Below are 144,179 nucleotides of genomic sequence, written 5' to 3'. Positions count from 1 at the left end.
TGTACTTGGCAAACCAAGCCCAAAAATGCAAAAAACTGACAAAATTAAATATCGCGATTCTTTACTACTGCAACACAGAGACAGCAATTTTGACTTTTGAACTTGTACAGTGTTAGACCAACATAATACAAGACCACCGGGAAATTTTGGATTCAATCGGATCCAAATTGTCACATGTTCACTCAGTTTTTGAGTTGTAGATTAATCCTTTGATTTTTACCAAAGTCGAGTTTGAAAATTTCAATTGTTGACTCAATTAGCTCATTTGCAATGATACACATAGACCAATCATAATAGCTAGCAAAAACTATACGATCTTGGTGAAAGAATAGCTAATTTGATCAAATTTGTTGCAGACAAGGAATCAGTAGCTTGACAGAAGTGCAATCCAGTCAAGTGAAAGAAATTGACAGCAAGTCAATCCAAGGTAAGTACTCTATCCACAGGGCTTCATAAGTGTTTATGAACCTTAGATCTGGTCGTATACTAGGAAATCAAGGCATACTTGGAGAAACCTCCAGTAGAGTATCCACTGAAGAAAGCGTGAATCAAGGCAATTCTTTGCACATTATCCTTGAAGAAGTCTCATACACTTTTTCAGATTCTACATCTGAAATGTCTTCTTATTCGACTCACTCAGAAATTGGAACGACAATGCGCTATAAGCATATACTCTCTTTTTATAAGACTAATCGCCATGGAGCTCAGGTTTACCTGGATCCTAACGAAGAGTATGCTACTCGCATTGATGACCATAGTATTGAGTTCGAAGAAGAGATCAGGGCAAACAAACAAGGAAAAACGTACATGGATAGAAATGAAACTCGGTATTTACAAGTCAAAAATATTAATATGATAGACAAATGGGGGTTAGAAGTAAATACTAAGGGCGAGCTTTTTGAAATGGGGCCTCTAAACCCAAACCAATGGGCCTACCCTCACAAAATGTTCGTAAAGAGGTACGCACACTACTTGGGGCACCACCTTCTTTTGGGAGTGGAGAAGGAAACCAATCAAAATAACACTTGCACTCACCCACTCAAGCAACACACTTTGAAAACCCCCTTATTCTATATACACTTTGGACACTTGAACACCATCAACGATTATGCAACCCAATGCCGTGCATCAAAATGAAATATGCAATTTGTGGAATAGCATTCACCTTCTCCCCATAAGAATACCCATAATATATCCAAACTCTTCCTCTCTCAAGCACTCATCAAAACATCATGCGCACAAGACTTGCCTCTCAAACACACAAGAGAATCACTTACATCAAACTAACACACTTTGCATAGAGAGCTCATCTCCATCTATGCAATGCCGTGACACAAATAAAATCACCATGAGAGGTAGCCACATGCATATGTAGTGAAGCAAAAGAGAGTTGGAGTGAGAAATTTCTTTAGACCAATTGAATAAGTGTGGAGAAACAAACCAATGGTAAATTGAGAATAGAACACTTACTTGATTTCTCGCACACCTTTTAAGGGGAGGACAGACGCTGGCTAACCATCACGAATTGCGACACTTGAAAGTTTTGAAGATGATTTCATGATCATTAACATAACCATGAGAGAGATCATGATGTATTTACAAGTTATTGAGGTGCTACAAATGATTTATTGGGTTGATGGAGTAAGAGATTGTGGGATGGAAAGAGTGGAGAATAGAGTTGCACTTCCTCCAAAGAGGAGGGTTAGGAGGGAGGATGTGAAAGAGGGAGAGTTGGGGTTTTCTCTACTATTGATCAAGAAACAACATGAAGTTGAAAATATAGGTGTGTGTCCTTGAGTCTCTCCAAGGGGGGCTATTTATAGTTGTGTAGGAGTGGGATTATGCTACACTTAATTAGAGTAAGTGATTAGACCTAATTAAGTGTCCTTTGACCACTCATTGAATATTGGACATAAAAGGGACTATTTATTCACCAAAAATATCATTTTAGACCGTGAAGGCTCCATAGGGGTGCATAATGTAGGTGGGCCCCACCATGAGGCCCTACGGGTGGCTCCTGCAGGGTATCTCAACTTGTCTGTCTTGGCATTTAGAAAGCATCTTTAGGTTGGTCCCATCACATGCAAGTGACCTTGAACACTCATTGCTCTTCTAGAAGATGAGTAGGGGAAAAATAAGATCTCACCCTCTTGATTCACTTGATTTACAGTTCCCTTTTGCTGCGAATCTGACAGATTTACACTATTTTGACCATAACTTTTTACCTGTAGCTCGGAATGACATGCTTCAAAAGGAAAAATTGACCTTCTCAACATGTTTGATATGAATTTGGACTATTCTTCACGCCCATGCACCAAGGAATTCGTTTTGGAAGGTCCACACTAGGCTAGGGAACCTTTTGCTTCCAAGTCTTCTTGTATGGACCCTTTGCTTGTATGCATCCAAGGGGAATCATGCTTTTTCAAAAGGCTATGATGCTTAAACAAATAGAGGAGGGCCCAATATTATTTGCTTGTGAAAAGAATATACAATTGGAGTCTTTTTGAAAGGAGAGAAACTATATGTATATTCTTAAGAGATATTGGGCCACCTATGTAGGGGGCATAGAAGACTTGTAGAGAGGGACCATAATCTTTGGTAAAGACAAGTGGAGAGTTGATTTCCATGGGAATTAATCTATATGGGGTGGAAGATGGATATATTATTTTTCTACTACTAATTCACAAGAGATAAGAAAGTTTGGGGGTATATAGTTGGTTATTGTATGCTTATTCTATTTACAAAGCAAAAAAGAAAAGGGTGGTAATATAAATATATAACTAAGGTGACATTTTTGAGAAGAGTATAATGTATGTGTCGCCACAAAGGTTAAATGAAGAGGGGGAATTTACTCTAGATAACTTAATAGCGTAGAAAAATATATACACATATGAGGAAGAGGACGTTGAGTAGGCTGACAAATGTTGCAAAAAGATGGTTACCATTTTATGCCACTCAATACCATAATTCCAAATATGGCCGCAAAAGAAGGACCATCAACTTTAGAATTCTAGGGATACAATCAAGTTGATTTGAAGCCTTTGAAACGGCTTAGTACTGATAATCCTAGGATTGGAGTCTATTGTTGGGAGGATAGAAATGTAAAAGATCTTTTGTGGACTTTGCATGCCAAATCGCGATAACTAACGCCAATGAAGATCATCTATATCTTCAGATCAAGGATAAAGGATCAACAGATCTACCAACCTACCTGTTTAGGGATTGTTATAATAACAAATTTGTTATGATGACTCCTGAGGATGTAGAACAAACCAAATATCAAGGGTATTCCATAAGAGATTGGATACTGGACCAAGGACCAGAAACTATTCCAAGAGAGAACACCCTGAGAGATCTTCTAAGAGTAATGTTAAGAAACCAGAAACCACCTCATCACAAAGAAAACCGGGTGACACTAAGGCCAGCAGTCCAAGGCTACATGAGTCACTATTTCCAACAGACTGGTTTGAAGGACTCAGAACTGCCAGGAGATCGGGAGTTGAACCAAATAAACGTGTCAGGCCATGTAATTTTCAAAAATGGGTCAAAAAATACAATGGTTCAGGGGATCCATACGACCATTTAGCAAGCTTCAGGCAAGAGCTAAACGCATATTTGATTTCCATACTCAATTCGAGGGGTTTGAAATGGCATTAGAGGAAAAAGCATTGACATGGTTCCAAAACATTCCACCAAGGTCAATCATGGACTTGAACACATTAGCTCAAGGATTTGTAGCTGCTTGTTCCAAAATGGGGATAAAACACAATATGGTACGTCAAATCTACAACTTTAAATAGAAACAAGGTGAGTCTGTTAGGGATTGTGCAACTCGAATGAAACAATATATTACCAGATACTGGAAAGCTTGAAGCGTATCAAAATTTGGTAAGAATCACGCAAGAAATACTGGAAAAACAAAAACCCAAGCTTGAAAGTATGGCAAAACCTGAGGAGCTTGTGGTAAGAGACAATCAAGAAAAATCCGAAGTGGTGGTAGAATCCCACTTTGAACCAAAAGAGGCAGAACTTATAGTGCCAGACAGCGAAGATGCCTTAGATGAAATTCCGTTCATAGAGGAAGACTAGCCAAGACACTTATGGAAAAAAGTTAGAGAGATCAATGATGAGAGCCTAACTCTAAAGTTAGCTCTTATAGAGGAAGTTTGGTTAGACAACCTACCTCCTGTTTTATGGACATGGTTGTACAATCCTTGTATGGGGATTGTGGATTTGAAGCTTCGGGAATGTTGAAACCATTGATCTTGAAAACATTACCCTCTTACTTGGGAGATAACGAAGATGAATCCATAGTGTGTAAGACCACTCAAGTCAAAAGAGCAGAACAGACCCTAGAAGTAGACAACATTCATTCAATCATGTCTACACCCATCCAATGCACTCTTACTTTGGGAGAGCTGTTAAAACTCAGACCATATTTATGGAATGATCTACAGAAAACCCTAGAGAAGGTGGGGATAACGGGGCTAGTCGTAAAAAATTTGGAAAGATTGAAACATGAAATGGACAACTGTCATAATAATCAATATCTAATTCTCCTAAATGATTTTCTCATGTTAAACTGATCATTTAATATGGGAAAGTGCCAATGGAGAAAAAGCTAGAATATTGGTTAAGCTAGCAGACCGGCCACAGTAGGGATCCAAAGGAGGGAAAATAGGGATCCAAAGGGGGGACCATCTGCAAAAGATCCATGTGCAACAATGGGCTAAAAAGACCCTAAGGTTCAGCCCATTAAGACTTCCAAAATTCAAAGGTTGTGTCCAAAGGTCAACCTTAAGGGAATTGGATGCTTTGTGTGTGTACAAAAAAGTCTTTGCAATCCCTACTTGGGAGGGGGCGAGCCTTGCATGTAGGGGATGAGAGAGAAATCCACACACACACACACACAAGCTCCCTTTACACAAAGGGAATGAGGGACACATGTCAGCTCCCTAGGCCAGATGCCCACAAGGTGTACCCAATTCCTATTGGATGACCTTGGAGGTGGACCAATGAGAATTAGGCTAGAGTAAATCTAGTTTAATTAATTTAAAAACACTTAATAAAAGAACCAATGAGAATTAAGTCCTCTAGAAGACTATTGGACAGTCTCCCAAGGGGTCCAATGAGCATTCAACAGCCCAATGGCTTGCCTGATTCCTATTGGCCACGAGGCAAAGGGGTGCAATGAGAGTTTAGTTGAATTATTAAATTACCTAAAGCTCTCACAAAAGGGGAAAGGGGGACACATGTCAGAAGGCTATCACTTATGCTGCTTAATAGTCATTGGCTTGACCTGGGGAGGTCCAATGAGGGTAGAGCAAGAGCAAATAGCAAGAGGGCTCGCCCAAGAGAGAGAGGGGGCTGATTTTTGCAAGGCATTATCACACACACACTCACACAATCTCATGTGTGAAGAAAAGAAGACTATCTCTTCCTAAGCTTTAATGGAGAGCTCATCACCTACTCCAAGCTTGTGAGATAGAAGCCTACATCGACACACTCTTGGCATGTGGATGCAAATCTAACCAAGAGCCAAGCTTCAATGCATGCACATCTCCTCTACCAAGCTAATTACTAAGCTAAGCTATGCTAATATGAGTGATTATGTGAGAAGATGTACATCTTTCTCGTAAGATACTCCTTCTTCCTCTCAATCTACTCTCATACCCTGCTAGCTCTCACCATCTTCGAAGGTGTGTGAGGTCTTGGGTCTGAGACCGGGGATAATTAATGTTGTGTTTTCTAAGTGTTTTGCTTAGTGCATGAAGCTTTCATCTTCATTGCACTAGCTAGTCTTGAAGGAACACAAAGAATTGTATTGTATAATGTCTCTCGCGATGGGAGAAACCATAATACAAAGCCTTTTGGAGGGGGGACCGGCTCCATGCAAATCCGGTCCTCAACTGTTGTCAATAGCTTAATTTCTCTCTCTTTTGAAATTATTGTTCATGCTATCTAACTAGGTGTTATGCTTTTTGTTGCTCTCTCCACCCAAGCACTCTTGTAATTCTCATTAGGAATCTATTCTAATGAAATGCCCACTATGTTCATGCTAATTTCCGTTACACACAAGTTTTTATGCCATTAAATGTTACAACAACAAAGAGATTCGATCTGTTCCAATGAACAAAGTCGGAGAATATTACAAAGGGGAAGAAGGAAACACCACCCTTCCAGTGAAATATAATGACATTGAAACCATAGCAATACTAAATAATGGGGCAAGCATAGCCATAGCCACGAAAGCAGTATGGGAATCCTGGGGACAACCAGCCATTAGACAAACTCGGATGAAATTACAATTGGCTAATGGACACATTGAAAGATCCTTAGGACTGCTTGAAAAAGTGATAATTAATTCCTATGGGATTGAATATCAATACACTTTGCCATAGTAGAATTTGGGAAGAAACTCAATTACGAAATCATATTGGGAAGACCTTTCATGCAACAGGTACTCTTCATCCAAGATTGAAGAAACAATTATTTGTACTTGAAGCAAGTGGGATCTATAACAAGAATTAATCTAAAAGATCACACTTATAGAGATGTCATGAAAACGCCCATACAAGAGTTTGACTCAGTCTCTTCGGCTAAAACTAAGCTTCCAACATGGTTGAACAAAGTCACTCCTATAATTTGGATGTGCGGAGCTTCAAAAAATGAGAGTTTAAAACGAGAAGAATGTATCTTAGAAAGGGATTGCACCAACGAAGCCTATGTATCTGAACCCTTTCCTGGGCATTTGTTTGAGCCATTTGAGTGGACTCAAATTTTAGCAACAATGGATGTATGTGTGAATACGTCTATGTCTACTCAATTTTGCAATGAGGACGGCTATGACATAATTCCCATCTAAACGATTTCAACCCTCTACATTGAAGATGAAATTGAGGAACCCAAGGACTTAATGAAAGCTCAACAAGTCTTTTCAGACCTCTACTACGATGCAATAGATGAGTTAGAAGAACACTCAGCTACCTCGGAAGATTCGGGGCCAGAAAAAGAACATGTGAGAGCTAAGCTACTCATGAAAGGAGGGGAGGAAAAAATTTTTGACTTTCCTAACCAGAAACCGAGAATACAGAAATGGCATAGATGAAAAAGAGACACCAAAAACGTGAAAGCTAGACCTATGCCATCAGTCTCCAGTAGAACACAGTTCCTAATGCAGATAGATGCACATGATTGTGTCAAGGACAAAATCACTTGCAGATATCCTTCAAAAGAAAGTCCAAAAATGTCAAAAGCATTGAGAAAAATGAGGAAGGATACTCAAGCAAAGCCAAAACAACAGGACAAGGAGTCAGCCATGACACGAGTCAAGCGGAAAAAGAAGTATCAAGAGTTGAAAAAAGCTCTGAAGGAGATGTATACGACTGAAATGGAAACCACAAAAGAGGATGGTAAAGATGTAATTAGTGTTCCATTCCATTACAAAAAATATACTCTCCAAGATCGGAAAATTATTGTCGAACAACCTGTTAGAGAACTACAAAAAGAAGACGAGTCCTACAAAGGACCTGAAAACGTGAAAAAGATAGATTTGGCTGAACCGGGAGAAGAGCCTAGGCCTACCTACATTGCAAATGACCTAGCAAAAGAAGAAGAAGAGATTTTGTTAAGCTTGCTGCTGAAAGAGTACCGATATATCTTTGCTTGGTCTTACAAGGATCTCAAGGGTGTTGATCCAGAAATCTGTCAACATACTATACCCATGAGAGATGATGCAAAGCCAAGTAGACAAAGGCCATACACATAAAATGAAACATTTTCCAAGAAAATTAAAGAAGAGATTGAAAAACTAAAGGAAGCCAAATTCATTTATGAAATTGAACACACGGATTGGGTGTCTCCAATTGTGGTAGCACCCAAGAAGAATAGAAAATTACGAGTGTGTGTCAACCTCAAGAAATTGAATGCACCTACCATTAGAGACAACTTTCCTCTTCCAATCACTGAGCATGTTTTAGAACGAGTTGCCGATAAAGAAGCGTACATCTTCTTAGATGGCTTTTTGGGATACAATCAACTTTTGGTTGACCCAAAAGATCATCATAAAACTGCCTTTGCAACAGAATGGGGTATTTTTGCCTATCGAGTTATGCCACATTTCAAAGATTGATAAGTCATGCTTTTAAAGAATATCTTAGGAAATTCTTGGAAGTATATATGGATGATCTATGCATACATTCATCAATCAGGGCTGCTTATTTTGAACACCTCAAAAAGGTATTCCAAAAATATAGACTTTATAGGATTTGCTTAAATCCTGAAAAGTGCACGTTCATGGGTAGACAAGGAAAAATTCTTGGACATATAGTGTCTAAAAATGGCATAGCTACTGATATGGATAAAATTCATGTTATTGCTAATTTGCCTAGACCAACAACAATCAAGGGGTTTCAAGCCTTCATAGGACATTGTGGATATTACAGACGGTTTATTTACATGTATGCTATAATTGCAAAACCCATGTATAGCTTGAGTACACACTTTGAGTGGACTGAAGCGTGTGAAAAATCCTTCATGAAGCTTAAGCAAGCTCTCACTTCAGCTCCAATATTGAAAGCACCAGATTGGAATAAGATATTCTACATACATGTAGATGCGTCCAATTTTGCCATAGGGTGTATACTGGCTCAACCAGGAGACTGGAAAATTGATTTTTCTATTTCTTATGCTAGCCAACAGTTGAACATGGCGGAAAAGAATTATACCACCACCAAAAGGGAAGGATTGGGAATGATCTATGCCGTAAAACAGTATAGACATTACCTATTAGCAAACAAATTTGTGTTCTTTGTGGACCACCAGGCCTTATTGTACTTGGTCAACAAGCCATGCAGCACAGGAAGAATAGTGAGATGGTTCATCATTCTTCTAGAATTTGATTTCATTGTGGTGGTAAAAAAGGACACTACACATCAAAGAGCAGATCATTTGTCAAGGATTGTTTCAGGAGAATCACCTAAAGAAGTAGAAGATGATCTACCAGATGCCTATTTGTTCTCCGTGGAAATGATACCTCAATGGTCGAAAAATATGGTATCATTGATGACCATAGCTCAAGTGGATTCACAAATACCACTTCCTATTACAATTGGATTTATTGAGCAATCGGCTATGTATCAATTACTAGCTAGTAAGCTATACAAAAGAAACCGAGATGGAATATTGCTCTTATGTATTAATCTTGAAGAGGAAAACCAATACCTAAGTCAAGCACATATTACCATAGTAGGACTTCATTTTGCGGAAGACCAAACCATGCGATGAATTTTGAGACTTGGAGTATTTTGGCCAACTATGAGGAGTGATGTTCGCTCTTTCGTAAAATATCGTCCTCAATGTCAAAAATAGACACCCATACCTCATGTAACATTGTTTCAAATGTCGCATGTTCCTAGGTGGAGTAACTATCTAGTCACTTACTTATCGATCCGAACATTTCCTAAGGATATGAGTAAACGCCGTCTAATAGCAATTGAAACAGAAACAAGAGACTATGCTCTTATTGGAAACCAATTGTATCGAAGAGGTAACGATCAACATTTATGTCTCTGTGCAAATGAAGACGAATATATTCCAATTATAGAACAAGCACATGCTGGATTAGCTGGAGGTCACTTTTCTAGTGAGACCACCGCAAGAGCAATCTTAATCGCAGGTATATGGTGGCCAACACTTTTTGCAGATGCCAAAGAATATGTTTGAAGGTGTGATGCTTGTCAACAACGAGCAAAAATGCCAACACGAGTAGATAGCATGTCCTTAAGACCAATGATGGGGACTAGAGCCTTCACAAAATGGGATATAGACTTTGTTGGGCCAATACAATCACCTGCTTATAGAAACCATGCTCAATATATCATTCTAGCTATAGATTATTTGACTAAGTGGGCCGAGGCTAAAGCAACTCAAAAGAATGATTCCAGAACCACTGCCACATTCTTATATGAGTATGTATTCACAAGATATGGACTGTCAATAGAAAGTCAGTGATAGGGGAACTCATTTCCTTAATCGAGGTAATCGAGTATCTGCTTAATGAATTTATGGTCATCCATAACAAATCGGCTTCCTATCACCCACAAGAAAACAGACAAGCTGAGCATACGAATAAAATTCTTATCTCGATATTGACTAAAGTGGTTAGCGTAGGAAGGACAGACTGGGAAATGAATCTCCATGCAACGATCTGGGCTTATCGAGTTTCATTCAAAACAGCTTTAAATGCTACACCCTTTGACCTTGTTTATGGACTTGATGCCATACTGCCAATAGAATTTCTATTAACGACATTAAGGGTAGCTAAGGATCTTGAGTGGACTGGACATGAATTGTCAGAAAGACTTGAAGATTTAGAGAAGCTAGATGAGCAAAGGTTGTCTGTTGTAGCTCACATCTATGCACAAAAGCAGAAACAAAAACAGTTTTTTGATTCCCATCTAATTACAAAAATCTTCAAAAAGGGGGACTTATTTCTAGTCTATTCCCTTAAGCAACGCATTCCCAAGTTTAAGAAAAAGAAAAACGGATTGTTTATCATTGAAGATGTATCTCCAAGTGGAGCAGTTAAGCTATCCACCCTAGATGGTGAACCAATGGCTAATTGGATTAGTGGATGTCGTTTAAAGAAGTATAATTTGCCGCTAACCAATGAGTTGCTAGAAAGAATGCATGCAGCCAAGCAAAGGAAGATAAAAAGACAGTAAGTTATTGATGAAGCCCAAGAGGAAGCTCGGCTTCGGGTACTCAAAAGGAAAGCTGCTCTCAAGAATAAACAAAGACCTATTCCCATCAACACCCTGGAAATAGATGACCGACAATAGGAATTGTACAAAGATGCAGTGTCAACAGATGATCAATGATTAGATGGAATGGACCTTCGCATCAAAGTACAGCTCAACAATCATAGCACAAATACATTGGTCGACACACGAGCTTGAGTAAATGCAGTCAGTTATTCCACATACAAGAAAGCAACAAGTCAATCATTGAAGCAGGAATAGCGACTATCAAAGGATGCAACAAGAACTCAACACCAACATTGGGAGTAGTCAACTTAAATGTAATAGTACATGGATGTTCATGCCCTCATAAGTCTGTATGCTTACCAGATGAACACATGAATGAGACAATGATCCTTGGAATTCCCTGGATGCGAACATACAAGGCATTACCAGATTGGGATACAAATCAACTCAAGCTATCACCCAAAGGCGGAAAACTCATTGTTCCAATTGCACCAAGCAAGGAGGACTGGAAAGGTAAATACCAGCAAAGCAAACCACGAAGTAATCAATCTTCTCCATCCTATCGACAAGCAAATGCTACTAGTAGAATGCAAGAAGTTAGGCAAATTTGGGTGCCGAAAGCACAGCTTAAGGAGAAGCCGATTCAAATCTGGGTGCCCAAAACATCATCGACAAGACCAAAGATGGTTCCAAAGGTCAAAACACAGAGACGGGCATCTCCAAACAAGGAACCTAACACAAAAATGGGTTTGGAAGAAAAAAGAGCACTTATCTTCTTCGCAAACTGGAAAACCAATCAAGCAATGGAGAGTTAAGTCTCAGAAACCTCAACCACACCATTCTAACCAAGATAAACCAAGATATCAATGGCGGGTGAAAGCTCGACAACAGTTATTATTGATACCAACAGCTCATGCAATCTTATTCAAATGAGTTTAAGATTTTAAGAGAGAAAATATATAATTTCCTTTTTAAGTAATATACTAAAGACATGCTTAATAAAGAGTAGTAAATAAAGGATAGTTTGGCTATAGACAATAAAGTAAAAACATAGTCAAATTTGATATTTTCATCAATATCGATGTTTTATTTTTATGTGTGTTGGCTTAAAATACATGGGCAAGCCTAAAAAAAGTTAAAAAAGTTGTGGAGACCTAAAAATAGACTTTTTATGGGTAGCGATCTAAAAGTGGCATTTTCAGCCAAAATAAGAGGTTTTTTGCAATTCTACCCACATAACCTTGTACATAGACTTGGTCCTGTAGAACGTCAGCTTGCTAACTATCTTAGCAGAGGGTTTATACAACCCAGTTCTTCACCATCGTCTTTGCCTATCCTATTAGTGAAGAAAAAAGACGGCAATATGCGCATGTGCGTAGACTACCGTGGCTTAAATGTGGTTACAGTTAAGAACAAATACACATTGCCCAGAGTAGATGAATTGTTTGACAAACTCACTCATGCTTGCATTTTTACGAAAATAGACTTGCGGTCAGGATATCACCAAGTCCGTATTCGACTTGCCGATATACCCAAAACTGCATTCCGAACACAGTTTGGACACTACGAGTCCTTGGTGATGCCCTTTAGCTTAATCAATGCGCCCGCAACATTCATGACACTTATGGATAGTGTCTTGAAGCCATATTTGGGCAAATTTCTCATTTTTTTCCACGATGACATCCTAGTCTATAGTGCTTTTGAAGAAAAACACTTACAACATCTCAGGCAGGTGCTTGAGTTGTTACGCACAAACAAATTATATGCCAAGGAATCTAAATGTGATTTTCTAAAAGACGAAATTCACTATTTAGGGCATGTTATTTCAGCTAGCGGGCTATATATGGATCAATCCAAAGTGGATGCCATTCGGAAATGGCCTTCTCCTAAAAATCTGGAAGAATTACACATTTTTTTGGGATTTGCATGTTTTTACCAAAGGTTCGTTAAAAACTATGCTCAAATTGTTGTTCCCATGACGGGTCAACTAAAAGGCAAAGGCAAAGCTTTTCAGTGGGGATCCGCTCAACAGCACAGTTTCGATACGCTCAAGGATGCATTAGCTACAGCTCCTATACTAGCTATTGTAGATTCTTTGAAACCATTCGTTTTGGAGATGGATGCCAATGATCGTGCTATTGGAGCAGTCCTGTTTACAAGACGGACGGCCGATTGCATTTGAAAGCAAGAAGCTTGATGCAGCTCAACAGAACTATTCTGCTTACGAACGCGAACTCTATGCAATAGTGTCTGCCTTAAAAACATGGCGGCATTATCTGTATGGTGCTCAGTTTGAGATTGTGTTTGACCATGAAAGCATCAAATGGTTTACACAACAAATGGATTTGAAGGGTCAAAAAGCCAGGTGGGCCGAGATTCTTCAGGAATATGACGCCAAGCTAAGGTATCGCAAAGGCCGGTACAATGTAGTGGCGGACGTTCTAAGTCGAATGCCAGAGATCAATTCTCTCTTGTTCACGAAACTTCGTAGTGAATTTTTAGATTCTTTCAAAGGCAAATATGAGCATGATGAAGCATATTCCAAAGTATGGAGCCATGTTCAAAAGAGGGATCCTTCTCACTCTAATGACGGTAGTGTCAGTTAACCTCCACACCTAGTTCTCCTTTATCAAGTGATGAACTACAACAATGGAAGCATTTCACCATCGACAATGGGTACCTACTCCATAAGAGGAGAGTTTGTGTACCGACAGACACAGACATTCGGTGCCAAATTCTTTATGAATGTCATGATAGTCCAAGTACAGGGCACCCGGGGATTAGAAAAACTTATGCTCTCGTACGATGACAGTTTTACTGGCCAGGTATACATGGCTTTGTTCAAGCTTATGTCTTGTATTGCCAAAAATGTCAAGTTAACAAAGCGGAGCGCCTAAAAGCAAGAGGACTCTTACATCCTTTGGAGATCCCCAATGGAAAATGGGAAAGCGTCTCTATGGATTTTATTGTAGGTTTACCAACCACTGTACAAGGTCATGACTCGGTATGGGTGGTCGTAGACAGGTTAACTAAACTATGTAAGTTTATTCCGATCAAATCAATGATTAAGACACCAGAACTAGCCAAGTTATTTGTGGACAATCTATACAAACTGTATGGTTTGCCAAGTAACATTGTCAGTGACCGTGATCCCAAGTTTAACAACCACTTTTGGAGAGCTGTGTTTAAACTATTGGATACACAACTGAACCTCAGTACAGCTGATCATCCAAAAACAGATGGTCAGACGGAACGAGTTAACCAGGTGCTAGAGGATATGCTAAGAGCATACGTCAGCAAAAAACAGTCAGACTGGGAAGAATACTTACCTATTCTCGAGTTTGCCTACAACAGTGCTAAACATGTCACAACAGGCTTTAGTCCTTTCATGCTCATGTATGGGTTTCAACCTAGGTCACCAGTTACGGAGGGGTTGACAACCGAAAAACTCCAACAGGTTAAGGATTTTCTCCAAGACCACATGGATATGTTGAAACTTGCTCGTCAGAATGTCCGGCAAGCACATGATCGGTATAAGAAGTACGCTGATGAGAAACGTTGGCAAGTTACCTTCGAAGAAGGGGAGGAAGTATTTTTACGTGTGCCAGAACATCCAGAAAGTCTGAAAACTAGGCCAACACCTAAATTATCTCCACGATATTGTGGGCCTTTCAAAATACTCAAGCGAGTAGGTGATCATGCCTACAAATTATTACTACCTTCACATTCTCGTATTCATCCGGTGTTTCATGTAAGCCGTTTACGTAAGCGGTTACATGGGGACGACAATGTCATTGACCAACAGATTTTGGTTGATTTCATTGAACCTCCTACATTATCGCATGAACCTGAACGTGTTCTTGATTATCATGAGTTGCGTACACGTCATCACGTACGTCAACAAGCCTTAATCAAGTGGAAAGACCGACCTGAGGAAGGTGCCACTCGGAAAAACATTAGTGTTCTTAAGAAGAAGTTTCCCACTTTTGTTTTCGAGGACGAAAACTCTTCTTAAGAGGGGAGTCATGTCAAGACACCGGCAAGACCGGACTAGACAAGGGCAGTGCCGGGTTAGGCAGTGTGGAAAGGGAGTCCAACTAGGGCAAAGGGCCAGGGGCTATGTTATATAGTGGGTGGTTGGGTGGTGGACTCCTAAGTTCTAGTTCCCCTTGTCTTACACACAGTAGGTTGCTTCTTGCTCAACCATGATATACATGAACTGCCAAGCATGAAACAAAAACCACTTGTAGACACTCGTCTGTCAAAACAACCCGCCCAATCTCAGTCCAAAAAAGCATGTAAGTCTGGCAGCAATGATCCCCCCTTGGCATAAAACAATCCAAGATGTAAAGTGCCACTAAGGTAGCGGAAAATCCTCTTGGCAGCCTGCCAATGCTTAGACCCTGGGCTATGCATAAATTTTTTGACCTGTGAGACTGCAAACTAAATATCCGGCCTCATGTTGCATACATAAATGAGGCAGCCAACAGCAGTTTGATAAAGAGTGACATCAGCAGGATCGCCACCATCATGTAGACTCAACTTCAAACCTGTTTCCATGGGAGTGGCAATAGGTTTCCAATCCTCAAGTCTAAACTTACATAGCAATGTATCTATGTAACTTTTCTGACACAAGGCAATACCACCATCACACTGCTTAAACTGTATACCCAAGTAATGATGCAACAGGCCCAAATCTTTCATCTTGAAAGTAGCATTCAAATCAACCTTAAATTCAGCAATATGTCTCTCATTTGGTCCACTGATCAACAAATCATCGACATAAAGAACCACAATGAGAAGTACATCACCCTCACGCTTTACATACAATGTGCTTTTTGTTGGAGTGTTACGAAAGCCTCGTTTAACCAAATGAGTGTCAGCTTTCTCATACCAAGCACGAGGAGAATGCTTCAACCCATACAAAGCCTTCTTACATTTGCACACTTTGTCCTCTTGTCCTTTTATGACAAAACCATGAGGCTGCGTTACATAAACTTCCTCAAATATGTCACCATTCAAGAAAGCAGTAACAATGTCTGATTGATGTACATCCCAACCAAAATGAGCTGCCAATGCACATAGAAAACTTACAGTAGTCATACGACAAGTGGGAGCAAAAGTCTCTTCATAATCTATGCCTTTTTGCTCTGCATAACCTTTTGCAACAAGTCGAGCCTTATGGCGATCGATCTCACCATCCGGCTTGCGTTTCAACTTGTAAACCCACTTCGTACCAATGGACTTTTTTCCAGGAGGCAAATCACATAAAGTCCATGTGTCATTTTCAATAAGTGCATCATATTCTGATTGCATGGCAGCCATCCAATTTTCTGAATTCTGTGCTTCATCAAAAGACAGGGGATCCTCAACATCATGTAAGCTAGACACAGCCAAAGCATAACAATCTGATGCATAAGATGCATGGCGAGAGCCTAAACGAGTATGACTAGATAAAGGTGCATCCAATTTACTGTCACGCAAAGTGTGCACCAGCCATTTTCGCATACCTCTAGCCTGCTCATTTTCAGCCCTTTCCTCATCAAGTACATCATGTACATCTGCATCAGTAATAGGCTGATCCGTAACATTTTTAGAAACCCCCTTAGGCTGTACATTTGCCTCATTGGAACTTACATTCGTATTTCCACCACTGAAAAGAGGCAACAAAGTGTCATAAATGTCATGTGAGCTTACATTATTGTCTCTAGTACATGACAGCAAGGGTTGAACAGAATCTTCCACAAACACTACATCCCATGAAATCAAAATTCGTTTTGTTTGTGGATGATACAACCTGTAACCTTTGCTTTCAGTACTATAACCAACAAAGATACATTTGATAGGCTTATCATCCAATTTTTTGCGTTGTGTTTGTGGCACCAAAGCATATGCCAAACAGCCAAAAACACGCTCAATAGAAAGCTTTCTATCATGCCATGCTTCAGATGGAGTAATAGACTGCAAAGCTTTCGTAGGACACCTGTTTAGTACATGAGTGGCACACATGATGGCCTCAAGCCAAAAAGAATGCGGCAAAGCTTGACTTTTGACCATACATCGTGCCATTTCCGTAAGTGACCTGTTTTTCCTCTCAGCAACACCATTTTGCTGAGGTGTATAAGGCACTGTACATTGGTGTTTTATCCCACGACTAGCCAGAAATGCATTAAATTCATGAGACATATACTCCCCCCCTCGATCGGAATGGAGGGTGCCCATAGTACATTTTGAAGACATTTTCAGCCATAGCCAGAAATTGTTTGAAGCACATAAAAACTTCGGACTTCGCTTTAAGCGGAAATACCCATGCATGCTTGGAGTAATCATCAATGAAAGTCACGAAGTAAAGGTAATTGCCCAAGGATGGAGTTTGCATGGGCCCACAAACATCACTATGCACAAGCTGCAACCTGCATGTGGCCCGAACTGAACCATCCTTTGGAAACTTAGAACGCTGCATCTTACCCAAAATTCAGCCTTCACAAACATGTTTGATAGGTGCTTCAAGAGGCGGCAAAGAAGCAACCATATCAGATTTCTACAAACGCAGCAAACTGGCAAAAATTTAGATGACCAAAATGTGCATGCCAAAGTTTTGCATCTGAAATAGCCCTCAAATCTACAACTACATTTGCAAAATTTTGTCCACACTTGTCATACAAAGTGAGCTTATACATCCCACAGCACAAAAGCCCAGATGAACGATTTCATCACCAAAACTAAGATCATGAACTGTACATTTGTTATCCACAAATTTGACTACAAGTCCAAGTCTAGCCAATGCAGATACACACAAAAGATTCTTTTTTATCCGAGGTACACAAAGTGCATCAACAAGTGTGAAAGAACTGCCATTAGCAGCAGTGAGCACAATCTTTCCAACTCCCTGAACTGGATAAGAGGCGTTGTTGGCACAAGTGACTGAATTCCCATGAGGGACAGACTCGAGAGAGGTAAACAATTCACGATGTGAGGTAATGTGCTTTGTAGCACCACTGTCGAAATACCACACATGTGAATCTGCAGCAACAACTGACAAGCATGCATCATGGACAGCAGGATTGTAAGTGCACTCTGCGCTAAATGCCCATTCTGCATCAACATCAGCAACACAGTCTCCTTTCACAGAAGACTCAACAATGGCTGCATTTGTAGTGGACCGAGCATTTGCAGTGGAACCACCCTCTTTCTTCTTAGCCTCTTTGGCCTTCAACTTAGGACACGACTTGATCAAGTGATCATTGGCTTTACAATAATGGCAACGCATCTTCTTTTTGCCCTTATCACCAGAATTGCCAGACGAAGTACTGCCAGCAGAAGCATAAGGAACAGAATTTTTGCCACTCGCAGCAGAACCATAAGAAGTGGCTGCATTACTGTTACCACCCTTTCTTTGAGAAGCAATAAAAGCATGTTCAATTGCACGCTGCCTAGTCCTGTTTTTTCTAGAAAGTGACTCTTGCAACAGCAATGTGCATAATGCATCAAACTTGACAACTTAAGGATTTCCTTGGGTCATCAGTCTCCAAGTACTAGCAAAAGTCTGGTAGGAATCTGGTAAGGCATCAAGAACAGTCTACACAAGGGAACTGTCTGAAATGACCTCACGTGCAGAAATAAGCTGCTCATTGATATCCTTGACACTAGCAAGGAAAGTGTCCATATCATCTTCCTCATGCATAATCTTCGACTCCAGCTCTTTACGCAGCAAAGCAATTTTAGCCTCATTGCGGCTTGCATAAAGACCAGCTAAAATATCCCAAGCATGTTTTGCAGATTTTCCTGAACGGATGTGAGGAACAATGGTGCACTTCACAGACAACGCAATCAATGCATGAGCCTGCGCATCCTTAACATCCCAACGAGCTTGTTCTGCCGTAGGCAAAACAACTCTAACAGCTGCAATCCTTGCGGCAAGACCTACAACATCCTCAACATCGCCTACATCCTTAGAACCAGGACGTACATCAATGCCCTGCACAATGTTCCAGACACCCTTTGACACAAGAACATGTTGCATCATATAAGCCCACATAGGGTAGTAGTCCCCATCCAGCCTGTCCTCAGCAGCAAACATCTTGAACACATCTGTGTTGTTGTTGTCAGCCATGGTAAATGCTGCACCTGATGTGAAAACTGCCCGAAAATAGGAGAAATGGAGCGGGAACAACCTGTGCTATATAGCACAAACCGTAGAAGACTATAAGGCACCTGTTATGCAGAAAACGGCACTGATAGAAATTCTGCACAAAATGACGAAATAGCCTGTGCACTACTGCCTGTAGTGGAAACGGAGGCCGAATTGAGCCCAAATCAAAATTCTAAGCAGACCAAGCTCTTGACTCTTGCAACAACAATGTGCATAATGCATCAAACTTGACAACTTCAGGATTTCCTTGGGTCATCAGTCTCCAAGTACTAGCAAAAGTCTAGTAGGAATCTGGCAAGGCCTCAAGAACAGTCTGCACAAGGGAACTGTCTGAAATGACTTCACCTGCAGAAATAAGTTGCTCATTGATATCCTTGACACTAGCAAGGAAAGTGTCCATATCATCTTCCTCATGCATAATCTTCGACTCCATCTCTTTACGCGGCAAAGCAATTTTAGCCTCATTGCGACTTGCATAAAGACCAGCCAATATATCCCTAGCCTGTTTTGCAGATGTTGCTGAACGAATGTGAGGAACAATGGTGCGCTTCACAGACAACACAATCAATGCATGAGCCTACGCATCCTTTACATCCCAACGAGCTTGTTCTACCGTAGGCAAAACAACTCTAATAGCAGCAATCCTTGCAGCAAGACCTGCAACATCCTCAACATCGCCTACAACCTCAGAACCAGGACATAGATCAATGCCCTGCACAAAATTCCAAACGCCCTTTGACACAAGAACGTGTTGCATCATATAAGCCCACATAGGGTAATTGTCCCCATCCAACTTGTCCTCAGCAGCAAACATCTTGAAGACATCTGTGTTGTTGTCAGCCATGGTAAATGTTGCACCTGATGTGAAAACTGCCTGAAAATAGGAGAAACGGAGCGGGAACAACACGTGCTATATAGCACAAACTGTAGAAGATTGTAAGGCACCTATTATGCAAATATCAGCACTGATAGAAATTCTGCACAAAATGACAAAATTGCATGTGCAGACCAGCTTGTAGTGGAAACGAAGGCCAAAATGAGCCCAAATCAGAAATCTGAGCACTTTCGAAATATTTATCAACCTGCAAATGCTTGCCAAACCTCACTATAATCGGAGAAAATGAGCAGGCGTATGCTAGAACAGCTGGCGATTAAGCCCGGGAGGACGTAACCTGCTCTGATACCAATTGTTGGAATTATGGTTGCAGAGAAATGCACACAGCTTGGAGAAGACGAAGGAATCTCAAGGCACACAATAGAGCGTGTGTTACTTAGTGTGCAATGGAAAGATAGATAGCCCTAGAGTGATGGGCGTATATACAATGCACGAGGGAAAAAACCTCCTAAAGAGGGAAAAAATGCCCCGGCGGTCCTACTGTGTTCACACACATCACTACCACATGTATATGGTAACATCCCCATCTTTGAAGGTGTGTGAGGTCTTGGGTCTGAGACCGTGAGGGAATTGATGTTGTGTTTCATAAGTGTTTTGCTTAGTGCATGAAGTTTTCGTCTTCATTGCACTAGCTAGTATTGAAGGAACACAAAGAATTGTATTGTAAAATGTCTCTCTTGATGGGAGAAACCATAATATAAAGCCTTTTGGAGGGGGGCCCGGCTCCATGCAAATCTGGTCCTCAATTGTTTTCGATTGCTTAATTTCTCTCTCTTTTGAAGTATTGTTCATGCTATCTAACTAGGTGTTATACTTTTTGTTGCTCTCTCCACCCAAGCACTCTTGTTATTCTCATCAGGAAGCTATTCTAATGAAATGCTCACTATGTTCATGTTATTTTCCGCTACACACAAGTTACTAGACCATTAAATGTTACGTTGGTATCAGAGCACAAGGTTTCTCTTTTTTTTGCTCAAGAAGGGAGGTCCTCAAGCTAGCTATAAATGGTTGGTACTATTAATTGCATGTGAATAAGTAGAATAGGGATTTTTCAGCCTTGCAGTGTGCCTGTCTTTGTGCAGTTAACGGGGCATCACCGTTGAGAGCTATGGTCTTAATATTGGAGTCCTACGGGGCTTGCCTTGAGCTATTAGAAGCTTGACACGAGCCGGTGTTGTTTGGGTGTTGAATGACCCTCTCTTCTATTCCTTGCAATTAATGGTATTCGAGCCACAGGTACAATAGCTTGAGTGCTTTTTCTAAAGGGGTATAGAGCAGTAGCAACTAGGGCTTGAAGTGCCAAAGTACACCTAAAAAGTTTACACCTAAAAGTTGTTTAAATGGCTGACAATAGTAAACAGAGTCAAATTAATGTTGATAACTTTGATTTTGCTAATGAGAAGCTACTAATGATGCCCCAATGCTTGTTAACTATCTTGTTTCTAAGCTTCAACAAGCCATGGGCAATCCATCCCTCCAATGTGAAGTGCAACGGTAGCTTCGTGCTCATGGAATTCTCCAAGCTCCCCACTCTGACGAGAGAGCACCTAGGAAGCCTCCTTGCGAGACTTCCAAAAGAGGCCTCTCTCCGATTCGGGAAGAAGAAGAGGATCCATATGAAGGGCTCAAAAATTTTCTCCTTGATGACGCATCTCCTTCTAAAAGGAGAATTCAAGGGCCTCCATTGAAGGAACGAGAAAGAAGTGAGTCTTCTGTCACCTCGGCGGAGTGGCTCCATGAAGACGGTGGGCTAAACGCTCTCCATCACCTCCAAAATGGAGAAGACAATCGCATACTTCTCCACACCATACTTCAAAGAGGGATGACAAAAAGCAAGAGAAGAAAAAGGCGAGGAAGAGGACACCCTCTTCTCCATCTTCTTCATCCTCTTCCTCTTATGAAAGTGATGGTGAAGACGAATAAGATCAAGGAAAGAAATGTTGGAGTTAGGGTTGCAGAGAAACACACACAGCTTGGAGAAGACGAAGGAAGCTCAAGGCACACAATAGAGAGTATGTTACTTAGTGTGCAATGGAAAGATAGATAGCCCTAGAGTGATGGGCGTATATACAATGCACGGGGGAAAAAACCTCCTAAAGAGGGAAAAAATGCCCCGGCGGTCCTAGTGTGTTCACACACATCACTACCACATGTATATGGTAACAAATCCCCCCTGGAGTGATGCGGTGAACGAGAGCTGGCACATGAGTAAAGGGAAGTGCCATGCCCTGAGGACAGGATCAGTCCACAAAGGGGAGTAAGCCCAAAGCTTTGCGGAAAGCTTCAAGCTTCTCACGAGACAATGCCTTTGTGAAAAGATCTGCAAGGTTGTCCTGTGTTGGCACATAAGCCAAGCTGATCTCTCCTGCTGAGAGCCTCTCCCTGACATAGTGGTAATGCACCTCAATGTGCTTTGTGCGAGCATGAAAAACTGGGTTCCTCGCAACTGCCAATGCGCTCTGACTGTCAGTGTAGATAGTGTTGGCAGTGTCCTGTCCAACACCCAAGTCAGCCATAAGGCGTCTGAGCCATACACACTCAACCGTAGCTGTGAAGACTGCCCTGTACTCAGCCTCACAACTCGAAGTGGCCACAGTAGGTTGCTTCTTGCTCAACCATGATATACATGAACTGCCAAGCATGAAACAAAAACCACTTGTGGACACTTGCGTGTCAAAACAACCAGCCCAATCTGAGTCCGAAAAAGCATGTAAGTCTGGCGGCAATGATCCCCCCTTGGGATAAAACAAGCCAAGATGTAAAGTGCCACTAAGGTAGCGGAAAATCCTCTTGACAGCCTGCCAATGCTTAGACCCTGGGCTATGCATAAATCTACTGACCTGCGAGACTGCAAACTGAATATCTGGCCTCGTGTTGCATACATAAATGAGGCAGCCAACAGCAGTTTGGTAAAGAGTGACATCAGCAGGATCGCCACCATCATGTAGACTCAACTTCAAACCTGTTTCCATGGGAGTGGCAATAGGTTTGCAATCCTCAAGTCCAAACTTACATAGCAATGTCTCTATGTAACTTTTCTGACACAAGGCAATACCACCATCACACTGCTTAAACTGTATACCCAAGTAATGATGCAACAGCCCCAAATCTTTCATCTTGAAAGTAGCATTCAAATCAGCCTTAAATTCAGCAATATGTCTCGCATTTGGTCCAGTGATCAGCAAATCATCAACATAAAGAACCACAATGAGAAATACATCATCCTCACGCTTTACATACAATGTGCTTTCTGTTGGACTGTTACGAAAGCCTCGTTTAACCAAATGAGTGTCAGCTTTCTCATACCAAGCACGAGGAGATTGCTTCAACCCATACAAAGCCTTCTTACATTTGCACACTTTGTCCTCTTGTCCTTTTATGACAAAACCGCGAGGCTGCGTTACATAAACTTCCTCAAATATGTCACCATTCAAGAAAGCAGTAACAATGTCTGATTGATGTACATCCCAACCAAAATGAGCTGCCAATGCACATAGAAAACGCACAGTAGTCATACGACAAGTGGGAGCAAAAGTCTCTTCATAATCTATGCCTTTTTGTTGTGCATAACCCTTTGCAACAAGTCGAGCCTTATGGCGATCGATCTCACCATCCGGCTTGCGTTTCAACTTGTAAACCCGCTTCGTACCAATGGCCTTTTTGCCAGGAGGCAAATCACATAAAGTCCATGTGTCATTCTCTATAAGTGCATCATATTCTGATTTCATGGCAGCAATCCAATTTTCTGAATTCTGTGCTTCATCAAAAGACAGAGGCTCCTCAACATCATGTAAACTAGACACAGCCAAAGCATAACAATCTGATGCATAAGATGCATGGCGAGAGCCTGAACGAGTACGACTAGATAAAGGTGCATCCAATTTACTATCACGCAAAGTGTGCACCAGCCATTTTCGCATACCTCTAGCCTGCTCATTTTCAGCCCTTTCCTCATCAAGTACATCATGTACATCTGCATCAGTAATAGGCTGTTCTAAAACATTTTCAGAAACCCCCATAGGCTGTACATTTGCCTCATTGGAACTTACATTCGTATTTCCAGCACTGAAAAGAGGCAACAAAGTGTCATAAATGTCATGTGAGCTTACATTATTGTCTCTAGTACATGACAGCAAGGGTTGAACAGAATCTTCCACAAACACTACATCCCGTGAAATCAAAATTCGTTTTGTTTGTGGATGATACAACCTGTAACCTTTGCTTTCAGTACTATAACCAACAAAGATACATTTGATAGGCTTATCATCCAATTTTTTGCGTTGTGTTTGTGGCACCAAAGCATATGCCAAACAGCCAAAAACACGCTCAATAGAAAGCTTTCTATCATGCCATGCTTCAGATGGAGTAATAGACTGCAAAGCTTTCGTAGGACACCTGTTTAGTACATGAGTGGCACACATGATGGCCTCAAGCCAAAAAGAATGCGGCAAAGCTTGACTTTTGACCATACATCGTGCCATTTCCGTAAGTGACCTGTTTTTCCTCTCAGCAACACCATTTTGCTGAGGTGTATAAGGCACTGTACATTGGTGTTTTATCCCACGACTAGCCAGAAATGCATTAAATTCATGAGACATATACTCCCCCCCTCGATCGGAACGGAGGGTGCCCATAGTACATTTTGAGACATTTTCAGCCATAGCCAGAAATTGTTTGAAGCACATAAAAACTTCGGACTTTGCTTTAAGCGGAAATACCCATGCATGCCTGGAGTAATCATCAATGAAAGTCACGAAGTACAGGTAATTGCCCAAGGACGGAGTTTGCATGGGCCCACAAACGTCACTATGCACAAGCTGCAACCTGCATGTGGCCCTAACTGAACCATCCTTTGGAAACTTAGAACGCTGCATTTTACCCAGAATACAGCCTTCACAAACATGTTTGATAGGTGCTTCAAGAGGCGGCAAAGAAGCAACCATATCAGATTTCTGCAAACGCAGCAAACTGGCGAAATTCAGATGACCAAAACGTGCATGCCAAAGTTTTGCATCTGAAATAGCCCTTGAATCTGCAACAGCATTTGCAAAATTTTGTCCACACTTGTCATACAAAGTGAGCTTATACAGCCCACGGCACAAAAGCCTAGATGCAACAATTTCATCACCAAAACTGAGATCATGAACTGTACATCTGTCATCCACAAATTTGACTACAAGTCCAAGTCTAGCAAGTGCGGATACAGACAATAGATTCTTCTTGATCCCAGGTACATAAAGTGCATCAACAAGTGTGAAGGAACTGCCATTAGCAGCAGTGAGCACAATCTTTCCAACTCCCTGAACTGGATAAGAGGCGTTGTTGGCACAAGTGACTGAATTCCCATGAGGGACAGACTCGAGAGAGGTAAACAATTCACGATGTGAGGTAATGTGCTTTGTAGCACCACTGTCGAAATACCACACATGTGAATCTGCAGCAACTGACAAGCATGCATCATGGACAGCAGGATTGTAAGTGCACTCTGCGCTAAAAGCCCATTCTGCATCAACATCAGCATCACAATCTCCTTTCACAGAAGACTCAACAATGGCTGCATTTGTAGTGGAACCAGCATTTGCAGTGGAACCACCCTCTTTCTTCTTAGCCTCTTTGGCCTTCAACTTAGGACACGACTTGATCAAGTGATCATTGGCTTTACAATAATGGCAACACATCTTCTTTTTGCCCTTATCACCAGAATTGCCAGACGAAGTGCTGCCAGCAGAAGCATTAGGAACAGAATTTTTGCCACTCGCAGCAGAACCATAAGAAGTGGCTGCATTACTGTTACCACCCTTTCTTTGAGAAGCAATAAAAGCCTGTTCAACTGCACGCTGCCTAGTCCTGTTTTTTCTAGAAAGTGACTCTTGCAACAGCAATGTGCATAATGCATCAAACTTGACAACTTCAGGATTTCCTTGGGTCATCAGTCTCCAAGTACTAGCAAAAGTCTGGTAGGAATCTGGTAAGGCATCAAGAACAGTCTGCACAAGGGAACTGTCAGAAATGACTTCACCTGCAGAAATGAGTTGCTCATTGATATCCTTGACACTAGCAAGGAAAGTGTCCATATCATCTTCCTCATGCATAATCTTCGACTCTAGCTCTTTACGCAGCAAAGCAATTTTAGCCTCATTGCGGCTTGCATAAAGACCTGCTAGAATATCCCAAGCCTGTTTTGCAGATTTTGCTGAACGGATGTGAGGAATAATGGTGCGCTTCACAGACAACGCAATCAATGCATGAGCCTGCGCATCCTTAACATCCCAACGAGCTTGTTCTGCTGTAGGCAAAACAACTCTAACAGCTGCAATCCTTGCAGGAAGACCTGCAACATCCTCAATATCGCCTACATCTTCAGAACCAGGACGTACATCAATGCCCTGCACAATGTTCCAGACACCTTTTGACACAAGAACGTGTTGCATCATATAAGCCCACATAGGGTAGTTGTCCCCATCCAACCTGTCCTCAGCAGCAAACATCTTGAACACATCTGTGTTGTTGTTGTCAGCCATGGTAAATGCTGCACCTGATGTGAAAACTGCCCGAAAATAGGAGAAATGGAGCGGGAACAACTTGTGCTATATAGCACAAACCGTAGAAGACTATAAGGCACCTGTTATGCAGAAAACGGCACTGACAGAAAATCTGCACAAAATGACGAAATAACCTGTGCAGTACTGCCCGTAGTGGAAACGGAGGCCGAAATGAGCCCAAATCAAAATTCTGAGCAGACCAAGCTCTTCGAGCTTATCCAAAATATTTGTCGACCTGCGAACGCTTGCCAAAGCTCACTGAAATCGGAGAAAGTGAGCAGGCGTGTGCTGGAGCAGCTGGCGACTAAGCCCGGGAGGACGTGACCTGCTCTGATACCAATTGTTGGAGTTAGGGTTGCAGAGAAACACACACAGCTTGGAGAAGACGAAGGAAGCTCAAGGCACACAATAGAGAGTATGTTACTTAGTGTGCAATGGAAAGATAGATAGCCCTAGAGTGATGGGCGTATATACAATGCACGGGGGAAAAAACTCCTAAAGAGGGAAAAAATGCCCCGGCGGTCCTAGTGTGTTCACACACATCACTACCACATGTATATGGTAACAAGAAAAAGGCAAGAAAGAGGTCACCCTCTTCTCCATCTTCCTCAAATTATTCATCTTCTGAAGAAAGTGATGGTGCAACCTTTGAACCATCAAAAAGAAGAGGCCATAGTAAATCCTATGCCGCGTGGAAGAGGTCGTCCAAGCTCAAGAAATTCAAAGAGGGAGGGAAGAGCATCTCTTTCCTTACCTATGATGGCACTTTTGGTGCTACAGACAAAGTCTTGGCCTTTATCCAACAATTCGATGCGGCGTTTGGAGATGAGGGCTTCAAGAAGTCCTCTAAGCTATGCCATGTAGCTATGCACTTTCAAAAGTCCGCCAGGCAATGGTGGTCTAGCCTATAGGCCAATGGTGAAGCTCCATGAACATGAAAAGCTTTAAGAGCTTCCATTATGAAGCAGTTTTTGGCCACCGATGCCAAAGACAAAGTACTCACCGAATGGCGAAGCTTGAAGCTCTCTCCCTACGAATCCATTCACAAATATGTAGACAAGTTTGGGATTTAGAACTCAAAGCCACTGTCTTCAAGAAGTTGGATTTTGGAGAGCAAAAGCAACAATTTTGTGCGGGCTTAACTGAAGAAATGGCGGAGTATGTCAACTCCCAAAGGCCACGCACCATATCGGCAATTATACACCATACTATGGTAGCCTCTTAAATCAATTCCAAACGGAGGCTAAAAGAAATTCTAAGCCCACGGAAAAAAAAGGTTCTAATGAGCCTAAGGGGAAGGACAATGTCCAAAAGTCTCCTAAGGGCAACTCCAACAAAGCTAAAGAGAAGGGAGTTTATAAAGGCGAGAATCCTACGGGACACCAAAAGTACTATGCTAAGTTAGCAAAAAGGTACTATGGTCCCTTCCACATTCTTAGCCCAATCAATGAGATGGCCTATCAACTTAAGTTGCCCAACCATTGGCTCATACACAATGCTTTCCATGTGAGCCTACTAAAGCCTTACAAAGGAGAGCCACTTCAAGAACCAACTATTGAAGACCCATCGGAGATCGAGGACCAAGAAGAGGTGTTGCAGCCCGAGTCCATTCTCCAACATGAAGACAAGGTACTAAGAGGAGGTAAGACTATCCGACGATATCTTATTAAGTTTAAGAATTATCCCTTTGAAGATGCTAGATGGATGCAAGGCATACAATTAAAGGATAACCTAAACCTTGTCAATACTTACAATGCTTCCCTAGAGTAAGCAAATGTACAAATGTTAAAAATGAGCAAAGTTTTTTTCTTATAAGACTCTCTTGTTTTCCTTTATTGTGCACAAAAATGAACTAGTATGCATGCTTAGATCAAGTTTGCGGAGACGATGTCTCCCAAACCCCAAGTAGAGCTTGTCACTCTACTATGGAAGATTGATAGGACTAATGTGCAAACATGCTTGTGGCAGCTTAGGCTCTCAAGCGCCAAATGGACTAGTCATCTATTATGGAACGATGTCGTAGGGTAACATAGGGATCCTCTACCCGCTAGGAAAAAGGACTAATGAATATGCTTTATCTTCTCTATCCCATAGTTGAGGACGAGTATGATTTCAAGAGAGAGGTAATGTCATAATAATCAATATCTAATTCTCCTAAATTATTTTCTCATGTTAAACTGATCATTTAATATGGGGAAGTGCCAGGGAGAAAAAGCTAGAATATTGGTTAAGCTGGCAGACCAGCCACAGTAGGGATCCAAAGGAAGGAAAATAGGGATCCAAAAGGGGGGCCATCTACAAAAGAGAAATGTGCACCAATGGGCTTAAAAGACCCTAAGGTTCAGCCCATTAAGACTTCCAGAATGCTAAGGTTCCAAAATTCAAAGGTTCTGTCCAAAGGTCAAAAGCCTAGGGAAATTGGATGCTTTATGTGTGTCCCAAAAGTCTTCAACAATCCCTACATAGGAGGGGGTGATCCCTAGAAGTAGGAGATGAGAGAGAAACTCACACACACACACACACACACACACACAAGCTCCCTTTACACAAAGGGAATGAGGGACACATGTTAGCTCCCTAGCCCAGATGCCCACAAGGAGTACTCAGTTCCTATTGGATGGCCTTGGAGGTGGACCAATGAGAATTAAGCTAGAGTAAATCTAGTTTAATTAATTTAAAAACACTTATTAAAAGAACCAATAAGAATTAAGCTCTCTAGAAGACTATTGGAGAGTCTCCCAAGGGGTCCAATGAGCATTCAGCAGCCCAATGGCTTGCCTAATTCCTATTGGCTAGGAGGCAAAGGGGTCCAATGAGAGTTTAATTGCATTTATTAATTACCTAAAGCTCTCACAAAAGGGGAAAGGGGACACATGTCAGAAGGCTATCACTTATGCTGCTTACTCCAAGCTTGTGAGAAGGGAGGCCTACACCAACAACTCTTGGGTTTGTGATGAAAATCCAACCAAGAGCCAAGCTTCAATGCATGCTCATCTCCTCTACCATGCTAATTACTAAGCTAAGCTATGCTAATATGAGCGATTATGTGAGGAGATGTACATCTTTCTCGTAAGAATACTCCTTCCTCTCAATCTACTCTCATACCCCGCTAGCTCTCACCATCTTCGAAGGTGTGTGAGGCCTTGGGTCTGAGACCATGAGGGAATTGATGTTGTGTTTGATAGGTGTTTTGCTTAGTGCATGAAGTTTCCATCTTCATTACACTAGCTAGTATTGAAGGAACACAAAGAATTGTATTGTAAAATGTCTCTCTTGATGGAAGAAACCATAATACAAAGCCTTTTGGCGGGGGGGGCGGGGGCGGCTCATGCAAATCTGATCCTCAATTGTTGTCAATTGCTTAATTTCTCTCTCTTTTTGAAGTATTGTTCATGCTATCTAACTAGGTGTTGTACTTTTTGTTGCGCTCTCCACCCAAGCACTCTTGTTATTCTCATTAGGAAGCTATTCTAATGAAATGCTCACTATGTTCATGTTATTTTCCGCTACACACAAGTTACTAGACCATTAAACGTTACAGCAAATGTTGCCAAGTCACCTAAGTGAGTAGGCACCGTGGGTGAAGGCGCTCCAGAGACTACATGTGGAGTAGGTATTGGCATTGGGCTTGGCGCGTAGGAAGCCCTTGGGCTCCATGTTTGTTACAGTGTTGTGTCATGTGGTGGCCCAAAGTTCATATGTGTGGCCCTAGGCATAGCAGTCGTCGAATGTGGCATGCTAATGCTAGCTGGTATGGTCCCATGGAAATAATAACTTGGGTGTTTTGGTTCTGGAGCATAGGTTGTTGAAACAATGGGAGGGGTAGGGGCTACATGAGTACGAGGACCTATAGGTGTATACGATTGGTATACACTTGTAGGTATTGTTGCAGGCATTGAGCTACCATGTAGTGGTGCTTTACTAACAAATGAGGTCCATGGCATGTTTCTTGGCATGCCCATCATTGGGGTAGGCATGGTATCCGTGGTGTCATCAAGGGAAAGATGAGCTAGACTTGGAAAAGTAAGCTATCACTTGTGGGCTCAGATTGCACTGAGACCCTTGGCAAAACAACATCTGGAGGATCCATCGAACTTACCGAGGGAGTCTCCATTTGCGATAAAGTTGGTTGTTTAGCCTTCCCTGTATCCAAGAATCTTATGAGACCCGTTGAAGGCATGTGGATCCCCTTGTTCTGTCTCTCTAGCTCAATAACCCTATGGATAACCTCACAAACTCTTTGTTGTTGATCCTCCACACTAGTAGCACCCATTGGGGATTGTAGTACATCTAATCAGCCCACGTGATAGGTGTGACCTGTGTATAGGTCGGTTAGAGTTTTCGTTTGTAGTTTGTACTCCCAGTTCTCATTTAAGAACGCTCCATCTAGGATTGAGGTGCTAGGGGTATCTTTTGAACTAGATGCAATGTGGCTCTCTATGGGTTGACCCTTAGTGGTCGCTAATTCAGGAGCACTCTATTGCTCTCCTAGCAAAGATATTGACATAGGGGATTTCACTTTTAACTCTCTTCGTTGTTCCGCCTTGCGTAAGCTCTCGATTTCCTTTTCCCTAGCTGCAATGATATACCACTCAACTTCTTGTAGTTCGGCAAGGCTTCTACCATCAGGTAATATAACCTCGGAGGGAGTATCTCTGAAGAGTCAGGGGGTGCACTGAATGGAGTATTCACGTGCACACTCTCTAAGAGCATAGGGTCTATGTTAGTCATGAATGGTGAATTTACTTCCCCACCCCCCTCATTTACATCGTTAGCTCCATGTTCAGAGCGAGTGGCTCTACTAAAGGTTCCCTTCAAGCGACTAAGCACGCTCGGCCCGGACCGTGGGTCCATGGCATGCATGTCTTGGCTTGAGCTATCAGGATTGGGCATTAGATGGGCATTAGATAACCCTCCATGACATCATAGTTAGAGAAAGAGTCACTAGACACTATATGCGGATCCTGAGTGGTACTACCTTCGGTTCCCGTCGAGGGCCCAGAACCTAAAGTAGGTGGGTATGGAGAACTCGCGTAAGTCAAAATGCTCGCTAGTTGCTCGCCGTCTAGCACACGACCAGAGCGCAGATGCATGTACCTTTGGCACCTTGCAAGCATCGATGAATACCCTCGAAGGTTAAACGCCTCATTTTTTGGACGTTTTGCACCCCGTTTTCACTCGTTTTTGATGTTTTTTAATATTTTTAATGATCGGTTTTTGGATTAAAGCGTGTGATAGCTCGAAACAGGCGTATTGCTCAGGGGGTCGTGGTGTGCTTTACAGCACAACGTTCGGTTATCCGAAGCTTCGATCCTCAAAAAGGTCAATTTTTACTTAGGCGTGAAGCTAAAATAAGTAATTCTAAAGGGTGACTGAGGCCTGAGCCTAAGCGTGGGCTTGGGCTTGGGCCTGGGGAATATTCTTGATCCCGGTCCTACCTTTTTAAAAAATTTATTTATTTATTATTAATTAATTATTTATTTTTATTTTTATTTTTTTGGAGATAAGGTCACCGCGGCCGCGCTGCGCGCGCGAGCACACACACACACACACACCTAACCTAGCTACTTACAACTAATAGAGTTTTTGTTACACACTAACACAGTACTACAGCAACTCATTAGCTAACATATTTACTTACTGTACTTTACACAGAAATTACATTATAGATCTACTACCTTAATTCTAACACCTTATCAATAGAGAAAACACAGTACCTTTCAACACCTTATTAACAAAAACAATACACTGTAGCAAAACAAAGGTCACAAATCCTTCTCAACAAGCCACACACCTTCTTTCTCTACCTTTCCTACATTTCATAATGCACCACAAAGTAGCATAGAGTGCTACTCGAGCTTAATGCAGGGCATTTCCTCAACAACGGCACCAAAAATGTGCGCGTCTATTGCACGTGTCAATGCAAGGGACTTGCCATACACTGTGCGAGTCACAAATGGCTGCAAGCACACAACCAAACTAATCTACCAGGCTCAAGAGAGCAAGGGTGTGTCACTCACCACCCTACACTCGCCTTCGTGGAGGATTCCTCTCCGCGAAGAAGAAGGAGCTACCACCCTATCGTGCTCAACCGCCTCAGTGCCGCCATGACATCGTCGTAATGCTTGATTGCACTCTCTCTCTCTCTCTCTCTCTCTCTCTCTCTCTCTCTCTCTCTCTCTCTCTCTCTCACTCTCACGCATACACACACACACACACACACACACAAGGAGATGAAGAAGAAGAAGATGGAGATGGAGCAAGAGCACTCTTCAATTGCACAAATGAGAGAATGAGTGTTTTTTAGGTTTAGGTGACTTTTATATGAGCTCACCCATTCACACTTGGGCGCCCATGCTTAGCCAACTGACCCTTGAATGTTCCAGTTAGAGTGCGCCTCTCATCGGCGATCACTCTTACCCTTTTCCTATTGGACCGACAAGCCCGGCTCATGACTACTAGAAGTGGATGCTAGTGGGTAACAGATACCTTGGGCAGGCCATGGTGAGATAGACGGTAGAAGCAAAGAACGAGAGAGAGAGAGAGAGAGAGAGAGAGAGAGAGAGAGAGAGAGAGAGAGAGAGAACATATACAACACAGAGGAAACAAAAAAGCAATGCTATTCTTGATTATAATTCCTTTGTAAAAATCTTATTAATATAGTAAAAGTGTCATGCAAACTCCATATAGATTGGAATTTCCTCTGCATGCTATAAGGGGAGTTTCCCACGGGCTTAGACCATTAAATCCGGGCTTGAATACCTAACACCCTATTCGTCGCGGATCTGCAAAGCATTCCACCTTTGGACAGTCATGACTCTGACATTGGAACTCCGTTTTAGGAGCCGTATGGACCATCTTGTAAAGCATCTCAAGCACCACACTCCAAAGCACAACTTCAACACTTCAAAAACCTAGACCTCCCATCCCAATTGGCCCACTTTGGAGCCCTTCTTGGTCTAAAAACCCACCTTAAATTTCCCTTTGCTTGCCTAGGGTCTTCACGCCTGCTTGAACACTTTTCCATGCACCTATATAGGCATCCAACACCTCCTTGAACCCTTTTAGCCTCGACCAAATTTGGTTGCACCATCATTGTCCAACCCCCTGGTTGAACATTCAGCCAAAGACATATGTACAAAACTTAAGTAGTGTCACACCAAACTAGTAACCAAATGTGCTTGCAAACCAAAACTATATGTACAAGATATGTACAAAAGCTTCAACCTCTCCATGCTTTATCTTTCTTAAGGGGGTTTTCCACCCCCCTTGGCTACAATTTGATGCAAATCAAGCACTAAGCCCCTATCAAAGTACAGCTTGAGCCGCACAATGTTCACCTTGTGCGTAAGAAGCTTGTCATTTGCCCTTAGTAGTTGGTAGGTCCCGTGGGAAAGGCCTTTTGCACCTTATATGGACCCATCCACTTCTTTATGAACTTTATTTGAAAAGTGAAAGCCAAGTATCTTTCATATTTCATCACCAGATCCCCTTCTTGTATCCTCTTATCAGGAAGATTTTGATTGACCGTTGCAAACCATTTCTCTCGTTGCTATAAAACCACCTATTGGATGGCATGGCTACCTCTTTACCATAAACCAACTCAAATGGAGTGAAGTTCGTAGCCACCTTGTAGGATGTTATGTATGCCCATAAGAACTTCTCTAGATTTTGTTTCCCACTCTGTCTCTTCAACATCTTAATGATTTTCCCATCGGGGCTTTCCACTAAATCATTGTGTCGGGGATGATAGGGCAAAGAAAAACAATGTTGAATGCCTAGCTTTTCGACCAATGTGCGTATTAACTTGCTTCTAAATCCCTGGCCCCTATAAAAATCGAGCACCCATGGAACTCCAAAATGGCAGCAAATGTGATCAAAGACAAACTCAGCCACAACATGAGCTTTTACCTCCTTAACTGCTTTGGCCTCAACCCCTCTAATGAGGTAGTCAGTGGCAGCCACAATGTACTACTCCCACTTGTTAACTTACGGAGAGGATTGATGGCATCCAATCCCCACTTTCTCAAAAGCACTGTGAGACATAATAGCTCCGTGTGTCTCTTGTATTAGTCTCCTTTTCCCCATGGTTTGACATACGTGACAAGATTTGCACCAATAGTGTACATCTCGTACTATCGAGGGCCACCAAAAACCTGCTCTCAGCACCCAAAATAGCACCTAATTCTTACCTTGATGTCCACTTTCTTCATGGCATTGCTTCAGCACCATGCCTATCTCTTGCTTGAAAAGCACCCTTCTCAGAACCTCGTCTCTACCATAAGTCATCAGGTCTTCACCAACCAAAGTAAACCTGCGAGCTTTTTGAACCACCCTTCTTTTTTGTAGCTTGGAGGGACCCTCTGGGCATTGGCCTATGCTAACGAAATCATCCACCTCCTTCAAAGTTTCCCTACTTGGATAAGGAGTTGGTGTCACATACAGAACTGCAACCTGTACCTATACCTTGTTGCTAGCTAACTGGTCCACTTCTTGATTCTATTCTCTCTTGATGTGCTTAAATTGGACCTCTTCAAAGAACTTGAATGGCTTCTTAATGGCAAAAAACCAATGTTTAAGGGAATCCCTCTTTACCAGCCATTGGCCTAAAATCTGCTTGATTACTAACAACGCATCACCTTTGACTACTAATCAGGAGATGCCAAACTCCACACGCTGCTTCAGACCCAAATGAAGAGTAAGGTACTCTGCATGATTGTTAATGTGGACAGTACGCCTTTGAGAAGATAACATTGCCTTGTGGGTCCTATATCACCACACCACCTCCTGCCTTCTTCACCACTATTCAATAAGCTTCATCAAACCAGAAAGTAAAAGCGCCTTCCAGATGAGGCTCCTCTTTAGCTTCATCTTGTACCATCCTCTGATAAACCGGCAAATCAACTCCTTATTGACCAAAGAAAATTCTACGTGGGACCGGCTAGTATGATCAATCTTGAACTCAAAGTCAAACTCCTTTAGCTCCAGCACCCACTTCATAATGTGCTTCCCTAGCTTCAGATGCAACACGCCTCATGCAATAAATTATTAGATGCAAGCACGTAAAACTTGCACACAATTAGATGCACTTTGGACTTCCTGCAAGCAAAAACCACAGTCATCACCCATTGCTGTGCTTCGATATAGGTCATTTCCCCAGGACTTATTACCTTGCTCTCAAAATAAATGGGCTTGTACCTCTTGCCTACCTTTTGCAATAGCACAACACCAATAGCTATAGTACCAATCATCATAGCAATATAGAAATGATCCTCTCAATTTGGAGGACATATAGCTAGTAACTGACATAGAACCTCCTTTACCTTGTTAAAAGCCTCTTGTGTTTCTTCAGCCCAAAAGAAACCATGTACCTGTTGAGTCGTCTTTTGCAAAGGGTAAATGTATTGCGATAGCATTCAAAAACATTGTGAGAAGTACTTCATCTTATGCATGATGAAAGAAAAATCTTGGTTACTTGACGGAGGCTCCATCAACACTAGAGCCTTAACTTTCTCTGGATCAGCTTCTATCCTATTTTGAGACATCATGTGGCCTAATAGATGAGCTTGAGGTTGTGCCATCTTGCACTTCTTAGGGTTCAATTTTCCACCTTCCTCATTGAGCCTCTAGAAACACAATTACAACTTTGATAGGTGCTCTGACCTGGAGCTATAGCAACCAATATCATCCATGAACACCTTGATGAACTTGCCCAAATATGGACCAAATACCTTGTTCATCCAACCCTAGAATGTAGTATAGGCATTCACTAAACCAAATGGAATCCTATGATAGGCAAAGCATCCCTAAGGAGAAATAAACATCATCAGATGGTCCTCAAGTGCAATACCTATCTGGAAGTATCCTTAAAATCCATCCATAATTGAATACTTTCATACCCTACTACCTCTTTTAAAATCTCCTCTTGGAACGAAAAAGGGTAGTGATTCCTCCTAGTAGCCGCATTCAATGTCTTGTAGTCGACGCATATTCTCCATTTCCCATGCTTTTTAGGAGTTATAACCATTGGATAACCCTCTTCGACTCCTTTACGGGGTATATGTTTCCTACATCTAACAAGTGGTTTGTCTCCTACCATAACGCCTCCTTTTGAATCTCACCTAACTTCCTTAGCTTCTGTGCTTTTGGCTTGTACTCCTCCTTAAGTATAATCTTTTGCTTTACTCCCTTTGCTCCTTGCAAATCCTTATACTCCATTGCAAATAGATTAGGATAAGAAGCACAAAGATGGACATAACCTTCCTTTTCCTACTTGGGTCAGGTCTTCAATATGATCATCCTGCACAATCTTTTTCAGAATTTTAACCAGAATTTTGTTGCTACTTTCTGCATGTTGTCTGTAGGAGTCTTCTTCTTTCTGAATCTATGTAAAAAGGCTGCTTTCAAAGCATTATAGGTAGCAAAATGGGCTATACCATATTGGCTAAACCAACTCATGGCTTTGCCTTCTAATGTAGTTGCAAATTTCTCCATCTTTGTTTGGTTATTATGCAAGGCCTAATAACCACTAGCCTGCCACTTTGTTTCAAACTGGGCAGCATGACAGTCTGCATCTTCTTTCAACTTTCCTCTAAATTTGGCTGCTTTCACCATAGGGTTTGGATGGGCCATGGGAGGATTTTTGGGTGGTCTCCTAGGTCTTTGCCTGGTAGCCCCCTGTAGTGGGTCAAATTGAGGCCTTCTTCTTGTCCTTGCAGGTCTTCCTGTCAAGGCAATTGCTCCAACAAATTGTCTCACATGCCTCCCATATGCTCTCACAGAACCCTCAGCCCCTTGGTTCAATAACTCTTGTTCACTGTCACTGAACTCCTCCTCTCCATCAGAGGCAACATGATAATAAAAAGGATCAATATCAGGGTTTCCTGCTCTCGCGTGTGCCCTAGTATAATAAACTCTACCTACTCTCCTCTCTTGTTGTGACATACATGATTCTCCATAGATTCACAACAGCAGGATCGCCAAAGTGTTGGGGTTCATCAACACACACAGAACTTAGGTGTTGACAACATGTCACGCACACCAAAGACAGAGTTAGACAAAGCTAAACACATTCAACTCATCAGCATTTCACCATTTACCAATCTCGACAAAGCAGACTGAAGAACAAACATGAATCATAGAGCAAGAGACTACACAGTTTGATTCATCTTGGTCTAAGGATAACTTCCATTTCAGCCCAAAATTACATACTCGCGTGAACCAGCATGACCTTTAAATAGGAACTTCTGGCAGTTATAATAGTTACATCCGATTGACCAAAATCCGACTTATCAAAACTCTGACTCACTAACATCCGACTAATAAGTGTTGATTGATCAAACATAAGTACAAGTTATGATCTCGTGCAGGGTCAACACCCACCAAAGTAAACTTACGAGCCTTTTGAACAACCCTTCTTTTCTGCAGCTTGGAGAGACCCTCCAAACATTGACCTGTACTCAAAAAATCATCCACCTTTTTCAAAGCCCCCCTACCTACATAAGTGGCTGGTGTCAAAACTGCAACATGTACCTATACTTTGCTGCTAGCTAACCGGTCCACTTCTTGATTTTGTTCCCTTTTAACATGCTTGAACTGAACGGCTTCAAAAAAATTCAAAAGATTTTAATGGAGAAAAACCAATGCTTAAGGAGATCCCTCTTTACCTGCCACTGTCCTAAAATCTGCTTGATAACCAACAACGCATCACCTTTGACTACCAGCCTAGATATGTCAAACTCCACACATTGCTTCAGACCAAGTGAAGCGTAAGGTACTCCACCTCCTTGTTGGTGCAGAAATCTTCAAGATCACAAGCCTTTGAGAAGATAACTTTGCCTTGTGGGTCCTGTATCACCACACCACCTCCTACCTTTTGTACCACTCTTTGATAGGCTCCATCATACCACATAGTAAAAGCACCCTCCAGGTCCGGACTAGTATGGTCAATTATAAACTCAAACTAAACTCTTGTGATTCCAACACCCACTTCATATTGTGCTTCCCTTTATGAGACCCAGGGAACTTCCATGGAAACACATCCGCCCTACCACCCTTTAAGTAGGCCCTTGGCCCTCCATATATAGTATTCCCTTGTCGACACCTTGCAGCTAGCCCTTGTCCTAGGTCAGTGATCCCCCTGGGTTTTTCCTTGGCCTTACATTACTCCCCCCTTGGAGAAGCGTTTTTGTCCTCAAAAACAAAAGTGGTGATAGCATCATAAAAAACACTAAAGTTTTTGACAATGACATCCTTCATGGATCCAACTATCCTTTTAACCGAAGCACAATTCAATAGGAGGTTCAATGAAATCAAGAATAGTATCTTGATTGTCCACATTGTTATCCCTTTTTCACATTCTTGTGTAACCGGGCCATAACCAACATAGCATATAGACTCCATTTAAAACTCACTTAAGTAAACAAGCTATCACATCTAAGATGTACCCAAAAGCGTACCTCTTTTCACTATCCATGAAAGTAACTAGCTGACATAACTCATCAGCAAAGTATACGTCCTTGACTTGTTATCAATCTTCATCAATAAAGAACCCCACCATAACTAGTGTTCAAGGTTGAGAACCTGACTTATATATGAAGAGACTAAACCTAGTCGCAAACATGCTTTACCTTATGGTAAGAAAACTCCAACTGGAGTGATAAATACTTTCTAATTGGATCGCTTGGTGCTAACATACGTGCTTTGCATATCCTTTAGCACAAGGTTACACTTGTAATCTGCCTATCCTCTTTGGATAAATGACTATATTGGTGTGTCTCCCCACCATTTACAGACAGTCTTCCAAAATTACTGGTAAACAGGGATCACAATGCCTTACAACGTTGCTGAGGAATGATCTATGTCATGAATGTGCATGCCGTTCCAAGTCAATCTTTGCTAAACACTAGGGCCCATAACACCTAGTGTGCATGCATTTAGCAAAAACATATGTGAACCTGCATATCCATGACCATACTTGCCAATACTTATCATGAATATGATGCTCACAGCACACATGAAAGAGGAGCATAAATAGTCCTGAAAAGAAACTAAATAGTTTCTAGTGCAATCATTTACAAACCTTGTTGAAACATTTGAACGATAATAGAATGTGAAACATAAGTAACTTCTAGGTACAAACAATGAAACATTTTCATTAACAACACATAGCCTTGCTATATGCATAAACAAGCATTCGTTAATGTTGTTTAGCAGCACTTGTAACCTTAACAAGTCATTCTAAGTACCCGACAATTCTTGGCCACTAGAATTGTTCATGATGCTACGTGCTCAAAATGGTCTAGAAAATGAATTTGACTAGCATCGGGGGACTTTGTTGCAACACATAATTAAAATAGCGGGCACCAGTGTCAGTCACAGCTACTCATATTGTCCACATGTGGAAGATGACTCAAATAAGGATGTCTAAAAAAAGAACACTCTTCAAGTACGAGATGTATGTGTGGGTGGAGGTAATTATAAACACTCAGCAACATGAGTGAGAGGGATCCTCATTACCCTTGCTCCACTGTGGCAAAATCGAACTCCTTGAGTTCCTAGACCATGTTGTATCCCAATTGACAACGTGTGCTAAAGAAAAACTTACATATAGGTCCATAACTACATAATGCAAAAATGTATTGGGACACTGCAGCCCAAAATTCTTTGCTCTTACATGACCTTGTCATGTCTTTAAAGAGAAAAATGGATGAAATCATTCTAGCTTATTCATCCAACTTGAAAAAGTCAAGCAAAGCATACTCAAAAAGGAACAAAACCAAAGGATATGCATACTTGGAGGTTAAACATAGCACTCACGTGCCCGTAGTTACGTACACTTTGCAAACCTAAAAGATACAACTGAAAAGAAGATGCCTTATCATAAAACCACCCTTGAAGAGGTAATAAATTGGTGACCTATTGAGCACTAAATGAAAGATTAGTGAAAAAAAGCATTAGAAACTGGTAACCCTGGGTGCTGCCTTTGCAATCCAAACCCCTTGGTTAGCTTCTGCAATGTCAAACCCCTTGGTTAGACTTTGCATGAAAACTGTTGAACCTAGTAGCCAATGTTGACAAATGCAATCTACCATGTTCAAAATTGTTTGAAATCAACTGAGAAGTTGAATCTGTTCACTACTCCTTGGTAGATTGTGGACATCAACAATATTCTAATGTGCGCATCGAGATGGATTGCATCCCAACTATCCACTAGCTATGCACTACAAGTGGGTGGTGGGCCTGATTACGATGCCAGTAGGTGTGTGGAAAATGAGGTACATTGTTCTTGCCAGAGAAGATCTTACTAACCAGGTTGAAGGCAGAGATTTGCGTACCAAAGTAACCAGTTTAGTATGCAAGTTCTTGCTTGAAGATGTTATTTCTAGGAATGGATGTGTTGGCAGAATCATTGTTGATAGAGAAGAGTTGGATGCAGATGAAGCTCGAGTGTATTTCGCTTGTATGGGCATTAAATTGGCTCTCCCTACAACATACAATCCAGAAGGTAATGGGAAAAGTAAAGAGAGCATCCGCCTATTGTTAAAGCTTTAGCAAAGGCGTGTCAAGGGCATTTTGGTGATCGGCCTAAACTCTTATCATTTGCTTTGTGGGTTGATCGTACTACACAAAATTTTGTTATAGGATTTATGCCATTTGAGTTGATGTATGGGCAAAAACCCATTATGCCTACAAAGGAAGCGGCTATGACTTGGACCATAATGCCATGGGAATAGGGTATGTCTACAGAAGATTTTCTTGCTTTATGTATTCACCAACTTGAGAGGCGTCAAGAAAATATCGAACAGGCTAAAGAGAAGCTTAAGGAAGCAAGGTTGAAGAAAAAAGCAACATTCAATGGGAAGCAAAGACTACGACCTACGACCTTATGCTATCAAAGACGGCAACAGGGTACTTGTTTATCACAATAGCCTGGAGAATCAATATACTGCTATGCAAAAAATGGTTAAATGATGGTTTGGACTATATATAGTGCTTCATGTTTTTGATAATGCAACATATCAATTATGCGAACTTGATGGCACTGTGCTCAAGGTGGCTATTGCAAGAAAAAGGATCAAGTTGTACAAGAAGCGATAAGGTGTATCGGACGATGTGTTTGATGATGCTTTTGATAAAGCTGATTAAGTGCAATTGGAGCAGATTGGAGACTGTGCAGGTTCAGAGGGAATGGATGTCCTACAGCTCCGCTTTCATGGAGGGAAAGTGAGAAAAAGGATGCAGATTAAGCTTCTTTGAAATGTTTAAAGGCTATGTAATTAGTGATCAGTGGTCAGGGCTTGATAACAAGCCAATTTTAAGCTAAAAGTATACCAGATGCGGCTTAAAAGGGCCAAAAGTTGCCTTGCTAATACTAAAAGATAGTATTCTTGAAATAGTCATAGATGGAAGTTTATTGATTACAATTGCAGTACTTAAAGTGCTATATAGGCCTGACTTTAAGGTTCGTCAATTGGAGCTACGGATAGGAAGTTATGCCAATTTGAAGTTTGAGCGGTTTGCAGATTTGTACCGGATTGGGCAACTATAGGTGGGCCTAAAGTGCTCATCTTGTGGAGTGCATCGGTCTTTTTAGATTGGCAATCAGAGTTTTGGTTGCCAAGATACTGTCAGCTTAAGTTTTATCGGGGGCCAATTATGTACCATATTGGTCGCCTTGGTTAATGTGTCACCTGAAGGATTTGAAGCCTCGTCAGGGTTTTTATGCAAAGTATGTGGCAAGTGAAGGCTATAGAAATTTACGGTTTGTCAATCGGAGTGCGGATCAGCAAGATAATGCGAGTTGAGGTCGTTGCCAGTTATTAACGGATGACTTTTCTTGGTTTTGACTGCCTCAATTGGCGGGTTCGAGAAAGTCAAAAGTCAGCAAAGGAAAAGCTGTTTGAAGTTGGGGCGATTGAGTTTCATCAAGGCATGATGGCTAGGTCACCAAGTTCCTGAGCATTCCTCTGCAGAAGGTGGAAGCAAGGGACAAAAACGGGGACAAAAACACTTTTTTTTTGCTTCCTATGGTGGTTTTGTGGATCTTGAAGGGCTACTCCACGAGATGCCACCATGTAGCAAGGAAGGGAGGGAGATAATCCCGCATGCAAAGGCAAAACGCACAGAGGAAGGGTATATAGCCTAATGCATGACCCACTGTAGGTAAGCAAAAAGGAGAGAGAGCTCTCTCAAGTGGTGGTCATGGCGGGAGCACTATGTACGTTGCACAAGTGGTTGCCGATGGTGATTTTGGCACCCGTAGGTGACGCATGGCTGTGTGGTTGTGCAACCATTATTGGCGGTGTTAGTGTCGTGCCGTTGTTGACGTGGCATCCCACTGGGGTTCACTCCCATGCCGTAGGGGCACTAACTTTTTGAGGGCAAAGTCCCCCCACCACAAGCGATATTGCTAGTGGTCGAGGAGGGGAGCAGTCACATGGGGGGAGAGAGAGAGAGAGAGAGAGAGAGAGAGAGAGAGAGAGAGAGAGAGAGAGAGAGAGAGAGAGAGAGAGAGAGAGAGAGAGAGAGAGAAGGATTCCACTCCCCTATAAGGGCGGTTCCACATGCAAAAACTTGAAATTGAAGGGACAAGTGTCCGATGCTCCTTGGGTTTACTAAAAAACGAGCGGATGGGCTCTAAAAACCAAAAAGATTTGGCATTTTTTTTTGGTGTTGTTGAGAATTTTATTGAGCGGAGAGTTTTCCTTCGAGAGAGCAAGAACAAAGAGCTTTTGGAAGAGGAAGGAGATCAAGAGGAGGGAGTTTTTTTGGGGAAGGCCAATATGGTGGCATACTTTATTGTCATCGAGATCACATCGGCCCCATCTGCTTACACTTCTTCTACGTATTTTTCTCAACTATTTTCTCTAAGTATCATTTTTCAGTCAGGTTAACCCGCTGTAAAGGAGTTTAAACTCCGTAATTTACAACTAAATTACATTAGGGTGTCATTAACGGTGCCGCATGGGCAACGTGCATCTTATCTTGTTCATGTTATCAAATTAAATCCCTCATCATAAGCTGTCTCGGTCTCGTACTCATAGCTTGTTGTAGTATCCCCGTCATCTCCTGCTCTGCCATAGGATGAAAATTGCTTTCTTTAGTCTTCAGGTCTAGCACTATTTTCCTTCCCTTCTCTTTGTTGGGCAAAGTAAACACTCTACTCTCCCAATCTTGCTTGGCCCCTATTGCCAATAGCCATGGCCTCCCCAAGATGATAGGGTAAGCGTTATCACTAATTGCCTTCCCTTCTCTTTTTCAGGCAAAGTAAACACTCTGCTCTCCCAATCTTGCTTGGCCCCTATTGCTAATAGCCACGGCCTCCCCAAGATGATAGGGTAAGCGTTATCATTTGCCTTCATCACAAAAAGGTCAATTAGACTCTCTATTCCTATCCCCTTCACCATCACATCCTGAGCCACACCCAAACACCTCACTTTAGTATGGTTGGCCATCCTCATAGCCACTTCTGTCATAACACAAACTTGAGCTCCTCCATCTATGTATGCATGCACCTGCATCTTCTTTTCAATAATTGCTTCCACTAGAGGAAGAACATCCGTAGGACTTCCCACCCTCAAGGCACTACATGTACATTACCCTTGGCCCTTGGTATCCTCATGCTAAGACTTGTAGACCACTGTCACCTTAACTTAGGATTGAGTGCCAACAACCGTCTAAAAGTGATATTAGATTTTTTATTTGAACGTCACTTACCAGGTCATATTCTGGGTGGCCACACCCAAGTTGAAAGTTCGTCTGCTTGATCTTACGACGCCTCCTCCTCTTGCTAGTCTCATGCCTCTCTTTCCCCTCATATACCTTCTCTTTACCCTTGTGAGCCTTGGTTTCCCACTCAATCTTTGTCTCCCTTTTACCCTTGGCTCTCTTGCTAGCCAAAACATCCACATCTTGCTTATCCACCTATAAAATTGACCGTCGGGACCTCACATTTGTCCGGTAGAGCCAGTGGCATAGGGTTCTCAACCTGCTGTTCCCTTTGACCATTAAACTACCCTTGGCCCCTACCCCTGCCAAACAACGGATACATATCACCTCTTTCCTTGGGAGAATGGGGACAATGCAGAGCATAATGACCCTCTTCACCACAATTATAGCCCCTGCCCACCGTCCTGGCCCTTCCTCTTCTTGGCTGTCCCCTGTCCCTCACGCTTAGCCACAACTCTTGAATTTTCTCTAACATGTCTGAACCGTGCGTACCCATTGCTATGGAATGGCAATCATGGCCCTATCCCCCTGATTTTCCTCTTGGGTTTCCTCTTGAGGACTCTGTGGTTGAACATGTGCCATCATATTTGTAACCCATTATACCCTGTTCTATCTTCTTCTTGATCTTCTTGCTTTTTGACCGTGCAATCAACACCGCCCCACTGTAGTTTTCCGGGCTTTCATAGTAAACTTTCTCTCGCACTTTAGGATCCAAACACGCCATAAACTTATCCAGCTTGAAATACTCACCATTGACCAATTGCATAGCCATTGCAAGCTTTGGCCAACACTTTTCAAAACGATCCAAAAACAAATTAAACTCCTCACTTACATCCTATTCTAAAGCCTTCACCTTCGGATCCATCTCGATTGGGGATGCCTCGGTGCAAAAATCATGTAAAAACATCGTTCGTAAAGCCGGCCATGCCTGCCTTGGCTCACCCTCCAGAGCGTCAAACCATAACTTAGCTTTATCGCGCATCACTAATGGGAAAGTTTGCATTCTACTGTCCTCATTCAGCATTCGCAAAGACAACATGTACAATTAAAATCTACAAGCCATTCATTTGGAGTCTCCTCACATGTGAAAATTGGACCATAGCTCCGTGTTGCCATGATTTCTAATGCAAAACTGCATCTTTACGTCAACCAAGGAGCAATCAGTGCACCTCCTCAGTGGGGGCACTAGAAGATGGAGAGGGGAATGGGGAACACACTCAGCACACAGAACAATTCCCCTATGTACCTCAGGGTATTCACAACACCCCTGTCCTCTCAAATTCACCTTCAGAAAAGACCATTCACATCAGCTTGGCCTTGCATGCACATTCCATTGACTCATGCACCCTTCGCAGCACTGCAAGCAAGCACACTCACTTCGCACTACTCATTCCATAGCCCTTTACTCACACAATACTTCTCTCTCTCTCTCTCTCTCTCTCTCTCTCTCTCTCTCTCTCTCTCTCTCTCTCTCTCCCCCCAACACAGAACCGGTTTGGCGTACACCCACACATACACACACAACACTGTGGATTGCACAAGAGCAATCGAACGAGAAGGGGGAGAGGGGGGAATGACACCAAATGCAACAATGATGGCTTCCTCTTGCAAAAAAACCCTATTTACAAATCTTTTTCTATCAAAAGCCTCTCTTAGTCTTGCTTCATCTCTCTGAAAAAACAAAAGAAGCCCACAAAACGTTTTTTTACAGCCTGCTATAAAGGGCACACTCGAATTTTGGAAGCTCACATTTGATTGGTCCATCAAGGCACCCCACTTATAAAATTTTTGAAGGGACGGTGATCTTCTCTCTCTCTCTTTCTCTCTCTCTCTCTCTCTCTCTCTCTCTCTCTCTCTCTCTCTCTCTCTCTCTCTCTCTCTCTCTCTCCATACGAGATTTCCCTTTTACTCAAGGGGACGCAACGACAGCGCTGTCGTTGCTCCCTTGTGAGATTGCCCTCATAAAAGCTTTTGGGGCCCGGGGGGGAAGACCTCCCAGTGTGACTGGGCCCCACGAGCACCACCCCGCCACATCATCACCCACTTCACATGCCTGGCGACAGCCACACTGCCGCCCAAAATCGCCCGAGAACGCTGCCACAACATCGATGACCGCCCCACGCAACACCCAATGCGGACGCCATTACCAAGGGAGCTCCAAACTCTCTATCTCTCAAACTCGTTGCCCCAAGTGTGGGCACAACTTTCAATGCTACCATCTCGCTTATGTTTCAGTTTGTAAACCCACTCAGTACCAATGGCCTTCTTACCAAGAGGCAAGTCACATAAAGACCATGTTTTGTTCTTTACAAGTGCATCATATTCATTTGGTATAGCAGCCATCCAATTTTTTGAATTTTGTGCTTCTTCAAACAAGAGACGTTCCTCTTCATCACAAATACTAGAAATAGTCAAAGCGCAATAATTTGATGCATAAGAAGCATGCTAAGAACCGAACGAGTACAACTAGGCAAAGCTTCATTCAATTACACCCAACAAAGATTTAGATAGGGTTTGGTTTGTGATTACTTTCCTATTCTCACAATCTCTTGATCAGTGAGTTACGTGAAGTAACCAAACTCAACTAGATAGGATGTAATGATGTTCCTATTCTCATAATCTTCAAATTAATGAGTGTAATGAACTTTTCACGAAGCATGTCTTGCAAGAAATTTCTTGCTGCATCGTGAGTGAGCTATGAAAATCCAACTATCATAGGAGATTTGGGTTGGAGCCCATATATCGGCAGAAAGAACTATAGCCAATAATAATGCTTTGCATTGTTATAAGCAAATTCTATCATATGAAGATAATCCTCCCAGGAAGACTGCCTCTTAGAGACATATGCACGAAGATCCACTCTCTCACTTTGACCATCAATTTAAGAGTGATATGAGGAACTTAAGTTCATAGTTGTTTTTGGCTTCTGAAAAACCAACTACCACAATTCACTCGTGAGCTCAGAGTCTCTATCACTGACTAATCAACAAACCAATGACTCAACTGTGTGGCAATAATAGTACCTTGTTGGGATAAATCTTACCATCTTTGTCAAGCGATCTACTACAACCCATCTAGCATCATGACCTCTAGATATTTTGGGTAATCCCACAATAAAGTCCATGGAAATACTTTCCCATTTCTTGGAAGGGATCTACAATGGGTGTAATGAACTTGCTAGTCAAAGACACTTTGCTTTATTAGCTTGACAAACATGACATTTGAAAACATAGTCTTCAATAAAAACTTTCATCTATGGCGAATACAATGCGTGTTTTACCAGTGACAAAGTTATACACACATATATGCATACATACGCACATAGGAGTGTAGCTTGACAAACATGACATTTGAAAACATAGTCTTCAATAAAAACTTTCATCTATGGCGAATACAATGCGTGTTTTACCAGTGACAAAGTTATACACACATATATGCATACATACGCACATAGGAGTGTAGCGGACTCACTTGCAAACTATATGATGATCTATTGTCATTGATTAGCGAGCCACAAAGTATGGTTTGCACATGATAGTTTGTAAACCTTGCCAAACTCCCTTTGGAGCCTTTAGTGACCGTTTCTAAAGATATAAAACCTCATTTGCAACCTGTGAGGGGCATTGCTTTTGTACAAGCAAGCCCCTTACTATGATATTGACCTGCATAAGGTCATCACATTATTCTCGTCTTTATGAGAAAAAGTGGAGCCCTTGAATTAATTTGTTAGATGCATACAACCTCTCTGATTTTTTTACAAGAACCTTTCCACCATAGCCATCAAAACTTCAATGCACGTGGGTCTTAGATTCACATTACTTGTGCCTTTTAGTTTGAGTAGTTGGGGTCTTAGATTATTCAAGCTGGCTTTCATGTTATGTCAATATTTAACCCAAGTAATTTGAAGTGTACCTTATATTACAAAAACAATTCACACAAATAGCATGGCCTATTCATCATGGATTAATGTGAGGGTCTATATTTACAATGTTCACCAAATGTACTTATGTGAATCAAGGAATGTGATCGGGTTTTTTAAAACAATTGGTTGTCATGCTAAAGGGTTGGATATTTTTGTTTTTTCCAAGATAAACGGTGTTTTTTTTTCAAAATTTTGGGAATTTCAATCCTTTAAAATTAAACTGACAACTTACTGCATCGAACACTCCAACCAATATCCCTTTTGAGATCCAACTTCTAGCTTCCCTAGTGAGTTTTTAATGCAATTTTTCTTTCTAGATACTAGAGGACATATGACAAATGTGCCTTGATTCATATAATAGGCTGATTTTAGCCTTCTTAGGATGTGAATACAATCTCTCTCTCTCTCTCTCTCTCTCTCTCTCTCTCTCTCTCTCTCTTGTATACAATCTCTCTCTTGAATAAGAAGACTTGAGTTCAAGACTCATTGAATATTGGGATAGTTTGAAAACTTCTCCCTCCTTCTCTCTCTCTCTCTCTCTCTCTCTCTCTCTCTAAATTTTTGCCTAATAGTCCTGCAATCTCAGCAATGGCCTATAACCACAACCATAATCACGTAAACCATGACATATCCCTGATTGAAACCATGACGCATGACTTCTCTGCCCTCAACCTCACTATTACCCCCCTCTCTTTTAGGGTGGGTTCAGACTAGGCGACGGAAGAAAACTGCGAAGGGGCGTCAATGCTCCATGACAAAAGTTGATTGGTTGAAATTGAGGCACTCTCCTGTGGGGCCCTCCATTTTTCTTCCGAACCCCCCCCCCCCCCCGCGAAGAGTTGATGGCCTCTCGCAGCCCCCTTTGCTTTTTTCATTGTTCCGCCTCTACACTGTTCACACTAGGCAGTGACAGTTTTGCGAAGACTTCTTTCTTCCTCCGGCTCAGTCTGAACCCAGTCTTAGGCTGGGTTCAGACGATGCCGGTGGAAGAAAGCCAAAAGCATACAGTCTTCTAGGCGGAAGGTGAGAGAGAAGAAAGCTTCCACCGAGCAAGTGTTCACAAGGCGAGGCGGAATCGCTCAAGGCTGTCAGAAGCTCTTGCGTGCGTGGATGCTGAAGATTGGGTGGGGAGTTGAGCTGGAGGGCGGAAGGAACTTCGGGCGAGGGGGGGGGGGGGGGGTCGGAAGATCACATAGGGGTGGCGGAAGAAAATTCATGTTCCTTTGCTGTGACGTGGAGCAGAGTTTACAATCTCCCACCGCGTCGTCTGAACGGGAAATTCCACCTGGGGGAAATTAATTGGTTGACGCCTATTGCCGCCGCGCCTTGTGAACCCAGCCTTAGCCGGCGCACATGCAGTCTAATGACACCTGCTGCCGACGAGAAAGTGTTGATGTCTCACCAAAGGCCCGCCACGCCCCTGCACCTAGCCACCGATAGACTCATCGGCAGTTGATCTGCAGCATCACGCCTAAACGGCACCCCGATGGAGCCGTTCGCGTGGAGGGAAAACGCTTCACTGGATGTGCGACTAAATAGGTTGACTTTTCACTCGACGGCCCAACTGATCCGGTAGTGGTGCAGCATGTGCGCAAGTACCCGATAGGAGATGAAGCTTCGGTCTCAACCGGCCAGCTATAGCCTATCGGTGACCAGTGCATGTGCGTACTCTGCAGAGACGGGAGCGAGGGGGTAATGCAAGAGAATCGTTTGTACGTGGACGGTAACCATACACTTGTTGCCCTTCTAAAATCTTGTGCCAAGCAAAGAACCCTAGCAAGAGGTCATGAAATACACAGTCGGAGTGTTCATCAGGGCTTGGAGAAGGATCTCTTCGTCGGAAGTACCCTGGTTGACATGTATGTTAAATGTGATTCTTTCCCTGAAGCACATCAAGTATTTCAACAGCTGCAGGATCGTAACTGTGTGTCTTGGAATGCACTCATTGCTGGCTATGCACAACTTGGACTCAGCGATAGAGTGCTATGTTGCATTGAAGACATGCAGAAGGAGGGTGTTCAACCAAACGCTGTGACTTTTACATGTGCTCTGAAGGCTTCTTATTGCAGTGCAGGAGTGGTAGGCAAGGGACGAGTCATACATGCTAAGGTTGTGGAAATAGGGTTTGATCAGGATCTTATTATCATGAGCAGTTTGCTTGATGTGTATGCCAAAAACGGCCTAATGTTGGAAGCTGAAGAAGTCTTTGACAAACTGCTGGGTAGAGATATAGTAGCTTGGATGGCTCTATTTGCAGGTTATGCTGAAAATGGACCGGGTGAAAGGGCATTAGAGTGCTTCTGGCAAATGCAACGGGAGAATATAAGCCCAGATGCTGCCATTTTTGTGTGTGTTTTGAAAGCTTGTGGCAGCATAGGATACATTAACCAAGGGAGAGAACTGCACTTAAATGTTGCAAAACAAGGATATGAGACTGACCCTTTTGTTTCAAGCACTTTAGTTGATATGTATGTCAAAAGTGGTTCAGTTGTAGATGCAAGAGGGGTCTTTGACAAGCATTCGAACCAAAACATTGTTTCATGGAATGCCCTGCTTCTGGGTTATGCTGAATATGGACCTCTCGAGGAAGCACTCACTTGCTTTCAGCAAACAGTAGGCTTTCTTTCTCCAAATTCAATTACATTCTGCTCTCTGTTAAAAGCATTAGCTGGTCTAGGAATAGTAGGTGATGGGTATAGAGTGCATAGTCTTATGACACGAATGGGCCTAGAACACGAGGTCTTTACTGGAAATAGTCTGATAGACATGTATGCCAAGTGTGGGTCTGTTTTAGAGGCACAGAAGGTCTTTGACATGTTGGATAATCGCAGCATAGTATCTTGGACTGTTTTGATAGCCGGGTATGCTGAACAAGGACTAGTTTCAAAGGCATTACACTGTTTTGAAGAGATGCAATCAGATTTCATTAGTCCTGATGCAACAGTTTTGGCCTGCATTTTGAAAGCATGTAGCGGTGTGGGAGATAGAGAGAAAGGCAAGCAAGTACATAAACTGGTGACACATTTGGGCTCTGAAACAGATTTTCTGGTTGGAAATAGTTTGGTTGATATGTATGCCAAGTGTGGCTTGGTTTCAGAAGCTCAAAGTGCTTTTGATAAGCTTAACTCAAGGAATGTTGCTTCTTGGACCACTCTTGTTGCAATGTATGCTGAAACTGGGCTCGGTCAAGAGGGGCTGGAATCTTTTGACCAGATGCTGCATGAGAATGTGGTTCCAGATCCTGCCTTATTTGCATGTGCCCTTAATGCTTGTGGTAGTATCTTTGCCCTTGACAAAGGCCAAGAAATACACGAGATTATAATAGAGAGGGGTTTAGAGAATGACATTATTCTTGGCAGCTCTGTTGTCGATATGTATGCTAAGTGTGGCTCTATTTTGGAGGCACAAGTAACTTTTGAGAGCATAAAGACACAACATGTTGCTTCATGGAATGCTCTAATAATGGGCTATGCTGAAAACGGTTGCGAGCATGAAGCTTCAAGGTGTTTTGAGCAGATGCAATCAAAAGGGATTTTCTCTGATGTAGCTACGTATGTATCAATATTAAAGGCTTGTGGTGGTTTGGGTGCAGTTGGGAAAGGTTATGAGCTGCATAGAGAGGTTACTACAAAGGGTTTTGATATTGATTCATTTGTCGGGAATACTTTGGTACATATGTATGCTAAATGTGGTGCACTCTTGGAAGCACAAGAAGTCTTTGAGAGGCTACCGATAAAAAGTATTGTTACCTGGAACACTCTCATTTCAGGTTATGCCGAATATGGTCCCAATTCTGAAGCTTTAGCTTGCTATGAGCGCATGCAACAGGATTGCACGCAGCGCACTGCTGTCTCCTTCACCTCTTGCTTGAAAGCCTGTGGAAGCACTGGTGCTATTGACAAAGGTCGGGAGATTCATGAGGATGTATTACAGCTGGGGTGGGAAGCGGACGTTTCTATTGGCAGTACGCTGGTTGACATGTATGCCAAGTGTGGGTCAATTGAAGAGGCACACCAAGTCTTTGACAAGCTTTCTGCTCCTGATGTTGTGGCATGGAATGCAATGATAAAGGGCTATGGCTTAAATCATGATGGCAACATGGCCATAAAGTTTTTTATTGACATGCAAAAACATGGAACCAAGCCAAACAGCATCACTTTTCTATGCCTTCTCACCACATGCAGCCACAATAACATGATACTTCAGGGACAAGAATACTTCAAGATGATGATCGAAGAGTTTGGCATACTGCCTGCTTCGGATCACTTTTCTTGCATGGTTGATCTTTTTGCACGATCAGGTAGCTTGATTGAGGCTCAGAAATTTCTGGAAGCATTACCATGTTTTCCATCCAGGGACATATGGATACCTTTACTTAGTGCCTGCAAAACACATGCTGAGGTGGATATTGGACACAAATGTTTTGAGCAGCTTTTACATACGGACCCAGATTGTGCTTCATCATATGTCTTAATGTTGAACCTCTATGCTAGCGTAGAACAATGGAACGAGGTAGCTAAAACAGAAGAACTAGAGAAAAAACATAGACAGAAAGAGGTAACAGTTCAGCTCTAAAATTTCTGAAGCCTAAGCTTATTGGAGGAAGGGCAATACAGGCGATGGGTGGAGGTTGAGAGAGAAAGGTTCATGGCTCTCTCAAAGCTCGTTTCCTCTGGAAGGCAAAGAAACTGCAGCTTGCTTAAGAGCACCCTGGCATTGTCTAGGAAATATTAGACACTGGAGCTGTCCAACAGAAAACGCTGCGAGGAAGAACTGCTGCACTCGTCAATGGTTCAAGCCTCACTCAAGCCCAGATGCACCAGGTACTCGACCAACTTTTTCTCAGGTGCTTGTTTCCTTTGGTCGTACTCCAAATTAAATTTTCAAAGTATTAGTGTCTCGCTGACTGCTTCTGCCACTTCTACTCATTCTTGTAGGTAGCACACCTAGCAAGCTTCTCCATCTTCAGCATCTACCACACAAGCTCAGATTCACCAGGTACTCCATCAACCTCCCCTCATATGCTTGTTTCCTTTGTTCTTGCTAATACACCTCACATTCAAATTGGTGTTCCACCGATCACCTCTTCTACGTCTAGTTATCTCTTGTAATCATCATGCTTAGTTTCCTTTTTTTTCTAATTGCTTGGTACTAAGAAAGAAATGCTTCCATCAATCAAGAAGAAGAACAAAGACTACAACACATCCAGTGCGCTACCCAACCTGAGACATTGTGATCTTGTTTGTTGGCTCCAGTACAGAGGCTTGTATGAAATCAAGCACAAACTGTACATTGAGGAAGCTGGTAGTCACATACCTTGGTAGTCACTTGTCTCAATCTCTAGTCTGTGTGATGCCACTCTGAGTTGACCAATATCCACCCGTGAGCTGTGAGGCATGTAGATGTCCATGTATTCTGAACTTATGAAGGTATATATAGGTGTCCATGTAGCATGGTCTCTAGATGAAACCGTCATCTAGGATGGTGAGGAACTAATCTCTGTAGTATGTTATCTTTGAGGGAAGATGAAGTGTGAGCCAAGTCTGTTTGATGTATAACTGCCATAGGTCCTGTCTGAGCACTGTGTTTGTCTCACAAACGTGAGAGGCGGATGAAGTGTGAGTCCGTAGCATACTGGAATGGTGGTAGTTCCTCTATGTCGAGGCCCTGTACTGCAAACCACTCTCTAACCTCTGAATACTATCTCCCCCTCTCCCCCCCCCCCCCACCCCCACCCCCCCCCCCCTCTTCCACTCTGAGAGCTGGCTAGAGGATTCAAAGGCCCTGGTGTGAGTCTGTCCGCTGGTAGCTCTCGCATCCTCTAGATAAAGCAACTGTCTGGAAGAGTGCCTCCATTACCATGGGTGGTGTGGCGACCTCTGCCTTGATAATGTCGTGTGGCACTGTCTGCTTGCTGCAAAACAAGCGTGAGATCATACATATCTGTGGCCTCTCGATTTGTCTCCACATATAAGCTGCTAGGCCTGGTACCCATATTGTTGCTGCATACTTCAAACCAGGTGTGACTAGTGTGTAAAAATGCCACCCCTCTGTACTGGGCTCCTGGAAGTGTGCCTGGTGGCATCTCTGCTCTAGCATGACTAAGGTTGCATATCCTCTAGTGAGTCTATCTGTGGCCACCCGTCTCATGGTAAAGAGCCATGGTAAGCTGGAAAAGGTGACTCGCAAGTATACATATGAATCTACAACCTGGACCTGTCCTCCCGCTGCTGTGAGGGTGGCTGCACTCCATACTAGTATGAGGTGTGGAAGATCATGACCTTGGTTTTCCCAAGGCTCACTGTTAGTCCTCGTTGTGTGCAGAACTCATCTAGGGCCCCAAGGTGGTGTTGTAACCCCTCTTGTGAATCTGAAATCAAGACAATGTCATCAGCATAAAGCATAATATACACTAGAGTACCTGCAAGGTCGGCACCCTCTCCCTAAGCTCGTAGTAGTCACAGATCTCGTCGATGTAGAGCCCGAGAAGGGTCGGAGAGAGTGGACATCCTTGCTTCACACCAATGGTGCTAGCAATAGGCGTTGATAATTCTTATGGGCACCTGACACTCCTTGTCACCTGCTCGTATAGTTCATATATGGCCCATATCATCTCTGATGGTACTCCCAAGCTCTGGAGGCGTCGGGACTAGGAAGAGCCTCTCGCAAGGGACTATATTCATATATGGCCCATATCATCTCTAATGGTACTCCCAAGCTCTGGAGGCGTCGGGACTAGGAAGAGCCTCTCGCAAGGGACTGTATCAAAGGCTTTGCAGAAGTCCACAAAGCAACAATATAACCTCTTTTAAGTTTTTCCACGCTTTTGCCCCATCAATCAGGCAGCACAAAACAAAGATGTGATCTATAGTGGAGATTGCCCGTCTGAATCCTGCCTAGCCGAGAGCCCATAAGCCCTCCATCTCTGCATATGAGCTGAGCTTTGCCTCAAGTACTTCCCGATATAGCTTGGCCATTGTGTGGCCAATCATGATAGCCCCGTAGCTAGATTTGTGAATGGGCACAATAGTGTGCCGAGTCCACTTCTTTGGAAAGCCCTCCCCTATAGCCCGGTTGAAAACGTGTGCAATCAACGGGGCTATAGTGGCAGCTACGTAGATGGGATGCTCTTCTGCAGCCCTGTGTGATCAATTGATCGTCGTTGTAGGCTGTGGATGGCCTTCTCGACCATGGCTATGGTAAAGAATGTAAGAGCTAAGTCCATCAGTGGCCTCCCGAGGTTCCATGATGTAATCCACTGTACCCCCCCCCGCTCCCTTCCCCCATCTTAAACTCCATGTGGAATGCATGTTAGCTCTCCTGATGTGGACAAGTGTGCCATCCCTTTATAAATAACGAGGCAGTGTTGGGAACCTAGTTTGAGGAGGTGGCGTTCATAGGCAGTTATGTGGGTGGTGTCTGCCGAGGCCCTTTGGGAGTCCTCTTGTTTAGTGTGTAAAGCCTCCAGGTCCTCAAAGTCATATGTCTCATATTGGTTAGTGCATGTCTTGGCATTGAAGTCTCCCATGAGGAAGACTTCGCCAAGTGTGGAGTGCTCTATATTCCCCTTGTAAGGTGTAGCGGAAGTGAATGCTGATAGTGTCACAAACCTTCAAAAGCTACTCTGTAAGCCCATAATGCTGTGTGTAGCTTTTGATCTCAATCATTTTGTGAGTCACTGACTATTTTGGTGAGTACAATGCATAAGATTTTGTTCGTACTCTCTGCTTGCCCGTTAGCTTGTGGGTGATAGGGTGTTGATTTGCGATGGACCACCATGAATTCGTCAAGGAGGCTTTTAATGACGTTGTTTAGAAAGTGTGTTCCCCTATTGCTCACTATTTCTATGGGTACACCATATCTTGTAAAGATGTATTCGAAAAGGAATTGAGCTGTAGTTCCTGCATCGTTTTTTTGGGTTGCCTTTACTTCCGCCCATTTCGCCATGTAGTCTGTTGCTACTATGATGTATTGTGTGGCAATCTGCGCCATAAACTCCTCCGAATCAAGGAAAGCCAGACTAAGCAGTCTGCACTGTAGAAGCTACCGTAAGTTGCAGCAGTCATCGAGAGACTGCACGAACCACCACTGGATGGTGTCCTGTCAGTAGGTAGGGTAATCCAAGATGAGGAAAAAGCCAGACTTAACAAATTGCGTTGTGAAGGGCCTCTGAGAAGAGGTTTGGTGAGACCAAGCTGTCTGCACCGTAGTCATCCCGGTAATCATCCTGTATGAGAAAGGGAAGCCAGATTGAGAAGTCTGCGCTGTGAAGAACCTCTGAGAAGAGGAAATACCAGACTAATCTGTGTGCACCGTCTTGCGTGTATCTCTTGCCTCCAATCCTTCGGTGTCAACCAAAACAGAATCCGCGCCAACAACGCCACCAAACCGCAACTTGGTGTGGCTCTCAATGTAAATGAGCTGGGAGTGGCCTACTGCCCAGGTTGGGGGATATGTCTGGTGTAAGGTTACGGAGGGTGAGTGTAAGCAACTCTGAAGGTAGCAATCCAAATGATCAGGAGTGTAGAAGAGCAACTGCACTACCATCCAAGCTAAGCTCCGGGTGACTCCGGCTGTAGTCGCGTAATGGTGCTTGATCTCCCACATCTCGCGGGTAAACTTTTCAAGAGAGTCCAAAGAACTTTCAATCTGTAGATCCAAGCGATGAACTTGTCCAAGAAGAGATCCAAGATCCTCTCTCTAAGTCTATGTAGATGCTCCTGTGTAAGCAAGTGATCTGACGTGTCGAGGTCAAGTGGTAAGTGTCTGTCCAACCAAAATGGTGGTGTCCTCTCTGGGAATGTCAGAATCCCATATGCCATGAGTATGGCCATATCTCGTGTGAACTCCTCTGATGAGTGCATAGGTGTGTCCATAGCAAACCACAAGTCACCACCCCCTCTGGAGTGCGCAACCGCCGAATGATGGCTGGAATGAATGGATCTCCCAAGGATCGTACACCCGTAGATGAGCAAGCCGATGTCGAAGATACCGTGTACTGCAGCGGTCACTGAGAGACCGCATGGACCACCATCGGCGGATGGTGTCCTGGCAAGAGGTAACTTCATCCTCTGTGAAAAACACAAGCCATGTGGTTTCTGTCCACCCAAAAACGCAACTGCGAGGTGATGAAAATGCTGCTGTCCAGCGATTTTCAGCATGCTCGTACGCTCCCGACAGGGTCTGGAGTGGTGCAGAGGGTGTAGGGAAGGGTGGTGAATCATTGTCACTGCCCCAGATGGACTGAAAACAGAGAAAACAGCAAGGGGTAATGGCTGAAATTTGATGAAGACGGAGAGGATATTCGCTGGCAATGCACCATATCCAAAGCCGGGTAGGTGGTGGCTAGATCCGGGGTCGCGAAGCTGAGCGCTGCCCTCCTGCCGCAAAAACGCAGGTCAATTTGCAGCCCACTTTTGCTACACTTTTTGGCACCAAAAACCTTCTGTTTGCTGAAAAAACAAAGGCTTGATGGGTACCTAGGTGCCCAACAACTTGTGGAAGGTTTCAACGACACAAAGTGACCAATAAAACCGTTGAAAATGGGATGAAAACCCAAAAACGTAGATCTGGCTGAAAAACGCAGATGGATCAGAGGAGGCTTCCGGCGATGAAATGATCCCAGAAGTGAAGCGCTAGCAGCCTGATGCAAAAATGTTGACTTGATCTGCAAAAATGCCGGTGAAGGGGGATCCTCCGCAACGAAAAACGAAGATCTCACCGCACGCCTGGTTGTTTGCAAAAAGGTGGCAAATTTTTTATGAAAACGTTGGTTATGCTGATCTTGGGAGGAGAACCTAATGTGGAGATGCGCTGTCCCAAGCCATGGAAAGCCTAAGCTGCTGATACCATGTGAGAGTGTGTCACAAATGCGGGCACCACGTGCCAATAGAAAAGAACAGACTGAACAGACTTTTAGCACTTCAATAACAACTGTTCAATAACAACTGAACTGAGAGAGAGAGAGAGAGAGAGAGAGAGAGAGAGAGAGAGAGAGAGAGAGAGAGAGAGAGAGAGAGAGAGAGAGAGAGAGACGACACGCGACACGGAGTGGCGAAATTCCACCCCAGAGAGTATTGGTCCCAAACCTTGGCGCCCCTTTCGGTATTTCTTTATATTACTGCTGATTTGCAAAGTACAACAGCCAGGGAGCACCTCCTCTGCAATCTGCGCACTGAAGAGTGCCAGAGAGGGCCCCCAAGGCTCATATTTAAAGGCCCAAAGCCTAAAAGCATCAAATATGAAAAGCTGACTCCAAAAAATCACTTTCCTAAAATTTCGGGATTTCCCTAAAAGTCCGCCGCCAATTCCGGGACGTCCGTACAGGTGCCACATCATCATATTTTGATGTGCAAAGTCTTTTGAGTGTGTTCTGCTTTATTTTTAATGCCTTTATGTCACTTGGGGCCCCATCGGACGGGGTCCCCATAAGTTGGTAGGACTTCTTTTGTTGCTTGTTCTTCTTAGGGTTTCTAGAATTAGGGTTTGCAGGTTTTAGGGTTAGGGTTTCCAGAATTAGGGTTCAGCAGTTAGGGTTTCTGGCAGAAATTAGGGTTTGCAGGTTTTAGGGTTAGGGTTTCTAGAATTAGGGTTTCAGCAATTAGGGTTACCACGTCCTCACTCTGTGACACTTCTTCTACTGCTTCTTAGGGTTTAGGCCCCTCGGCCGGCATTTGTAAGTTGGCTCCATTCTTTAGGCTTTGACACGTCAGCAGTTTGTTACATCTCCCCTTCTTGAAAGAGAGTAATTGTCCGCGATTACAGCATATCTGCAAAACAACTCAAGTTAGCTAAAAAATTTCCGAGGGACATTCCGAGGGACAATCAATTTGCTCTTTTTATTAAGGAGTTAGCTTCTCCTTTCTGCTCTTTTGATCAAGGAGTTAGCTGCTCCTATCGGCTGTTTTGATCAAGGAGTTAGCTTCTCCTTTCGTCCAGATCGGAACTCTTGATATTCCGGCGTAGTAAAATTAGCCATCACACCCAGACCGTACTGATCTTCCTCGGGTGTCTTGATGCACTAAAATTACATACCCAGGCAATCTCATCCAATTAGGAATATTCAGTGGTTGGCACATCACAATGCAACACAAATGCTCACATATGCATGTTACAAGACATAGAAACATAAAGCCGCCGATGAACACTCCTCCCGCATAACCTAACAAGGTCCGGGCCGGGAGATATTCAACGACTCCCTCATCACTCCTCCCGCATAACCTAAAAAGGTCCGGGCCGGGAGATATAGAGGCCTTTTACAACCAAACGCCCCCCAGACCGCAGCCTGCGTCGTTTGGAGGTGCTGAGAGTAACCACTGCTCAGACTTCGTAATACTCCTCCCGCATAACCATCCAGGTCCGGGCCGGGAGTCACACCAACAATTATTTTACAAGCATACAACCAAACGCTCCCCAGGCATCGGCCTGCGTCGTTCGGAGGTTTTCAAACATACAACGAAACGTTCCCCAGGCATCGGCCTGCGTCGTTCCGAGGTTCAAACAATACCAAAACAGTATTTCTCACTTCTCCACCCAGGAGTAAAATCACCAATCGTTGAAACCAGTATCAAACCAGAGTCAAACAATTCAAATCGGCACCAAAACAGGTTCAAAACAGATATCATCCATTTCAAACAAATTCCAAACAGGATCACCAAACAAGATCAAACAGAACTTAAACTTGGAAAGCAATCTCGACATCAATCGAGCTCGAAAAGTCGACTGACTTTCCATCTTGAAACCTGCACCAAAAATTAGGGTTAGGTTCCTTCCATGAGGTCGTAGCCGAGCACAACATGGTCCATCAGCTCTTGGACAGACAGTGTTTCTTTGGCGGCGATGGTAGTCCCAAGAGATAGCAATCACACTGAACCTCCAAGGTCATCTGCTCGTGAAGAGACATCTACTGAGAGATGTCGAGAAATTTCAATTTATAATCTGTTAGGGTTTCCATGGCAAGCATTTCAGGATATCCCACTCTGCCAGAAGTTGCACTCCGAAGGAAGATGTCAGAAACCATATAACTTCGGGCAAAAATTTTCTTGAAAGCTTGCCAAGTACTTGGAGTATGCTGCTTGGTAGCTATAGACATCAACATCTGCATGGCACTGCTTCTGAGAAAAACAGTGACTTGAAACAAATCTGGATCCTTCTCTTGCATGGCTTATGCCATGTAAGACATGAGCGGTGAAGACGGGAGCGCGCCCGATGCGCGATGAAGTAAGGGTGGGAGTGGCTGATACCTCAAATATAATTCAATTCCAATAGCTTTGTCTGGTCTTTTGTAGGACCGGTATGCTTTCAGAAAAGCACACTCCTGATGCTCTGATACCACTGTCACAAATGCGGGCACCACGTGCCAATAGAAAAGAACAGACTGAACAGACTTTTAGCACTTCAATAACAACTGTTCAATAACAACTGAACTGAGAGAGAGAGAGAGAGAGAGAGAGAGAGAGAGAGAGAGAGAGAGAGAGAGAGAGAGAGAGAGAGAGAGACGACACGCGACACGGAGTGGCGAAATTCCACCCCAGAGAGTATTGGCCCCAAACCTTGGCGCCCCTTTCGGTATTTCTTTATATTACTGCTGATTCACAAAGTACAACAGCCGGGGAGCACCTCCTTTGCAATCTGCGCACTGAAGAGTGCCAAAGAGGGCCCCCAAGGCTCATATTTAAAGGCCCAAAGCCTAAAAGCATCAAATATGAAAAGCTGACTCCAAAAAATCACTTTCCTAAAATTTCGGGATTTCCCTAAAAGTACGCCGCGAATTCCGGGACGTCCGTACAGGTGCCACATCATCATATTTTGATGTGCAAAGTCTTTTGAGTGTGTTCTGCTTTATTTTTAATGCCTTTATGTCACTTGGGGCCCCATCGGACGGGGTCCCCATAAGTTGGTAGGACTTCTTTTGTTGCTTGTTCTTCTTAGGGTTTCTAGAATTAGGGTTTGCAGGTTTTAGGGTTAGGGTTTCCAGAATTAGGGTTTGCAGGTTTTAGGGTTAGGGTTTTCAAAATTAGGGTTCAGCAATTAGGGTTACCACGTCCTCACTCTGTGACACTTCTTCTACTGCTTCTTAGGGTTTAGGCCCCTCGGCCGGCATCTGTAAGTTGGCTCCATTCTTTAGGCTTTGACACGTCAGCAGTTTGTTACAGAGTGCGCGTGTGTGGAAGAGAGAGAGAGAGAGAGAGAGAGAGAGAGAGAGAGAGAGAGAGAGAGAGAGAGAGAGAGAGAGAGAGAGAGTAGACCACAAACGCAAGATATGGTGAAGGGGGGGCGATCACAGCCCTCCACGACTACCGTGATTAGAAGACCCTATACAATTAGATGTGTGATCTCTGTGAGATGAGAGATGTGGAAGTGGGTACCCCCCTCGTCCCATAAATAGGTGCCAAAGGGGAGGTATGTAGCAGACTTGGACACTCCAAGTCAAGAATCAACCGCGACAGCACCAAATAACCACTTCAAAACGAGTCACAGATCACAATAGATGTACACTGGCCCGGCGGAGTTCCGTGCCTAGAGATATTGGCCCCAAAGACTGGCGCCCCTTTCGGTATTTCTTTTTATATTAATCAAATCAAAGTACAAGAGAGTGGCTAGGGTTTCACTCTCAGACTCTGCGTCCAGATGCCCTGAGATGTGAGGCCCTCACCAGTAATTTAAAGGTTACAAGGGATGCCCAAAAGCAGAGCCCCAAAAGCTTCAAATCAAAAGCAATTGCTCTCTCTCTCACAGAGAGTCAAAACTTGAGAGCAAAAGCATTCTCTCTCTTTCTCATATTGTAGAGAAAAAGAAAAATTTGCGTCGCTCATCATTTTCAAAAAAAAAAAACAATAATAATAAAAAAAAGCCTCCACGATTTTCGAAAATTAGGGTTTTTGGCAAAAATTAGGGTTTGCAAGAATTTTAGGGTTTCTGGCAGAAATTAGGGTTTCTGTTGTCCGCCATGTCATCACTTTGTGACAAGGTAGGGCAAGGCCTGATGAAAATCCCCATGACCAAACAGAGAAATGATATATGGAAATATATGAATGTAAGGTGCAGCAGAAGCGAATGTTGAACTTTGCTCAAGAGTGGTCCGAACTGTGCTCAAGGTTCCTTTTACTTACGGAAGGGAGAGCCTTCCGTTCTTTTAGTGAGAGAGTGCAAATGATTACAAACAAGTGGCAAATACTGTGAATGAAGGTGCTGAGACTGAGAGCTAGAGAGAGAAGAATACGACACCAGAATGTTGTCAAACCGTCCTCCGAAGGCCCCACTCTCTATGGCGAGAGCGGTCTGCTATTGATTGCACAAATCTCTACAATGCATTGGACTTGCCGACGAGGACGACGACGATGAGGACGGCGACGAGACGAGCTGAAATTTGAAAACGCTAAGGGCTGAAATTTGCAAATCTTTATCTGCTGAATTCTGACTCTATGTCGGTGATGACGGCGATGGACGACGACGCGCTGAAAATGCAGATGCTGGAATCTGCGTTTTCCGGGCTGAATCTGCAAACGGTGGCTGATCTGACCGTGCGGCGAGGATCTGATGCGGGAAGGTGAGGTCTGCGAGGTTTGGGGGTTCTACTACGGAGTCTGACTGCTGAAAACTGAAAACGCTGATTCCTATGCTGGTTCTGTCGCCGCGAATATCAAAACGCTATGTTGTTTTGCTGATCCAAAAACGCTAGGGCTGATTTTTGACCTACTGCAAAAATGCTAGGGGATCTGCTGAGTCTGTTGTCACCAGGTTGGTCTGCAAATGCAAAATGTTGGGGCTGATTTGCAATGGATGAAAAACGCTAGGTGATTCTTGTTGATGGCTAAAAACGCTAGGTTGACTGCGGGGCGGGGGGGGGGGGGGGGCCTTGCTGAGAAGGTGCACTGTTGGACACAGGTCCCTGCTGCCTCTTCTGCCAATTTGCCCTATCCAGTTTTTCAACAAAAGTCACTTAAAAATAATAAGTGAAAATTGGCTAATTAGGGAAATAGATCTATGCCCTGTAAAAATGCTCGTGATGGGTTCTGACTGAAATATGATGGTCATGCTGTGTGCAACAAGAGGATATGTATCTACTCTAAGTGTCTGGACATGCACGGTCTGCGAACAGACTCACAAAGGTGCCAGAACTTGAAAGCGCGAAGCAGAGGGTACCGGTCGGTGCGCGTCGCGATGTAGTGCAGGATTGGGGCAAGAAAGAGGAGGTACAGTGCAGCAGAGAAGAAGCGCTAGTGTTACCACCAAGCGACCACCTTTTTGTAGCCATGGGCCGGGCTTGTTGGACCCGCTAGTAGTGTATTATGTTATTGGCCGGGCTTGTTGGTTAGGAAGGAATGGTTAAGAGTGATCGCCAATGAGGGGCGCTGTAAGGTGCAGCGGAATGAATGTTGTATTTTCTCAAGATTAGTGATCTTTATTTGCTCAAGGTTCCTTTTAGTTCTTAGGGAAGGAGAGAGCCTTCCGTCTTATGGAGAGTGCTATGATCACGAACAAAGTGAGTGGATATTGTGCGTGCAAGTGAATGAGACTGGGAGAAGGAGAGAAAAGAGATACGACACCCGAGAGGTTGTAAAACCCTCCTCCGAAGCCCCCACTCTCGTCGGCGAGAGTGGTCTAACTTTGATTGCACAAAGGTGTACAATGATGATGCAAATGGGGCTATGTCGATGACGACGACGATGACTTTAGGGCTGAATTTGGTCCTCTTCTATCTCCTATCCACAAGGGGGGAATTGCTGAGGTTCTGGGTGATCTTGGGGGTGCTTCACATGGCTGAAAATCCCTGGTTTGGGCAAGGGACTTAGGGCTGATAGATAACGCTGATCAAGCACTGCTTTGGCTGAATTTGGTCCTCTTCTATCTGCTATCCACAAGGGGGGAATTGCTGAGGTTCTGGGCGATCTTGGGGGTGCTTCACATGGCTGAAAATCCCTGGTTTGGGCAAGGGACTTAGGGCTGGTAGATAACGCTGATCAAGCACTGCTTTGGCTGCGTGTTATGGGCTGAATACCTGCTGTAAAAACGCTGTCAAGGGCTGCGTTTTTCAAGGGCTGAAGGGCTGATGTAAACGCTGGTTTCTGCTGAGGGTTTGCGATCCAGAAACGCTGGGCTTTGGGCTGCTTGACGGGGGAAAAACGCCAGGGGTAGGAGCTTGACGGCGATGGCTGCTGTGAGGAAAACGCCAAGGGGAGAGGGAGGCTTGATGGCGATGGGAGGTGGCCTCACCAAGATGGCTTGGGGAGGGTCTTGCTGAGAGAGGGAGGGAACACCTGTTGCTTGGTAGCCTGCTGTGCTCCTTGCTCATCTGCCCTATTGTGCTAACTTGGGTTTGCTTATATATTAACTTACCCAATTTGCCCTATTGAGTTCCCAACAAAAGTCACTTAATAAATAAGTGAAATGTTAAAAATAAGAAAAAATAGGATAAAGTCACTTGAAAAATCCCCAAACTAACTCTGATGGAAATGCTTATGCTTATGCAGTGTGCAACCAGAGGATATGCATCTATACTGAGTGACTGGGCATGCACGGTCTACGAATAGACTCACAAAAGTGTCAGATCACTTCTAATCTAAACCGACTGGACTTGACAGAAACCCTGTTATGGTGTAGCTTGTCCACGGACACATAGGGTTGGATGTGTCACGTGACATCCCCTCCTTTTTAAAGTGAGGTATTGGTACCGATCTGCATGGCTTCCTTGTAGTCTGCCAACAACTCTGGATAATCCTTGAAGAACTCTTTGTCTACCCACACCGCTTCATGGGTTCCTCGATCTTTGAACTTCAAAAAATATTGTCGGACTTGTTTCTTCGAACCATGGCGAAACCGATGCAACAAGACTTGCTCCGGCTCCATGACTTCAGCTTCATCGATGATTTCCGGTTCTTCTTCTTACGAAACGTCCTTTGGAGGTGTTCCCTGAAACACTTTCAACCAAGAAACATGGAAAACGTTGTGCATTGACCATGAGTTAGGCAATTGCAATTTCATTGAAACCTCATTAATCTTTTTGATGACTGGAAATGGACCATACATACGAAAAGATAACTTAGGACATTTCTTTCCAACTTGCTTAAGACACTGTTTCATGATTCGTAGATACACCCAATCTCCTTTCTTGATCGAGACCTGACGACGCTTATTAGCCTGTCGAGAATAAGATTCCTGAGCCTTGCTTAGCCGAAGCTTCACACTCTTAGAAATCTCATCCAATGATTGACTCTTAGCATTGGCATCAGGCATTTGACTGACCGATCTAGTCAAAAGTGGCTGGAACGGACGGCCAAAAGCTGCCTCATACGGAGTTCGACCAATAGCAGAAGAAAAGGAATCATTTAGAATAGCCTGAACCAATGGGAGATAGAGCTCCTATTGAGACCGCTGATCATGAACATAAGATTTTAACACATCAAAAGCCAATTGATTATAGATTTCTGTTTGACTATCTGACTGTGGATGAAAAGCGGATGAAAAATTTAACTTTGTGCCAAAATTTTCAAAGAGAGCACGCCAAAAGTTGGACGTGAACTTAACATCCCTATCTGAAACAATACTTTGGCAAACCATAGAGGGGGTATCAATGCTTAATGAACAATCGTGCAACATCCTATGGAGTAACTGTGGCCTTACAAGAAATCAACATGCAAAATTTGCTGAAACGATCAACAATTGTTAAACATTGAGTGTTCCTTGAATTCAGACTTGGTGGTAAGTTAGTCACAAAATCCATAGAGATATCCTGAAAAGGTCCCTCGGGAATATGCAGCGGAAGCAAGAGGCCTTGCTGCTTACCCCGAGGAGCTTTTACTTTTTGACATATAGTGTACTGTGTGACATAACGAAACACATCTTTCCGCATTTTAGACCAATAAAAAAAACGTTCAATCTTTTCCAATGTGGTGTTCATTCCCCTGTGCCCACCCGTGAGAGAATCATGTGTATCATGCAATATGGTTGGCCTGAGAGAGGGCAACACACATAGACGCTGACGAAAAAATAACAATCCATCACGAATGAGATAGTTGCTGAGCCCTTGGGAAGCAAGAGCCTGCAACCAATACTCACCAAACTCCGAATCTGCATACTGATTCTTCATGCTGCCAAAAGACTCACCCTGTATAGAAAATGTGGTTCTTGACTCAAGAGCCAAAATCTGTCCTTTGCGGCTCAACGCATTTGCAACAGGGTTAGCTTTTCCAGGCACATACTCAATCAAACCGCCAAATTGCTCAAAAAATTGTGACCACCGCGCTTGGCGATCACTCCAATGTGCACTAGGCATAGACTGGAGCCACTTGAGGGCTCGATGATCTGTGCGCACTGTAAACTCTCTACCATACAAAAAATGCTTCCAATGCTTAAGAGAGTGAATGACAGACAAAAGTTCTTTATCATAAACTGAATAATTCTTTTCCGCACTATTGAGCTTCCGGCTAAGGAAAGCTACAGGACGACCATGCTGCTGGAGCGCAGCGCCTATGGCGACATTGCTTGTATCCGTCCATACCTCAAAGGGATCATCCCAAGAGGCAAGGATAAGACACGGAGCTTTTGTCACCGCAATCTTGAGAGCTGCGAAAGCCTCAATGGTTGCCTCGGGCAAGTCTACACGCTGACGGCGAGTCTTTACCCCTTTCAAAACATCAGTCATAGGTGCAACAATGCGTGCAAAATTCTCTATGTGTGAACTATATGCTTGACATAGACCAAGAAAAGAACGCACATCATATGCAGTTTTGGGCAAATCCCAATTACGAACCTGTTCCACCTTCGCAGGGTCTAGCTTGACGCCTTCTGCAGAAATGATATAACCGAGATAAGTGACTTCAGTAAGAAAAAATTCAGACTTCTTAGCTGCAATGTACAACTGACACTCATCCAAACGAGTTAGTACCCTTTCAACATCTCTTTCATGTTGTTCCCACGATGCAGAAAAAATGAGAATATCATCTAAAAAGATGAACACACATACACCTACCATATCGCCGAAACGACCGTACCTGATGGTATCCACTTTTGAGATCGACCTTGCTGAAAACCTTTGCCCCATTGAGCCTATCGAGGATATACTCAATTCGAGGCATCAGAAACTTGTTCTTGACGGTCATCTTGTTTAATGCCCACACAAACGAGACGAACCATCCTTCTTACAAACGAATAAAATAGGGGCAGCAAAAGGACTTACACTAGGACGTATGAATCCCCTAGCCACCAACTCCGTGAGTTGTCGCTCGAACTCTTCCTCCTGTGACTTATTCAAACGGTAGGGAGCCTTACTGACAGGCTGTGCTCCCTCCATAAGCTCGATGCGATGGTCCTCCGGCCGCTCGGGTGGGAGACGAGGTGGAAGATCATCCTGCAAAAAGAGATGTTTAAACTTCGTAAACAACTCCGAATACTTACCTGGAGCCTGAATGCTCTGGGAAACTGGGGCAGCATAGATGAATGCCGCTTGTGCTCCTCGTCGTAATTCACGCTTTACCTGTACATGCGAGATGAGAGGCAAAGAATGCAAGCCCTCCTCAACACGAATGATGAGGGGGGAATCAGTTTTGGCATGTAAAGTGAGAGTGTTAGCCTCCCAATCAATGAGAGGGTTGAGTTCACGAAACCATTTAATGCCTAAAATCATATCACATCCTGAGAGAGGAGACACAAGAAATTTCCTACGAAAAGAAGCTTGTTGAACGGTAAACATCACATCAAGGCACTCCTTCATGATGAGAGAGTCCATACCAGGAGCGAAACCAGAAACCTCGAGAGGAGATTTCTGACTAACCTCTAGGCGGGCTCTCTCAACAAGAGGGAGACTAATCACATCATGCATACTGCTTGGATCAAACAATATGATAAAACGCTGTCCTTTTACATGACAATAACACTTCATGAGAGATTCATCAATGTGTGTGTTAGAGTCATGAGAAGATGCAGGTTGTGTTGTGACAGAGTTTGTGGTAGCTGTGGGTGCCTTTGGTTCTTTAGGTGGGACTGTCTTAGGACAGGTCTTCTTAATGTGACCCTTGACGTGACATTGAAAACATCTACCTTCTTTAGCATAAATCACTTGTTCTTCAGTCGTGATGTATCCTCCTATAGTTCCTTGTGAAGCTTTTTCATCAGGGGTCAGCTTAGGTTTTGCAGGTGCTTTAGCTTTACCCTTAGATTCATTGTTAGAGTTCTTTTCCGAGGAATTAGAGGAAGAAGGGCTAGAAGAATTACCATTCTTACCATTCTGTGTGTTCTGAGAATTCTGAGATGTCCCTTGAGAAGACTTGTTCTCCTTAGGCTTTCCCTTGTTGTGCTTCATCTCTTGGGCGAGAGCGATTGCTACCGCCTTGTTGAGATCCCGGGGTCAAAGACTTCAACATCAAACTTGATGTATTTGTCTAACCCAAAGAGAAAAGCCTCTTTGCGCTCATCATCCGATTTGCGTAATTGAGTTCCTAGCTGTAAAACACGGTTAGAAAAAGACATGACTGGCATACCATGTTGCTTGAGATTGCGCCAATCCTCTTTCAATCGTGCGAGGTACTGAGGTGGCATAAATCCGCGCCTTGAGCTTGTCTTGGAAATCAGCCCAACTAAAAGAGAGGGGCGTGAAATCGTCGGCTACCTCTAGGTGCGCGGCTAGCTGTGTCTCTTGCCATGTGTGGTACCAATTGATGGCATCACCGGCAAGGTACATAGCTGCCGTCAAAACTTTGCTATTTCCTGTTTTCTTAGTTGTCGCAAAATAAGCATTAAATTGATGCAACCAAGAATGAATCACCGTAGCATCTATCTTACCATCATACTTACTGAAAGTCAACTTTTCGGTGACTGGGTTGTTGGAATCCGTATCGTGGCTTGCACCACTTGAGGAACTCCCGCGATCTTTGGGTGGTTCGGTCTTCGAGGCTAGCACTTGGGAAATAAATTCTTGAGTGCGTACCTCCCTTTGAGCTTCACGCTCGGCCTCCCTTTCTGCTTTTCGTTCATTTCGTTCATCGCGCTCGCGCTCGAAAGCAAGGCGATTGGCTTCTTGTTGTGCCAGCGCAACCCGATTCGCTTCTATGGTAAGGCGAGTCGCTTCTTGTTGTTGTAGTGCGTTTCTTTCATTTCGTTCCATCGTAAGGCGAGTCGTTTCTTGTTGTGCCAGCATCATGTCCATCATTGACTTGACCATCATCTCCATAGGAGTTAGAACAACTCGTGGTGTAGATGGCGAAGGGGGAGGGTTGGAAAAATCTCCTGGTGGGGAGAATCCTTTGTCGCCTCTCTCATGCTCATCACCTGTATGTGAAGTATCCATTCCGCTTTGGGTGACGACCATGCACTCGGATCTTTGGTTCTTAAGGTCACGAGGAACTTGGTTCTTGAGGGTCTTGAGGTTCTTGAGGGTTTCTTTTGCTTGCAAATCGCGTTGGAGAAGGATCTTCTCTTCACCCGAGTTCTACTCTTTTCTGCGGGCGCACCCCTTGGCGGCCTTGCGCTCACACCAAGGTTGCTTTTTCCCACCTCACGTCGATTGGCCGGCCGCTAAGTGCACGGCCCGCTCTCAATGAGTGAAAAGAGACACAAGGGGAGGCTGGACAAGCCCTTCTTTCTTGGGATTCCTGTCACTCTTCAACAAAACACGATTAAGAATCGACACGCCCAAGTAAACTTGGGTTCGTGCGACCGCAACAAGCAAAAAAATTCTTGTGGTTCTTGTGGTTCTTTCCTTCAGTAATGCAGAACACTTCCAAAGCTCTGATACCAATGTAAGGTGCAGCGGAATGAATGTTGTATTCTCTCAAGATTAGTGATCTTTATTTGCTCAAGGTTCCTTTTAGTTCTTAGGGAAGGAGAGAGCCTTCCGTCTTATGGAAAGTGCTATGATCACGAACAAAGTGAGTGGATATTGTGCGTGCAAGTGAATGAGACTGAGAGAAGGAGAGAAAAGAGATACGACACCCGAGAGGTTGTAAAACCCTCCTCCAAAGGCCCCTCTCTCGTCGGCGAGAGTGGTCTAATTTTGATTGCACAAAGGTGTACAATGATGATGCATGGACTGATGCAAATGGGGCTATGTCGATGACGACGACGACGACTTTAGGGCTGAATTTGGTCCTCTTCCATCTGCTGTCCACAAGGGGGGAATTGCTGAGGTTCTGGGTGATCTTGGGGGTGCATCACATGGCTGAAAATCCCTAGTTTGGGCAAGGGACTTAGGGCTGATAGATAACGCTGATCAAGCACTGCTTTGGCTGCGTTTTATGGGCTGAATACCTGCTGTAAAAATGCTGTCAAGGGCTGCATTTTTCAAGGGCTGAAGGGCTGATGTAAACACTGGTTTCTGCTGAGGGTTTGCGATCCAAAAACGCTGGGCTTTGGGCTGCTTGAAGGGGGAAAAACGCCAGGGGTAGGAGCTTGACGACGATGGCTGCTGTGAGGAAAACGCCAAGGGGAGATGGAGGCTTGATGGCGATGGGAGGTGGCCTCACCAAGATGGCTTGGGGAGGGTCTTGTTGAGAGAGGGAAGGAACACTTGTTGCTTGGTAGCCTGCTGTGCTCCTTGCTCATTTGCCTATTGTGCTAACTTGGGTTTGCTTATATATTAACTTACCCAATTTGCCCTACTGAGTTCCCAACAAAAGTCACTTAATAAATAAGTGAAAAATGTTAAAAATAGGATAAAGTCACTTGAAAAATCCCCAAACTGACTCTGATGGAATCTGATGGAAATGCTTATGCTTATGCAATGTGCAACCAGAGGATATGCATCTATACTGAGTGACTGGGCATGCACGGTCTACGAATAGACTCACAAAAGTGCCAGATCACTTCTAATCTAAATTGACTGGACTTGACGGAAACCCTGTTATGGTGTAGCTTGTCCACGGACACATAGGGTTGGATGTGTCACGTGACAGGCGCACTCTAAAACTGGAACCTATAATGTTTGGGTAAGATTGGCTAAGTGTGGGACCCAAATGTGAACGGGCAAGCCCATATAAAATGTAAGGTGCAACAGAATGAATGTTTGAACTTTGCTCAAGATGAGTGCTCCGAACTGTGCTCAAGGTTCCTTTTTGTTCTTATGGAAGGGAGAGCTTTCCGTTCTTAATGAGAGAGTGCAATGGACACAAACAAAATGAATGGACACTGTGAATGAAAGTGCATGAGACTGAGAGATAGAGAGAGAAGAGAATACGACACCAGAGATGTAGTCAAACCCACTCTCTATGGCGAGAGCGGTCTACTTATGATTGCACAAATCTCTACAATGCTTGGACTTGCCGACGATGAGGAGGACGACGAGACGGGCTGAAATCTGAAAATTCTAAGGGCTGAGATCTTCAAATCTTCTATCTGCTGAATTCTAACTCTATGTCGGCGACGATGTCGATGGCGACGATGCGACAACGACGCGCTGAAAACGCAATCGCTGAAATCTGCGTTTTCCGGGCTGAAACTGTAAACCTCGCGGAAACTGACCGTGCGGCGAGGAACTGCTGCGGGAAGGTGAGGTCTGTGAGGTTCGGGACTTGATCTGCGGTGTCTAAGGGCTGAAAACTGAAAACGCTGATGGTTCTTGAGGTTCTGTTGCTGAGAATCTGCAAAACGTTGGGGTGTAATGCAGATGCAAAAACGCTAGGGCTGAAAATCTGCTGCTGTCGCCGGTTGTTTTGCAAATGCAAAACGCTAGGCTTATCTGCTGTGTCTTGACGACGCCGGGGCTGATCTGTTGTGCACAAATCGCCAAGGCTGATCTGATGCAAAAACGCTAGGTCTTCTGTGTAGAAAACGCCAGAGTAGTCGCAGGGGTTGGTCTTGCTGAGACGTTGCCTGTTGAGCAAGGTGCTCTTGCTGCCTCTTCTGCCAATTAGTGCTAGCCTTGGTTTGCTTATATACAAACTTACTTAATTTGCCCTACCTACTTTCCAACAAAAGTCACTTAAAAATAATAAGTGAAAATGCCAAAAATAGGGAAAATAGGCTAAATACATTGGAAAATTCCCTTGAAGGATTCTGATGGATTCTGATGGGAATGCTTATGATCATGCTGTGTGCAACCAGAGGATATGCATCTACACTAAGTGCCTGGGCATGCACGGTCTGCGAAACACACTCACAAAAGTGCATGAACACTTCTAAATCTAGACTGACTGGATTGACTGAACCCTTGTCGTGCTGTAGCTTGTCCACGGACACATAGGGTTGGATGTATCGTGTGACATAAAAGTCAATTCTAAACCTAAAATAGGTCATTCTCTCATTTGTGCAATGTAAGAAGAGTGCTCTTGCTCCATCTCCTTCTCCTTCTCCGTCTCCTTTGTGTACTAGTGTGTGTGTGCTTGAGAGAGAGAGAGAGAGAGAGAGAGAGAGAGAGAGAGAGAGAGAGAAAGAAAGAAAGAAAGAAAGAAAGATTTTTTAACGTCTATGCCAGGCCGAAATCGGCCTATGAGACAAATCAAATGTACATTGTGTGTATGTCATCCGTCTATCGGAAAGACAAATGAAACAATATTGATACAAAACTGAACTGAATGTAGGTAGTGGAGTATCTGAGGAGGGATGGAGCTCTATCTCTAGGGGTATATGCATGTCTGTATGCTCAAGGTAGTACAATCATGAGAATGCATCTAGCTATCTAGCTCCATCTTGTACTAATGGGGGGATGTAAGATGTGGTACATGGGTGGGTCTGGTGCCAAGGCTACCCGGATGAAAGCTGTCGGGTCAGCCCTCATCTGAGCCACTCGCTCCTCAGTGGCACGGCGCTCCCGGGCTCGGATCTCCTCGATCTGTCGGTGGTGGGAGCTCGCGCCCCTGTAGCCTGTGACTCGTGGTCGTCGTCTAGCTCGGTTCACCTCCGCCTGTGGGAGTGTCACTCCCCTCTGAGTGTCTGGTGAGGGGGGGGCGGAAATCCTCTGAAAGAAGTCTGTGAGCTGCGACTGTCTCCCCTCTGTCTGTGTAGCTGTGTGTGGCTGTAGTAGTGTGTCCCGATGGCTCTGTATCTCTAGTAAGAAACGTCCGAGCTGTCTCTGATCTCGAGATTCCATGATCTCTCGGAGAGTGGGCTGTCCTCTAAATAGGGCCTCATACCTGCCTCTGATCTCAGTGTATGCTCTGCATCTACATACAAAGTGCTCCTCACTCTCTACCTCCTCTGTGCAGGCTCTGCAGATTCGCTCCCCCCTGGGAACACCAGTATGTCTCCCGATCTCAATCTCTAACCTGTGTGAAGCCACTCTCAGTTGACCAATCGCCACCCGTGAGCTATGTGGCATGTATGTGTCCATGTAGCGTGGTCTCTGTATGAACCCCCCAGACAATATGGTGAGAAACTGGTCTCTGTAATCTGACATCCTCGTCCCCAAGCTAGGTGCCTCCCAGACTCTCCTAGTGTATAGCTGCCACAGATCCTGTCTCAATACCAAGTTCCTCTCACTGCGAGAGAGGTGAACATATGGTGAGTGGGGGTCGTACTGGAATGGTGGTAGGCTCTCCATGTCAAGACCGTGTCCCTCAAACCATTCTCTGACCTGTGAGTACCATGCTCTTTCATGCCCATTCTCGGATAGTTGTATAGCTGCCTCAAATGCTCTACGGGTAAGTCTGTCAGGAGGTAGCTCTCTCATCCTCTGGATGAAACAAACTGTCTGGAATAGTGCCTCTACAACCATAGGTGGTGTGGCGAGCTCGGCTCTAATAATGTCATGTGGCACTGTCTTCTTGCTGCGGAGCAAGCGTGAGATCATATATACCTGTGGTCTCTCAAGTTGTGTCCACTGGTCAGCTGTCAATCCTGGTGCCCATACTGCCGCCGAGTACATCAAGGCCGGGGTGACTAAGGTGTCGAAAAGCCACCCCTTCGTGCGGGGCTCCTGAAAGTGTGCCTGGTGGCACCTCCGCTCTAGCATGGCCAGAGCTGCATATCCTCGGGTGAGCCTGTCAACAGCAGCCTTCCTCATAGTGAAGGGTCTTGGTAGGCTGGTGAATGTGATGCCAAGGTAGACATAGGAGGTGACTACATCAACCTGTCCTCTTGCTGCTGTGAAGGTGGCGGCGCTCCTCACTGCACTGGATGTGTGAAAGATCATAACCTTGGTTTTGCCAAGGTTCACAGTCAACCCCCTGTGTGTGCTGAATTCGTCCAAGGCCTCAAGATGGCGTTGCAAGCCCTCGGGTGACTCTGAAATCAACACAATATCATCAGCATATAACATGATGTGGACCGGAGTACCTGCCAAGTCGCTCCCCTCTCCCCCTGCTCACAGTATGTAGTTGGAGATCTCGTCGATGTATAGCCCAAAGAGTGTCGGGGAGAGTGGGCATCCTTGCTTAACACCAATGGTGCTAGCAATGGTCTCTGAAAAACCGCCTGGGCAATGAACCCGACCCGTCACCCTCTCATAGAGAGCATATATGGCCCAAATCATCTCTGTTGGTACCCCAATGCTGTGAAGGCGCTGGAAGAGTCTCTCGCGTGGGACTGTGTCAAAGGCCTTGCGGAAGTCCACAAAGCAGCAGTAAAGCCTCTTCTTCCGCGCCTTTGCCCCATCAATGAGGCAACGCAGAACGAAGATGTGGTCAATGGTGGAGAAAGCTCGTCTGAAACCTGCCTGGCCTGGAGCTCGTAAACCCTCGATCTCTGCGTAGCAGCTGAGCTGTGCCTCAAGTACTGCTCCATATAGCTTGGCCATCGTGTGGCCAATCATGATAGTCCTGTAGTTCCCTGGGTCCAGGGTGTCGCCAGATTTGTGGATAGGCACTATGGTGTGCTGTGTCCACTCCTCTGGGAAGCCCTCCCCTATAGCCCGGTTGAAGACATGTGCAATCAACGGGGCTATAGTGGAGGCCGCATAAATGATGTGCTCACTCTGTAATCCAGTATGGTCAGCTGATCGTCTGTGCTGCATGCGGCGTATGGCCCTCTCTACCATCTCTGCTGTAAAGAAGGAGGAGCACGTGGGGCGAGGCTCGTGTGGTTGTGGAATAGGAGGCTGCCCTGGCACTTCATAAAGTCGCTCTGCATAATCATGCCATATCTGTGGATCCTCAATAGCTGTAGTCGGACGTGGCTCGCGCAGGGTGCGCCATGCCGTCGCGCTATCCATGCTCATGAATAGGCGGTATAGCTCAAGCTCCTGTGCCTCTTCGAATGCTCGCCGCTTTTGGCGTGTCAGCGTCTTCATATGCCGTCTGGCCTCTCTCTCTGTGATCTCTCCTAAGGCTCGCCGTGCATGGAGGCGTCGGTATAGCTCTCTGCACTCATCATCATACGAGCGGTTCTGAGGCATAGCCCCGGGGGGGGGGAGTGCGTCCTGTGTGAGTGGTGTGTGGAAAAGAGCTAATAGCTGAAGTGTGGAGAACGGAAGAGATATGTGATGTGAGAACTGAGAGTGGTGTGGATGGGTGGAGGAGACATAGGCCATGTTCGACCTTGGCCGAGTAAATAGAGGCTAGCTCATGTGTGAAATGGATGGTGGTGTGTGGAGTGTGTGTAGTGGAGCTGTGTGTGATGGTATCTCCGGTGATGGAGAAAGAGAGGTATGTGTGGTCGGCTCCAATGGGTATGGGTAGAATGGTGAAGGATGTGATAAGGTGTGTAGCCTCCCTGGGTCCCAGAATATAGTCGACTGTACTCCCCCCTCCTTCTGCAACTCCATGTGGCATACAAGTCAGGCCTCCTGAGGTGGGCCACTGGACCATCCCGTTATAAATAACGAGACGGTGCTGGGAGCCAAGTCGAAGTAGATGTCGTCCGTAAGTTGTGACTGGAGCTCTGTCTGCTGTGTCTCTCATAGTAGCCTCCTCATCTAGAGTGTGTAGTGTCTCTGGGTCCTCATGGTCATATGTCTCACACTGCTCACTGCGTGTACGAGCATTGAAGTCTCCCATAAGGAAGACTTCACCCAGTGTGGAGTACTCCATAATCTCCTCCGTGAGGCATGCGTACGGTGACTCCTGCTCAATAGGGGCGAATCTGGAGCCTGTGGGAGCAAAGTAGCAAAGGGCAATGTAGACGATCCTGTCTCGTGAGAGCTCGAGGCGAATCCACATGTAGCGGGCCTGTGGGTCCCGGGCAACAATTTGTAGGCTGCTGTGAAGCCCCTGTCTAAAGAGTATGGCCACTCCTCCTGAGCCGCGAGTGGTGTGCTGGCGCATACATCCTCGATGTAGAGACTCCCACTGGAATCCATGTATCCGTGGTAACCCTCTCTCCGGGCTCTCGTGTGTCTCTGTAAGTAGAATGATGTCTCGACCTCTCATCACCTCCTCAAGTCTCTCTGGGTGTGTCCATAGGTCTCCATTGCAATTCCAAACCGTGACATGAATCTCCTCGTGTGTCCCATAGGCCGCGAGTCCCTATGCGATGGTCTTGCCATCAATGATAACCCTACCATCCCGATATACTGCCTTCTTCCCTTCTTTGCGAGCTTGGTGGACTCGAGGCATGCACGCGCGACGGTGATCTTGTTGCATCTTTGTGAGGTCATCATCAAGATAAATCGGGGGGCCGTCTATCCCTCTCAAGATGACCCTCTTGCGGAGGAAGGAAGTTCGAGACTCCTTGGAGGCGAATTGGAGGATGAGAGCTCTTTTCTTTGGATCTTTGCCGGCTCTCCAAACTTTGGAGAAAGGGATCTCTTCTTCCTTGTATCCCACTTTCTTGCATAAAGCTTTCCCATCGCTTTCGGGTGTAGACCCTTCTTCTTCTTTGATGCCGGTCACTCGCACATTGAGACGGCGAGCTTGTCGCATCTTCTCCTCTTCGATGGTTGTGTGTGCGATGAGTACCTCATCTTTTTGGGCTTCCTCTCTTGCTACCTTCTTGATGTTCTTTTTGACCACTTCGACCCATCCTTCTTTGGTGGCCTCTAATTTGTCCTCAATGCTTGCGGTGAGGGCTTTGGTGATCTCCTCCTTGAGGGCTTCCTTAGCCTCCCCTTTAATCTCTCCTTCCTCGGGGGTGAGGGATGTGAGGGAAGCATGAAGGAGATCGATTTGTGCCTTCATCTCTTCTTGCTCTTTCCTCCATCTCTCCCTCTCCTTCTCGTTCTCCCGTTCCCTTCTCTCCTTCTCCTCTTTGAGATTTTGGATTTCCGCTCTCATGTCCTCCTTCTCTTCGTTCCATAGCTTGATGAAGTTGGCTTTCTCCTCCTTCCATATTTCTCTCTCCATCCGCCATTCCTTCATGTCCTTCTCCAATTGTGCAAGCCTCTTATTCGTGAGCATGAAGGACGTTGTCTTCGTTGTCGGTGTCGGCGTCTTGATGATGGGGGAAGACATGGTTGCCTTCGTAGCTACCCTCTCTTCATATTGTGAAGAAGAGGGGAGAAGGGGAAGAGAACACTCGGCTTGTGTGTATGCAGGGGGCAGCGGGCAGGGGATGGGGATGGGGTGTGTGTGTTCAGTGGATGGGCTGGTCGTCTTGGCGTGCAGGGAGCAGCGCACAGGGGGGGGGGGGGGCAGCGCGCAGGAGGGAGCAGCACACAGGGGTGGGGCAGCGCGCAGGAGGGAGCCACGCGCAGGGAGCAGCGCGCAGGGGAGGCAGCGCGCAGGGAGAGAGAGGGGAGGCGAGGGCTGGCAGCGCGCAGAGAGAGAGAGAGAGAGAGAGAGAGAGAGAGAGAGAGAGAGAGAGAGAGAGAGAGAGAGAGAGAGAGAGAGAGAGAGAGAGCATTGTGGCGGCACGACGGCAGCGAGGCGGTTGAGCGTGGCGCAGCGGCGGCTCCCTCTTCTTCATGGCGAGGAATCCTCCACGAGAGCAAGCGTAGAGTGGTGAGTGACACACTATTGTCATCTTTGAGCTTACTAGGTTAAGCTAGTTGCGTGCTTGGAACCATGTATGGCTCGCACATAGTGTTAGGCAAGTCCCTTGCTTCGATACGTGCGGCAGAAGCCCACATTTTTGGCGCCGTTGTCGGGGAATCGCCCTGCACTAAGCTCAAGAGGTACTCTGTGCTTCTTCTGTGAGTGTTTGTGTTAGGAAGGAAGAGGAAGAAGAAGAAGTTATTTTTTGCAAGCTTTTATTTCTTGCATAATCTCTGTTTTCTGCCAATGTCTGCTTGCACATAATCTTTTGCACAGTTAGTAGTTAGTGTGTTAGTAGTGAATGAGTAAGTAGATAAGACAATTAGCTAGTTTTCTGCCAATGTCTGCTTGCACACAGTCTTTACATAGTTAGTAAATAGCTTGTTTTCTGCCAATGTCTGCTTTTACACAGTTTTTTTTTTTTTGATTTGTACAGTTAGTATTTAGTGTGTTAGCTAGTGAATGAGTAAGCAGTTAGCAGAGTAGGTAGCTTCACTGTTAGTTAGTAGTCAGCAAAGTAGTTAGCAGAGTAGTTAGCTGTAGAGGAGATAAGGTTAGGTTAGTTAATAGAGTAAGTAAAGGTGTGTGGTCCAAAAAGGCCACTGAAACTGCTCGCGACCGTCCGCGGTATTATTTATTAAAAAAAAAAGAAACGCTCGAGATATTTGGGACCAAAAAGAAATTCGACAATTAAAATAAAAAAATTTATTTCGTAAAAAGAAGGAATCGGGATCGGGATCCGGATCAGAACCATTCCCCAAGCCAAAGCCGAAGCCGAAGCCTAGGCCCTGGCCTCAGTCCTGAGTCTTATGATATACTACTTACACTACCTTATATATAAAGACTAGGATCTTAAGGGAAGGGAGGGCATGTGGGACAAGTTCCTCAAGTCCTCCACTATCTCCTTCACACTCACCCTTTGGACTTACTAATTCTAATCCTCTCACCACCTAGGAAAAGACTAGTTTTAGGATTCCGAGGGTTATACGTAACTGAATCGGGAGCTGTAAAGCACGGCACGTCCTCTAGCCAAGAAGCTCGTTTTGAGCTATCGCACGCCATATTCTGTGGCTTGGTTAAAAAAAGGAACCAAAAATACAAAAAATTGGATTGTAAACACCTAAAAATCTAGGTGAGCAGCCTTCACGGACACTCACCAACACCTCTAGAGTGTCGAGGTCACATGCACCTACGCTCTGTTTGTGTGCTAGAGGACGAGCACATCGAGTGTGTCTCGGTTTACGCGGGCACTCAGTATTCCTCTACCTTAGGCTCTAGGCCCTCAGCAGAAACCCAAGGTAGTACCACTGAGGACCCACATATTGAGTCTAGTGATTTTTCATCTGACTACGACGTCATGGAGGGTTATCTGATGCTTAATCTCGATAGCTCAAGCCAAGACATGCATACAATGGTCCCACGGTTTGGGCCGAGCATGCTTAGCTGCTTGAAGAAAACCTTTAGTAGAGCCACTCGCTCCGAACATGGAGCTAATGATGTAAAAGAGGGGGGTGGGAAAGTAAATTCGCCATTCATAACCAACGTAGATCCCATGCTCTTGGAGAGGGCGCACATGAATACTCCATTCATTACACTCCCTGACTCTTCATAGCTATTCCCCTCCGAGGTTATATTACCTGATGGTAGAACCCTTGCCGAAGTACAAGAAGTTGAGCGGTATATCATTGCAGCTAGGAAAAAGGAAATTGAGAGCTTACGCAAGGCGGAGCAACGGAGAGAGTTAAAAGCGAAAGCCTCTATGTCAATATCATTGCTAGGAGAGTAATCGAGTACTCCTGAATTAGCGACCACTAAGGGTCAACCCAGAGAGAGCCACATTGCATCTAGTTCAAAGGACACCCCTAGCACCTCAATCCTAAATGGAGCGTTCCTAAATGAGAACTGGGAGTACGAACTACAAACGGAAACTTCAACCGACCTATACATAGGTCACACCTATCACGTGGGTTGGTTAGATGTCCTACAATCCACAACGTGGTGCTACTAGTGTGAAGGATCAACAACAAAGAGTTTGTGAGGTCATCCATAGGGTTATTGAGCTAGAGAGACAGAACAAGGGGATCTACATGCCTTCAACGGGTCTCATGAGATTCTTGTATACAGGGAAGGCTAAACAACCAACTTTATCGCAAATGAAGACTCCCTAGGTAAGTCCGATGGTTCCTCCATATGTTGTTTCGCCAGGGGTTTCACTGCAATCTGAGCCCACAAGTGATAGCTTTACTTTTCGAAGTCTAGCTCATCTTTTGCTTGATGACTCCACGGCTACCATGTCTACCCCACTGATGGGCATGCCAAGAAACATGCCATGGACCTCATTTGTTAGTAAAGCACCGCTACATGGTAGCTCAATGCCGACAAGAGCCCCTACAAGTGTGTATCAATCGTATGCACCTATGGCCCATGGGTCCTCATGCTCATGTACCTCCTACCGCTTTTATTGTTTCAACAACTTATGCTCCACAACCACAACATCCAAGCTCTTATTTCCATGGGACCATACCGGCTAACATTAGCATGTCACATCCGACGCCTGTTATGCCTAGGGCCACACATATGAACTTTCGGCCGCCACATGACATAACACTGTACGAAACGCGGAACCCAAGGGCTTCCTATGCGCCAAGCTCAATGTCAATACCTACTCCACATGTAGTCTCTGGAGCGCCTTCACCCATGGTGCCTGCTCACTTAGGTGACCTGGCAACGTTTGCTCAAGCTATCAATCGATTTATTGCTGAGAATATGCGTAACACGCCTGATAGAGAACCTAGAAGTAAGACAGTACATATAGCCAAGCTCACACAAAAATTTAGTAGAGACGGGGATGTGAGAAAGCATATCGAAGTGTTTGAACAAATATGCGATTCTCTAGGAGAACACAATGACCTGCATAAGAGTAATGCTTTAAGCCTAACCTTAAGTGGGAAGGCAGGGGATCGGTATAGAACCCTAAAGGTGGACGAGAAAACGATTTATCCTTCTCTTAGGAGACTGTTCTTAATAGAATACATACGAGAGGACGTGCTTTGGGGTGTAGCCTCTTAGCTCCAAAAAGCCCAACGAGAGGAAGGAGAGTCGGTGAGAGACATCATTAATCGCTTAAAGCATTTGAATTCTCGTTGTAATCCAGATGAGCGCTTCAATAATAATCAATTTCTTGATAGATTCATTAGGGGATTACGACATGAGGATATCTACAATAGCCTAGTCATTAGAGATATCACCACTTGGGAAGCAGTCACCACCAATGAGATCCAATTGGAGGATAATTTAATGATTCAAGGAGAAAGTGTGTCTGTTGAGCCTAAATCTGCTAGCTCGCAAGCATCGGGGCATCAGCTAATCACCCTAAAGCCTATTGCGAAGGAGCCAAAGATATCTGAGATGACTTTAACGGATCTCACCAAGGCCATTCGAGAGAGTCTTAGAGAATCGTGCTCCGCAAAACAATCCTATGTATCCAAGAAGAGAACAACAATGGTGCTCAGTATGCTATGGTCCACATAGTACCAGTGAATGCCCCACTTTAGAGTAAAATTCAATGGGAATTGCAATGTCTGTGGGAGGTATGGTCATCAAGCTAAGAATTACATAGTATTTAAGCGCACGATGGCCAATAGACCAACCTTAGCATGGACAGACACACCTCGAGTGCCTGCATTGATGCCGGCTTCACCTCTTGACAAACGTCACAAAACATGGTCCCTAGGTTCCAAAATGTTGTTCAAACAACACCCTTACCACCTCCAGTGCTAGGACCGCAACCACCACATCCGAGAATCATTGTGAATCAAGTGGGTTGTGAGTCATCTATTACTTGTTTGGTGGCTGTGAGGAAGATATAGAGCCTAATATTATCTATGGGATGGATGCGCTTGAAGAAAGTCTACAATACTACATGGAGGACTATTGGGGACAAGTCAAACCTGTCTATCAAGTAGCTGCTCTTGCTGCAAGAGGTCAAAATATCAATTACACTGCTAAGAGACCACCTCTTCAATGCTATGAGTATGGAGGTCCACATCGTGTGGCCGAGTGTCCTATTAGGCTACAAAAGAATGCCACACTAATGCAAACCAATCAAGCGAGCACGTCTACAATGCAGATACTCATGTGTAATCGATGTGGCATAGATGATTTGATTGCCCAATGTCCGATTAATCCAAATGTGCCGAAGATCATGCCATTAAACTTGATTGAGGTTACTAGGGAGCCATCACAAAGTACGCATGTGATACCCAGTAAACGTACTCACACGATCGATGCTCCAAAAACAAAATTATATTCTTGACGAAAGAGACACGGCATCAATTGCCCAATCTCAGAAGAAGAAGAAAACAGAAGGAAGAGCTTGCAAAAAGCAGCAAAGTCAGACTCCAATTCAAAGACCACCATAGGGATTGGTGACGACCCCGTATATATGAACGACGCTGAAAGAGGATTTTGATTCAGGTGAAACCGGAGAGAGCAACATAACCACTAAGAAAGAAATCAGCAAGGAAGATCGTCATGAGCCACAATGGCCAGGATCTAAGAAGAAGATAGAAACTTATCCAAAACCTACAGAGATATCTTCCTCACAGCCTTCCAAACAAACAATAGATGACTCACAACCCACTTGATTCACAAAAGTGATTCTAGGATGTGGTGGTTGCGGTCCTAGCACTGGAGGTGGTAAGGGTGTTGTTTGAACAACATTTTGGGCCCTAGAAACCATGTGTTGTGACGTTTGTTCAAGAGGTGGAGCTGGCATCAATTAGGCACTCGAGGTGTGTCTGTCCATGCTAAGGTTGGTCTATTGGCCATCGCGCGCTTAAATACTATGCAATTCTTAGCTTGATGACCATACCTCCCACAGACATTGCAATTCCCATTGAATTTTACTCTAAAGTAGGGCATTCACTGGTACTATGTGGACCATAGCATACTGAGCACCATTGTTGTTCTCTTCTTGGATACATATGATTGTTTTGCGGAGCACGATTATCTCTAAGACTCTCTTGAATAGCCTTGGTGAGATCCGCTAAAGTCATCTCAGATATCTTTGCAATAGGCTTTACGGTGATTAGCTGATTCCCCGATGCTTGCGAGCTAGTAGATTTAGACTCAACAGACACATTTTCTCCTTGAATCATTAAATTATCCTCCAATTGGATCTCATTGGTGGTGACTGCTTCCCAAGTGGTGATATCTCTAATGACTAGGCCATTGTAGATATCCTCATGTCGTAATCCCCTAATGAATCTATCAAGAAATTGATTATTATTGAAGCGCTCATCTGGATTACAACGAGAATTCAAATTCTTTAAGCGACTAATGATGTCTCTCACTGACACTCCTTCCTCTCGTTGGGCTTTTTGGAGCTAAGAGGCTACACCCCAAAGCACGTCCTCTCGTATGTATTCTCTTAAGAACAGTCTTCTAAGAGTAGGGTAAATCGTTTTCTCGTCCACCTTTAGGGTTCTATACCGATCCCCTGCCTTCTCACTTAAGGTTAGGCTTAAAGCATTACTCTTATGCAGGTCATTGTGTTCTCCTAGAGAATCGCATATTTGTTCAAACACTTCGATATGCTTTCTCACATCCCCGTCTCGACTAAATTTTTGTGTGAGCTTGGCTATTTGTATTGTCTTACTTCTAGGTTCTCTATCAGGCGTGTTACGCATATTCTCAGCAATAGCTTGAGCAAACGTTGCCAGGTCACCTAAGTGAGCAGGCACCGTGGGTGAAGGCGCTCCAGAGACTACATGTGGAGTAGGTATTGGCATTGGGCTTGGCGCATAGGAAGCCCTTGGGTTCGACGTTTGGTACGGTGTTGTGCCATGTGGCGGCCCAAAGTTCATATGTGTGGCCCTAAGCATAGCAGGCGTCGGATGTGACATGCTAATGCTAGCTGGTATGGTCCCATGGAAATAAGAGCTCGGATGTTGTGGAGCATAAGTTGTTGAAACAATGGGAGGGGTAGGAGGTACAAGAGCATGAGGACTCATAGGTGCATACGATTGATATACACTTGTAGGGGGGGTTGTCGGCATTGAGCTACCATGTAGCGGTGCTTTACTAACAAATGAGGTCCATGGTGTGTTTCTTTGCATGCCCATCATTGGGGTAGGCATGGTAGCCGTGGTGTCATAAAGAGAAAGATCAGCTAGACTTGGACAAGTAAAGCTATCACTTGTGGGCTGAGACCTCTGGCGAAACAACATATGGAGGATCCATCGGGCTTACCGAGGGAGTCTCCATTTGCGATAAGGTTGGTTGTTTAGCCTTTCCGGTATCCAAGAATCTCATTAGACCCGTTGAAGGCATGTGGATTCCCTTGTTCTGTCTCTCTAACTCAATAACCCTATGGATGACCTCACAAACTCTTTGTTGTTGATCCTCCATACTAGTAGCACCCGTTGTGGATTGTAGGATTTCTAACCAATCCACGTGATAGGTGTAACCTGTGTATAGGTCGGTTAAAGTTTTCGTTTGTAGTTCGTACTCCCAGTTCTAATTTAGGAACGCTCCATTTAGGATTGAGGTGCTAGGGGTGTCCTTTGAACTAGATGCAATGTGGCTCTCTCTGGGTTAACCGTTAGTGGTCGCTAATTCAGGAGCACTCGATTGCTCTCCTAGCAATGATATTGACATAGAGGCTTTCGCTGTTAACTCTCTTCGTTGCTCCACCTTGCGTAAGCTCTCGATTTCCTTTTTCCTAGCTGCAATGATATACCGCTCAACTTCTTGTACTTCGGCAAGGCTTCTACTATCAGGTAATATAGCCTCAGAGGGGAATAGCTCTGAAGAGTCAGGGGGTGTAGTGAATGGAGTATTCGTGTGCACCTTCTCCAGGAGCATGGAATCTACGTTGGTTATGAATGGCGAATTTACTTTCCTACCCTCCCCTCTTTTACATCATTAGTCCCATGTTCGAAGCGAGTGGCTGTACTAAAGGTTTTCTTCAAGCGGCTAAGCACGCTCGGCCCAGACCGTGGGACCATGGCATGCATGTCTTGGCTTGAGCTATCGAGATTAGGCATCAGGTAACCCTCCATGACGTCGTAGTCAGAGGAAGAATCACTAGACGCAATATGTGGGTCCTAAGTGATACTACCTTGGGTTCTCGTTGAGGGCCTAGAGCCTAAGGTAGAGGAATAATGAGTGCTTGCGTAAACAGAGATACTCTGGATGTGCTCGTCCTATAGCACACGACCAGAGCGTAAGTGCATGTGACCTCGACACTCTAGAGATGTTGGTGAGTGCCCGTGAAGGCTGCTTACCTAGTTTTTTAGATGTTTACAACCCAATTTTTTGTATTTTTGGTCCCTTTTTTTAACCGAGCCATCGAATATGGCGTGCGATAGCTCCAAACGAGCGTCTTGGCTAGGGGGACGTGCCGTGCTTTACAACCCCCGATTCGGTCGTACAGGTCTCGGAATCCTAAAACTAGTCTTTTCCTAAGTGGAGAGAGGAGTAGAATTAGTAAGTCGAAAGGGTGAGTGTGAAGGGGATGGTGGAGAACTTTAGGAACTTTTTTCACATGCCTTCCCTTCACTTGAGATCATAGTTTTTATATATAAGGTAGTGTAAGTAGTATATCATAAGACTGAGGACTGAGGCTTTGGCCTGGGCTTGGGCTTGGGCTTGGGCTTGGGAAACGATCCCGATCCTGATCCCTTCCTTTTAGGATAATAAATTTTTTTATTTAAATTTTTGAATTTCTTTTTGGTCCCAAATATCCCGAGCATTTTTTATTTTATTTTATTTTTAATAATATAAACAATATGGCGGACGGTCGCGTGCAGTTTCAGTGGTCTTTTTGGGTCACGTACACACTAAACCTTTATCTACTCTATTAACTAACCTAACCTTATCTCCTCTATAGCTAACTACTCTGCTAACTAAGGTGAACTACTCTACTAACTACTTTGTTGACTACTAACTAACAGTGAAGCTACCTACTCTGCTAACTGCTTATTCATTCACTAGCTAACACACTAACTACTAACTGTGCAAATAAAACAAAAAACTGTGTAAAAGCAAACATTGGCATAAAACAAGCTATTCACTTTCTATGTAAAGACTGTGTGTAAGCAGACATTGGCAGAAAACAAGTTAATTGTTTTATCTACTTACTCATTCACTACTAACACACTAACTACTAACTGTGCAAAAGATTATGTGCAAGTAGACATTAGTAGAAAACAAAGATTATGTAGGAAATAAATACTTGCAGAAAATAACTTCTTCTTCTTCCGCTTCCTTCCTAACACAAACACTCACAGAAGAAGCACAGAGTGTCTCTTGAGCTTAGTGCAGGGTGATTCTCCGGCAATGGTGCCAAAAATGTGGGCTTCTGCCATACGTATCGAAGCAAGGGACTTGCCTAACACTGTGTGCGAGCCACAAATGGCTCCAAGTACGCAACTAGCCTAAACTAGTAAGCTCAAAGATGACAATGGTGTGTCACTCATCGCTCTACGCTTGCTGTTGTGGAGGATTTCTCGCCGTGAAGAAGAGGGAGCCGCCGTTGCACCGCGCTCAACCGCCTTGCCGTTGTCGTGCCGCCGCAATGCTCGATCACTCTCTCTCTCTCTCTCTCTCTCTCTCTCTCGCGCACACACACACTAGTACACAAAGGAGACGGAGAAGGAGATGGAGCAAGAGCACTCTTCTTGCATTGCACAAATGAGAGAATGACCTATTTTAGGGTTTAGATTGACTTTATATGGGCTGGCCCGTTCACATTTGGGCGCCCACACTTAGCCAATTTTACCCAAACATTATAGTTCCAGTTTTAGAGTGCGCCTCTTATTGACGATCACTCTTAACCATTCCTACCTGATTGACAAGCCCGGCCAATAACATAATACACTACTAACGGGTCCGACAAGCCCGGCCCATGGCTACATAAAAGGTGGTCATCTTTGAGCTTACTAGTTTAGGCTAGTTGGGTGCTTGGAGCCATCTGTGGCTCGCGCACAGTGTTAGGCAAGTCCCTTGCTTCGATACGTGCGGCAGAAGCCCACACCTAGCAATCGAAAACAGAGAGAGCGCGCTCGTACGTTTTTGGGGAAAACTCAATAAGTGAGTTTTGGGTTTTTCCACTTTCATTATAAGTGACTTTAAAAAAATGTGTTCAGGTTCACATTATGTCCAGGTTCAATGTGAACCTGGACAAAGTATAAAAATGTAAAAAAGGGGTTATTTAGGCCTTTAACCCAACAATCTCCCACTTTAAGGCATAAATGATGTCTTTAAGTTAACCAACTCCCACCAGCTGTATGCAATGCTTATGTTGAGCCTTATCAAGACTCTTGGTGAGAACATGTGCAAAGTTATCCTGTGTATGGATCTTAGTCAAGGTGACTAGACCATCCTTCAATACCTGACGTATGAAGTGGTACCGCACATCTATGTGTTTGGTACGCGCATGAAACATGGCATTTTTGGCTAAATAGACAGCACTCTGGCTATCACAACCCAACACGAGTGTATGAGCTGGCATGCCAAATTCTTTTGCAAGTCCGCCCAACCAAATGGCCTCCTTTGAAGCCTCTGTGGCTGAAATATATTCAGCCTTAGTAGTACTCAATGCCACAATTTTTTGCAACCTAGAACACCAAGAGATTGCACCATCAGCAATGGCAAATACATATCCATTGGTAGATTTCTTGGTATCCATGTCACCTGCCATGTCTGCATCACAATATCCCTGCAACTTTAAGTCACTTTTGCCATAACAAATACACTTTAATTGTGTACCTTTCAAATATCTCAGAATGCATTTGACAGCTTCTCAATGGGCTTTGCCAGGATTCGACATGTATCGACCAACAACTCTCACTGCATAAGCAATGTCAGGACGAGTGGCAACCATAGCAGACATAAGAGAACCACAAGCTTATGCATAAGGGATTCCCTTCATTGCTTTCAATCCCACTGCATCCTTTGGGCAATCTGCCTTGCTAAGCTTAGTGTATGGAGGTAAAGGCACTCTAAGAGACTTAGCATCAACCATATTAAATCTGTCAAGTACTTTTGCCAGAGTTACCCGGAACGCGGAACGGGAACGGCGACGGGCCTCCCTGCGGAACGAGGGAACGAGAATGGCCCGGAACGGGAACGGCGCGGAATGGGAGGCTAAAAAAACACCCAAATATTTTTTTTAGCGTTATGTGTTTGGATACAAGTAGTGCTAGAGTCCTTTGACTCTAATACCCACAAAAAACACGATTCGAAGACCATTCAACCTTATTATGACTTGATTGGGATGTGCAGCGCCCAGAGTACATAGCACATACACAACATTGAGCAAACACAATGCCCATACACAATGCTCTCAAATAATTGCAAGAGTAGTAGTCAGAGATAATACTTTGGAATTAATTATGGCTAACAAGGGTCACCAAGGTGCTACAAAAAAGCCAAAGGTGACATACCATAATGAGAGTCGAGAGTCAAGACTACAAGGAGGGCAAACCAGTGACCACAATACCAAAAGACTGAACGTGAAAAATACCATAAAGATGCTAGTAGCTACAAATGGCAAAGAGGGCAAGGCTCAAGCAGCCATATAAAAAGGTAAGGATAAATGGCAAAGACTCTAAGACTCAAGAGTCACTAGCCTGAGAGGCCTCCCAATCCGTAGTAGCCGGATGTAAATCATGCACATCCTCCCATTCCTCATCATCGAGCTCTAGGCCCGGCTCGATCTCAGCCACGGATGAAGTACCTGGTGTTGGTGGATGTGCATCTCCACCTGCTTGAGGAGCCTCTTGCTCCATCTCCCACTCTATAAAAGGATCTGTCTGTTTGTCTGTACTCTTGCAAATCATTTTCAAATTTGCACTGACAAAGACAAGATCATTAGCCTTCTCCACTCCAAGCCGATTCCTCTTCTTGGAAGTGTTAGGTGCAGCGGAATGAATGTTTGAACTTTGCTCAAGATGAGTGCTCCGAACTGTGCTCAAGGTTCCTTTTGTTCTTATGGAAGGTAGAGCCTTCCGTTCTTAATGAGAGAATGCTATGATCACAAACAAGTGAATGGACACTGTGCGTGCAAGTGTATGAGATTGAGAGATAGAGAGAGAAGAGAGATACGACACCAGAGACGTTGTAAAACCCTCCTCCGAAGGCCCCACTCTCGTCGGCGAGAGTGGTCTACTTATGATTGCACAAACTGGTACAAACTGAATGCATGTGACTGATGTAAGTCTAGGCTATGTCGGCGATGACGACGGGGATGGCGACACCGGTCTAAAGGCTGAAATCTGCAAGCGAGTATCTACTGTCCAAAAACGCTATGGGTTGAAATCTGCTGTTGCCGAAAACGCTAAGGAAAACGCTGTTTTTGCTGGTCTTTAGGGCTGAAAATCTGCATCTACTGAAGGCTGAAAACTGATGTTCCTTGGGGCTGAAAACTGAGGTTCTTGGGGCTGAATCTGATGGTCTTTCTACTACTGAAAATCGCCAGGGCTGAAGACTGCAAAGACTGAAATTTGCAAACGCTGGGATATCCAAAAACGCTAGGGGTGTAGCTCTACAAAAACGCTAGCTGCTGAAGCTGTTGCGGGCGAAATCTTCTTGCTTGGAAACGCTAGGCTGAGGCTGTGGATGGCGATGATGCTGGATGTGAAAACGCTAGGGAAGATGGTTCTTCTTGCTTGGAGGGGGAACGACCAAGGTCTTGCTTGAGAAGTTGCCTGCTGAGCTTGGCTCTTGTTGCCTCTTCTGCCAAATAGTGCTAGTCTAGGTTTGCTTATATACAAACTTACTCAATTTGCCCTACCTACTTTCCAACAAAAGTCACTTAAAAATAATAAGTTAAAAATGTCAAAAATAGGTAAAATAGGCTAAATGCACTGGAAAATTCCCTTGAATGATTCTGATGGATTCAGATGGGAAGGCTTATGATCATGCTGTGTGCAACCAGAGGATATGCATCTACACTAAGTGACTGGGCATGCACGGTCTACGAATAGACTCACAAAAGTGCCAGACAACTTCTAATCTAGACTGACTGGACTGACTGAACCCTGATCATGCTGTAGCTTGGCCACGGACACATAGAGTTGGATGTGTCACGTGACATCCCCTCCTTTTCAAAGTGAGGTATTGGTACCGAACTGTATGGCGTTGAGAGAGATCGCCAATTGTATCCGGAATCCTGGAAGGGAGTCTTCGCCGGCCCACTCTAATGTGTGGGTCGTGCGGTACTTGAACTTCATAAAGGTCTGCAACGCTTGCTTCTTTGGGCCACGCCGAAAGCGACACAAAGTCTTCTATGGCTCCTTCGATGCTTCAACTTTGTCTAGAGTTGAGTTATGCTTCTTTCTTCTTCAAGAATCTCCATGGCTAAAAATTCTTGAAACCATTTCCAACACAAAACCATGAACATACCCATTCCATGTAAAGTGAATGGAAAAAATTTGGCCTTCCTCAACGACTGTGCATGCAATGTAGATAAACACATAGACGGAGTGACAAACCGTTCCTCAAACACATGCAAACAATGAGATCGAATCTTGGCTTTTTGAAAACTTTTAAAGTCTTACCAAAAAAACCTGCGCTCGCTACTGCTGTTCGCCCCCCCCTACTGCGCCATCGCTAAAACCCCTTGCCCCCCCGTTGCCCCTGCGCTGCCCCTCGCCCCCGCCAGCCCCTGCGCGCGGCAGCCCAGCTCAGCCCGCTCGTACCCCTGTTGCCCCCCTTTTCGCGTTGCCCCACAGCCTGCCCGTTACCTCCCTTTCGCGCCGCCATCCCCCCCCCCCCTACTGCTGCTGCTTGTGCACCCGCACATTACCCGCTTGTTCCGCCTCCCCCCCGCCTTCCTTTTTCCCCAAAGCCTCTTGCAAATTGGCTCTTGCAGCACTGTCTTTTTTGGGCAGGGCTCGGCGCGCTCGTTTGTAGATTCTCTCCACCGCCCGTTTTTTCGCCACAGCAGTAGACACAGATGGAGGCTCCAGCTCCGCCACAGAGGGACTTGTCCGAAGCCCCCTCGCCCGACCCCGCTGAGCCCACCATTCGACTTGCTCTTTCGCCGACAGAGCAAGCGAGCCTAGCCGCAGAGATAGAGCGATTGCAGGCGACTTCTGTCATCTGCAAGATTCTCGGCACCCGACCTAGCAGAGGAGAGCTGCGCGACCTTCTCCAGGCCCGCCTTCTCGCAGAGGTGGGCAAGATCGTGGACGTACAGATACTCGGACGAGGTTACTATCAAATCGAGTTTGAGACCTCCACGAGTCCAAGGTTATCGCCACGAGTCCACTGACCATCCGAGCAGCACATGCCCACTTTTGACAGTGGAGACATGGTTTCGACCATGCTTCAGATGTTCTAGTAGAGGAGGCAGACATCAGAGAACCCGTGAGTGCCAGTTCTACAGAGGACTCGTCTACGGACAGTTCAGACTTTGATGAGAGCAACTTTTATGCAAAGAAAAAGAATTTTTACAAAGCCAACTAGTATGACTTTCTCGAAGATAAAAGCAAGAAAGTCCGAGAGTTTAAGGAAGGTGGACAGTTAAGGGACTACAGGGCAGCTCCGACCGCATGCGGGAGAGCCGCGAGGCTTTCCTTCGACTCTGGCACCCTGGGCCTTTCTACACCATAGTCCAGGGGGTGCTCAGATGGCACTACTGTCCACCTGTGTGGCTCTTCCCTCCTCCCATCTCTTGATTTAGCCTCATTGTATATATGCTGTTTTTTCATTGGGAGAGTCTCCCCATCATGCTTGTTGTAGCCCTCTCGTGCAGAGGTGGTTGTAGCCCTATGGGCAGTTTTCATTAACTAATAGAAGGATCTTTTTCTCGAAAAAAAATAAATTAAATTGACACGTTTTCGGGATACAGAGATGCTTCGAAGGCTTTGTCTTTTGTACAACAGTTTGACATCGCTTTCGCGGGAGGACGTTACTCAGAGCATTCTAAGATTCGGAGAGCGGCCTCTTACTTTAAGGGGAATGCTCGAACTTGGTGGTCCACGCTTCTATTAAGCAAGACCGCATAGTTAAATGGCTGAAATTCAAGAGGCTTTTTTATTTCTTCTTGGTTGACTTGAGAGTATGAACGGGATATACGAATTGCTTGGAACCATCTTCGGATGACCAAGAAGGACACAGTGGACGCTTATTGCGAGAGATTCTGGAGCTGTTTTCTACCTGCCTCTTCATTTAAGAAGATCTCGTTCAAGGAGCAGATTGAGCGGTTTACCTTGGGTCTTCCTACAGTGATCCGAGATCACTGCTTGGAAAAGAAGTCAACTTCTATTCAGGAGTCGATGAGTCATGCGAAACGGGGTTTTGCCATATACTCTTGCAATCTGACTTACCCCATCGATGAGATCATGACACAAAGAGTTGAACAGACTTCGACAAATGAAAGTAGAAAGAGAAAGAGCAACTTAGAAAAGAAAGATGCACGACCCAAGCTTACTCCTCAGGAGCGGGCTCGCTTTATCAGGGAGGGGAAGTGCTTTGGATGCGGGGAAACTGGACACATCTTTGCGAAGTGCCCTAAAAAGGCACAGAAAGAACACAACTACAAGGACGACGAAAGGCCTAAGAGTTCGAGAGCAGTCGAGGAACGTGGAAGAAAAGACAAGATGAGTTCCAGATTGTGTGGGTACCGATCCCAACACGATGGACAAGAGTACAGAACTTTACCGAGCTTGGGCAAAGTGAAAGACCAAGAAGCCCGGATCTTCTTTGATGGAGGACCAAGGCCAACTTCATTTCACCGGAATTGGCGGCGCGGCTCGAGATCACTCCCGATCGGATGGGACCACTTGCGGAGGTAGTTCTAGCGGCACCCGACATGGACGTAGCCATTACACCTGCCATTGGCAAACTTCGGTTGCATTGTCAGGGGTATTTGGGACATGAGGAGTTTTACATAATGCCTTTGGAAGGTTGTGATGTTCTCTTGGGAATTCCCTCCTACCACAAGAACAACGCCATGGTCGACTATCGGGCGAGGAAAGCGACATTGACTACAGAGAAGGGCAGAACCATTGTACTCGATATAAAACTGAAGGGCGAGTCTGTCGCTATTGTATCGGCTTCGGCCATTTCTAAATTAATGAAATCCAGTCTGTTTGTTTACTCGATCTTTATGAAAGAGTTGAGTGATGAGGATAGGACAAATATGTCTAAACTTGATAAATAACGCCAAGATTTTCTCCACTCTCATGCCGATTGCTTCTCAGAGGGCCCGCCAGGCGAGTTACCACCTGCTTGTCTCGAAGATCATACCATTGATCTGATTCCTGGAAGCACACCACCGAAACGGCCACCTTACCGTGTGAGCCGAGCACAGAACGAAGAGATTATGAACCAAGTGAAAGACCTCTTGGAAAAGGGTCTTGTTAGCCTAGTACTTCACCGTATTGCTCTCCAATGTTGTTGGTTTTGAAGAAAGACGGATCTTGGAGAATGTGCATCGGTTATAGAGCTCTCAACAAAATCACCATCAAGAACAAATTTCCGATTCCTAGGATCGATGATATACTCGACAGATTACAGGGATCCTCGTGTTTTAGCAGGATTGATTTGAAGACTGGATATCATCAGATCAGAATCGCTCCGAGAGATGTCCACTAGACAGCTTTTCGGACGACTTTTGGGTTATTTGAGTTTTTGATGATGCCTTTTGGCTTAACCAATGCTCCTGTGACATTTAACCGGATGATGGAAATAATTTTTCGCGAGTACAGACTATTTGTTGGCACTTTCTTTGACGATATCATTGTTTTCTCCAAGAATGAGGCAGAACATAGACATCATCTGCTTCAGGTCTTTCAGGCATTACGAGATCACAAGTTAGTGATTAATGCAAAGAAAAGCCAGAGATACACTTTCTGGGACACATTGTGTCAGCAGCAGGAGTGCAAATGGATCCGGCCAAGATAGAGACTATCTGTGATTGGCCAGATTTGAAGAATGTCCATGAAGTTAGAAGCTTCTTGGGATTGTGTTCGTACTACAGGCGGTTCATTCGAAAGTTTGCAGAGGTTGCTTCCCCTTTGCATATCTTGACACAGAAAGGAGTCCCTTTCTCGTGGGGACTCACAGAGGTGACTGCCTGTCAGACTTTGAAAGAGAAATTGACTACGGGACTAGTTTTGACTTTGCCGGACTTGCAGAAGTCATTTGAAGTATATTGTGATGCTTGTGGTCGTAGTCTGGGTGCGGTCTTAATGCAAGAAGGCCATGTCATTGCTTACGAGATCCGATTGTTCTCAAGGCCGGAAATGACAGCACATATTTATGAGAAAGAGCTTTTGGCGGTTATCCATGCTCTTACTCAGTGGCGGCACTACCTACTCGGAGCGGATTTTACTGTCTTTACAGACCATCAGAGTTGGCGCTTCTTGTCACAGAAGCAGCTATCGGAAAAGCAAATGCGGTGGGCGAACATCTTGTCACAGTTTCACTTCCAGATTGTCCATGTTGAGGGACAAAAGAATGTGGTGGCAGATGCTTTGTCTCGGAAGCCATTGGTTTTGGCTATTACATCATAGGAGCTTCGAGGATATGGTCGACCAGTATGCCACATATCCGGATTTTGCAGTCGTTTTCACATGGATACGGGATGGGGAGACAATAGCGGGATATTCCATTTGGGATAGCCGTTGAGGGAAAAGGTTATGACTGAATGCCATTGTCCGCCTTTTACGAGTCACCGCGGCATTGCTACCACCATGATAGGGGTAGAGAAATACTTCTTTCGCCCGAGACTCAGGAAGGATGTGGACGAGTTTGTGCACAGTTGCTTGGTATGCTAGAAGATCAAGTTTGACAGGCATAAAGCACAGGGATTGTTACAGCCTTTGCTCATACCCACTTGCCCCTGGGAAAGTATTGCAATGGATTTCATTTTTGATCTCCCGAGAATAGAGAGTGGTCACGATGGTATCTGGACTGTTATTGACAGATTTAGCAAGCAGTCTCATTTCATTCCAGTGAAGAAAACAGTCAAGCCGGATCGCTTAGCGAGATTGTTTGTGGCCCAGATTTTCAGATTACATGGCATGCTTCAGACGATTATCTCCGACAGGGACCCCAAATTTAGGAGTTTGTTTTGGAAGGCAATTTGGGAGAACATTGGCACGCGGTTGCAGTTCTCGTCATCTTTCCACCCGCAGACTGACGGGCAATCTGAGATTGCGAATTTAGTGGTTTTAGATTTATTAAAGTCTTATATCTCAGATCAGAAGACTTAATGGGAAAAGTATCTACCTTTGGTGGAATTTGCCTACAATAACACGATACACTCTTCGACGGGGAAGGCGCCATTTGAGATTGTTGAAGGTGCTGCGAAGGTTCCACCCTTCCTAAGCACGAAAGATAAGAGTTTTGAAGCGGATGAATACACGCGCGATTTAGATACGGCTTTCGCCAAAGTCCGCGAGGCTTTGCAGAAATCTCAAGAACGACAGAAAAAGGCAGCGGATCGCCATCGTCACGATTTGAAATTGAAGAGGATGATTGGGTGCTCTTACGTTTTGAGAAGGCATGCTTGAGAAAGAAGAAGGGAAAGGAGAGGCTTTTTCCAAAGCTTAGTACGAGATACTATGGACCTTTCCAGATCTCTGAAAAGATCAATGATGTCTCCTTCCGACTGAAACTGTTAGACACTTGGAGGATTCACAATGCATTTCATGTGAGTCTCTTGAAACCTTTTAAAGGTGATGTGTCTGAAGATGGGGAGCCCGATGAGCAACCCGAAGTAGAGGAAAACGAGGAGATTGTTGTTCCTGAACAGATTTTGGCACATAAGGATACAAAGAATAAGGGTAAAGTAAGAAGGCGGTTCTTCGTTAAATTCAAGAACTATCTTGCATTGGATGCGAAGTGGATGGAGGAGGAGGACCTAGCAGATAGTCCTCAGATTGTGAACCTTTACCTTGAAGCTTTTGGTTTAGCATAGTCTATTCCAAATGGAACCCAGAATTCAGCTGTTATGAGTGCGTATAGAGCTAGAAGAGAGCAAGAGGATGCGCTCACAATGTACAAGAACTTGGGACTTGATGATAAGCTTAATCTTGATTAGAAGACTTAATACTTTATTAAGAGAGCTAGATACAAGACTTGGATTACATGACTTCGTACCTGACATCCCCTGAAGCGAGGGGACGACCATCAATGACTTCTATAGTTGCTGGATTAGACTTCTCCACAAGTGGTATGCCTTGTTCTTTTGCAAATTCTTTGTCCATGAAGCACGCCGTTGCACCTGAATCTAGTAATGCTTCACAATCCATGTGCCTACCCGGCATATGGATCTTGACTGGTAGCATAAAACTTGAAGTGGAATCAGCGGGAAGAAAGAGACCTTTTTTTGCTTGTCTTTTGTCCAACCGGTCGGTCTCTATTGGGGTTGGACGTCCATGTTTTCCGAACACGTTGAGGCCATTGCACCATGAACCTTCATCCTTCTCTTCCTTGGACACTGTTGAACTATGTGCCTCTGCTCTCCACAATACATACATAAGCCATTAATGCGTCGCCTTTGCTTCTCCTCGGCTGAGAGAGGTTGAAACCGTGCTGAATCAATTTGCATGGGCTCAATGCTTGATTCATGGCCCTGTTGAGGTGTGTAGCCATTATGTGTCACTTCTGTTTGGGGTCGCAATGGTGCCCCAAGACGCCTCTCTTGTCTCCTCTCAAATAGTCGATTATCACATTCTATTGCTTGAGAGATGAACTCGCTTACTGTGTGAACCTTTGGCATAGTCAATCAAAGATCTTTCACGTCATCCTTGAATCCCCACCGAAATTGGCTAATGAAATATTCCTCATGCCAAGTCAGATCACAAGTGAGCTGTTGAAATTCGGATGCATAGATGGATGCAAGTCTTGATCCTTGGCGGAGATTTCTAAGTTTGGTTTCAACAACCCTTGCTCTATCAGTATCCCCAAAGGTCCAGTTGTGAGGCTCCTATGAGGAAATCCCTCTTCTAGTTCTCATGTTCAAGTCTTGTCCTTGCAATCAAGCCTTGTCTTGTACTCAAGTCATGTAATCCAAGTCTTGTATCTAGCTCTCTTAATAAAGTATTAAGTCTTCTAATCAAGATTAAGCCTATCATCAAGTCCCAAGTCCTTGTACATTGTGAGCGCATCCTCTTGCTCTCTTCTAGCTCTATACACGCTCATAACAGTTTGGCAAGACCGAGGGGCTTGTGGCCAAAGACCCCTATTTATACTAGTGCTTGAGGAGGTTAGGACTTTCTAGGTTCTTCTTGAGGAGGTTAGAATCTTCTAGAACCTTCTTGATCCTTCTAGTTCTTGTAGAACCTTCTGGATCTTTCTTCAACTTTCTAGAGCTTTCCAGAAACTTCTTGATTCTTCCGGAATCTTCTCCAAGCTTCTAGAAACTTCTTGATCCTTCTAGTTCTTCTAGAACCTTCTAGATACTTCTTCAACTTTCTAGAGCTTTCCACAAACTTCTAGATTCTTCCGGAATCTTCTCCATGCTTCTAGAAACTTCTAGAATCTCCTTTATACTTTTAGAACTTCTAGAATTGTAACTAAGTCAGACTTTGTAAATAATTAATTTATTTACGAGAAAAGAATTATCTAATTAGTTGTGTGCACACCAAAATAGACCTAGCAGTTCTAAGGCCTCAGGTGAGCCTAAATGCGGGCTAGAACACTTCAGAGGGACCTTAGCAGAAATTACCTTGAAGCCCTAGTGATTGGGAAATCGGGTCTTTAGAAAGGGGTAAGCAGTAGCCTCAGATTTTAGGCTCAGAAAAATACGCGCGTCAGTACAAGCACATGAATGAGATGGGGTCCTTAGAACAGTGACCCTAAGGCTAATAAAGCTAATAAAGCCTTAGGGTAAGTTTCGTGAAATTAAATTTAACGGTCCGTGCCCGGACGGGCGGCTGGACAAGTGTGAACAGGTAAAGGCGGTGCAGTGCCCGTGCGGCATTGCGCCAGCAGACCTTTGGTGTTCTCATAAAAGAATCATTGGTAGCAGTTGTTAGTTAGTTGCACATTTTTTTTTAATTAATGAGCTAGAAGTTTTTAAAGTCAAAAGTTGAATGGTTTTTAAGTTTTTAAAGTAAGTGTGCCAAGTGGCACACTTACCAATGCAAACTAACTCTCTCTCACTCTCACTCTCACCCTCTCTCTCTTCCTAGCGCCCCCTCTCCCTGATGGCTATTTAGGAGCTCCCCTCCCCCATTTTCAGGGCTGGCAGTGCACCTACCTCCCCTAATGTGAGCGTGCTCTACGCGGTGGAGCCCTCCATTGAAGCTTGAGAGCAGCCCCTTGCGACATATGTGGTAGCCTTGTGCTCCCATTGTCAAGAACAAGGGATCTCACAGTCATAGACACCTTCTGGTGAAGTTTCATCGCGAGAAGCTGCCGTAGACGCTCTCTTAGCAGAGTGCGGCTGCTGTAATTCTCTGTTTTCAGCCCCTAATCACCTCGATTAGGGCTGTTTTCAGCAGATCAGCCATAGAAATTCTCTTCTCTCTCCTTATCCTAAGTCTACATCAAGTTTGGCGCGATTCCATCGCGAAGAAGACCTCTGTTTCGGCGTAGGGGTGTGCACAGGTAAGAATTTCAGGTTATGTGCAGAAAATTACAACAAGCATGTGTGTGTGCATTTTGCTTGTTTCTCTTTTGTGTTCGATGCATGAATGAATGAGCATGAAGGCAACACATAACGGAAGATGGACTCTCCTCTGTGAGAGCTTCCGATGAGCTGTTTCGGAAGAGAGACTCTCTTTTCGAGAGCTTCCAACCAGTCTCGCAGAAGAGGGGAAATCCCCTAAGCAGTAAGAAAGTGGAAACACTTTCTCAGTCAGTAGTCAGAACAGAACAGAAGAAAGAATAGAGGATGGGCGTATGCCCCGTTCCTGTGCTTGTAAAGATTCTCCCTTAGTAATAAAGATATTCTCTTTATGGGGGGGGGACCAGCCCATCTTCTGGTCCCCAATGAAGTGTCAAGTTTTCTCGCTCCCTCTAATTCTCTTGAGTATTTGAAGTGCAATTAAACGTCAGTTTACGCTTCCGTAATATTTTTGTGACAGTGGTATCAGAGTAAGGTCCTCTCTCTCTTCCTGAAGGGATTGACGACTCTTGGCAGACTGCAGAAATGGGAGGACGCTAGATAGAGTTCTCTCTCCTTCAACAGCAGGTGGAAGAGTTGCAGAAAGCTCTCTCCCATCCAGAAGTCCAAAAGATTCTCCATACTTCTGAAAAAGGGAAGGAGAAAATGCCGATGGGATCGGGAGAAATTCCGCAGAACCTAAAGGCGCCACAACCAAGAAAAGATCCTTTGATTGGAACTTCCCGCATGCACGAGAGGCAGAAGAAATCTCCAGAACGTCATGTGCGGTTTAATCCAAAAGTTCAAGAGCAGGATCCCCCTGATTCCCCTCAGTTCTCTTTCATGAAGGATCTGGAAGACATAGTTTCTCCGGAAGACATGTTTCTCGACGATCCGTCGCAGCAAGAAGTACATTCAAGGGAAAGGACTCCTGTCCCCAAGGAGTCTAAGCATCGAAAGAAGGAGCACCACAGGCAGAAAACATTTAAGTCGGGAGATAAAGATGTGAAATTCGACACCTACAATGGACGGCGTGATAATGACAAAGCTTTGGCTTTCATCCGCCAATTTGAAGTTGCATTTGCTGAAGGGAATTTTAAAGAAAGATCCAAGCTTCGCCATGTTAGTTTGTACTTGAAAGGCACCGCCAGCAATTGGTGGTTAACCCTTATCCTGGAAGATCGCAAACCCCAAGATTGGACCGCTTTCAAGAAGGAGTTCTACGCACAGTTCCTTCCTCCAGACTATGAGGAAGAGGTAAAGAAAGAATGGAATCGACTTTCACAGTCAGAGAACGAAACTGTTCCACGCTATGTGGATAGGTTTTGAGACGTTCTCTTGAAAGTCACTCCATTCAAGAAGATTGACGATTCGGAGATGATGCGCAAGTTTGAAGCAGGTTTGCATGAAGCCTTGCAAAAGGCTATGAAGCTTTACCCTCGAGGTAACTTGCAGATACTTATGGAATCAGCCCGCATAGCTGATGGAATACATGACAAGGGTACTCCCAGGAAGATGGAGCAAAGCACTTACCATGCTAAGCAGAAGGCTCTCCATGAGCAGCCTACCTCTTCTACTTCTTCTCAAAAGAAGAAAAGAACCGCCTCCGAAGCAGAAGCAAAGCCAAATCAGCCCAAGAAAGGGAGATATCTCTCTCCTGCTGAGTTGCGAACATACATTAGTGAAGGAAGATGCTTCAAGTGCGGACAAGTTGGTCATATGAAGGGTGACTGTCCTACCAAACCTCCACAACCACCCTCTTCCAATGCAGTCCCAGATGTACAGGGAAATACAACCAAGGATGGAAAAGAAAGAGCTCTTCTCAAAGCATGGGGTAGTATCAACAACCAGCGGGCTCTTATTTTGTTTGACCCTGGTAGCACAGACAACTTCATCTCTACCAAGCTAGCTGACGACCTGAACTTGCAGCCCAATCGTTTCGGAGTCTCTATTCAAGCGCAATCTGCTTTCAAAGGGCAGAACTCAAACTCTACTCCAATCATAGGGAAGTTGAATCTAAAGGTCGACGACTACAAGGATCAAGAGTCTTTCTTACTAGCTTCACTTGAAGGATGCGATGTTATCTTGGGAATGCCTTGGCACTACAAGATGCATCCCATTCCTGACTATGTTCAGAAAACCTTATCTTTGCTCATAAAGGAAAGGAGTATCTTGTACTTGCAGATGTAGGTGATTGGCGTATTCCTATCGCCAACTACATTGCCATCAAGAAAGAAATGAAAAAGTGTGTTTCAGCGTACTTGATTTTTGCAAGAGAGAGAGATGTGTCTGTTTCACAACTTTCTTCCTCTTTAGAGCAAAAAAGACTTAAGTTAATAGAAAGATATAAAGATTGTTTTGCAGATGAACTTCCAAATGAACTCCCACCTTCGCGACCTGAGGATCATACCATTGATTTGATCCCAGGAAGTTCTCCTCCAAATAAGCCCCCTTATCGAGTTAGTCTAATGCAGCAAGAGGAAATTCTCAAGCAGGTTAACGAACTTTTGGAGAAGGGCTTAATAAGGCCTAGTACTTCTCCATATTGTTCACCTGTCTTGCTAGTACAGAAAAAGGATGGCACATTCCGCATGTGCATAGACTATAGATCTCTAAACAAGATCACAATCAAGAATCGATTTCCAATCCCTCGGATTGACGACATTCTTGATAAGTTACAAGGAGCCCGTGTTTTTAGTCGTATAGACTTGAAGAGCGGTTATCATCAAATCCGCATAGCTCCTCAGGATGTGCATAAGACTTCATTTAGAACAACCTTCGGGTTGTATGAATTCTTAGTGATGCCTTTTGGACTCACTAATGCACCAGCTACATTCAACAGAATGATGGATAGAATCTTCCACTCATATAGAAGTTTTACAGGCGTTTTCTTTGATGATGTCTTAATCTTCTCAGAGTCGGAAGACGAACACTATAAGCATCTCGCCTTAGTGTTTGAAGAATTACGCAAACACAAATTATTTGTGAATGCTAAGAAGAGTGAATTTAAAAAAAAAGAAATCCACTATTTGGGCCATATAGTGTCTCACAATCAGGTGAGAATGGACCCTGATAAGATTCAAGCAGTTGTAGAATGGCCTACGCCAACTACAGTACATGATGTACGAAGTTTCCTCGGCCTCTGTTCTTATTATCGGCGTTTCATTCGAGCTTTTGCCGCGATAGCAGGTCCCCTCCATGACCTGACAAAGAAGCGGATTCCATTCCATTGGGGGTCTGGACAAAAACAAGCTTTCGAAAACCTTAAGTATCTACTCAGTCACGGACCTGTTCTCACCGTCCCTGCTCTTCGCAAACCTTTCGAGGTATACTGCGATGCATCTGGAGATTGTGTAGGAGCAGTTTTGAACCAAGAGGGTCACGCGATAGCCTATGAAAGTCGGCGCCTTAAAGATGCAGAGTTGCATGTCTCCATATACGAGAAAGAGCTAATGGCAGTAATTCATGCTCTTTCCATTTGGAAACACTATCTATTAGGAGCTGATTTTATCATCAAGACAGATCATCAAAGTCTTCGCTACTTTCTCACACAGAGAAAGTTATCAAAAAAGCAGATGAGATGGGCCAACTTTCTTTCAATGTTTCATTTTCAGATTTTACACACTTCTGGAACAAAGAATGCCGCTGCAGATGCTCTCTCAAGGCGTCCAAAGATCAATGCACTAACAACAATTTATCATGAGGAACTAGAATCTCTCAGCGAGATGTATCCTCAAGATCCAGACTTCGCCACAATTTGGGCAGATCTTCAAGCTGGTCATTCAAAGCCACCTTATTGTATCAGGGATAATACACCCTATCGTCAACAAGCAATATGCATAGCTCAGCCCTTACGACAAAAGGTGATGGATGAAGCACATAATTCTCCTTATGCCGGGCATCGGGGAATTGCTTCCACCACTAGTGCCCTCGAAAGGTATTTCATTTGGCCAACACTCCGTGCGGACATTGAAAAATATGTACGTGAGTGTTTAGTCTGCCAAAAGGTAAAATATGACAGACAAAGTTTATGGCAAGCTTCAGCCGCTCCCTGTGCCTAACACGCCATGGGAAAGTATTGCCATGGATTTTATTACGAATCTTCCTAGATCCAAGAATGGAAATGATGCAATCTGGACTATAGTAGACAGGTTCAGTAAGCAAGCACATTTTCTTCCAGTAAAAAAGACGATCAAAGCTGATCACATGGCTAGAATATTTCTAGCTCAGATTTTTAAACACCATGGATTGCCAAAGACTATTGTCAGCGATAGAGATCCCCGCATGACTAGTCTATTTTGGCAGGCATTGTTCGAAAACTTGGGAACTAAGCTTGATTTTTCATCAGCTTATCATCCTCAAACAGATGGTCAAAGCGAAATCGCTAATGCCACTGTTTTAGATCTCCTCAAGTGCTATGTTTCGGAATGACAATCCGAATGGGAACAGTACTTACCAATAGTTGAGTTTGCGTATAATAATACCATACATTCCTCAACTGGTAAAGCCCCCTTCGAAATTATTTACGGGAAGCCACTCTTACTTCCTATTATGGTGACCAAAGAAAACATCTTCGCCGCAGATGAATTTGTGCGCAATATTGATATTGCCCATCAACAAGTAAAGCAAGCGATTCTTCCTACTCAAGAGCAATAGAAGAGAAAAGCAGACAAGCACAGAAGGAATCTCAATCTTGAAAAAGGACAATATGTCCTGCTTCAGTTTGAGAAAGCTAGATTGAAAAAGCGGGTCGGCAAAGGGAAAGTTGTCAAACTTTCCCATAGATTCTACGGCCCTTTCAAAATTACAGATAAAGTCAATGATGTGACTTTGAGATTGGATTTACCTTATAATTGGCGAATCCATAATGCTTTTCATGTCAGTCTCCTCCGACCCTATGTTGGACCTCCTCCAGTGGCGCCCGTACAAGAAGATCCTCCTGAAGTCGAAGAGACTGAGGAAATCCTTCAACCTGAACAGATAATCCACCACTCGGAGAGACAACTCAAGTCGGGGAGTCTACATCGAAAGTATTTAGTCAAGTTCAAGAATTACACTCCTTTAGATGCAAAGTGGATGACTGAGTCCGATCTCAAGGACTACCCTGACATCTTGCACAGTTATGTTGACGCTCTACAGTTGAGGTCAACTGTTTAGAACCAAGAGGGATGTAACTAAGTCAGACTTTGTAAATAATTAATTTATTTACGAGAAAAGAATTATCTAATTAGTTGTGTGCACACCAGAATAGACCTAGTAGTTCTAAGGCCTCAGGTGAGCCTAAATGCGGACTAGAACACCTCGGAGGGACCTTAGCAGAAATTACCCTGAAGCCCTAGTGATTGGGAAATCGAGTCTTCAGAAAGGGGTAAGCAGTAGCCTCAGATTTTAGGCTCAGAAAAATACGCGCGTCAGTATAAGCACATGAATGAGATGGGGTCCTTAGAACAATGACCCTAAGGCTAATAAAGCTAATAAAGCCTTAGGGTAAGTTTCGTGAAATTAAATTTAACGGTCCGTGCCCGGGCGGGCGGCTGGACAAGTGTGAACAGGTAAAGGCGGTACAGTGCCCGTGCGGCATTGCGCCAGCAGACCTTTGGTGCTCTCATAAAAGAATCATTGGTAGCAGTTGTTAGTTAGTTGCACATTTTTTTTTAATTAATGAGCTAGAAGTTTTTAAAGTCAAAAGTTGAATGGTTTTTAAGTTTTTAAAGTAAGTGTGCCAAGTGGCACACTTACCAATGCAAACTAACTCTCTCTCTCTCACTCTCACCCTCTCTCTCTTCCTAGCGCCCCCTCTCCCTGATGGCTATTTAGGAGCCCCCCTCCCCCATTTTCAGGGCTGGCAGTGCACCTACCCCCCCTAATGTGAGCGTGCTCTACGCGGTGGAGCCCTCCATTGAAGCTTGAGAGCAGCCCCTTGCGACATATGTGGTAGCCTTGTGCTCCCATTGTCAAGAACAAGGGATCTCACAGTCATAGACACCTTCTGGTGAAGTTTCATCGCGAGAAGCTGCCGTAGACGCTCTCTTAGCAGAGTGCGGCTGCTGTAATTCTCTGTTTTCAGCCCCTAATCACCTCGATTAGGGCTGTTTTCAGCAGAACAGCCATAGAAATTCTCTTCTCTCTCCTTATCCTAAGTCTACATCAAGTTTGGCGCGATTCCATCGCGAAGAAGACCTCTGTTTCGGCGTAGGGGTGTGCACAGGTAAGAATTTCAGGTTATGTGCAGAAAATTACAACAAGCATGTGTGTGTGCATTTTGCTTGTTTCTCTTTTGTATTCGATGCATGAATGAATGAGCATGAAGGCAACACATAACGGAAGATGGACTCTCCTCTGTGAGAGCTTCCGATGAGCTGTTTCGGAAGATAGACTCTCTTTTCGAGAGCTTCCAACCAGTCTCGCAGAAGAGGGGAAATCCCCTAAGCAGTAAGAAAGTGGAAATACTTTCTCAGTCAGTAGTCAGAACAGAACAGAAGAAAGAATAGAGGATGGGCGTATGCCCCGTTCCTGTGCTTGTAAAGATTCTCCCTTAGTAATAAAGATATTCTCTTTATGGGGGGGGACCAGCCCATCTTCTGGTCCCCAATGAAGTGTCAAGTTTTCTCGCTCCCTCTAATTCTCTTGAGTATTTGAAGTGCAATTAAACGTCAGTTGACGCTTCCGTAATATTTTTGTGACAAGAATCTTCTAGATCCTTCCAGATTCTTCTAGAGCCTTCTAGCGATGATGTAGGTGATGACATAGGCGATGATGCAGGCAGCGACTGACTCTCAAGCATCCATGACATCAGCTTGGCCGCAGATCTGGTGCAGTGGGATGCACAAGAGGGAAGTTACTCCGCTCCTTTGTCAACAGATGCCTTGATTTTTAGAATACTAGAGTCACTGATGTCTCTTTGAGCTTCAGGGATACTGAGAGTTGACAGTATTCTGCTATATGACTCTATGAAATGAAATTCCGGAATATGAAACTGATTTGTTTTTGACTTGTTTTTAAGTGCAGGAACTGATAGACGAAATGACTGCAACATTTTGGTCTAAATGATCTCGAATAGACATGGTTGCAATAGGGGTTAGTCAATCAGCCATTTATGAGGTCTCGACTGGATCTAGATGCGATTGCTAGCTACATTGCCGATAAATCATGGTCAAAGATCCGAATGAATGTTGAATGTCATGTGATGTCTAGTGATGTCTTGTGATGTCGTGTGATGTGACTGTCGATTGGTACATGTGCTAGATGTGTGTTCCTAGTGCGTAGGTACTAATAGTCAGTGTTTGCTAAGACGGTTTATGGCCTCTGTCTGTTTTGCAGGCGTAATCGCCGGCGATTACAATGCTTTCAAGAGAGGGGTATGTCACAAAGTGATGACGTGGCTGCTCTAACTAGGAAAACCCTAATCCTAACTGCAAGGAACCCGAAACCCTAATGTGTACGTTGCAGAGATGACACGTGGCAGGCCGAAAACAGTGCTGACGTGGCAGCCGCGATTTGTGGCGCATTTTGCAAAAATCAGCAGCTGCGGCAGTTTTCAACAGATTTTTGCATTGCTTTTGCTTTATTTTGCTCCACGCAATTGAGCAGGAGAGAGAAAGCCTCTATGCTTTATTTTACTGAGAGAGAGAGAGAGAGAGAGAGAGAGAGAGAGAGAGAGAGAGAGAGAGAGAGAGAGAGAGAGAGAGAGAGAGATTTGATTTGATTTGATATTTACGTCCTCGGGGGGCCAAAATGACCCATGGGACCCTCGAAAACTCTAAGCAAACTCCCCTTGCGGGGGTGTGTGGTGTGTAGCACCCTTTGCCTTTTCCATGAGTAGTGTGTGATGTTCTAGAATACTGGCTAGGTATATGCCTAGAGCTGTAGGAGATGGGTCGGTTTTAGAGAGCAATTCCTCAAGAGTAGTGCATCCCCTTGTAAGCTGCTGAAAATCAGCGCGTATGTCGGTGTATGCGGGGCATTCTAGAGTCACATGTGTCTCATCCTCAATCTTTTGTGAACTGCATTGGGTGCATTCTCTTTGGCTTGCATCAATTTTCAGCCATCCTCCTGTCTCTACTTTCAGCGTGTGAGCTCTCATACGCATCATAGTGATTGCTCTTCTTGCTCGGTGACACACAGGAGTTCTTATGTGAACTTGTGTTTCTGACATTTTGTATGCCTCCCAATACTTTGTGTGTACATGTTTGCAGTAGTATTCAAATTTAGATCTGTGTGTAGCCGTCTTCCATTTGTTGTGGAGACTGTCTAGCGCTGTCAGCTCAAAATTCAGCATATAATCTCCTTCTTTTCCTTCTTCGATAGGCATGTCTACATATGCTTCCACATTCCATCTTGCAAACCATCTCTTGATGTCTTGTACCAGACTTGAGGAGAGGATTTTGCTCTTGTTGGTTTTTTGTGGTGCACAACCGACTCCCCATGCCACTTGTGGTATTCTATTGGGGGACATCTTCTTCACTTTCATAATGTATTTGTACATTCTCTGCAATGCTTTCATTTCTAATGGCCTGTTGCCTGTTTCCAACATCATCACGGAGTATGGTGTCGTCGTTTTGACCCCAAGATGTCTACATAAGAACTTTTGTATCTTTTCTATTTCGTTCCATGTACTGGCCGATATGCTAGCACCCCAAACTTCCACCCCGTATAGTATGGTCTGTACTACGTATGTTTCAAATACCATTGCTTTGATCTCCCATCTTCGGATATTGCTTTGTGTACACATATTCTCAAATTGGTAGTATTTGGCCTTGCCCACATCAAGTCTGCTTCTTACACAACTTCCCCATGCATGATTGGAAGGAATATCCACTCCCAAATATTTAAAACTATCCACCACTTCGATTGCTTGGTCTAGGTACATCACCTTGGGCTGATTTTCTATTTTGTGTGTTCTTATGGACATAATCTTCGTCTTTTTCACATTGACAGCTAAGCCCGTAGCTTCACAGAAAGCATGCACGGCATCCATTGATCTTTGTAATGACCTGAGGTTATATGCAAAAAGGACTACATCATCCGCATATATGAGAAGCCAAAGTATGAAAGCTCCAATACTTGGTCTATCTTCTTCTTGTGCGAGTGCTTGTTGTATGAAGTCCTCAAGTTGATCTATGCGTAGTCCAAAAAGTGTTGGGGACAGAGGACAGCCTTGTTTCACTCCCATGTTACTTTCGAACTCTTGGGAGAAACCCGTTTGCATTTTCAACATGCATCTCACCTTTTTGTAGAGACGAGCCACCGCCGCTCTAAGGTGTATCGGTACTCCAATGTTTTCCATTCTTTTCCACAAACTATCTCTGCAAACTGTGTCGAACGCTTTTTTGAAGTCCACAAAACAACAATACAAAGTTTTGCCCTTCAATCGGCTTTCTTCCATCAATACTCTGAGCGACATGAGGTGATCTATAGTGCTGTATTGACATCTAAAGCCTGCTTGACCAATTGCACGTTTGTCATTACATTCAGCCCATACACTGATCTCTTTTTCCAAAATGCTACCCAAGAGTTTTGCTATGCATGAACCAACCATAATAGTGTGATAGTTTTCTAGCTGATTTCTGTCCCCACTTTTGAGTAAGGCCTTAATCCAGTTTTCTTGCCAATCTGCGGGTAGATCTTGTGTGGCTGCTTGATTTAGGAGTCTATGGATCCATTCCTTGGCCACCTTGCCTGACCATTTCAGCATTTCCGAGCTCATGTTATTGGTGTCTAGTGCTTTCAAGCTTTTGTATACCTTTTAGAGTTGCCTTCATAGGCAAGGGTTCTTTCGTTTGCAACTCGGGTTGATTTCCAATCATTTCCTAAGCATCTTTGTGTACATAAAGTTGTTCCACATAAGCATACATGTCTTCTTGGCTGATGTCTCCCATGATATCCTGTCGTTTCTCTTTCATTTTCCGCCATGCCCCTTTCGGGTTCTCTTTGAAATGCTTGATCTCTTTTTGTTCTTTTTCCAGCTCATATCTTCTTCTTTTCTTTCGTAGGAGTGCATTATATTCTTTGACTAAAGGTGTCCATTCCTCCTCTGACTTGAGTGTCATTCTCAACCTGTGTTTGGCTGCCTTACATTCTTCATCAAACCATGAATTATGTGGCATGCCTTTTGCATCTTTCTTCTGATTGCGAGCTCTACCCATTACAACTTCAAGGGTTGTGATCATTGCTTGTTTGAAAATTAGCCACGTGTCTTCAACATTGCAGGGCATGTCATGTACCATGAGTATGCTATCAAGAAAAGTCGCATATTCCTTTTTCTTTTCTATTTGCATTTTGTATGACCAAGTCGGCTCTGCTGCTATCTTTTCCTTCCTTTGTGTGGGCACTCGTAACCATACGTGAATGGGTGTGTGGTCCGAGTTTGGGGATCGTTCTCCCACCGCAAAATCATGTATTATGTGTGATCCATCGTAACTAACCAACATGTAGTCAATGGTGCTCATCCCTTTATTGGCCGTGTAGCATGTGTATTTACCCGAGTTTGCAAATTTCCGCGATCCATTTATGACTAACATTTGCATGGAGTTCATCATGCTAATCAAGGCTGATCGTTGTGGATTTGTTATTTGGTCATGAGAGCACCTCTCCCACATAGGATCGGGGGTGTCATATCCCTCCTTATTGGCAGGATGTAGTGTGAAATCCACAACTTGCATTTGAGTGTGTGCTATACGAGCATTCAAGTCTCCCATAAGCATGACTATGCCCTCTTGTGTGTAGGTTTCAATATCTGCATACAATTCTCCAAAAGGATCTCCTTTGTCTATTTTGGAGGCATTATAGAATGACGACTCTCTATGCGGTATGTAGCATCCAGCAAGGAATATTGGCTTATCCTTTGTCTCAATTTTGATCCAGATATATCTTTTATATTCATCAACCTTGCTTATTTTGATCACCTTGTGCAATTCCTCCATGTACATCACTGCAACCCTGCCTTGACCCCTCATTTTCATACTTGGCATCCATATGGATTGTGTCATATATCCCTCAATGCAAGGGATACGACATGCATCATGTTCCCATGTTTCAAGCAAAAAAAGTACATCTGCTTTAGGCAAAACTTCTTGCAGACCATCTCCTTTGTGCCAGGGGAAACCCCGACATTTCCAACTTGTTACGTGTATATCTGTGATCCCATGGGTCCCTACCTGTCATGCCTCCTGTGATGTCCCCGTATTAGGGGATGCGAGAGAGAGAGAGAGAGAGAGAGAGAGAGAGAGAGAGAGAGAGAGAGAGAGAGAGAGAGAGAGAGAGAGAGAGAGAGAGAGAGAGAGAGAGAGAGAGAGAGAGAGAGAGAGAGAGAGAGAGAGAGAGAGAGAGAGAGAGAGAAGCCTCTCTGCTTTATTTTGGTACAAGAGAGAGAGAGAGCTTATGGAAAAGCAAGAAATCTTCAAGCTTTTGATTTTCAGCTTTTAGGACAGTTTATGGGGCTCTGCTTTTAGCAACCCTTGTACCTTTAAATAAGCTGGCAGGGCTTCTCACAACTTAGAGCATCTGGACGTAGAGTCTGAGTGTGAGTGCTTGCCCGCACTCTTGTGCTTTGAACTTAGATTAATACAAAAAGAAATACCGAAAGGGGCGCCACTCTTTGGGGCTAATATCTCTAGGCATGGAACTCCGCCGGGGCCAGTGTCGAATCAATTGTGAACTGTGAATTGTTTTGAAGTGGTTATTTGGTGTTGTCGTGGTAGGTTCTTGCTTTGGAGTGTTCAAGTCTGTAACAAATCTGCTAACACTAGGGCTGATCTGAGGTTATACTGTCGCCGAGAATCTGCAAGTGCAAAAATGCTGGCTCATCTGATGCAAAAACGCTAGGCCTTCTGGTGAGTGAAAACGCTAGAGTTGTCGCGAGGGGGTCTTGCTGAGAAGTTACCTGATGAACACCGGGTTCCTGCTGGCTGATTTGATGCAAAAACGCTAGGCCTTCTGGTGAGTGAAAACGCTAGAGTTGTCGCGGGGGGGAGTCTTGCTGAGAAGTTACCTGATGAACACCGGCTTCGTGCTGCCTCTTCTGCCAGAAAGTGCTAGCTTTAGGTTTCTATATATACAAATTTACGAAATTTGCCCTACCTAGTTCCCAATAAAAGTCATTTAAAAATAATAAGTGAAAAATGTCAAAAATAGGGAAAATAGGTTCTGTGCACTGGAAAATGCTCCTGATGGGTTCTGATGGAAATTTGATGATCATGCGGTGTGCAACCAAAGGATATGCATCTACTCTAAAGTGTCTGGACATGCACGGTCTGCGAACAAACTCACAAAAGTGCCAGAACACTTCCTATTCTAAACTGACTTTACTGAACTGAACCTTGGTCATGCTGTAGCTTGTCCACGGACACATTGCGTTGGATGTGTCACGTGACATCCCCTCCTTTTCAAAGTGAGGTACTGATACCGAATTGTACGATGTCGAGGGAGATCGCCAACAGCGTCTGGAATCATGGAAAGGACTCTTCGCCGGCCCACTCTGATGCGTGGGTCATGTGATACTTGAACTTCATAAAGGTCTGCAATGCTTGCTTCTTTGGGCCGCGCCGAAAGCGACAGTCTTCTGTAGCTTTTTGAATGCTTCAACTTTGTCTATGGATGTAGGTCCACCTTCTTCAAGAATCTTCAAGGCTGAAAATTCCTGAAACCACTTCCAACCTATTCCATGTAAAGTGACTGGAAAAAATCTCGTCTTCCTCAAAGACTGTGCATGCAATGTAGATGAACAAATAGACGGAGTGCCAAACCGTTCCCCACACACACGCAAACAATGAGATCGAATCTCGTCTTTCTGATCTAAATCAATCAACTGTGGCAATTCACAACGGAAATGCCCATGCTTGGTGCTCATACTTTCTTGTGCTCTTTCTACGAATGTGACTTGAATGTGACTTCCTTGAATGCAAACATTTCATCTTTTCATGAGAAATCTGCATACATCCGTGCTCATCCATGAGTGAATCGTGCTCAACGTACCATATGTCATGCCTATGAAAAGGGATTTGTCACATGACACATCCAACCCTATGTGTCTGTGGACAAGCTACAGCATGATTAGGGTTCAGTCAGTCTAGATTAGAAGTGATTTGGCACTTTGTGAGTCTATTCGTAGACCGTGCATGCCCAGTCACTTAGCATAGATGCATATCCTCTGGTTGCACACAACATGATCATCAGTAATCCCATCAGAATCCATTAGAATCAGTTAGGGGATTTTTCCAGTGATTTTAGCCTATTTTCCCTATTTTTGACATTTTTCACTTATTAATTTAAGTGACTTTCCAACAAAAGTAGGTAGGGCAATTTTTCTAAGTTTGTCTATAAGCAAACCCAAGTTAGCACTCATTGGCAGAAGAGGCAGCATGAGCTACATGCTCAACAGGCAACTTCTTAGCAGACACCCCCAGGAGACCTAGCGTTTTGCAGATCGAGCATCACCTAGTTTTTTCCCCATCAGATCAGCCTTTGCTACCGCAGACAGCAAGAGCCCCATCGTTTTTGCAAGAAATCAGCAGATCAGCCTAGCGTTTTGCATTTTGCAGAACCACGGCAGCAGCAGGACTTCAGCCCTAGCGTTTTTGGTTGCAGATCAGCCCCGGCGTTTTGCACCTTTACCGCGACGGAAAGTCAAGGAACATTAGCGTTTTCAGTTTTTAGCATTTAGTACCCGCAGATCAAGTCCTGAACCTCGCAGATCTCACCTTCCTGGAGCAGTCGCTGCACGGTCAGTTTCCGCAAGGTTACAGTTTCAGCCCGGAAAACGCAGATTTCAGCATCTGCGTTTTCAGCGCGTCGTCGTCGCATCGTCGTCATCGACATCGTCACCAACATAGAGTCAGAATTCAGCAGATAGAAGATTAGCAGATTTCAACCCAAAGCGTTTTTGGACAGCAGTAGAAAGATTGCAGATTTGAGCCCTTAGGTCGACTTCGTCATCACCGTCGTCATCGTCGACATAGCCTAGACTTGCATCAGTCTCATGCATACCATTTGTACCAGATTGTGCAATCATAAGTACCACTCTCGCCGATGAGAGTGGGGCCTTCGGAGGGGGGTTTTTACAACGTCTCTGGTGTCGTATCTCTCTTCTCTCTCTATCTCTCAGTCTCATTCACTTGCACGCACAGTGTCTATTCACTTTGTTTTGATCATAGCATTCTCTCATTAAGAACGAAAGGGTCTATCTTCCATAAGAACAAAAGGAACCTTGAGCACTGTTCGGAGCACTCATCTTGAGCAAAGCGCAAACATTCATTCCGCTGCACCTAACATTGGTATCGGAGCTTTGGCAGTGTTTTGTATCACTAAAGGAAAGAACCACAAGAATCACAAGGAATTTTTTTGGCTTGTTGAGGTGGCACGAACCCAAGTTCGCTTGGGTGTGTCGATTCCTAATCGTGTTTTTGAAGAGTAAGAAAGAAGGGCTTGTCCAGCCTCCCCTTGTGTCTCTTTTCACTCATTGAGAGCGGACCGTGCACTTAGCGGCTGGCCAATCGACGTGAGGTGGGAAAAAGCAACCTTGGTGTGAGCGCAAGGCCGCCAAGGGGTGCGCCCGCGAAAAGGAGTAGAACTCGGGTGAAGAGAAGATCCTTCTCAAACACAGATTGCAAGCGAAAGAAAACCTCAAGAACCTCAAGAACTCAAGAACCCCAAGAACCAAGACCCGCAAGAACCCAAGTTCCTTGTGAACTTAAGAACCCAAGAACCCCAAGAACCCAAGTTCCTCGTGAACTTAAGAACCCACAAGAACCCACGATTGCAGAATGGTCATCACTCCAAGCGGAATGGATACTTCGCTTGGAGGTGACGAGCATGAGAGAGGCGAAGAAGAATTTTCCCCACCAGGAGGTTTTTCCGACCCTCCCCCTTCCCCATCTACGTCAAGGATTGCACTAACTCCTATGGAGGAGTTGAAGCAGTTGTTTAAGGAAAGACAGTTAGAACGCGAAGAAAGAAAAGCAGAAAGAGAAGCAGAAAGAATGGCCTACGAAGAACGAAGGGCAGCCATAGATCGTGAATACGAAGAAGGAATGGCAGCCATAGAGCGTCAGTACGACTTGGAAGAAAAAGAAAGTCAAGCCAAATTTGATTGCAAGAACAAAGCAAGACAAGCAGAATTTGATTGCGAGAATAAAGCAAGAATGCAAGAGATGTTGCGACTCTTTTGTCAAGTGCAGGCATAGATGCAAGAGATTCAGGAGAAGGAGACTCTCTCAGTCTCTTCTTCTCCAAAGCATGGTACACAGGATTTGCATGATTATGTGAAGCATGATGATGATTTGATTGACAATGATTTGCATGATGATTTGAATGTTAATGATGAGCATGATCAAGATGTGATTTCTCACGAGCATGATGATTTGCATGATCAAGATGTGATTTCTCACAAGCATGATGAGTTACATGAATATGATGTGATTGTTCATAAGGATGATGTGTTAGTGGATGCTTTTTCTAGCGAAGCTAACCTCGTTGTAGATTCGATCAATCACGAAGAACCGATCTTGGCTTTCGAGTCGAGGTCCAAAGAACCCCCACAGGACGATTCGATCATTCAAGAAGAACAGATCTTGGCTCTTGAGCCTAGGTCCAAAGAACCCTCACAGGAAGTATTATGTGTTCGCATGATTGATACGCACGCATTGTTCGAGTGTTTCATTCGTGATCGTTTCCTGTATTTTAGTCAGCGTCTTTATGTGATCCCTTTTACTAGGCATGACATATTGTACGTTGAGCACATTTCACTCATGAATGAGCACGAACGTATGCGGATTGTTCATGAAAAGCTGAAAAGTATGGGTTCAAGGAAGTCACATTTCATGTCTCTTGGCATGACACATTCGTAGAACGAGCACATGAAAGTATGAGCACCAAGTATTGGCAATTCCGTTGTGAATTGCCACAGTTGATTGCTCTAGATCATAAGAGAAAGATTCGATCTCATTGTTTGCATGTGTTTGATGAACGGTTTGTCACTCCGTCTCTATGTTGATCTACATTGCATACACAGTCTTTAGCGAAGACAAGATTTTTTCCACTCACTTTACATGGAATGGGTATGTTATGTTTTTGTGTTGGAAATGGTTTCAAGAATTTTCAGCCATGGAGATTCTTGAAGAAGAAAGAAGCATGACACTCGACGAAGTTGAAGCATTGAAGGAGCCACACAAGACTTTGTGTCGCTTTCGGCGCGGCCCAAAGAAGCAAGCGTTGCAGACCTTTATGAAGTTCAAGTACCGCACGACCCACACATCAGAGTGGACCGGCGAAGACTCCCTTCCAGGATTTTGGATGCCATTGGCGATCTTCCTCGACGCCATACAGTTCGGTACCAGTACCTCACTTTGAAAAGGAGGGGATGTCACGTGACACATCCAACCCTATGTGTCCGTGACCAAGCTACAACATGATTAGGGTTCAGTCAGTCTAGATTAGAAGTGATCTGGCACATTTGTGAGTCTATTCGTAGACCGTGCATGCCCAGTCACTTAGCATAGATGCATATCCTCTGGTTGCACACAACATGATCATCTGTAATCCCATCAGAATCCATTAGAATCAGTTAGGGGATTTTTCCAGTTATTTTAGCCTATTTTTGACATTTTTCACTTATTAATTTAAGTGACTTCCCAACAAAAGTAGGTAGGGCAATTTTGCTAAGTTTGTATATAAGCAAACCCAAGTTAGCACTCAATGGCAGAAGAGGCAGCAGGAGCTCCACGCTCAACAGGCAACTTCTCAGCAGACACCCCCAGGAGACCTAGCGTTTTGCAGATCGAGCATCACCTAGCGTTCTCCCCATCAGATCAGCCTCGGCTACCACAGACAGCAAGAGTCCCAGCGTTTGTGCAAGAGATCAATAGATTAGCGTTTTGCATTTTGCAGAACCACGGCAGCAGCAGGATCAAAATTCAGCCCTAGCGTTTTTGGTTGCAGATCAGCCCCGGCGTTTTGCACCTTTACCGCGACGGAAAGTCAAGGAACATTAGCATTTTCAGTTTTCAATAGTTAGTACCCGCAGATCAAGTCCCGAACCTCGTAGATCTCACCTTCCCGCAACAGTTCCTCGCCGCACGGTCAGTTTCCGCAAGGTTACAGTTTCAGCCCGGAAAACACAGATTTCAGCATCTGCGTTTTCAGCGCGTTGTCATCATCGACATTGTCACCAACATAGAGTCAGAATTCAGCAGATAGAAGATTAGCAAATTTCAGCCCATAGCGTTTTTGGACAGCAGTAGAAAGATTGCAGATTTGAGCCCTTAGGTCGACTTCGTCATCACCGTCGTCATCGTCGACATAGCCTAGACTTGCATCAGTCTCATGCATACCATTTGTACCAGATTGTGCAATCATAAGTAGACCACTCTCGCCGACGAGAGTGGGGCCTTCGGAGGAGGGTTTTTACAACGTCTCTGGTGTCGTATCTCTCTTCTCTCTCTATCTCTCAGTCTCATTCACTTGCACGCACAGTGTCCATTCACTTTGTTTGTGATCATAGCATTCTCTCATTAAGAACGGAAGGCTCTACCTTCCATGAGAACAAAAGGAACCTTGAGCACAGTTTGGAGCACTCATCTTGAGCAAAGTGCAAACAATCATTCCGCTGCACCTGACAAGATCACATAAGGACGATGACTAAATTATAGGAAACGATCACGAATAAAACACTCAAACAATGTGTGTTGACTAATCATTCGAACACATAGTACTTCCTGTGAGGGTTCTTTGGACCTAGGCTCGAGAGCCAAGATCGGTACTTCGTGAGGAATCGAAACTTCCTGAGGAGATTCTTTGGACCTCGACTCGAGAGCCAAGATCGGTTCTTTGTGATTGATCGAATCTGCAATAAGATTAGCTTCACTAGAAAAAGTATCAACTAACCCATCATTCTTGTGAACAATCACATCATGGTCATACAAATCATCATGCTCGTGATAAATCGCATCTTGATCATGCAAATCATCATGCTTATCATTATCATGCAATTCATCATGCTTGTCATTATCAACCAAATCATGTGTGTCGTGCTTTGGAGAAGAAGAGATTGAGAGAGTCTCCTTTTCTTGATTATGTGCAAACTGCGCCTGCACAATAGACAAAAGTCGCCACAACTCTTTCATGTGTTGGTCGCCCTTCTCTTGTCTTGCTTTGTTCTCGCAACCAAATGCTGCTTATCTTTCTTTGTTCTCTCGATCAAATTTTGCTTCTCTTTCATCGCGCTCGCGCGCTATGGCTGTCATTCTGTCTTGGTACTTACAATCTATGGCTGCCATTATTTCGTCCCTTTCTAACTTCCTGTCCATCATCATCTTGTCGAAAGCCTCCATAGGAGTTAGTGTAATCCTTGGCGTAGATGGGGAAAGGGGAGGGTCGAAAAAACCTTTTGGTGGGGAAAATTCTTCTTCACCACCCTCATGCTCATCACCTCCATGCGAAGTATCCATGCCGCTTCGGATGATGACCATCCAATGAAGTCTTGGGTTCTTGTGGTCTTGGGTTCTTAAGTTCACGAGGAACTTGGATTCTTGTGGGTCTTGGTTCTTGAGGTTCTTTAGTTCTTGAGATTCTCGAGGGTCTTGAGGTTCTTCTTTAGCTTGCAATCTGTGTTAGAGAAGGATCCTCTTCACCCGAGTTCTGCTCTTTTCTGCGGGCGCACCCCTTGACCGCCTTGCGCTCACACCAAGGTTGCTTTTTCCCACCTCATGTCGATTGGCTGGCTGCTAAGTACACGGTCTGCTCTTAATGAGTAAAAAGAGAAACAAGGGAAGGCTGAACAAGCCCTTCTTTCTTGGGTTTCCTGTCACTCTTCAAAAACACGAATAGGAATCGACACGCCCAAGAGGTCTTGGGTTACGTGCGACCGCAACAAGCAAAAAAAATTCTGTGGTTCTTGTGGTTCTTTCCTTGAGTGATACAGAACACTGCTAAAGCTCTGATACCAATGTAAGGTGTAGCGGAAGTGAATGTTGAACTTTGCTCAAGATGAGTGCTCCGAACTGTGCTCAAGGGTTCCTTTTACCTACGGAAGAGAGAGCCTTCCGTTTCCTTAATGAGAGAGTGCAAGTGATCACAAACAAAGTGAATAGACACTGTGCGTGAAGGTGCTGAGACTGAGAGATAAAGAGAGAAGAGAATACGACACCAGAATGTTGTCCTTGCCGATGATGTCGACGACGATGAGGACGACGACGAGACAGGCTGAAATCTGAGAACGCTAAGGGCTGAAATCTGCTAACCTTTATCTGCTGAATTCTGACTCTATGTCGGTGACGATGTCGATGGCGACGATGCGACGACGATGCGTTGAAAACGCAGATTCTGAAATCTGTGTTTTCGGGCTGAATCTGCAAACTTCGCGGGATCTGACCATGCGGCGAGGATCTGCTGCGGGAAGGTGAGATCTGCGAGGTTGGGGGGTTCTACTGCGGGTACTGACTGCTAAAAACTGAAAACGCTGGGTCTAGGGCTGAATCTGTCGCGATGGAATTGCAAAATGCTGAATGTCTTGCTGCTCCAAAAACGCTAGGATTGAATTCGGTTGTCGCTGTGGAGTCTGCTAACGCTAGGGCTGATCTGCTATCTCTGGGGGAATCTGCTAACGCTAGGGCTGATTCGAGGTTGTACTGTCACCGAGAATCTGCAAGTGCAAAAACGCTGGCTGATCTGATGCAAAAACGCTAGAGTTGTCACGGGGGGGAGTCTTGCTGAGAAGTTGCCTGATGAACACCGGGTTCCTGCTGCCTCTTCTGCCAGAAAGTGCTAGCTCTAGGTTTCTATATCTACAAACTTATGAAATTTGCCATACCTAGTTTCCAACAAAAGTCACTTAAAAATAATAAGTGAAAAATATCAAAAATAGGGAAAATAGGTTCTGTGCATTGGAAAATGCTCCTGATGGGTTCTGATGGCAATCTGATGATCATGTGTGCAACCAGAGGATATGCATCTACTCTTAAGTGTCTGGACATGCACGGTCTGCGAACAAACTCACAAAAGTGCCAAAACACTTCGTATTCTAGACTGACTTGACTGAGCTAAATCCTGGTCATGCTGTAGCTTGTCCACGGACACATGGTTGGATGTGTCACGTGACACCTTTTGAGTAAGCCCTTTACTTTAAATCTCAATCCTTTAGACTGTGGACTGAATCTTTATTCCAAGTTTGCATGCTTGGCAAGTAATGGGTTGAGAGAGAGAGAGAGAGAGAGAGAGAGAGAGAGAGAGATTACTAAATCATGATTGAAATGGTGGGAGGGACTAGCAATAGATATCATCCAAGAGTAAAGACTAGATTTTGGTTTTCTATTTCAGTCGCGATAAAGAGCAAGTAGTTTATGGTGCATATGATGAAAGAGAGGGGAGGCACATACAATGCATGGAGGAAATGCTACCTAGGCTTCCAAATTAAAGGGCAATGTTTTGGGCCTAAAAAAGCCATTGGCCCATTCAACCTTGCTATTGCCATGATCCTTGAGCATCATTATGTGACGGGTGAGAACAATGTTGTAATGAAAGCTAAATCAAAAGGCATATGTGATTGTGCTGGGTTGAAGGCTTCATTGAGTTAAGGGGAACTTGGTGCATTATCAATGTGATTGTCATGTTTATTTAATCGTATAGACATCATCTTGCAGCAGCATCATTCTTTCAACATATACATAATGACAAAGCTGACATCAAAGACAACGCCTTGGGATAGATCTTTGTGGCTACACCTTGCATAATGGTAAGGTGAATTGCATCAAAGGTAAGATTTACAAAAGGTGACACCTACCACACAATGAACATTCCGACCCATGTTGACATATGGACATCTCATCTTTGCATGGTTTCTTTTTGTATTTTTCAGACATTGGGTCATAAGATTTACTCATGAGAAACTCCAGTCTTACAATAAGTTGGGAATGTGTGTATACATCTCTCTCTCTCTCTCTCTCTCTCTCTCTCTCTCTCTCTCTAATCAAGTGGCAGTACATTTTTTTATATAGAAACAACATTCATTTAAGTAGCTTGCAATTGTTCCTTCCTTTTCAGGTTGTGTATAACTCAGTCTACATTTTGCGACACCTTTTAAAACGGTCTCAACCATTTGTAGGCACTATCTCACTTGCAACCGGCACATGAAGGAAGATCTCTTTGCGTGGAAGATACCACTTACATGTAGAGTCGAGAACGTCCTAGCGATGATTGTTCTCTAGGAAGTTCTAACGAAATACACCATAGGTTGTTTGAGGTAGTAGACAGCCTCAATGGTGGACATTTATTGTGAATTCATTATGTGGCATTGGCTTCCTTCATATCCCACTCCAACAAGAAATACCATAGATTTTTTTTAGTAGTACCAAGTCCCAGTTGTAGACTATAAACTCCGAATTATAAGTGTAAAATGTCATTGTAGAAGCTTGAGCTCCTCCATTGGTTAAGTTTGGATACCCATTATGGTCATGTTTGATACATGCAAAACAAAGCACACCCAAAAAGGTGTTTGAAGAGAAGAGGTTGTGAACACGAGCTATAATATACATCTCATTTATATTGTTTGTGTGTGCAAGGGGGGGGGGGGGTTTGAAGTGTGGAGTAGGTAAAGGCACACACTAGCTTCGGAGACCACACATCACTCTTGAGAATTAATTTTTGTAATTTGAATTTGCATGAGTTGGGAGCATGAAGCGTCTGTTTCTGCGAGGTGTCAATGTGCCATCTCTGGACATTTTTCAGGGATGCTATGCGCCTTCTATTTTAATGCCTTATAGTTGGATATTTCTGGAGAGTCTGGAAATTGCCTTGATTTTTGAAATCAGCCTTGGATGCTTAAGAAAACCACCTGAAAATTGAAGTTTTTCCTTCGAAACTAGTGAGATCCACATTGGATTTGGAAAATTATCATAATTTTGTAAATACTAGTAAAACAGCAGTGCCCTCTATTCTCGTTATTCTCAACCCCTTGCTCTATGACTAATTTCAAAAATTAAATCAAGAGATTCTCTTTGAGAGAGAGAGAGAGAGAGAGAGAGAGAGAGAGAGAGAGAGAGAGGTTTTCACAACTTTCTTTCAACTTTCTACTGAACTAATTTGTGTGAAACAAACTTTCTTGTTTCCGCAACTACCTCTCTCTCTCTCTCTCTCAACGTCACCTCTCTCGCCGCCTTGGTGGTCCGAGGTATTCCAAGGAGCAATGCCCCGTGGCCAATGATAGATAGGCACTCAAAACCAAACAGGATGAAGCACCAATAGCAACACTAGAATTTCCAATGTCTCTAGCTTGAAATCATAGAATTTTCCTCAGCTAATATATAGATTCACAAATTTCACAAGAGTGCTTTAAAACTTCACTCCACGAAAACTCCATAACAAGCAATTGTTTGACAAGGAGAAATGCTTGAAGCCATCAAGTCATGAGTTGGGAAAAGCGAGCGAAAGTAATTATAGAACGCTCTATGGGAGCGACCAAACCACTAACCCATGTGCCACTATGACAGGCTAATGTTGAATGTACTGTCAAATAGCAATTCATATCTTTGTAGATAAAGGCACAAAGCACAACAAAATTAGCACGGAACTTAATTAGGCTCAAGATTTTTTGGAAAGTAGCTTCATTATCCCACACCCAATGCACAAAGCACAACATTGTTAACATGCAACTTAATTAGACTCAAGATTGTCAGGAACGCTTGCTTTATTATCTCATAGCCGTCTCTTAGCAACGAGCTAAAATTTAAAGAGTCGGTGGGAACCTTTCATGCCAGGGTAAGCAATATTTGCACTTTGAAGATGTGTTTCTACTGTGGGCTTTGGTTTTTGCTCAACAGTGAATGGCTCAAGGTCACTTCTTTAGAATCCTCTTATAAAGCCCATCCACACTTTTCCTAGAGAAACATTCACACGCTATTCCCCTGTTCTTCAAAACCTCCTAGTGTAAGTGATCTCTTTAGCAAACATCTTTGAGGCAAGCTTTTATTAGTCCTTTACTTACTAGAGCAAAAAGGTTCCTTTTCACAAAATTTTGCCTTTTTAGCAAAAGTTCATGAAAAGGAAAAGCACATTAAGTAATAAAGAGTATTGCAAGCATCCCTAATCAATGAGTAATCATAATCTTAATAACAGAATCTTTTACACCTTCCATGCTAGGGATTTCGCATGCCTCCATCTCAAAGTGGTTTCCTTGACCATAGAAAAACCTACAACAATGCCGGGCTCCCACATTGAGGTTCTTGGCTCTCTAACGCCCCCTCTCATAGCCCCGGTGAGGCTCTTCTCACTCCCTTGTGGCAAGCCATCGTTGCCAACGATGTCTTGCCACAAGGGAGCGAGAAGGCCCTCACTACGTCGTGTGCGTGCGCGTGTGTGTTCAAATAGCCAAGAGCCCCAATATGGGAGCCCAGCTAAAGGACTTGACATCACAAAATGCAACAATCACTCTACAACCCAAAACTTGAAATTTTATCAATCAAGGTACATCACAAAGGCTCCATAGCTAAAGCAGAAGTGTTTCAACCCAAGTGTACCCTTGTTGCCTACACATAGGAATATGAAACCATCTATAGTGCTAAGCATTCTAGTACAAGTCCACCCATTGTTTTGAACTGCACTTGAAAGAGAGAAATGAAATGATATATTTTAAACTGATACAAAGTGGTGAATCTAATACGATGTTTGGGTAGAAAAAAGAGATGCTAAAAATGAAACTAGGAGTGCTACTAGCTGGTATTGTGTGGGATATACTGATACAATGGGTTTCTAGTACAAGAGGGTGATAAAATGCACATGAGTCTGTCCTCATTTGCACTTTGGATGTCGAGATTGTATGACTCGAATCCTCAATTGGAGTGCTTGTCGATGCTGTGAAGCTCCTCTCCTTAGTCACGGGCGCCTCGATCTCCCTAGCTCCAGTGCTCAGTCAATGTACTAGAAAGGGGGTAAGCTGTCCATGCTAAAGCCATGTATCTAGAACCATGATGACATCTGAGCATACAAGCATGATGTGCCCCCCTGTGAAGCTAAGTGTCTAGAGGACTCAAGGGCCAATTGCGCATATCTATCTTTGGTAGTATCCCAAAATCTGTGCATAAAGGAGACTGATCTGGTAAGTGCCTCTATCTCCATGAGGGGGACTGCTAACTCCGCTCTAATGATCTCATGTGGTACAGAGGCCTTGGTTCTAATCAGGCGAGAGATCATAGATACCAAGGGCCTCTCCATACCTCTCCACCCATCTTGACCTACAGAGGGTCCCCAAACCTTGAACCCCATAGAGCGTAGCTGAAGCTACTAAGGTGTCAAAGAGCCAAAGTTTTGGTTGAGGTTTGTGGAATTGAACCTATGAACACATCCTCTCTAATCCTCCCAAGACTCCATACGCTCCGGTATGCTGCTCTCTTCAAAGAAAACCTTGGCCCAGTGAAGACTACCCCAATATAAGTGTATGCATCTGTGTACTCCACATTGTCTTGACCATAGGTGAATGTAGGTGCTGATCTCTTGATCCATTGCAGCGTGGTGTTAAGAACAATAACCTTGGTTTTACCAAGGTTTACAGACAATCCACTATCCTCTGCAAAGCTATTTAATGCATCCAAATGTTGTTGCATACCGTCCGGTGAGTCGAATATAAACACAATATCATCAGCATATAACAAAAATGGAATCCATGTCCCGCCAATTGAGCGCCTCTGTCACCCTCTCTATCAATATAATCGAAAATCTCATCTACATACATACCAAATAGAGTAGGGGGCAATGGACAACCTTGTTTCACTCCAATAGTGGAGTGCACTAAATCTAATATCCCCCGAGGAGTGCGTACATGTTCCACCATTGATGTGTATAGAGCCATGGTCCCCATGATCAACTCATTGGGCACCATGCCAAATGCCTTCTGGAAGTCCACAAAGCTACAATAAATTAATGTCACATGTGCCCTCCCCTCCTCGATGATGGATTTGAGTGTCAGAATGTGATCTACACCCTCACTCTTTGCCCATCTGCTCAACTGCTGCTCAAGGATAGATGCATGCAACTGTGCCAATGTGTGTCCAATCATAATAGTACGGTAGTTTCTAGGCTCCATAGGATCACTTGCCTTGAAGATAGACACAATAGTAGATAGTCTCCCAGTCTTAGGTAGACCCACACATGACACGATTGAACATGAGTGCAAGAACCTCTGCCAACATATCTCTAGCATGTATAAAGTGCTTTGCTATTAGGCCATCATGATCATATGCCCAACTGGTCTTCATCTTGTCAATGGCTCATGGGGGTCTAGAAGGGGTGTCTATCCCGGGACCGTATATAAGGATGTTGCATACTGGCCCCATACATGGGGGGACGTGATCACTGGGGGACGGGAGTGCTTACGAAAGAGACGCCATGCCTCTCCTGAGTCTCTGCTCAATAACAACGGGTATAAGTCCCTCTCCATCTAAGCTAGGAACGCTCACTTCTTTTGTCGCACAAGACTGACCAAGATGAGGAGATTGCATTACTCAAGAAGGAGCTTGCAGGTGTGCGATCACAAAACACACTCACAGAGGGAGAGCTTCAACCCTCATCAATTGAAGAACTCAACACGATTAAAGAGCAAGTGTGGACCATCAAAAAGGGGGAGGAGAAACACAAAGAAATGACGACTTCTTGGGTGGATGTTATTACAAAGACTCAACAAAAAGCGGACGAGGCCAAGGCCGAGGGCGAAATGGATCAAGGTTGCCAAGAAAAGAAAAGGCAAGGAAACAACACTCACACCCACCATTATTAACTTGACACTAAAAGACGAGCGAAGGAGACGGATGCGTGCCTTAAATGTGAGAGCTTGTGGCCTTAAAGACAGAGACAATGTGGACAAAGAGGTAAAATAACTCATGACTATGAAGGGGGTTAATGAGTCGACGCATACGAGAGCTTGGAGAGTGGGCAATAAGAAAAATGGAAGCAATGGGAAAACCTCGAAGGAAAGGGCATTTATCCGTCGTTTGTTCTCCATGGAAGAGAAGGACTTTTTGAAGAAGAGACCAACTCTTAAGAAGACAAGCATCTTTCTCGCAGATGACCTCACCCTCTCGTTGATTGCTCATATGCAGGAGGTAATGCTAGATATTAGAGCGGCAAGGAAAAAAGGTAAGATTGCGTTTTACCAAGATGGAAGAGTGGTGATACTGGAGCGACGCCCCGCATGACGATGCAAGACTTCTGGGACCACACTAAAGATGGGAGCATGGAACTATAATGGCTCACTTTGTCTTGATGTAGAGGCCTTTGAGGACAGCTATAGGGGGAGATACATCGCCTTTTACTCAGAGACACCACGCACTGGGACAGCTTATGCCACATGTGACTGGATATAGGTGGGAGACAGGTTGTTGAGTAGAGACGAGGTTAGAGCATAGGTATAGAGGGTCAGAAAGAGTAGGAGTCCTACTCAGAGAGGAGTTATAGCCGCTTGTGCACATTGTTCGGAGAGATGATCACGCCAGATATATGTGGGTGAGATTGAGAGCTGGGACATGCAGATTCTTGTACATTGCTATATATTACTTTGCCCCTAGCACATCATGTATGCCGCACCTAGAGGACAGTCTCCTTTCTCTGCACTAGATGAGGATATATGGGAGTTTTCTAGAGATGGCGGCACCATTCTCTTGGGGAACTTTAATGCTCGCACGAAAAAGCATCAGACAATTTTCTATGATACTTTTTGTGAGAGCTAGATACCAGTGACATGGGTTGGGCACATATTCATAGGATGAGTACACCGAGTACAAGAGATATTTGATGGAAATGGGGGCCTCACATGGATGGATTGGTCATACTTAATGCCTACAACAATTTCCTGTAGCAGGTGGTTTTACTTGCTTCCCACATAGGCATGGGGTAGCACAATGGACTATGTCATGGCACAACCAAGCTTCATCCCCTACATTCAAGATTCCATAGTAGGACCCAAACCAATATGTGTAGTAGTGGATCATGCTCTTTTGACATTTTCAATCTCCTTTCAGTACAATACAGCCTACATATCAAGGAGGACACACACCTGCTATGTATTTACATGAGTCTGACCTTGTCTATACAAAGGAGATCTATGGTGTACAACAGCCAAGCCAGGACTTTTAAGTGGAGGAGCTTCCCACTTTATTGACTGAGACGTTGCATGATGCAACATGCAAAGGCATACCCACATACTCATCCTAACCGGAGACGTCGGCCTAGGAGCATGCCTCAAAACAGTTCGTATGACGAGGAATGTAGAGAGACGAGATCACAACTTCAGAAAACGGGCACATGTACGTGCATTGGAGGGGGGGAGAGAGAGAGAGAGAGAAGAGTAGTTTATTATCATCCATTGGAGGCCAAATATGACTCATGAAACCAAAACCAAACGTACAATGAGTCTCCTGTCCCTTGTAGGGAGAGGGAAAGTTGTGCAAAGAGATCTAGTTGAGTTTTTATGGAGTTTCACTACACAATGCCCAAAGAACATTAACTGTTAGTTTGTTAGTACATTATGCACAACCGGTCATAATGGCCGTTACCCCATACAAGATGCAACCACTCATAGAGGCTTTCAAAAAAAAGAAAACGGTTAGTGTCCGTGTAGAGCATGAGAAAAACAATGATGCCAGAATCCTGTTAGCAACACAACCAAAAGTTACACAAGAATGGATCCCCAAGGCCATGATCATCATGGAATTGAATCTCTAGTCTCTTCGTGTAAGGTCATGCCAAGGATAAAAGAAGCTTACAGATGTTTAGTTCCAAAGGCTCTCCAAAATTCAGGATGACACAACCTTGACAAGAAAAAGCTTGTCTCAAGGGGTGTCCAAAACTGCGAGATGTGTCAGATGTGTGAGTCAAGCCCGAGGGCCGGCTTTCATGGAGCCACCACTGGCTTGTCGTCTCTGCCCGTCTCGGATAAGCATAGTTTTCCACAGATACCGCATTCTTTAGATGCTCAGACGTTTCTGAAATACCTTTCCTGAACTTCTCTTGAGGTTGCTCATACACCATTGGAAGAAGGAAAAGGAGAACACAATCATGCCAGTATACTGCAGAAGGACAGAAAAACATTAAAGCAACAATTTGTGACCAAAATACCATAATATTTCAGAAAGCAGTCGGCCACCTGAAAGAGACTCAAATTCAGCCCGAACTGTATCTTCGTTCTCTGCGCCTCGCCAATGTTTTGGCATACAGTGAGTGAAGCATGAAACAAGCTTTTAATATCTCTCAGGTTGACGACCTGAAACTCTTCTATCACAGCAGACCGGCTTATTGCAGTTATTGTTCCAAAAACTACTGCAAACCACAATAAGTTGCTACCAAGAAGCTGCATACCAGAGAAAAGCAATAAGAATCAGCCATGGCTTCGACAAGCTTCTCACAATTTTCCATTTCAATCATGAAAGAGAAAGGGCCAACATACACGAGCCTCAAGAAGTGACTCGTCAAGGAAGGCAGGCTACCAAATCTCCAGCAACAAATGATATGAACTTGGCAATCTGGGACAATATCACAGAGGGGAACTGCTTCATGTATTCCACAGCATGCTTGTAGCTAGAATTCAGCCTTTGATTGAACAAATGATCCATCTGAAATACAGAAATAAACAGTAATAGGATCACTCAAACATGGACAGTAATGCACCAGATGTCATTTGTAAGCAGAAGACCTCATTGAACTCTCTGAAAATCCCTCTGGCCAGGTTGGACCTGATTTGACCTCACTTTCTCTTTTGGAGCTCAAGAGTTTTCACAAGAACTCTCTCTCTCCCTCTCATCCACACACTCATGCCATGGAAATGGGAGATGCAAGTGCAGCCTCATTCCTTGCATGCTCATGTATGGCCACACTATACATTACGGTTGCAGTCCTCTGCAATGCTTGGTAATAAGTGTCCATGAGCATCCATGACCGAACTCCTCTTTGCGGGGATGGTAAGGACTCATGGTGGTGATGCTCTTCATCTCGAGTCTCTTGGTTCTCTCGCCTTGAGGTTGCTTCGTTTGTTCCATGCTCTTCATTCCTTCCTGATGCTCACTTGTCTTGGGCCGAGAGTCCCTTATTGTGCTCTTTAATTTTTCTGTTTTCTCTTGAGCTTTGTCCTTGGCGCTTCTCTTTCTTCTCGATGGATAGACTTTATTAAGTCTCTTAATCTTGAGTTTTGTTATATTGTAAACACAGATAACCCTCTAGCAGATATGTTGTCAAGGGTCAGGTATGAAGATGAAGAGGAGATGCTTACCTCGTCTCATTTACACGCAAGTTGTGGTACTCTTGTTTGTGTGTTTGAAGTCTTTTCTGAAGAGATGTATGATGGAGAATGGCTTTTGATAGGCCGCTACCTCAACACTCTTAGAGGGATAGAGTGATCAAGAGTACAAAAGGATTAGGAAAGGCTTATGGCTACTTTTTGAGAGACGGTCATTTGTGGAAGCAGCCAAAGCGTTCAAGAGGGGTAGCACAACGAGTTGTTTGTGATAAAGCAACTCAACAATATGTGATTAAAGAGTTTCATGGAAGCTTACCGACAACTTTTGTCAAATCAAGGATCGCTATTGGTCGAAAGGAATGTATAAAGATGGTGCTCTACGACATCATTATGGATTACATCCTACTTATCCACTAGCTATGCATTGCAAGTGGGTAGTGGATTTGATTACAATGCTAGTGGAGGTTTGGAAAATGAGGTATATTGTTCTTGCTATACAGAAGATCTCACTAATCATGTTGAAGGGAGAGCTTTGTGTACAAAGGCTACAAGGGCTGTATGCAAATTTTTGCTTGAAGATATAATTTCCAAGTATGGTTGTGTTGGTAAAATCACTGCTAATAGAGGAGAGATACAGATGAAGCTCGTGAGTTCTTTGCTCACTTGGGCATCAGAGTGGCTCTTACTACAACATAAAATCCATAAGATAATGGAAAAAGTGAAAAAGGGCATTCACCTATTGTTAAGGCTTTAGCACCGGCATGCCGATGACATATTGGTGATTGGCCTAAGCTACTACCTTTTGCTTTATGGGCTGACTGCACTACGCATAGTTCTGTTACAGGTTATCTGTCATTTGAATTTGATGCATGGACAGAAGCTCATCATGCCTACAGAGGAGGCGGTTATGTCTTGGACTATAATGCCATGGGAAGAAGGTATGTCTACATAAGGTTTACTTGCTTTGTGTATTCGCCAACTTGAGAGGCATCAAGAAGATATTGAGCAATCCAAAGAAAAGCTTAAGGAGGCAAGGTTGAAGAATAAATCAACATTTGATGAGAAGCATAGGCTATGGCCTTATGCTATCAAAGATGGAGATTGGGTACTCGTTTATGCTAGTAGCTTGGAAAACCAATACTCTGCTATGCGGAAGATGGTCAAACATTGGTTTGGGCCGTATGTTGTACTTCATGCTTATGACAATGCAACATATAAATTGTGTGAGCTTGATGGCACTGAGCTTAGAGTGCCTATTGCAGGGAAAAGGATCAGATTGTTTAAGAAATGCAAAGGTGAGTTCAATTTTGAGGAACAAATCTTAGATCAGAAATCAAGGGATGATGATGATATGTATGCTCCAAACGACGTGTTTGATGAAGCTTTTGATGATGCAAATTAATGAAAAAGACGGTTGGCACATGGCAAAGGATGTGTGGGTTCAGAGGGGGTGGATGTCGTGACGGTTGGCACATGGCAAAGGATGTGTGGGTTCAGAGGGGGTGGATGTCGTGATGTTGTGCATCCAAAGGGGGAAAATAAGAGAAAATACCACTTCTTGGGTGTTATCAGCTTTCAAAGAGATTGTTGGCACTTGTTATTGAACTATCATGGTTGATAAGTATACCAAATGTACTTTAGAGGGCAATAAGTGCTTGAGCAACATCTTGTTCAGAATTCCATCTCTTTCAGTGCATTGATAGCGGGGTATGATGGCAAACTTGTGCTTGATACTATTGTGGTCGAGATAAATCCCTAATGTGGTGATTTGGTGATGCATGGTTGGGAATAATTAAGCTCGATACTAGTTTGGTCGATATTTGGACCAAATATGGTGCATTGGGCAATGCCTTAGCTGATAAGAGCTTCTTGGCTGTGCCCCACTTGGATATGCAAGCCAAATTTTATGTTGGGCAATGTCCTAGGTTATATGTATGCAAAAAAATGTACACTTAAGAGAGAGAAAGGTGCTTGAGGATCTTTTGATTATGAGATTATGCCAAATAGGGCAAGGGCAAGCCGATCTGTAGGAGAAAAGTTTTATGCTTTAGCATTGACTTGGTCGATATGTTGTCAAGTGTGGTGCCCTTCCAAAAGCACATAAAATTCTTGATGAACTTTCAGTTCAAATGTCGTCTATTGGAACACCTTGATTGCAAGATATGCCCAACCTAGCTATGGCAAAGAAGCACTAGGCCGTTGTCATCGGATGTAAAGTGATGGCTTCTCACCAGATGCGGTCACTTATGTTGGCATTTTAAAGGCATATGGCTATTTGGGAAGCACTCAAAAATCTCACGATGATATCGTTAGTTGAGGGCTATTGACGTTATTCGTGGGACTACCTAGGTTGACATGTATGCCAAACGAGGTGGCCACCCAATGGCCACTTAGAGGAGGGCCGCCCAAGGCCAATGGCTCTATGGCCGGTCGTTTAATGAAAATAAGGTTTTATTTTTTTACATAGTGTGAATATGCTAAGGGGAAATGAACAATAACGTTATTGAGCAGCAGAGAGGCAGTGTGGAGGGAAGGGATGGTCTTGTGTTGAGCTGCAGAGCGCTCGGACGGGCTCGATGAAGAAGCAAAATTCACTTAACAACGTGAGGTGCTCTATTTTGGCTCCATTCTCGCCGGCTTTGGTGCACCTCCATCTGTCGGTTGCCACGTCGTCAAGGTTTGTCATATTCCACATCAGTCACGGTGGTGCAACCAAAGTGTGTCGACTCTAGAAAGTGACATGGGCAGATGTATGCAGGCAAATAGAAGCACAGAAAAGGGCTGGAGCGGCTAGGAAAATCATGGGATGGCAGGTAGCAGCGGAAGTGTATGCATGATGCGGCTTATAGGCCAGGGAAGGCTCCGTGGGGGGCTAATTTGGGTAGCAGATGAAGGGGATGCAAAGTGCAGCTTTTGGATCCAGGAATGAAGAGCTTGAAGTGCTGAAGGAGCAGGTCCAGACGGGTCATCAAACCGAGCTACGGAGCCCAAGTTATTGAAGGTTAAAGTTTTAGTGGTTTGCAGATTCTTGCCGGATAGGGCAGCTGGGGACAGGTGATCCAAGTCGGAATCAAGGTATATGTGTGTAGAGCTCAGTTCATGGAGCCTACTCGTCTTTTCAGATTGCGGATCGGAGCTATGGTTTGCAAGATATGATCAATTGAAGATTTTCCAGGGGCCGGGTCTATGCTCATTTGACCGCATTGGAGAATGTTCCATCTGGCATCTTTTGAGCATCGATGAAGTTCTACAGCAGGGTATGCCTCATACGGAGCTGGTAGGAAGTGGCTGCATGTCAAACGGAGTCCGGAGCAAGAGGTTACATCAGTTGGAAAATGGGGTGCCTTTGCCCAAAGTTGGTTGCAGATGATTTTTTCCTTTTTTGAAAGCCTTGGTTCGAGGGTGCCGATGAATCAAAATGCAGAGACAGAGAGTGTGGTTGGAGCCGGGAAGATGGAGTTTTAGTAGGTTGTTACAACTTGGCAGTCCAACCTTGAAGCAGAGAATGGGAGCTGGGGGAAGGGGACCAAAAAGTTTTTTTTCTAAATGTTTTTGAAGGGGGTTTATGACCCTTGGGTGAAAGTCAATGTGGAGCCGCCACGTGGCTGGGCAGATGTCCCATATACGCAATGGACGAGGTGGGGGCCGCACTATATAGGGGAGAGCGTGGACTCTCCATTGGACACAAGAAGGGAGAGAGAGGGGAGCTCCCTCCCGTTGGTGATGGCGCGTGGGCGTGGCGCTGCACAGTAGTGTATGGTGGCAATTTTGGCGGTGCAGGGGCGGTGCCGTCCGCATGACGGTGATGATGACGTGGCATTTAGGGGTCTTGTCCAGCGGCCATAGCGGCCCCCTTTTGAAGACAAGGTAAGAGACCCCCCCCCCAATAGCGACATCACTATTGCCTCGACAGGGGAGGGGTCCCATAGTCAGTGGTAGGGGAAGAATGAAGGAGTGTAGAGGACAGTGAAGCAAAGGGAGAATTCGAAAGCCCCAAGAGGAGAAAGACCGGGCAGCCGAATCGGGTAGACAAGAGGTGTAGCATGCAAAGGTTTCCAAAAATCAAATATGCCAAGTGGTGGCAATGCAGCTAAATTCTAAATAGAGCTCCAAATGAAGTGCACGCCATGGAAGCTCACCCCATTTTTTCTTTTTTGGGTCTCCTAGACACACCCTTATAAAAGGAGGTTTATGTTCATTTTTTGGGGTCTTTTGACCAAGGTGGCTTTTTTTGCCTGAGTGTGAGAGTGGAAGCTTAAAGCTTGTGTGTTGCTAAGCTTGCCATTGAAGCTGCATACTTAATTGTACTACTCCCTATGCAATAATACCACTTATTTGCCCCAATCTCTTGGGTTGCTTCTCCCCATTCCCCTCCTTTTCTCTCGCTCTTCGTGTGTTGGCCATTGCTTGCAGAGGGTTTGCCTGCAGCTCGCCTGCAGCTCGCCTGCAGCTCGAAAGGTGCTACCAAGAGGGAAGATTAGGAGTGTTTTGTGAGTTGGAAAGGGTGAGTTGAGCAGTGTGGGTGCATTTGTGCTGTGGAGTGTTTTTTGCAAGGTGTGAGGTAGTTGTTTTGTATGCTAAAGTGGAGTTGTTAGTGCAAATTAGCCAATTTGAAGGTGTTATTTGAGAGGTCAGGGGTGCTGTGGAATCCTTGGGCTATAGAGAGACAAATATTTTGTTCGCTAGGTGTGTTCCCTATTCCCCCTCTCCAACGGCACCGTGACTGATGGGCTGAGAAAAAAGGAGCAAAAGAGGGGGTGATAAAAAAAAGGTATCGTGTGAAGCAAAGAGCACGAGGAAAATGGTAAGGGGATTTAAAGAGAAAAATGTGGAGAAGGCAAGAATCTCAACATCTCTCTCTCTCTCTCTCTCTCTCTCTCTCTCTCTCTCTCTCTCTCTCTCTCTCTCTCTCTCTCTCTCTCTCAGAGGCACAAGTAGGGAAGGTGAACAGGGAGAGAAGCTTGGACCTCAAGGCTGGTGGATTTGAAGGGAAGGAGGGGAACCGCAAGGGAGGAAAATGAAGCCAATCTCTCTTTTTCTATCTCTCGATCAAGGAAAGCTGAGGGGAAATCTCTCTCTCTCTCTCTCTCTCTCTCTCTCTCTCTCTCTCTCTCTCTCTCTCTGACTCGGCTTCGACAAAGGAGGAGATTGAACCAGAAGAATAAGGTTGGCAAGGGAAAGGATATTAGCAGAGATGAGGGCAACAACCATAGAATTTTGGGGCCCCATATCTCCTTCTAACGAGCTTTTAGACACTTATTGCAGGCATAAGAAGGAGATTAGTACTCTTGGTCAAATTTGTGAAAATTAAGCTCCATAAGCTCTAGTAGTGTTGTTAACGGCAGGATTTGTAATTTGGAAGCAAGTAAGGGAGGAGGTAAAAGAGAAATTTAGCAAAGGAGAAGAACATCAATCTCTTTCTCTTGCTCTCACAAGAAGGGCATGGATTCAAGGGCATAAGGAGAATAGGCAGACGAAGAGAAAGCTAAAGATAAGCAATCGAGGCCAAAAGAAAGGGGAAAGCTTGGTAACGGCTCTGTCCTTCTTGACCTCAGCATCATCGAGGATGGCATGAAGAAAAGCACCAGTTTCAAGCTCTAATAATAGGCACACTAAAGCAGTTAAGCTTTGAAGGTGTAACCAGGGTTGATTATTTACTCTATCGGGCGGATTTTGGGAGGATTAAGCTCTCACTAGCTCGAGAATTGTCTAGCAGTGCCGTTAACGACAACTTTTGTAATCGAATTCCACTTTGGGTTAACCATTAGCAGCTTGAGGCTTTCAATGTGTCAACTTTAAGTAATTTAAGTGTTATTTGAGCTGTTTGCTTGGTGTAGTTCAGTTGGTCTATTTTTCCCACAACGAGCAGCCTGATGCTGACCCGACTCACCTCGTGAACCCTTTATCCCCAAGAATGGATGACAAAAGGACTATTTATTAAGTTTACTATACTCTTATAGTGTGTAGGATTAAAGTATTCATGATTGTATACTTATGATTAGTATCAAATAACCCATTTGAGCATGCACACATACACTCCCTCGATGACACGAGAGATCATCTAAATATAACTTGGTACTAAAATCACAATAAATGATCTATTTTCCACCCAAAGCTCATTCCAAATATGCATATACACACACATTTAGTGTATGTGTGTGTGTGTGTGTGTGCATGCATGCAAGCAAGGAGGGTGGATTCAGTCCATGTAATCACTTCAAGGAGATGAAAACTCTCTCTCTCTCTCTCTCTCTCTCTCTCTCTCTCTCTCTCTCTCTCTCTTCACACACACACAAATGATTGGTTATCATTATTCCCTCTTAAATACCAGGTCTAAGTTCAAGACTTGTCCTTAAGGCCTCTTAATGTGCTCCTATGACATTAAAACCTCTCTCTGTCTCTCTCTCTCTCTCTCTCTCTCTCTCTCTCTCTCTCTCTCTCTCTATATATATATATATATATATATATATATATATATATATATATATATATATATATATATATATATATATATATGTATATATAGTTGATCCTTAGCGGGCAATGCTAAGATATCTTCTTTATTAAAATTATGCTCAGTTGCATGGCCTTGATGCCTCTATGGGGAATAAATCTTATGGATAAAGTTGTATTTTGGAAGATTTCAAAACTCCAAAATCAATTGGACTTAAAGTTGGATAAATCAAAATTTTCAAGTCCAAGAAAAAGCACGCGCATGTGGAAGATTTTGGAGAAACTTGAGGGGCAAGCGGGTTAAAAGTTTTGGTAACTTGAGTCTTGTGGATAGGAAACTATATGAGCAGCCAAATGCTAGAAAGATGCCATTTTTGTGGTTCACTCCCATGTAAGCCCTCTTTCTTTACTATTATGGAGAGATTTTACACATGAGTGGGTGTGTGTATGTTCAACCTTGCACTTGAACATGGTATACCTTGTGATTGAAGCACTAATTGGGTCAAGCCTTTCCATAAAGGAGGGGATGTAAAGAATGTAAATAACTACTATACTATAATGATTGGGTCTCTCATGGAAAAAATGGTTGGTTGCATAATGGAGATAAGATTGAGTGATTGGGTTGAAGAGAATGGCAAGCATACAAAAGGAAAAGCGACGTTTCATCGACGTCATAGCACCATTGATCATCTTGTCACTCTTTGTGTTCTCATGGAGGAAATTCAGTTGAAAGGCAAGCAATTGTATTGTTGCTTTGTGGAATTTAAGAAAGCCTTTTATATAACTCCATGTAACAATTTGTGGAGGATGGAAGAGCTCCAAGTGCTAAGTGAGTTTATGCTTGTGGTTTCTTGAATCTAGAGGAATTTCAAAAAATTTGCAAGCACTATTGGGTTTTCAACATCTCTCTTTGGTTTATGCATCGATCAATTGGAACAAATGATACTTGAGTTTATGCAAGAAGAAGGCATTGAAGAGGTCACTATTTGCAATGCAATAGTCATGCTTTCATTGTATGCGGAGGACGTAGTGCTTCTAGCACACACTGTAGAGGATGCACAAAAGTTTATGGTTGTCCTTGAGAACTTTTTCTTGCATAGTGGGCTGATTTTGAATGAATCCAAAACAAAGGTTATGCTTGTGAAAACCAACCATAAGGAGAAGCCATGCATTGTGTACAATAACGAGACACTTGAAGTTGTTGAGAGCTTTAAGTACCTTGGCCTTCAAGTTCCGGCCAATGACAAGTGAAATGAATGTGCTATGAATCATTTGGAAGCCAAAAATAGAGTGTACTATGCATTTGACAACATGTGAATGTGAGAAATATTAGTGTTGGGTTCTCAAGAAGTACCTTCTTGACACATTGGTAAGATCGGTTCTTTTTTATGGAGTTGAAGTGTGGGGCAGCAGCATCTTAAAGTCTACTTGGAATTTTTTTGAGAATTTTCAAAAGCGTTTTCTTACAAACTTTCTCCAAGTTAAGACAAGAACGCTATATATGCTCCTACTTCTTGCGTTGGGATCTCTTCCAATGGAGGTTATAGGCATGGAAAGGGTTGTGGAATACATGATAAAGATGCGTCAAAACCCCTTACATTGACTTCCTACAATTGCATGGGAAGCAAGGGACGTAATTTATTGGTGAGCATTTTTTGACAAGCGCTTTTTTGGAATACGGCGAGCAGATTTCAAAAAGATTCTTTTCCTACCTTCTCAACTTTATTCTCTCTCTCTCTCTCTCTCTCTCTCTCTCTCTCTGTCTGAGGTGTGTGTGTGTGCTTTGCCGATGGTTGTACGTGTTAAAAAAAAAGGGGTAAATGGTTCAACCATTCTACCACCCAAGCTTGGTAGATGGGTTTAAGGTATTTCTATCTTCAATGACCAATGAGTTCAACTCTCCTCGTTGGATAGATCTTCAAGGTCTCTTCAGATAGTTTCCTACGATGTTTGACCAATCTGCTTCTTCTTCTCCATCATCATCTACTTCTCTCTCTCTCTCTCTCTCTCTCTCTCTCTCTCTCTCTCTCTCTTTCTCTCTCTCTCTCTCTCTCTCTCTCTCTCTCTCTCTCTCTCTCTCTCTTTCGCATCTACCAAAAAGTGATATGTCGATTACGTATGGGAGATGGAATTTCAGAATTTTTTGCAAGCACTATTGGTGTCAAACAAGGATGCCCACTTTCCCCAACCCTCTTTGGGCTACTCATTGATGAATTGGAATACATGGTTCTTGATTTTATGCAGCAAGAAGGCATAGAAGAGGTTAAGATTGGAAATGCGGTGATCATGCTTTTGCTTTATGCCGATGATGTAGTGCTCTTGGCACATACCTTAGAAGATGCACAAAAGCTTATGAGTGTCTTGGAACGCTTTTGCCTACATAGCGGGCTGATCGTGAATGGATCCAAAACCAAGGTTATGCTTGTAAAGACCCTCAATGACGAAAATCCATGCATTGTATACAACAATGAGAAACTTGAAGTGGTAGATCACTTCAAGTACCTTGGCCTTGAGGTTCCATCCAATCATAAATGGAAGGATTGTGCAATGCGTCGCTTGGAAGCCGGAAAGAGGGCTTATTATGCATTTGAGAACATGTGCAATGCAGGAGAGATCAAGTGTTGGGCTCTCAAAAAGTACCTCTTTGACACATTGGTGACACCGGTGCTTCTTTATGGAGTGGAGGTGTGGGGTGGAAGCATCGGGAAGTCTACTTGGAAAGAGTTTGAGAATGTCCAAAAGCGTTTTCTCACCAACTTTCTCCAAGTCAAGACACAAACACCCTACATGCTCTTACTTCTTGAGTCCGGATCGCTTCCCATTGAGGTCTTGGGCATGGAAAGGGTTGTGGAGTACATGCGTAAGACACAACGTAGCCCTTTGCATCGACTTCCTAGAATCGCATATGAAGCAAGTCAAAAGGTTTAAAAGACATGCAAGAGCAAAATACTAAGTTCGGGGTGGATGCTTGATATCAAGAAATGGTTTGGAAGATGGGATGCATGTCACTTGGTCAAGGATGCGTCGATCGACTCCCAAGTTAATGAGGCCTTCTTACAACGCCAATGTATCATGGCTTGGGAGAAATCCGGAGGTTCTCGCTTCAGCCATTACACCACACACGTTGCCCCAAACTACAAATCTCTCTTCTTCTCGGAACGAGGTAACCGAACCCATTCCTACATCCTTGAGCCCATCCCGTTGAGTGCGATCCGCACCATTGCCTCCATTCGTCTTAGCTCCCATTCTCTACGCTGCGAGATAGGACGTTGGGGCACTGGCGAGGAGTGTCATCGACTTTGCACCTTATGCCCTCGTCAAGTGCGAGAGAGTGAGTACCACACACTACTTGAGTGCTCAGCTTTTGACCACATTAGGTCCTCTTTTCCCCATATATTCAGCCATGAGCTCTCCCTACATACCTTCCTCTCCCAACCACGATCTGGACTCTCTATTGCGACGCTCATTTCAGCCATTTTTGAGCATCGAGAGTCACTTATGAACTCCACTCACACCACGTGACATGTTCATTTGGTCCCATAGGTCATATTTGACCTCCCAGGACGATAATAGAACTATCTATCTATCTATCTATCTCTCTCTCTCTCTCTCTCTCTCTCAAACATTCATGATTCATAAATGTCTCTCTCTCTCTCACTATCCTCTCTCATGTGCACTGATACGAGCGACTTGTCTTCTCAAATGTTGTGATATATGTTGGGCAACAAGCTTAACCACCAACATGATAAATGTCCCTCTATTTTGTCACACTTGTGTGCAATCATACACATGCACATTTGTATACAAACACAAAAATTATATAGCAGAGCACACACACTCTTTTCAAACATCATGATATACATCGTGCAACATGAAAGCCATCAACCGGACAATGATACATGCACAAAAAGCGTTTGCAACAAATCAATGTCAATGATTAACACTCCATAAAAATGAAATTCAATTTTAAACAACATTTAAAGACTGCAATAAAAAAACTGCAGACTAATATTAAAAGGTTTAAAGTACACAACTTAACACAACGATTACAATAAGATAGATATGGTGTCAAGGCCTTATTTCTCTAACATTAGCGAGAGGAAAGGTGAGATCTAGTTGTTTTTGTTGTTGTTGGCTCCATTGGCTTGTCCTTGCACAACAATAAATGCCATCCACACTTCTACCCAAGTCTCCACATGTCGTTTGAAGGATGCATACTCCTATGGGGTGCGAAAACTATGTTTCCCCCAAATCATGTTTGCATTGTTGGCTAGTGCCGCAACTTGCTCGATATACCCTTTGGTTGGACGTGCATTGGAATCAAGATCTTGCATGGCATTGAATATGGAGCTTGTGGCCTCGTTGACTGCGCAGAGAGCGTCCGTGTAGTTGTGTGCACTCTGTACAACATTCATAGCATATACATTGTTGAGAATGTAATTGGCGTGCACATTGTTGATGGGGTCAACATGAGGGGGGAGGGGATTGAAGACGCCGATCTCGTCGTCCGTGATTTTCCCTAGTCATGGTAAATATGTGAATGAGAGAAATCTAAAGGAATAACTTTAGAAAATAGATACTTAATTAGAGAGACTAGAATGAATGAATGAATGAAACTATGTTCTTTTGGCTATTTATAACAAAACCCCTAAGAGTCTTTACTTCAAAGTTCATTCACACCATGTCCTCCATAATATTTTCACATAAAATATTACGAAGAAAAAAATTCTCACTAAAAGATTAACCACCATCGATTGATTTACCTTCAGAAACTAAGCATAGTTACAAAAAAACAAACCATAGTGGCAAACACATAGCACATGGTGCTCATAAAAAATTAAAACATAGTATGACCAACTAGTAACTTTTGGTGTGCCATTACGTGCCATTACGTAGGGAATAATTTCATGTGGAGTAATCAATACAAATCGGGATTTAGGTTCTTGGTGGCCGCAAATCCTGTGGGGGTTGCGCTATTGGGACGTGTATGGGTGGAGGCCCCATGGGCAGTGTGGAAAATAGTGGTTGATAGAGCAATTGACCATGGCTTGAACAACCTTGAACTATAGCTGGAGGTCTACTCGAAGGAGGAGCAAATGGCACAATCAACTCTTGGTGATGTCGTAAAGGAGACGTGGATGGCTGTGATTGTGCTCCACGTGATACCTCACCCACATGAAGAGTCGATCCTAGACTACTAGGAAGCAGCTGATGCGGTTGAATACGCGACAAAAAAATTTCTTATCCCAGTCAATGTTGATGCAATGTCGTTGTAGACGCTCACACTCCATTGCCAAGCCACCACAACCTGCAAGACAATCCAAAATTGCATCCCCAACCTTTGTGAAGGTACTCAACAACCACATGTTTATAATAACACAAACATTAGTAGGAATTTCAATGACACATTAGCGGACTAGTTCAATGGCAAAAATCGAGCATACACGTGCCCTCCTCGACTCACCAAGCAAAGAAGTCTCCTTCTCCACTCGAGGCCGAAATGGTGCTCCAAGGGCATCTAGCGTCCATGGCAAGTCCCGTAGTGGCTCTCCGATCATGTCGCTATCAAACTCGAACCCATCGTTGTCAGTTTCCACATCTCCTGCTTGACGATCATATAGTGGAATCCCTGGAAGGCCTTCAATTTTTTGTGTGAACATGACCAATAGTAAGGTCTCGACCTGCAATATGGATACTGTTTTAAACAAAAAACACATCAATATCTACCAACCATGAAATTTGTGGAGAAATGGTTGAGAACTTGCTGGATCTGTGAAGTCATCTATCACAGCATATGTGCATGACACCATCCGGAGAGAAAGGTGCAAAGATGGCGAAAATTGTACAAGTGGGCCTCCTCGATGATGAGTGCGTCTGCTCAGCACGCCATGACTACTAGGCCATCCAATAGTAAAAACCTCTGTAGCCAAGGTGAACACATTGGCAACAAGCTTGATAGAGAATGCATTCCATCGGGGTATGCTATGAATCCCGGCATCAAGTTTGCAACGTGTGGGAAGGTCTGCCCACACGCACCCCTCCAAGCAACTGATCAGACTCCATTTTGCAGGAGTGTGAGAGAGGCCCAATCAAATGTTGGATCACTTGAAGGCTCTTGCAATACATAAATACCATGCAAAAGAAGATTGAGTAAGTGCTTATCAAGTTCAAAATTGAAATTGGGTGCCAAAGTGTCATAAACTCACTCAGAAGAAATCTTTGGATCCATGAGAGCCTTTCGAAGATGGTATAGATCATCAACTATTGCGAGATGTAGTGGGACTACCCCAAAACTTATAATATCTTCCATTTTTACGTCAAAGTGAGCCAAAACTGTGTCAAATGCAAAATTTAATCAAATGTTAGGTACCACAATTTTTTGTTTAAAAAAAGCATTTATTTGTGGTGGCATTTCTTAACTAGTGGAAAGGAGGCAAGTGGTTCAAGTGGCCAAACAAAAACTGGGTGGCTGCCCTTGCTTCGTCTAGTAGCAATGGATATGGTTCGCTCGGGACCCTAAGATCTCAAAGCCAGGGAAAGACTAGATCTCTATGACTCCAAGTGACGTTCAGAATCATCGTGCTCATAATCTGACTTGCCACCTTCATGCTCGCTCCTTTCACTCTGAAACTCCTCTGAGAACTCTAAAAAATTGATGATGACTAGTCGTCCTCTCTTCTTACCTTGTTTAGGTTTGTCCATTGTAATTTTTGGGCTTCGATGTCCCTTGGTCGTGATAGGGCAAATGGAATCGGTGGGAGGTTGATTGATGGTGACGCTTCCGCCTTTACCCTTACCCTTACCCTTCTTGTGCAATGCTGTAAGTCCAAAAAAACGTGAGGACATAGCAAACCAAGCACATTAGTTGAACAAGAAAAGCATTACTTATTGTTGTATGCTTTAGCTTTGTCCTCAAAAAGTTCCCCATCCACATACTCCAAAAACCATGAACAATCTCTCCACTTTTCCTTACCATGGAGATTCTCTATCCAATTGTTGGGATAGAGACCACTCTACTCTCTCTCAGAATCCACCCACGCATTGTTGGGATGCTTGGGGTATGGACTGCGAATACCTATCTTAAGGACGCCCAACCACCATCTACAAATAACAAGAGGAATAACTACACCATTCATAACACACAATTTTAATATTGCATCCTAATAAAATTGTATAGTTCAATACTTGTATGGCAAGCGTCGAACAATACATGCAAAATGTGTCTGCTCTAATTTGTTGTATGTGGCTCCTATAGCTTGCTTCCATTGCACAAAAGCCTTGCCAAAGTGCTTTTGTCAAAAAGCTTGCAGTGCCTTGCCAAGATACATGCCACAATCACGTGCGGCGCGTGCATATAGGTTCTTCAACGTGGAGTTATCGGCCTCCATCTTCTCGGCCATACTTAATACACCCCTATACTTTAAGTATTAGTAATATGCAAATACTAGATAAGACCCCGAATACTAATATTATTAAGGTCACCTTTCAAGATGCCACCAATATACATGCATTCTCAATCATTACGGGAAGGGCTTCTCCTGTGTTGGAATAGATGCCTCCACTAATGACACATCGACCTTGGCCAATATATCGATCATGCGATATTTTCTATAATTTATCATTGAATAAAATTTTTAATAATTAAGGAGAACAAACAATGCTTTCAAAAGCAAATAGTACTTACTCCGCAGGACTAATGCGTGCCCGTGCAACTTCGGAGACTCTGAAGGGAGTCATTTTGCAACCCTTCTCTCCCCAACCTACAAGAGATGCATTTCTGAAAAGAATTTGTTCCATTCTTGGGATTGGCTATAACTGCTAATTCTTTAGTCCCTTTTTCACAAAAAGGTCCTCGATCTCTTTCACAACTAAATCATCTTCATTGAATTTTCCCAATAAGCACTGTGGGTCTGCAAGCGCTATTTTTTGCATCATAAATGTGTCGTGCCCAATGGTGTGAGGCACATGGACTTGTGTCACCCTATTTTTTAATATAACATTATATTAACAATTAATAACATCAAGTGGACCAATATAAGTGTGGAAAAACTTACTTGTTGAGCATGCCGAGCACCAATAGAAATTTCACCATATTTGCAAGGTCGCACTACACAATCGTGCACTCTACTTTTAGTATAGAGAATTCATCTAGTCGCTCTCATAATGCCCAGTCTTTCCACGCATGAAGTTGATGGTTCTCGTCCCATACAATGAACATTTTATCCTCTATGTGAGAGAGCTTTTGAAGGTCTCTAATTTGGTCATCAAATGTGGCCGATATCACTAACTCTCTCTTATAAGTGCCACGCCTATTGAATGGTATAGGATCTTGTTCGGAAAAATCTTTGGACACAATGAAGCAAGCCATCCTAAGTTGGTAAACTCTTTTGGCTATAGAGGTCGTTAGTTCTGCCACACAATCATCATTTGTTATAATGGTCGAGCTGGTCAAAAGACGACAAAGAGGGATGCCAGGCAACAAGTGATTGTATGGCACAACATGTGCATCAATTCAACTCGATGAGATGTGGCTATCAACCACGGATCCAAAGAGATTGGTAAGAGGATCATTATCCGTGTTTTTTGCGAGGATGATTGTTGACATGATTGCACCCGTCGAAGGAGGTACTTGCACCATCGTCAAAACGGACACTCTAACCACGAAAACGCTCTCTTGAGTGGTGTACAGAGGAATTCCTTCTTGGGTGGTTTGAATTGTCATTTCTTATTGCCAGTCCACGTCTTTGGACTGTTTTCTTATTAAAATTGGCATTTTGTTTGTTAATTAGGGTGCTATGACTTCCGAAGAAAAGATGAAAGATAAAGGTAAGAGAAGAGGTTTAAAGGTGGGGGGGGGGGGGGGGGGAGAATGTTTGAGAGAAATGAAATGAGAGAGGGTGGGAATAGAAGGCTTGAAAAGGTGGGAGGTAATGAAATAAAAAGGGTTTGCTTTTCAAAAGAGATAGAGATCACTAACGCTAAAAGGAGAGAGTGGGAGTATGAAAGAAATAAAGAAGAGAGAGGGAGTTTCTATAGGAAAAAGAAAAAGGGGGGTGCTATCATCAACGGTGGCGAGTCAACGGGGGGCAACTGTCAAAGGCGATGGGGGGGAATGGGGTCAGGGCGGCGGGTCGAGAGTGCAACACAGGGTGAGAGCAACGGGGTCAAGATGACGGGTCGAGGGCGTAGCGCGGGCGGAGATAGAAGGCATCACCCCTAGGTTCGCATGGAGGGCGCCAGCAGTCCATGTGGACATCCATGCGGACGCTCATGGAGGAATATGACGTGCTAGTAGTCAACGCGGCATGCGGGCTTGGGTGTGCCCCGGGGTCGTCCGTCCATGTGGCACACCACGTGGATTGCGGTCAACCCACAATCCATGTGGTCCATGTGGCGTGCCACGCAGGTGTTGCATCAATGTGATGCCTAAGTGGCATGCCACATAGACAATGGTAGACCGCGCGGCAATCCACGTGGACTGCGGGTCAACCGGAGCTCACATGGAGTGCCACATAGACGACGGCCTCAAGGCACATGCAACGTTCCCATGCGGTGGGGCAAGAGCCTGCCTGGACAGTGAGGCCCGCATAGGGCCGATTTCCTCGAGATGGGAAGAGAGAGAGAGAGAGAGAGAGAGAGAGAGAGAGAGAGAGAGAGAGGGGGGGGGGGGGGGGGGGGGGGGGGGATGGGGGCCGGTTTCCATGGGGGAAGGGAGTTGGAAGAGAGAGAGAGAGAGAGAGAGAGAGAGAGAGAGAGAGAGAGTTTAATCTATTTACAATGTACATAACACATGAGACAAACTACAAAGACCAATGTCTACAGTCCATAGTACAAAATCATGTATTCCTTTTGACTGAATATCCAAACAAATACATCACAGTATCAGGCCATATTAGGGAAAGAAGGTCCTGATTAGTGTTACAATATCAGTGTACAACATTACATAGTAGCCAAGGAAAGGACACCCTTACCTGCATCCACAGTAAGAAAACAAACTATTCGTTAGTTTTCAAACCGCATAACAAGTAATTGGGGGGACCTAGTTGTCATCCATGTCACCTAGGTACTAACAAAGAAGAAAAGCATGCTGCTAAAATTATAGTGATGTGTAACCGCCTTCTCAAAGACCACGAATTCTAAAAACTATAATCTCTTGTTTGTTTATAAAAC

At 44.0% G+C, this 144,179-nt stretch overlaps 2 protein-coding genes and 1 long non-coding RNA gene across 14 annotated transcripts in view; 1 reads left to right on the top strand and 2 right to left on the bottom strand.

Moving 5' to 3' along the window:
* The first annotated feature begins 49,348 nt into the window (after positions 1-49,348).
* On the top strand, positions 49,349-119,886 carry LOC147450066 (pentatricopeptide repeat-containing protein At2g33680-like). 11 transcript variants are annotated; one of them, XM_086519401.1, is made up of 3 exons: positions 49,349-52,564; positions 52,732-52,830; positions 52,945-53,648. In XM_086519401.1, the coding sequence occupies exons 1-3, from the start codon at positions 49,667-49,669 to the stop codon at positions 53,116-53,118; spliced, it is 3,171 nt and encodes a 1,056-aa protein (XP_086375527.1). In that variant the 5' UTR covers positions 49,349-49,666; the 3' UTR covers positions 53,119-53,648. The 11 variants fall into 11 exon arrangements, 1 of the variants encoding a protein (XP_086375527.1); XR_015189084.1 differs by adding an exon at positions 119,445-119,886 and having other exon boundaries at positions 49,353-52,830; positions 52,945-53,005; XR_015189083.1 differs by adding an exon at positions 119,384-119,886 and having other exon boundaries at positions 49,353-52,830; positions 52,945-53,005.
* A 5,795-nt stretch (positions 119,887-125,681) lies between these two features.
* On the bottom strand, positions 125,682-127,246 carry LOC147450065 (autophagy-related protein 9-like). The gene is made up of 8 exons (XM_086520980.1): positions 127,203-127,246; positions 127,017-127,056; positions 126,889-126,936; positions 126,771-126,806; positions 126,471-126,674; positions 126,319-126,393; positions 126,091-126,173; positions 125,682-125,974 (listed from the first exon to the last, which is right to left on the bottom strand). Exons 1-8 carry the CDS (start codon positions 127,244-127,246, stop codon positions 125,851-125,853), a joined length of 654 nt encoding a protein of 217 aa, XP_086377106.1. The 3' UTR covers positions 125,682-125,850.
* Positions 127,247-138,043: 10,797 nt separating this feature from the next.
* LOC147450061 (uncharacterized) overlaps positions 138,044-144,179 on the bottom strand; it is a 75,646-nt gene continuing 69,510 nt past the window's right edge. The window contains exon 4 of one of the 2 annotated variants that reach the window (XR_015189251.1): positions 138,044-138,528. This is a non-coding gene — a long non-coding RNA (uncharacterized LOC147450061). Of the gene's footprint in view, positions 138,529-143,856; positions 143,981-144,179 lie in introns of those variants that run through there. The other variant, XR_015189250.1, reaches the window with a different exon arrangement.

Source organism: Adiantum capillus-veneris, chromosome 9 (genome assembly GCF_014529385.1).
Source record: "Adiantum capillus-veneris isolate H3 chromosome 9, ASM1452938v2, whole genome shotgun sequence".
NCBI classification, from domain to species: domain Eukaryota; kingdom Viridiplantae; phylum Streptophyta; class Polypodiopsida; order Polypodiales; family Pteridaceae; genus Adiantum; species Adiantum capillus-veneris.
This window is presented reverse-complemented; position numbering and strand designations above follow the sequence as displayed.

What these genes read in the sequence shown, in the direction of transcription:
- LOC147450066 (XM_086519401.1), top strand. Translation starts at nt 49,667, where the DNA reads ATGTGCGTACTCTGCAGAGACGGGAGCGAGGGGGTAATGCAAGAGAAT. An exon ending in AAAAACATAGACAGAAAGAG is followed by an intron (nt 52,565 to 52,731) that starts GTAACAGTTCAG and finishes GGCATTGTCTAG; the next exon opens with GAAATATTAGACACTGGAGC. An exon ending in CTCAAGCCCAGATGCACCAG is followed by an intron (nt 52,831 to 52,944) that starts GTACTCGACCAA and finishes TCATTCTTGTAG; the next exon opens with GTAGCACACCTAGCAAGCTT.
- LOC147450065 (XM_086520980.1), bottom strand. Translation starts at nt 127,246, where the DNA reads ATGGACACTTATTACCAAGCATTGCAGAGGACTGCAACCGTAAT. An exon ending in TCAAGAGAAGTTCAGGAAAG is followed by an intron (nt 126,174 to 126,318) that starts GTATTTCAGAAA and finishes CACATCTCGCAG; the next exon opens with TTTTGGACACCCCTTGAGAC. An exon ending in GCCTTTGGAACTAAACATCT is followed by an intron (nt 125,975 to 126,090) that starts GTAAGCTTCTTT and finishes TGTTGCTAACAG; the next exon opens with GATTCTGGCATCATTGTTTT.